Raw genomic sequence first — 144,179 nt, 5'->3', positions numbered from 1 at the left:
TTCTACAAGGGCTGCATTTGCTGACTCATGCTCACGAAGACACTCAGAACCACGATTGTCCTCCCTTAGGTCCCATCTTTCTGTGTGTGAATATATGCTGAAAACAACTCCAATCACAGCCCCTGAACGAAGTCTCGAAAAATTTATCTGTCACTCACTGCCTTTATTTTGCAGTTTATTTTTCTCACCGGGTGTAGCCGATTTTCCGTGCTGTGTTGCTTGCTGCTGTGCATCCACTAGATTCTCTTCCAGAGAGACATAGATAAATTGTTTTTCAAATTCTGACCAGTTGTCAATAATCTTTTCTGGTGTGTAAAGTGGGCTGAGTTCAGTCCTTTGAGGTTTAGAGTAAGTTGTCTTGATTCCCTCCTTGGTCTATATGGAATGGTATTTGTGCTCATTGAAAACACCTGGTTTTTCCTCACCTCATGTGACCTTTGCGCTCCCACAGGCATAAGTGTGTTTGCTAAATGTGTAATTCTCTCTGTCGTCTGCCATTTCGTTCAAGGGACGCAATTTTATATTCCACCAGTACCTCATATCTTTGATAAACCACTTTTTTCTTTGTGACTAAATTCACTGAGAATGATTGTAACTAAGAACACTCCGGTGGCGCCAAGTGACATTATTTCATTCATTTCCTGGCTCTGTAATATATCATTGTAGATAAGAAGCACATATTCTCCATCCATGTATTCCGTCCAAGGAAATTTATATTGTATGCTAGTCGAGGCTTTTGTAAAGAGAGCAGCAGTAAACGTTGGGTTGCCTGTGACCTGAGGTTCTTTGGTTTTCCTGAAAATATACGTCCTTGAATGGAAGTGTCCTATGTGCTGTAGCATTGTTTCTTACTTTATCTTCGAATACACCATAGAATTCGCCAGGGTGCCGATTGCAATTGGTCATCCCACAATCCACAAAATGTGGGTACGATTTACCTCCACGTTACCCTGCATTTCTGGTCTTTACACTTTTCGTACATGACCCTTTGTTTTGATGGGAAGTGATAGCATTATGTAGTGTTGATTTGCACCGAGCCCCTGCCTGGTTGCCCAAAAACGGTGTATGCCTTTATCCTAAAGATATTCAGGATAAAGGCATACACCATTTTTCGACAAAGGCATGGTTGAAGAAGTACTGCCACATTCTAGGTTCTTACCAGGCGAGACGCGTCTCCCTCTTGAAATCCCATTTTTGCAATTCTGCCTTGCTCTCAAGTTCTTTTCTCTGGCTCAACCCAAGTCATTTGTCCACATTAGGTGTCTTTGACCATCCTTCAGGCCCATGAATTATAGGCTCGCTGAGATCCCCTGCTCAACTTCCCACTTTTGGAACTGGTCACAAATCAGCGGGAAATTTTCAAGCCCTATTCTCGTTCTGAGAGCAAGCTTAGACTTGGGTCAATTATTGTTCAGCAGTTGAAATTAGAGCACCATATGCCTGTCCAAATATATAGGCATCGTGTCTTATTCTTCCCCGTTGTAGTTCATCCATGGAACCAATTCCAAGCTATAAGAAAGAAGGTTTTGAAAGTGCTGACTTCCCCAAGTGGGGATATTTTCAGGAAAGTGGCTGGAAGCTTGAACCCGAGCACCAGGATATGAGACGATGAGCTGCCTTTTCATGTTTATTCCCGTTCAAATGGGGTAGCATCCTGTGGCTGACCCATGCATGTGTTTGCTGTAGAAGGGTCGTCTACATTTGGAGATTTCGGGTCAATGGAATCAGGGCAAGGCAGTGTTATTCCACAAGGGCTGCATTTGCTGACTCATGCTCACGAAGACACTCAGACCCACGAGTGTCCTCCCTTAGGTCCCATCTTTCTGTGTGTGAATATATGCTGAAAACAACTCCAATCACAGCCCCTGAACGAAGTCTCGAAGAATTTATCTGTCACTCACTGCCTTTATTTTGCAGTTTATTTTTCTCACCGGGTGTAGCCGATTTTCCGTGCTGTGTTGCTTGCTGCTGTGCATCCACTAGATTCTCTTCCAGAGAGACATAGATAAATTGTTTTTCAAATTCTAACCAGTTGTAAATAATCTTTTCTGGTGTGTAAAGTGGGCTGAGTTCAGTCCTTTGAGGTTTAGAGTAAGTTGTCTTGATGCCCTCTTTGGTCTATATGGAATGGTATCTGTGCTCATTGAAAACACCTGGTTTTTCCTCACCTCAAGTGACCTTCGCGCTCCTACAGGCATAAGTGTGTTTGCTAAATGTGTGATGCTTTCTCTCCTCTGCCATTTCATGCATTGGACGCAATTTTGTATTCCACCTGTACCTCATATCTTTGATAAACCACTTTTTTCTATGTGACTAAATTTACTGAGAATGATTGTAACTACGAACACTCCTTTGGCGGCAAGTGGCGTTATTTCATTGATTTCCTGGCTCTGTAATATATCATTGTAGATAAGAATCACATATTCTCCATCCATGTTTTCCGTCCAAGGAAATTTAGATTGTATCCTAGTCGAGGCTTTTGTAAAGAGAGCAGCAGGAAACGTTGGGATGCCTGTGACCTGAGGTTCTTTGGTTTTCTTGAAAATATACGTCCTTGAGTGGAAGTGTCCTATGTGCTGTAGCTTTCTTTCTTACATTATTTTTGAATACACCATAGTCTTCGCCAGGGTGCCGATTGCCATTTTTCATCCTGGAATCCACAAAATGTGGGTACGATTTACCTCCATGCTACCCTGAATTTCTAGTCTTTACACTTTTCGTAGATGACCCTTTGTTTAGATGGGAAGTGATAGCACTATGTAGTGTTGATTTGCACCGAGCCCCTACCTGGTTGCCCAAAAACGGTGTATGCCTTTATTCGGAATATATTCAGGATAAAGGCATACACCGTTTTTCGACAAAGGCATGGTTGAAGAAGTACTGCCACATTCTAGTTTCTTACCGGGCGAGACGCGTCTCCCTCTTGAAATCCCATTTTTGCAATTCTGCCTTGCTCTCAAGTTCTTTTCTCTGGCTCAACCCAAGTCATTTGTCCACATTAGGTGTCTTGGCCCATCCTGCAGGCCCATGAATTATATGCTCGCTGAGATCCCCTGCTCAACTTCCCACTTTTGTTACTGGTCACAAATCAGCGGGAAATTTTCAAGCCCTATTCTCCTTCTGAGAGCAAGCTTAGACTTGGGTCAATTCTTGTTCAGCAGTTGAAATTAGAGCACCATATGTCTGTCCAAATATATAGGCATCGTGTCTTATTCTTCCCCGTTGTAGTTCATCCATGGAACCAATTCCAAGCTATAAGTAAGAGTGTTTTGAAAGTGCTGACTTCCCCAAGTGGGGATATTTTCAGGAAAGCGGCTGGAAGCTTGAACCCGAGCACCAGGATATGAGAAGATGAGGTGCCTTTTCATGTTTTTTCCCTTTCCAATGGGGTAGCATCCTGTGGCTGACCCATGCATGTGTTCGCCGTAGAAGGTTCGTCTGCATTTGGAGATTTCGGGTCCATGGAATCAGGAAAAGGCAGTGTTATTCGACAAGGGCTGCATTTGCTGACTCATGCTCACGAAGACACTCAGACCCACGAGTGTCCTCCCTTAGGTCCCATCTTTCTGTGTGTGAATATATGCTGAAAACAACTCCAATCACAGCCCCTGAACGAAGTCTCGAGAATTTATCTGTCACTCACTGCCTTTATTTTGCAGTTTATTTTTCTCACCGGGTGTAGCCGATTTTCAGTGCTGTGTTGCTTGCTGCTGTGCATCCACTTGATTCTCTTCCAGAGAGACATCGATAAATTGTTTTTCAAATTCTGACCAGTTGTCAATAATCTTTTCTGGTGTGTAAAGTGGGCTGAGTTCAGTCCTTTGAGGTTTAGAGTAAGTTGTCTTGATTCCCTCCTTGGTCTATATGGAATGGTATCTGTGCTCATTGAAAACACCTGGTTTTTCCTCACCTCATGTGACCTTCGCGCTCCTACAGGCATAAGTGTGTTTGCTAAATGTGTAATTCTCTCTGTCGTCTGCCATTTCGTTCAAGGGACGCAATTTTATATTCCACCTGTACCTCATATATTTGATCAACCCCTTTTTTCTATTTGACTAAATTCACTGAGAATGATTGTAACTAAGAACACTCCTTTGGCGGCAAGTGACGTTACTTCATTGATTTCCTGGCTCAGTAATATATCATTGTAGATAAGACTCACATATTCTCCATCCATGTTTTCCGTCCAAGGAAATTTAGATTGTATCCTAGTCGAGGCTTTTGTAAAGAGAGAAGCAGTAAACGTTGGGTTGCCTGTGACCTGAGGTTCTTTGGTTTTCTTGAAAATATACATCCTTGAGTGGAAGTGTCCTATGTGATGTAGCTTTGTCTCTTACATTATTTTTGAATACACCATAGACTTCGCCAGGGTGCCGATTGCCATTGTTCATCCTGGAATCCACAAAATGTGGGTACGATTTACCTCCATGCTACCCTGAATTTCTAGTCTTTACACTTTTCGTAGATGACCCTTTGTTTAGATGGGAAGTGATAGCACTATGTAGTGTTGATTTGCACCGAGCCCCTGCCTGGTTGCCCAAAAACGGTGTATGCCTTTATTCGGAATATATTCAGGATAAAGGCATACACCGTTTTTCGACAAAGGCATGGTTGAAGAAGTACTGCCACATTCTAGGTTCTTACCAGGCGAGAGAGCGTCTCCCTCTAGAAATCCCATTTTTGCAATTCTGCCTTTCTCTCAAGTACTTTCTCTGGCTCAACCCAAGTCATTTGTCCACATTAGGTGTCTTGGCCCATCCTGCAGGCCCATGAATTATATGCTCGCTGAGATCCCCTGCTCAACTTCCCACTTTTGTTACTGGTCACAAATCAGCGGGAAATTTTCAAGCCCTATTCTCCTTCTGAGAGCAAGCTTAGACTTGGGTCAATTCTTGTTCAGCAGTTGAAATTAGAGCACCATATGCCTGTCCAAATATATAGGCATCGTGTCTTATTCTTCCCCATTGTAGTTCATCCATGGAACCAATTCCAAGCTGTAAGAAAGAAGGTTTTGAAAGTGCTGACTTCCCCAAGTGGGGATATTTTCAGGAAAGTGGCTGGAAGCTTAAACCCGAGTACCAGGATATGAGAAGATGAGGTGCCTTTTCATGTTTTTTCCCGTTCCAATGGGGTAGCATCCTGTGGCTGACCCATGCATGTGTTTGCTGTAGAAGGGTCGTCTACATTTGGAGATTTCGGGTCCATGGAATCAGGGCAAGGCAGTGTTATTCTACAAGGGCTGCATTTGCTGACTCATGCTCACGAAGACGCTCAGACCCACGAGTGTCCTCCCTTAGGTCCCATCCTTCTGTGTGTTAATATATGCTCAAAAGAACTTCAATGACAGCCCCTGAACGAAGTCTCGAAGAATTTATCTCTCACTCACTGCCTTTATTTTGCACTTTATTTTTCTCACGGGGTGTAGCCGATTTTCAGTGCTGTGTTGCTTGCTGCTGTGCATCCACTTGATTCTCTTCCAGAGAGACATTGATAAATTGTTTTTCAAATTCTGACCAGTTGTCAATAATCTTTTCTGGTGTGTAAAGTGGGCTGAGTTCAGTCCTTTGAGGTTTAGAGTAAGTTGTCTTGATTCCCTCTTTGGTCTATATGGAACGGTATCTGTGCTCATTGAAAACACCTGGTTTTTCCTCACCTCAAGTGACCTTCGCGCTCCTACAGGCATAAGTGTTTTTGCTAAATGTGTGATGCTTTCTCTCGTCTGCCATTTCATTCATGGGACGCAATTTTGTATTCCACCTGTACCTCATATCTTTGATAAACCACTTTTTTCTATGTGACTAAATTTACTGAGAATGATTGTAACTACGAACACTCCTTTGGTGGCAAGTGACGTTACTTCATTGATTTCCTGGCTCAGTAATATATCATTGTAGATAAGAATCACATATTCTCCATCCATGTTTTCCGTCCAAGGAAATTTAGATTGTATCCTAATCGAGGCTTTTGTAAAGAGAGCAGCAGTAAACGTTGGGTTGCCTATGACCTGAGGTTCTTTGATTTTCTTGAAAATATACGTCCTTGAATGGAAGTGTCCTATGTGCTGTAGCTTTGTTTCTTACATTATTTTTGAATACACCATAGACTTCGCCAGGGTGCCGATTGCCATTTTTCATCCTGGAATCCACAAAATGAGGGTACGATTTACCTCCATACTACCCTGAATTTCTAGTCTTCACACTTTTCCTAGATGACACTTTGTTTAGATGGGAAGTGATAGCACTATGTAGTGTTGATTTGGACAGAGCCCCTGCCTGGTTGCCCAAAAACGGTGTATGCCTTTATTCGGAATATATTCAGGATAAAGGCATACACCGTTTTTCGACAAAGGCATGGTTGAAGAAGTACTGCCACATTCTAGGTTCTTACCAGGCGAGACGCTTCTCCCTCTTGAAATCCCATTTTTGCAATTCTGCCTTGCTCTCAAGTTCTTTTCTCTGGCTCAACCCAAGTCATTTGTCCACATTAGGTGTCTTTGACCATCCTGCAGGCCCATGAATTATAGGATCGCTGAGATCCCCTGCTCAACTTCCCACTTTCGGAACTGGTCACAAATCAGCGGGAAATTTTCAAGCCCTATTCTCCTTCTGAGAGCAAGCTTAGACTTGGGTCAATTCTTGTTCAGCAGTTGAAATTAGAGCACCATATGCCTGTCCAAATATATAGGCATCGTGTCTTATTCTTCCCCGTTTTAGTTCATCCATGGAACCAATTCCAAGCTATAAGAAAGAAGGTTTTGAAAGTGCTGACTTCCCCAAGTGGGGATATTTTCAGGAAAGTGGCTGGAAGCTTGAACCCGAGCACCAGGATATGAGACGATGAGCTGCCTTTTCATGTTTATTCCCGTTCAAATGGGGTAGCATCCTGTGGCTGACCCATGCATGTGTTTGCTGTAGAAGGGTCGTCTACATTTGGAGATTTCGGGTCAATGGAATCAGGGCAAGGCAGTGTTATTCCACAAGGGCTGCATTTGCTGACTCATGGTCACGAAGACACTCAGACCCACGATTGTCCTCCCTTAGGTCCCATCTTTCTGTGTGTGAATATATGCTGAAAACAACTCCAATCACAGCCCCTGAACGAAGTCTCGAAGAATTTATCTGTCACTCACTGCCTTTATTTTGCAGTTTATTTTTCTCACCGGGTGTAGCCGATTTTCCGTGCTGTGTTGCTTGCTGCTGTGCATCCACTAGATTCTCTTCCAGAGAGACATAGATAAATTGTTTTTCAAATTCTAACCAGTTGTAAATAATCTTTTCTGGTGTGTAAAGTGGGCTGAGTTCAGTCCTTTGAGGTTTAGAGTAAGTTGTCTTGATGCCCTCTTTGGTCTATATGGAATGGTATCTGTGCTCATTGAAAACACCTGGTTTTTCCTCACCTCAAGTGACCTTCGCGCTCCTACAGGCATAAGTGTGTTTGCTAAATGTGTGATGCTTTCTCTCCTCTGCCATTTCATGCATTGGACGCAATTTTGTATTCCACCTGTACCTCATATCTTTGATAAACCACTTTTTTCTATGTGACTAAATTTACTGAGAATGATTGTAACTACGAACACTCCTTTGGCGGCAAGGGGCGTTATTTCATTGATTTCCTGGCTCTGTAATATATCATTGTAGATAAGAATCACATATTCTCCATCCATGTTTTCCGTCCAAGGAAATTTAGATTGTATCCTAGTCGAGGCTTTTGTAAAGAGAGCAGCAGGAAACGTTGGGATGCCTGTGACCTGAGGTTCTTTGGTTTTCTTGAAAATATACGTCCTTGAGTGGAAGTGTCCTATGTGCTGTAGCTTTGTTTCTTACATTATTTTTGAATACACCATAGTCTTCGCCAGGGTGCCGATTGCCATTTTTCATCCTGGAATCCACAAAATGTGGGTACGATTTACCTCCATGCTACCCTGAATTTCTAGTCTTTACACATTTCGTAGATGACCCTTTGTTTAGATGGGAAGTGATAGCACTATGTAGTGTTGATTTGCACCGAGCCCCTACCTGGTTGCCCAAAAACGGTGTATGCCTTTATTCGGAATATATTCAGGATAAAGGCATACACCGTTTTTCGACAAAGGCATGGTTGAAGAAGTATTGCCACATTCTAGTTTCTTACCGGGCGAGACGCGTCTCCCTCTTGAAATCCCAATTTTGCAATTCTGCCTTGCTCTCAAGTTCTTTTCTCTGGCTCAACCCAAGTCATTTGTCCACATTAGGTGTCTTGGCCCATCCTGCAGGCCCATGAATTATATGCTCGCTGAGATCCCCTGCTCAACTTCCCACTTTTGTTACTGGTCACAAATCAGCGGGAAATTTTCAAGCCCTATTCTCCTTCTGAGAGCAAGCTTAGACTTGGGTCAATTCTTGTTCAGCAGTTGAAATTAGATCACCATATGTCTGTCCAAATATATAGGCATCGTGTCTTATTCTTCCCCGTTGTAGTTCATCCATGGAACCAATTCCAAGCTATAAGAAAGAAGGTTTTGAAAGTGCTGACTTCCCCAAGTGGGGATATTTTCAGGAAAGTGGCTGGAAGCTTGAACCCGAGCACCAGGATATGAGAAGATGAGGTGCCTTTTCATGTTTTTTCCCTTTCCAATGGGGTAGCATCCTGTGGCTGACCCATGCATGTGTTCGCTGTAGAAGGGTCGTCTGCATTTGGAGATTTCGGGTCCATGGAATCAGGAAAAGGCAGTGTTATTCGACAACGGCTGCATTTGCTGACTCATGCTCACGAAGACACTCAGACCCACGATTGTCCTCCCTTAGGTCCAATCTTTCTGTGTGTGAATATATGCTGAAAACAACTCCAATCACAGCCCCTGAACGAAGTCTCGAGAATTTATCTGTCACTCACTGCCTTTATTTTGCAGTTTATTTTTCTCACCGGGTGTAGCCGATTTTCAGTGCTGTGTTGCTTGCTGCTGTGCATCCACTAGATTCTCTTCCAGAGAGACATAGATAAATTGTTTTTCAAATTCTGACCAGTTCTCAATAATCTTTTCTGGTGTGTAAACTGGGCTGAGTTCAGTCCTTTGAGGTTTAGAGTAAGTTGTCTTGATTCCCTCCTTGGTCTATATGGAATGGTATCTGTGCTCATTGAAAACACCTGGTTTTTCCTCACCTCATGTGACCTTTGCGCTCCTACAGGCATAAGTGTGTTTGCTAAATGTGTAATTCTCTCTGTCGTCTGCCATTTCGTTCAAGGGACGCAATTTTATATTCCACCTGTACCTCATATATTTGATCAACCCCTTTTTTTTATTTGACTAAATTCACTGAGAATGATTGTAACTAAGAACACTCCTTTGGCGGCAAGTGACGTTACTTCATTGATTTCCTGGCTCAGTAATATATCATTGTAGATAAGAATCACATATTCTCCATCCATGTTTTCCGTCCAAGGAAATTTAGATTGTATCCTAGTCGAGGCTTTTGTAAAGAGAGAAGCAGTAAACGTTGGGTTGCCTGTGACCTGAGGTTCTTTGGTTTTCTTGAAAATATACATCCTTGAGTGGAAGTGTCCTATGTGATGTAGCTTTGTTTCTTACAGTATTTTTGAATACACCATAGACTTCGCCAGGGTGCCGATTGCCATTTTTCATCCTGGAATCCACAAAATGAGGGTACGATTTACCTCCATGCTACCCTGAATTTCTAGTCTTTACAATTTTCGTAGATGACCCTTTGTTTAGATGGGAAGTGATAGCACTATGTAGTGTTGATTTGCACCGAGCCCCTGCCTGGTTTCCCAAAAACGGTGTATGCCTTTATTCGGAATATATTCAGGATAAAGGAATACACCGTTTTTCGACAAAGGCATGGTTGAAGAAGTACTGCCACATTCTAGGTTCTTACCAGGCGAGACGCTTCTCCCTCTTGAAATCCCATTTTTGCAATTCTGCCTTGCTCTCAAGTTCTTTTCTCTGGCTCAACCCAAGTCATTTGTCCACATTAGGTGTCTTTGACCATCCTGCAGGCCCATGAATTATAGGCTCGCTGACATGCCCTGCTCAACTTCCCACTTTCGGAACTGGTCACAAATCAGCGGGAAATTTTAAAGCCCTATTCTCCTTCTGAGAGCAAGCTTAGACTTGAGTCAATTCTTGTTCAGCAGTTGAAATTAGAGCACCATATGCCTGTCCAAATATATAGGCATCGTGTCTTATTCTTCCCCGTTGTAGTTCATTCATGGAACCAATTCCAAGCTATAAGTAAGAGTGTTTTGAAAGTGCTGACTTCCCCAATTGGGTATATTTTCGGAAAAGCGGCTGAAAGCTTGAACCCGAGCACCAGGATATGAGAAGATGAGGTGGCTTTTCATGTTTATTTGCCGTTCCAATGGGGTAGCATCCTGTGGCTGTCCCATGCATGTGTTCGCTGTAGGAAGGGTCGTCTGCATTTGGAGATTTCGGGTCCATGGAATCAGGAAAAGGCAGTGTTATTCGACAAGGGCTGCATTTGCTGACTCATGCTCACGAAGACACTCAGACCCACGAGTGTCCTCCCTTAGGTCCGATCCTTCTGTGTGTTAATATATGCTCAAAACAACTTCAATGACAGCCCCTGAACGAAGTCTCAAAGAATTTATCTCTCACTCACTGCCTTTATTTTTCACTTTATTTTTCTCACGGGGTGTAGCCGATTTTCAGTGCTGTGTTGCTTGCTGCTGTGCATCCACTTGATTCTCTTCCAGAGAGACATCGATAAATTGTTTTTCAAATTCTAACCAGTTGTTAATAATCTTTTCTGGTGTGTAAAGTGGGCTGAGTTCAGTCCTTTGAGGTTTAGAGTAAGTTGTCTTGATGCCCTCTTTGGTCTATATGGAATGGTATCTGTGCTCATTGAAAACACCTGGTTTTTCCTCACCTCAAGTGACCTTCGAGCTCCTACAGGCATAAGTGTGTTTGCTAAATGTGTGATGCTTTCTCTCGTCTGCCATTTCATTCATGGGACGCAATTTTGTATTCCACCTGTACCTCATATCTTTGATAAACCACTTTTTTCTATGTGACTAAATTTACTGAGAATGATTGTAACTACGAACACTCCTTTGGTGGCAAGTGACGTTACTTCATTGATTTCCTGGCTCAGTAATATATCATTGTAGATAAGAATCACATATTCTCCATCCATGTTTTCCGTCCAAGGAAATTTAGATTGTATCCTAGTCGAGGCTTTTGTAAAGAGAGCAGCAGTAAACGTTGGATTGCCTGTGACCTGAGGTTCTTTGGTTTTCTTGAAAATATACGTCCTTGTGTGGAAGTGTCCTATGTGCTGTAGCTTTGTCTCTTACATTATTTTTGAATACACCATAGACTTCGCCAGGGTGCCGATTGCCATTGTTCATCCTGGAATCCACAAAATGTGGGTACGATTTAACTCCATGCTACCCTGAATTTCTAGTCTTTACACTTTTCGTAGATGACCCTTTGTTTAGATGGGAAGTGATAGCACTATGTAGTGTTGATTTGCACCGAGCCCCTGCCTGGTTGCCCAAAAACGGTGTATGCCTTTATTCGGAATATATTCAGGATAAAGGCATACACCGTTTTTCGACAAAGGCATGGTTGAAGAAGTACTGCCACATTCTAGGTTCTTACCAGGCGAGACGCGTCTCCCTCTTGAAATCCCATTTTTGCAATTCTGCCTTTCTCTCAAGTTCTTTTCTCTGGCTCAACCCAAGTCATTTGTCCACATTAGGTGTCTTGGCCCATCCTGCAGGCCCATGAATTATATCCTCGCTGAGATCCCCTGCTCAACTTCCCACTTTTGTTACTGGTCACAAATCAGCGGGAAATTTTCAAGCCCTATTCTCCTTCTGAGAGCAAGCTTAGACTTGGGTCAATTCTTGTTCAGCAGTTGAAATTAGAGCACCATATGCCTGTCCAAATATATAGGCATCGTGTCTTATTCTTCCCCGTTGTAGTTCATCCATGGAACCAATTCCAAGCTGTAAGAAAGAAGGTTTTGAAAGTGCTGAATTCCCCAAGTGGGGATATTTTCAGGAAAGTGGCTGGAAGCTTGAACCCGAGTACCAGGATATGAGAAGATGAGGTGCCTTTTCATGTTTTTTCCCGTTCCAATGGGGTAGCATCCTGTGGCTGACCCATGCATGTGTTTGCTGTAGAAGGGTCGTCTACATTTGGAGATTTCGGGTCCATGGAATCAGGGCAAGGCAGTGTTATTCTACAAGGGCTGCATTTGCTGACTCATGCTCACGAAGACGCTCAGACCCACGAGTGTCCTCCCTTAGGTCCCATCCTTCTGTGTGTTAATATATGCTCAAAAGAACTTCAATGACAGCCCCTGAAGGAAGTCTCGAAGAATTTATCTCTCACTCACTGCCTTTATTTTGCACTTTATTTTTCTCACGGGGTGTAGCCGATTTTCAGTGCTGTGTTGCTTGCTGCTGTGCATCCACTTGATTCTCTTCCAGAGAGACATTGATAAATTGTTTTTCAAATTCTGACCAGTTGTCAATAATCTTTTCTGGTGTGTAAAGTGGGCTGAGTTCAGTCCTTTGAGGTTTAGAGTAAGTTGTCTTGATTCCCTCTTTGGTCTATATGGAACGGTATCTGTGCTCATTGAAAACACCTGGTTTTTCCTCACCTCAAGTGACCTTCGCGCTCCTACAGGCATAAGTGTTTTTGCTAAATGTGTGATGCTTTCTCTCGTCTGCCATTTCATTCATGGGACGCAATTTTGTATTCCACCTGTACCTCATATCTTTGATAAACCACTTTTTTCTATGTGACTAAATTTACTGAGAATGATTGTAACTACGAACACTCCTTTGGTGGCAAGTGACGTTACTTCATTGATTTCCTGGCTCAGTAATATATCATTGTAGATAAGAATCACATATTCTCCATCCATGTTTTCCGTCCAAGGAAATTTAGATTGTATCCTAATCGAGGCTTTTGTAAAGAGAGCAGCAGTAAACGTTGGGTTGCCTATGACCTGAGGTTCTTTGATTTTCTTGAAAATATACGTCCTTGAGTGGAAGTGTCCTATGTGCTGTAGCTTTGTTTCTTACATTATTTTTGAATACACCATAGACTTCGCCAGGGTGCCGATTGCCATTTTTCATCCTGGAATCCACAAAATGAGGGTACGATTTACCTCCATGCTACCCTGAATTTCTAGTCTTCACACTTTTCCTAGATGACACTTTGTTTAGATGGGAAGTGATAGCACTATGTAGTGTTGATTTGGACAGAGGCCCTGCCTGGTTGCCCAAAAACGGTGTATGCCTTTATTCGGAATATATTCAGGATAAAGGCATACACCGTTTTTCGACAAAGGCATGGTTGAAGAAGTACTGCCACATTCTAGGTTCTTACCAGGCGAGACGCTTCTCCCTCTTGAAATCCCATTTTTGCAATTCTGCCTTGCTCTCAAGTTCTTTTCTCTGGCTCAACCCAAGTCATTTGTCCACATTAGGTGTCTTTGACCATCCTGCAGGCCCATGAATTATAGGATCGCTGAGATCCCCTGCTCAACTTCCCACTTTCGGAACTGGTCACAAATCAGCGGGAAATTTTCAAGCCCTATTCTCCTTCTGAGAGCAAGCTTAGACTTGGGTCAATTCTTGTTCAGCAGTTGAAATTAGAGCACCATATGCCTGTCCAAATATATAGGCATCGTGTCTTATTCTTCCCCGTTGTAGTTCATCCATGGAACCAATTCCAAGCTATAAGAAAGAAGGTTTTGAAAGTGCTGACTTCCCCAAGTGGGGATATTTTCAGGAAAGTGGCTGGAAGCTTGAACCCGAGCACCAGGATATGAGACGATGAGCTGCCTTTTCATGTTTATTCCCGTTCAAATGGGGTAGCATCCTGTGGCTGACCCATGCATGTGTTTGCTGTAGAAGGGTCGTCTACATTTGGAGATTTCGGGTCAATGGAATCAGGGCAAGGCAGTGTTATTCCACAAGGGCTGCATTTGCTGACTCATGCTCACGAAGACACTCAGACCCACGAGTGTCCTCCCTTAGGTCCCATCTTTCTGTGTGTGAATATATGCTGAAAACAACGCCAATCACAGCCCCTGAACGAAGTCTCGAAGAATTTATCTGTCACTCACTGCCTTTATTTTGCAGTTTATTTTTCTCACCGGGTGTAGCCGATTTTCCGTGCTGTGTTGCTTGCTGCTGTGCATCCACTAGATTCTCTTCCAGAGAGACATAGATAAATTGTTTTTCAAATTCTAACCAGTTGTAAATAATCTTTTCTGGTGTGTAAAGTGGGCTGAGTTCAGTCCTTTGAGGTTTAGAGTAAGTTGTCTTGATGCCCTCTTTGGTCTATATGGAATGGTATCTGTGCTCATTGAAAACACCTGGTTTTTCCTCACCTCAAGTGACCTTCGCGCTCCTACAGGCATAAGTGTGTTTGCTAAATGTGTGATGCTTTCTCTCCTCTGCCATTTCATGCATTGGACGCAATTTTGTATTCCACCTGTACCTCATATCTTTGATAAACCACTTTTTTCTATGTGACTAAATTTACTGAGAATGATTGTAACTACGAACACTCCTTTGGCGGCAAGTGGCGTTATTTCATTGATTTCCTGGCTCTGTAATATATCATTGTAGATAAGAATCACATATTCTCCATCCATGTTTTCCGTCCAAGGAAATTTAGATTGTATCCTAGTCGAGGCTTTTGTAAAGAGAGCAGCAGGAAACGTTGGGATGCCTGTGACCTGAGGTTCTTTGGTTTTCTTGAAAATATACGTCCTTGAGTGGAAGTGTCCTATGTGCTGTAGCTTTGTTTCTTACATTATTTTTGAATACACCATAGTCTTCGCCAGGGTGCCGATTGCCATTTTTCATCCTGGAATCCACAAAATGTGGGTACGATTTACCTCCATGCTACCCTGAATTTCTAGTCTTTACACTTTTCGTAGATGACCCTTTGTTTAGATGGGAAGTGATAGCACTATGTAGTGTTGATTTGCACCGAGCCCCTACCTGGTTGCCCAAAAACGGTGTATGCCTTTATTCGGAATATATTCAGGATAAAGGCATACACCGTTTTTCGACAAAGGCATGGTTGAAGAAGTATTCCCACATTCTAGTTTCTTACCGGGCGAGACGCGTCTCCCTCTTGAAATCCCAATTTTGCAATTCTGCCTTGCTCTCAAGTTCTTTTCTCTGGCTCAACCCAAGTCATTTGTCCACATTAGGTGTCTTGGCCCATCCTGCAGGCCCATGAATTATATGCTCGCTGAGATCCCCTGCTCAACTTCCCACTTTTGTTACTGGTCACAAATCAGCGGGAAATTTTCAAGCCCTATTCTCCTTCTGAGAGCAAGCTTAGACTTGGGTCAATTCTTGTTCAGCAGTTGAAATTAGAGCACCATATGTTTGTCCAAATATATAGGCATCGTGTCTTATTCTTCCCCGTTGTAGTTCATCCATGGAACCAATTCCAAGCTATAAGAAAGAAGGTTTTGAAAGTGCTGACTTCCCCAAGTGGGGATATTTTCAGGAAAGTGGCTGGAAGCTTGAACCCGAGCACCAGGATATGAGAAGATGAGGTGCCTTTTCATGTTTTTTCCCTTTCCAATGGGGTAGCATCCTGTGGCTGACCCATGCATGTGTTCACTGTAGAAAGGTCGTCTACATTTGGAGATTTCGGGTCAATGGAATCAGGGCAAGGCAGTGTTATTCTACAAGGGCTGCATTTGCTGACTCATGCTCACGAAGACGCTCAGACCCACGATTGTCCTCCCTTAGGTCCCATCCTTCTGTGTGTTAATATATGCTCAAAAGAACTTCAATGACAGCCCCTGAACGAAGTCTCGAAGAATTTATCTCTCACTCACTGCCTTTATTTTGCAGTTTATTTTTCTCACGGGGTGTAGCCGATTTTCAGTGCTGTGTTGCTTGCTGCTGTGCATCCACTTGATTCTCTTCCAGAGAGACATCGATAAATTGTTTTTCAAATTCTGACCAGTTGTCAATAATCTTTTCTGGTGTGTAAAGTGGGCTGAGTTCAGTCCTTTGAGGTTTAGAGTAAGTTGTCCTCATTCCCTCTTTGGTCTATATGGAATGGTATCTGTAGTCATTGAAAACACCTGGTTTTTCCTCACCTCAAGTGACCTTCGCGCTCCTACAGGCATAAGTGTGTTTGCTAAATGTGTGATGCTTTCTCTCCTCTGCGATTTCATGCATTGGACGCAATTTTGTATTCCACCTGTACCTCATATCTTTGATAAACCACTTTTTTCTATGTGACTAAATTTACTGAGAATGATTGTAACTACGAACACTCCTTTGGCGGCAAGGGGCGTTATTTCATTGATTTCCTGGCTCTGTAATATATCATTGTAGTTAAGAATCACATATTCTCCATCCATGTTTTCCGTCCAAGGAAATTTAGATTGTATCCTAGTCGAGGCTTTTGTAAAGAGAGCAGCAGGAAACGTTGGGATGCCTGTGACCTGAGGTTCTTTGGTTTTCTTGAAAATATACGTCCTTGAGTGGAAGTGTCCTATGTGCTTTAGCTTTGTTTCTTACATTATTTTTGAATACACCATAGACTTCGCCAGGGTGCCGATTGCCATTTTTCATCCTGGAATCCACAAAATGTGGGTACGATTTACCTCCATGCTACCCTGAATTTCTAGTCTTTACAATTTTCGTAGATGACCCTTTGTTTAGATGGGATGTGATAGCACTATGTAGTGTTGATTTGCACCGAGCCCCTGCCTGGTTGCCCCAAAACGGTGTATGCCTTTATTCGGAATATATTCAGGATAAAGGCATACACCGTTTTTCGACAAAGGCATGGTTGAAGAAGTACTGCCACATTCTAAGTTCTTACCAGGCGAGAAGCGTCTCCCTCTTGAAATCCCATTTTTGCAATTCTGCCTTGCTCTCAAGTTCTTTTCTCTGGCTCAACCCAAGTCATTTGTCCACATTAGGTGTCTTTGACCATCCTGCAGGCCCATGAATTATAGGCTCGCTGAGATCCCCTGCTCAACTTCCCACTTTTGTTACTGGTCACAAATCAGCGGGAAATTTTCAACCCCTATTCTCCTTCTGAGAGCAAGCTTACAGTTGGGTCAATTCTTGTTCAGCAGTTGAAATTAGAGCACCATATGCCTGTCAAAATATATAGGCATCGTGTCTTATTCTTCCCCGTTGTAGTCCATCCATGGAACCAATTCCAAGCTATAAGAAAGAAGGTTTTGAATGTGCTGACTTCCCCAAGTGGGGATATTTTCAGGAAAGTGGATGGAAGCTTGAATCCGAGCACCAGGATATGAGAAGATGAGGTGCCTTTTCATGTTTTTCCCGTTCCAATGGGGTAGCATCCTGTGGCTGACCCATGCATGTGTTCGCTGTAGAAGGGTCGTCTACATTTGGAGAATTCGGGTCAATGGAATCAGGGCAAGGCAGTGTTATTCTACAAGGGCTGCATTTGCTGACTCATGCTCACGAAGACACTCAGACCTACGATTGTCTCCCCTTAGGTCCCATCATTCTGTGTGTTAATATATGCTGAAAACAACTCCAATCACAGCCCCTGAACGAAGTCTCGAAAAATTTATCTGTCACTCACTGCCTTTATTTTGCAGTTTATTTTTCTCACCGGGTGTAGCCGATTTTCCGTGCTGTGTTGCTTGCTGCTGTGCATCCACTAGATTCTCTTCCAGAGAGACATAGATAAATTGTTTTTCAAATTCTGACCAGTTGTCAATAATCTTTTCTGGTGTGTAAAGTGGGCTGAGTTCAGTCCTTTGAGGTTTAGAGTAAGTTGTCTTGATTCCCTCCTTGGTCTATATGGAATGGTATCTGTGCTCATTGAAAACACCTGGTTTTTCCTCACCTCATGTGACCTTTGCGCTCCTACAGGCATAAGTGTGTTTGCTAAATGTGTAATTCTCTCTGTCGTCTGCCATTTCGTTCAAGGGACGCAATTTTATATTCCACCTGTACCTCATATCTTTGATAAACCACTTTTTTCTATGTGACTAAATTCACTGAGAATGATTGTAACTAAGAACACTCCGGTGGCGCCAAGTGACGTTATTTCATTGATTTCCTGGCTCTGTAATATATCATTGTAGATAAGAATCACATATTCTCCATCCATGTATTCCGTCCAAGGAAATTTAGATTGTATCCTAGTCGAGGCTTTTGTAAAGAGAGCAGCAGTAAACGTTGGGTTGCCTGTGACCTGAGGTTCTTTGGTTTTCCTGAAAATATACGTCCTTGAATGGAAGTGTCCTATGTGCTGTAGCATTGTTTCTTACTTTATCTTCGAATACACCATAGAATTCGCCAGGGTGCCGATTGCAATTGGTCATCCCACAATCCACAAAATGTGGGTACGATTTACCTCCACGTTACCCTGCATTTCTGGTCTTTACACTTTTCGTACATGACCCTTTGTTTTGATGGGAAGTGATAGCATTATGTAGTGTTGATTTGCACCGAGCCCCTGCCTGGTTGCCCAAAAACGGTGTATGCCTTTATCCTAAAGATATTCAGGATAAAGGCATACACCCTTTTTCGACAAAGGCATGTTTGAAGAAGTACTGCCACATCCTAGGTTCTTACCAGGCGAGACGCTTCTCCCTCTTGAAATCCCAGTTTTGCAATTCTGCCTTGCTCTCAAGTTCTTTTCTCTGGTTCAACCCAAGTCATTTTTCCACATTACGTGCCTTTTACCATCCTGCAGGGCCATGAATTATAGGCTCCCTGAGATCCCCAGCTAAACTTCCCACTTTCGGAACTGGTCCCAAAGCAGCAGGAAATTTTCAAGCCCAATTCTCCTTCCGAGAGCAAGCTTAGACTTGGGTCAATTCTTGTTCAGCATTGGAAATTAGAGCGCCATGTGCCTGTCCAAATATATAGCCATCGTCTCTTATTCTTCCCCATTGTAGTTCATCCATGGAACCAATTCCAAGTTATAAGTAAGAGTGTTTTGAAAGTGCTGACTTCCCCGATTGGGTATATTTTCAGAAAAGCGGTTGAAAGCTTGAACCCGAGCACCAGGATATGAGAAGATGAGGTAGCTTTTCATGTTTTTTTTGCCGTTCCAATGTGGTAGCATCCTGTGGCTGTCCCATGCATGTGTTCGCTGTAGGAAGGGTCGTCTGCATTTGGAGATTTCGGGTCCATGGAATCAGGAAAAGGCAGTGTTATTCGACAAGGGCTGCATTTGCTGACTCATGCTCACGAAGACACTCAGACCCACGAGTGTCCTCCCTTAGGTCCGATCCTTCTGTTTGTTAATATATGCTCAAAACAACTTCAATGACAGCCCCTGAATGAAGTCTCGAAGAATTTATCTCTCACTCACTGCCTTTATTTTGCAGTTTATTTTTCTCACGGGGTGTAGCCGATTTTCAGTGCTGTGTTGCTTGCTGCTGTGCATCCACTTGATTCTCTTCCAGAGAGACATCGATAAATTGTTTTTCAAATTCTAACCAGTTGTAAATAATCTTTTCTGGTGTGTAAAGTGGGCTGAGTTCAGTCCTTTGAGGTTTAGAGTAAGTTGTCTTGATGCCCTCTTTGGTCTATATGGAATGGTATCTGTGCTCATTGAAAACACCTGGTTTTTCCTCACCTCAAGTGACCTTCGCGCTCCTACAGGCATAAGTGTGTTTGCTAAATGTGTGATGCTTTCTCTCGTCTGCCATTTCATTCATGAGACGCAATTTTGTATTCCACCTGTACCTCATATCTTTGATTAACCACTTTTTTCTATGTGACTAAATTTACTGAGAATGATTGTAACTACGAACACTCCTTTGGCGGCAAGTGACGTTATTTCATTGATTTCCTGGCTCAGTAATATATCATTGTAGATAAGAATCACATATTCTCCATCCATGTATTCCGTCCAAGGAAATTTAGATTGTATCCTAGTCGAGGCTTTTGTAAAGAGAGCAGCAGTAAACGTTGGGTTGCCTGTGACCTGAGGTTCTTTGGTTTTCTTGAAAATATACGTCCTTGAGTGGAAGTGTCCTATGTGCTGTAGCTTTGGGTCTTACATTATTTTTGAATACACCATAGACTTCGCCAGGGTACCGATTGCCATAGTTCATCCTGGAATCCACAAAATGTGGGTACGATTTACCTCCATGCTACCCTGAATTTCTAGTCTTTACACTTTTCGTAGATGACCCTTTGTTTAGATGGGAAGTGATAGCACTATGTAGTGTTGATTTGCACCGAGCCCCTGCCTGGTTGCCCAAAAACGGTGTATGCCTTTATTCGGAATATATTCAGGAGAAAGGCATACACCGTTTTTCGACAAAGGCATGGTTGAAGAAGTACTGCCACATTCTAGGTTCTTACCAGGCAAGACGCGTCTCCCTCTTGAAATCCCATTTTTGCAATTCTGCCTTGCTCTCAAGTTCTTTTCTCTGGCTCAACCCAAGTTATTTGTCCACATTAGGTGTCTTTGACCATCCTGCAGGCCCATGAATTATAGGCTCGCTGAGATCCCCTGCTCAACATCCCACTTTGGGAACTGGTCACAAATCAGCGGGAAATTTTCAAGCCCTATTCTCCTTCTGAGAGCAAGCTTTGACTTGGGTCAAATCATGTTCAGCAGTTGAAATTAGAGCACCATATGTCTGTCCAAATATATAGGCATCGTGTCTTATTCTTCCCCGTTGTAGTTCATCCATGGAACAAATTCTAAGCTATAAGAAAGAAGGTTTTGAAAGTGCTGACTTCCCCAAGTGGGGATATTTTCAGGAAAGTGGCTGGAAGCTTGAACCCGAGCACCAGGATATGAGAAGATGAGGTGCCTTTTCATGTTTTTTCCCGTTCCAATGGGGTAGCATCCTGTGGCTAACCCATGCATGTGTTTGCTGTAGAAGGGTCGTCTACATTTGGAGATTTCGGGTCAATGGAATCAGGGCAAGGCAGTGTTATTCTACAAGGGCTGCATTTGCTGACTCATGCTCACGAAGACACTCAGACCCACGATTGTCCTCCCTTAGGTCCCATCTTTCTGTGTGTGAATATATGCTGAAAACAACTCCAATCACAGCCCCTGAACGAAGTCTCGAAGAATTTATCTCTCACTCACTGCCTTTATTTTGCAGTTTATTTTTCTCACCGGGTGTAGCCGATTTTCTGTGCTGTGTTGCTTGCTGCTGTGCATCCACTAGATTCTCTTCCAGAGAGACATAGATAAATTGTTTTTCAAATTCTGACCAGATGTCAATAATCTTTTCTGGTGTGTAAAGTGGGCTGAGTTCAGTCCTTTGAGGTTTAGAGTAAGTTGTCTTGATTCCCTCCTTGGTCTATATGGAATGGTATCTGTGGTCATTGAAAACACCTGGTTTTTCCTCACCTCATGTGACCTTTGCGCTCCTACAGGCATAAGTGTGTTTGCTAAATGTGTAATTCTCTCTGTCGTCTGCCATTTCTTTCAAGGGACGCAATTTTATATTCCACCTGTACCTCATATCTCTGATAAACCACTTTTTTCTATGTGACTAAATTCACTGAGAATGATTGTAACTAAGAACACTCCGGTGGCGCCAAGTGACGTTATTTCATTCATTTCCTGGCTCTGTAATATATCATTGTAGATAAGAATCACATATTCTCCATCCATGTATTCCGTCCAAGGAAATTTAGATTGTATCCTAGTCGAGGCTTTTGTAAAGAGAGCAGCAGTAAACGTTGGGTTGCCTGTGACCTGAGGTTCTTTGGTTTTCCTGAAAATATACGTCCTTGAATGGAAGTGTCCTATGTGCTGTAGCATTGTTTCTTACTTTATCTTCGAATACACCATAGAATTCGCCAGGGTGCCGATTGCCATTGTTCATCCCACAATCCACAAAATGTGGGTACGATTTACCTCCACGTTACCCTGCATTTCTGGTCTTTACACTTTTCGTACATGACCCTTTGTTTTGATGGGAAGTGATAGCATTATGTAGTGTTGATTTGCACCGAGCCCCTGCCTGGTTGCCCAAAAACGGTGTATGCCTTTATCCTAAAGATATTCAGGATAAAGGCATACACCCTTTTTCGACAAAGGCATGTTTGAAGAAGTACTGCCACATCCAAGTTCTTACCAGGCGAGACGCTTCTCGCTCTTGAAATCCCAGTTTTGCAATTCTGCCTTGCTCTCAAGTTCTTTTCTCTGGTTCAACCCAAGTCATTTCTCCACATTACGTGCCTTTTACCATCCTGCGGGGCCATGAATTATAGGCTCCCTGAGATCCCCGGCTCAACTTCCCACTTTCGGAACTTGTCCCAAAGCAGCAGGGAATTTTCAAGCTCAATTCTCCTTCTGAGAGCAAGCTTAGACTTGGGTCAATTCTTGTTCAGCATTGGAAATTAGAGCGCCATGTGCCTGTCCAAATATATAGCCATCGTCTCTTATTCTTCCCCGTTGTAGTTCATCCATGGAACCAATTCCAAGTTATAAGTAAGAGTGTTTTGAAAGTGCTGACTTCCCCAATTGGGTATATTTTTAGAAAAGCGGCTGAAAGCTTGAACCCGAGCACGAGGATATGAGAAGATGAGGTGGCTTTTCATGTTTTTTGCCGTTCCAATGGGGTAGCATCCTGTGGCTGTCGCATGCATGTGTTCGCTGTAGGAAGGGTCGTCTGCATTTGGAGATGTCGGGTCGATGGAATCAGGAAAAGGCAGTGTTATTCTACAAGGGCTGCATTTGCTGACTCATGCTCACGAAGACACTCAGACCCACGAGTGTCCTCCCTTAGGTCTGATCCTTCTGTGTGTTAATATATGCTCAAAAGAACTTCAATGACAGCCCCTGAACGAAGTCTCGAAGAATTTATCTCTCACTCACTGCCTTTATTTTGCAGTTTATTTTTCTCACGGGGTGTAGCCGATTTTCAGTGCTGTGTTGCTTGCTGCTGTGCATCCACTTGATTCTCTTCCAGAGAGACATCGATAAATTGTTTTTCAAATTCTAACCAGTTGTAAATAATCTTTTCTGGTGTGTAAAGTGGGCTGAGTTCAGTCCTTTGAGGTTTAGAGTAAGTTGTCCTCACTCCCTCTTTGGTCTATATGGAATGGTATCTGTACTCATTGAAAACACCTGGTTTTTCCTCACCTCAAGTGACCTTCGCGCTCCTACAGGCATAAGTGTGTTTGCTAAATGTGTGATGCTTTCTCTCCTCTGCCATTTCATGCATTGGACGCAATTTTGTATTCCACCTGTACCTCATATCTTTGATAAACCACTTTTTTCTATGTGACTAAATTTACTGAGAATGATTGTAACTACGAACACTCCTTTGGCGGCAAGTGGCGTTATTTCATTGATTTCCTGGCTCTGTAATATATCATTGTAGATAAGAATCACATATTCTCCATCCATGTTATCCGTTCAAGGAAATTTAGATTGTATCCTAGTCGAGGCTTTTGTAAAGAGAGCAGCAGGAAACGTTGGGATGCCTGTGACCTGAGGTTCTTTGGTTTTCTTGAAAATATACGTCCTTGAGTGGAAGTGTCCTATGTGCTGTAGCTTTGGGTCTTACATTATTTTTGAATACACCATAGACTTCGCCAGGGTACCGATTGCCATAGTTCATCCTGGAATCCACAAAATGTGGGTACGATTTACCTCCATGCTACCCTGAATTTCTAGTCTTTACACTTTTCATAGATGACCCTTTGTTTAGATGGGAAGTGATAGCACTATGTAGTGTTGATTTGCACCGAGCCCCTGCCTGGTTGCCCAAAAACGGTGTATGCCTTTATTCGGAATATATTCAGGAGAAAGGCATACACCGTTTTTCGACAAAGGCATGGTTGAAGAAGTACTGCCACATTCTAGGTTCTTACCAGGCGAGACGCGTCTCCCTCTTGAAATCCCATTTTTGCAATTCTGCCTTGCTCTCAAGTTCTTTTCTCTGGCTCAACCCAACTTATTTGTCCACATTAGGTGTCTTTGACCATCCTGCAGGCCCATGAATTATAGGCTCGCTGAGATCCCCTGCTCAACATCCCACTTTGGGAACTGGTCACAAATCAGCGGGAAATTTTCAAGCCCTATTCTCCTTCTGAGAGCAAGCTTAGACTTGGGTCAAATCATGTTCAGCAGTTGAAATTAGAGCACCATATGTCTGTCCAAATATATAGGCATCGTGTCTTATTCTTCCCCGTTGTAGTTCATCCATGGAACCAATTCTAAGCTATAAGAAAGAAGGTTTTGAAAGTGCTGACTTCCCCAAGTGGGGATATTTTCAGGAAAGTGGCTGGAAGATTGAATCCGAGCACCAGGATATGAGAAGATGAGGTGCCTTTTCATGTTTTTTCCCTTTCCAATGGGATAGCATCCTGTGGCTGACCCATGCATGTGTTCGCTGTAGAAGGGTCGTCTACATTTGGAGATTTCGGGTCAATGGAATCAGGGCTAGGCAGTGTTATTCTACAAGGGCTGCATTTGCTGACTCATGCTCACGAAGACACTCAGACCCACGATTGTCCTCCCTTAGGTCCTATCTTTCTGTGTGTGAATATATGCTGAAAACAACTCCAATCACAGCCCCTGAACGAAGTCTCGAAGAATTTATCTCTCACTCACTGCCTTTATTTTGCAGTTTATTTTTCTCACCGGGTGTAGCCGATTTTCCGTGCTGTGTTGCTTGCTGCTGTGCATCCACTAGATTCTCTTCCAGAGAGACATAGATAAATTGTTTTTCAAATTCTGACCAGATGTCAATAATCTTTTCTGGTGTGTAAAGTGGGCTGAGTTCAGTCCTTTGAGGTTTAGAGTAAGTTGTCTTGATTCCCTCCTTGGTCTATATGGAATGGTATCTGTGCTCATTGAAAACACCTGGTTTTTCCTCACCTCATGTGACCTTTGCCCTCCTACAGGCATAAGTGTGTTTGCTAAATGTGTAATTCTCTCTGTCGTCTGCCATTTCGTTCAAGGGACGCAATTTTATATTCCACCTGTACCTCATATCTTTGATAAACCACTTTTTTTCTATGTGACTAAATTCACTGAGAATGATTGTAACTAAGAACACTCCGGTGGCGCCAAGTGACGTTATTTCATTGATTACCTGGCTCTGTAATATATCATTGTAGATAAGAATCACATATTCTCCATCCATGTATTCCGTCCAAGGAAATTTAGATTGTATCCTAGTCGAGGCTTTTGTAAAGAGAGCAGCAGTAAACGTTGGGTTGCCTGTGACCTGAGGTTCTTTGGTTTTCCTGAAAATATACGTCCTTGAATGGAAGTGTCCTATGTGCTGTAGCATTGTTTCTTACTTTATCTTCGAATACACCATAGAATTCGCCAGGGTGCCGATTGCAATTGGTCATCCCACAATCCACAAAATGTGGGTACGATTTACCTCCACGTTACCCTGCATTTCTGGTCTTTACACTTTTCGTACATGACCCTTTGTTTTGATGGGAAGTGATAGCATTATGTAGTGTTGATTTGCACCGAGCCCCTGCCTGGTTGCCCAAAAACGGTGTATGCCTTTATCCTAAAGATATTCAGGATAAAGGCATACACCCTTTTTCGACAAAGGCATGTTTGAAGAAGTACTGCCACATCCAAGTTCTTACCAGGCGAGACGCTTCTCGCTCTTGAAATCCCATTTTTGCAATTCTGCCTTGCTCTCAAGTTCTTTTCTCTGGTTCAACCCAAGTCATTTTTCCACATTACGTGCCTTTTACCATCCTGCAGGGCCATGAATTATAGGCTCCCTGAGATCCCCGGCTCAACTTCCCACTTTCGGAACTGGTCCCAAAGCAGCAGGGAATTTTCAAGCTCAATTCTCCTTCTGAGAGCAAGCTTAGACTTGGGTCAATTCTTGTTCAGCATTGGAAATTAGAGTGCCATGTGCCTGTCCAAATATATAGCCATCGTCTCTTATTCTTCCCCGTTGTAGTTCATCCATGGAACCAATTCCAAGTTATAAGTAAGAGTGTTTTGAAAGTGCTGACTTCCCCAATTGGGTATATTTTCAGAAAAGCGGCTGAAAGCTTGAACCCGAGCACCAGGATATGAGAAGATGAGGTGGTTTTTCATGTTTTTTGCCGTTCCAATGGGGTAGCATCCTGTGGCTGTCCCATGCATGTGTTCGCTGTAGGAAGGGTCGTCTGCATTTGGAGATGTCGGGTCGATGGAATCAGGAAAAGGCAGTGTTATTCTACAAGGGCTGCATTTGCTGACTCATGCTCACGAAGACACTCAGACCCACGAGTGTCCTCCCTTAGGTCTGATCCTTCTGTGTGTTAATATATGCTCAAAAGAAATTCAATGACAGCCCCTGAACGAAGTCTCGAAGAATTTATCTCTCACTCACTGCCTTTATTTTGCAGTTTATTTTTCTCACGGGGTGTAGCCGATTTTCAGTGCTGTGTTGCTTGCTGCTGTGCATCCACTTGATTCTCTTCCAGAGAGACATCGATAAATTGTTTTTCAAATTCTAACCAGTTGTAAATAATCTTTTCTGGTGTGTAAAGTGGGCTGAGTTCAGTCCTTTGAGGTTTAGAGTAAGTTGTCTTGACTCCCTCCTTGGTCTATACGGAATGTTATCTGTGCTCATTGAAAACACCTGGTTTTTCCTCACCTCAAGTGACCTTCGCGCTCCTACAGGCATAAGTGTGTTTGCTAAATGTGTGATGCTTTCTCTCGTCTGCCATTTCATTCATGGGACGCAATTTTGTATTCCACCTGTACATCATATCTTTGATAAAACACTTTTTTCTATGTGACTAAATTTACTGAGAATGATTGTAACGACGAACACTCCTTTGGCGGCAAGTGACGTTACTTCATTGATTTCCTGGCTCAGTAATATATCATTGTAGATAAGAATCACATATTCTCCATCCATGTTTTCCGTCCAAGGAAATTTAGATTGTATCCTAGTCGAGGCTTTTGTAAAGAGAGCAGCAGTAAACGTTGGGTTGCCTATGACCTGAGGTTCTTTCATTTTCTTGAAAATATTCATCCTTGAGTGGAAGTGTCCTATGTGCTGTAGCTTTGTTTCTTACATTATTTTTGAATACACCATAGACTTCGCCAGGGTGCCGATTGCCATTGTTCATCCTGGAATCCACAAAATGAGGGTACGATTTACCTCCATGCTACCCTGAATTTCTAGTCTTCACACTTTTCCTAGATGACACTTTGTTTAGATGGGAAGTGATAGCACTATTTAGTGTTGATTTGCACCGAGCCCCTGCCTGGTTGCCCAAAAACGGTGTATGCCTTTATTCGGAATATATTCAGGATAAAGGCATACACCGTTTTTCGACAAAGGCATGGTTGAAGAAGTACTGCCACATTCTAGGTTCTTACCAGGCGAGACGCTTCTCCCTCTTGAAATCCCATTTTTGCAATTCTGCCTTGCTCTCAAGTTCTTTTCTCTGGCTCAACCCAAGTCATTTGTCCACATTAGGTGTCTTGGCCCATCCTGCAGGCCCATGAATTATAGGATCGCTGAGATCCCCTGCTCAACTTCCCACTTTCGGAACTGGTCACAAATCAGCGGGAAATTTTCAAGCCCTATTCTCCTTCTGAGAGCAAGCTTTGACTTGGGTCAATTCTTGTTCAGCAGTTGAAATTAGAGCACCATATGCCTGTCCAAATATATAGGCATCGTGTCTTATTCTTCCCCGTTGTAGTTCATCCATGGAACCAATTCCAAGCTATAAGAAAGAAGGTTTTGAAAGTGCTGACTTCCGCAAGTGGGGATATTTTCAGGAAAGTGGCTGGAAGCTTGAACCCGAGCACCAGGATATGAGAAGATGAGGTGCCTTTTCATGTTTTTTCCCGTTCCAATGGGGTAGCATCCTGTGGCTGACCCATGCATGTGTTCGCTGTATAAGGGTCGTCTACATTTGGAGAATTCGGGTCAATGGAATCAGGGCAAGGCAGTGTTATTCTACAAGGGCTGCATTTGCTGACTCATGCTCACGAAGACACTCAGATCCACGATTGTCATCCCTTAGGTCCCATCTTTCTGTGTGTTAATATATGCTGAAAACAACTCCAATCACAGCCCCTGAACGAAGTCTCGAGAATTTATCTGTCACTCACTGCCTTTATTTTGCAGTTTATTTTTCTCACCGGGTGTAGCCGATTTTCCGTGCTGTGTTGCTTGCTGCTGTGCATCCACTAGATTCTCTTCCAGAGAGACATAGATAAATTGTTTTTCAAATTCTGACCAGTTGTCAATAATCTTTTCTGGTGTGTAAAGTGGGCTGAGTTCAGTCCTTTGAGGTTTAGAGTAAGTTGTCTTGATTCCCTCCTTGGTCTATATGGAATGGTATCTGTGCTCATTGAAAACACCTGGTTTTTCCTCACCTCATGTGACCTTTGCGCTCCTACAGGCATAAGTGTGTTTGCTAAATGTGTAATTCTCTCTGTCGTCTGCCATTTCGTTCAAGGGAAAAATTTTATATTCCACCTGTACCTCATATATTTGATCAACCCCTTTTTTCTATTTGACTAAATCCACTGAGAATGATTGTAACTAAGAACACACCGGTGGCGCCAAGTGACGTTATTTCATTGATTTTCTTGCTCAGTAATATATCATTGTAGATAAGAATCACATATTCTCCATCCATGTTTTCCGTCCAAGGAAATTTATATTGTATCCTAGTCGAGGCTTTTGTAAAGAGAGCCGCAGTAAACGTTGGGTTGCCTGTGACCTGAGGTTCTTTGGTTTTCCTGAAAATATACGTCCTTGAATGGAAGTGTCCTATGTGCTGTAGCATTGTTTCTTACTTTATCTTCGAATACACCATAGAATTCGCCAGGGTGCCGATTGCAATTGGTCATCCCACAATCCACAAAATGTGGGTACGATTTACCTCCATGCTACCCTGAATTTCTCGACTTTACACTTTTCGTAGATGACCCTTTGTTTAGATGGGAAGTGATAGCACTATGTAGTGTTGATTTGCACAGAGCCCCTGCCTGGTTGCCCAAAAACGGTGTATGCCTTTATCCTAAAGATATTCAGGATAAAGGCATACACCCTTTTTCGACAAAGGCATGTTTGAAGAAGTACTGCCACATCCTAGGTTCTTACCAGGCGAGACGCTTCTCCCTCTTGAAATCCCAGTTTTGCAATTCTGCCTTGCTCTCAAGTTCTTTTCTCTGGTTCAACCCAAGTCATTTTTCCACATTACGTGCCTTTTACCATCCTGCAGGGCCATGAATTATAGGCTCCCTGAGATCCCCGGCTCAACTTCCCACTTTCGGAACTGGTCCCAAAGCAGCAGGGAATTTTCAAGCCCAATTCTCCTTCTGAGAGCAAGCTTAGACTTGGGTCAATTCTTGTTCAGCATTGGAAATTAGAGCGCCATGTGCCTGTCCAAATATATAGCCATCGTCTCTTATTCTTCCCCATTGTAGTTCATCCATGGAACCAATTCCAAGTTATAAGTAAGAGTGTTTTGAAAGTGCTGACTTCCCCGATTGGGTATATTTTCAGAAAAGCGGTTGAAAGCTTGAACCCGAGCACCAGGATATGAGAAGATGAGGTAGCTTTTCATGTTTTTTTTGCCGTTCCAATGTGGTAGCATCCTGTGGCTGTCCCATGCATGTGTTCGCTGTAGGAAGGGTCGTCTGCATTTGGAGATTTCGGGTCCATGGAATCAGGAAAAGGCAGTGTTATTCGACAAGGGCTGCATTTGCTGACTCATGCTCACGAAGACACTCAGACCCACGAGTGTCCTCCCTTAGGTCCGATCCTTCTGTTTGTTAATATATGCTCAAAACAACTTCAATGACAGCCCCTGAATGAAGTCTCGAAGAATTTATCTCTCACTCACTGCCTTTATTTTGCAGTTTATTTTTCTCACGGGGTGTAGCCGATTTTCAGTGCTGTGTTGCTTGCTGCTGTGCATCCACTTGATTCTCTTCCAGAGAGACATCGATAAATTGTTTTTCAAATTCTAACCAGTTGTAAATAATCTTTTCTGGTGTGTAAAGTGGGCTGAGTTCAGTCCTTTGAGGTTTAGAGTAAGTTGTCTTGATGCCCTCTTTGGTCTATATGGAATGGTATCTGTGCTCATTGAAAACACCTGGTTTTTCCTCACCTCAAGTGACCTTCGCGCTCCTACAGGCATAAGTGTGTTTGCTAAATGTGTGATGCTTTCTCTCGTCTGCCATTTCATTCATGGGACGCAATTTTGTATTCCACCTGTACCTCATATCTTTGATTAACCACTTTTTTCTATGTGACTAAATTTACTGAGAATGATTGTAACTACGAACACTCCTTTGGCGGCAAGTGACGTTATTTCATTGATTTCCTGGCTCAGTAATATATCATTGTAGATAAGAATCACATATTCTCCATCCATGTTTTCCGTGCAAGGAAATTTAGATTGTATCCTAGTCGAGGCTTTTGTAAAGAGAGCAGCAGTAAACGTTGGGTTGCCTGTGACCTGAGGTTCTTTGGTTTTCTTGAAAATATACGTCCTTGAGTGGAAGTGTCCTATGTGCTGTAGCTTTGGGTCTTACATTATTTTTGAATACACCATAGACTTCGCCAGGGTACCGATTGCCATAGTTCATCCTGGAATCCACAAAATGTGGGTACGATTTACCTCCATGCTACCCTGAATTTCTAGTCTTTACACTTTTCGTAGATGACCCTTTGTTTAGATGGGAAGTGATAGCACTATGTAGTGTTGATTTGCACCGAGCCCCTGCCTGGTTGCCCAAAAACGGTGTATGCCTTTATTCGGAATATATTCAGGAGAAAGGCATACACCGTTTTTCGACAAAGGCATGGTTGAAGAAGTACTGCCACATTCTAGGTTCTTACCAGGCGAGACGCGTCTCCCTCTTGAAATCCCATTTTTGCAATTCTGCCTTGCTCTCAAGTTCTTCTCTCTGGCTCAACCCAACTTATTTGTCCACATTAGGTGTCTTTGACCATCCTGCAGGCCCATGAATTATAGGCTCGCTGAGATCCCCTGCTCAACATCCCACTTTGGGAACTGGTCACAAATCAGCGGGAAATTTTCAAGCCCTATTCTCCTTCTGAGAGCAAGCTTAGACTTGGGTCAAATCATGTTCAGCAGTTGAAATTAGAGCACCATATGTCTGTCCAAATATATAGGCATCGTGTCTTATTCTTCCCCGTTGTAGTTCATCCATGGAACCAATTCTAAGCTATAAGAAAGAAGGTTTTGAAAGTGCTGACTTCCCCAAGTGGGGATATTTTCAGGAAAGTGGCTGGAAGATTGAATCCGAGCACCAGGATATGAGAAGATGAGGTGTCTTTTCATGTTTTTTCCCTTTCCAATGGGATAGCATCCTGTGGCTGACCCATGCATGTGTTCGCTGTAGAAGGGTCGTCTACATTTGGAGATTTCGGGTCAATGGAATCAGGGCTAGGCAGTGTTATTCTACAAGGGCTGCATTTGCTGACTCATGCTCACGAAGACACTCAGACCCACGATTGTCCTCCCTTAGGTCCCATCTTTCTGTGTGTGAATATATGCTGAAAACAACTCCAATCACAGCCCCTGAACGAAGTCTCGAAGAATTTATCTCTCACTCACTGCCTTTATTTTGCAGTTTATTTTTCTCACCGGGTGTAGCCGATTTTCCGTGCTGTGTTGCTTGCTGCTGTGCATCCACTAGATTCTCTTCCAGAGAGACATAGATAAATTGTTTTTCAAATTCTGACCAGATGTCAATAATCTTTTCTGGTGTGTAAAGTGGGCTGAGTTCAGTCCTTTGAGGTTTAGAGTAAGTTGTCTTGATTCCCTCCTTGGTCTATATGGAATGGTATCTGTGCTCATTGAAAACACCTGGTTTTTCCTCACCTCATGTGACCTTTGCCCTCCTACAGGCATAAGTGTGTTTGCTAAATGTGTAATTCTCTCTGTCGTCTGCCATTTCGTTCAAGGGACGCAATTTTATATTCCACCTGTACCTCATATCTTTGATAAACCACTTTTTTCTATGTGACTAAATTCACTGAGAATGATTGTAACTAAGAACACTCCGGTGGCGCCAAGTGACGTTATTTCATTGATTACCTGGCTCTGTAATATATCATTGTAGATAAGAATCACATATTCTCCATCCATGTATTCCGTCCAAGGAAATTTAGATTGTATCCTAGTCGAGGCTTTTGTAAAGAGAGCAGCAGTAAACGTTGGGTTGCCTGTGACCTGAGGTTCTTTGGTTTTCCTGAAAATATACGTCCTTGAATGGAAGTGTCCTATGTGCTGTAGCATTGTTTCTTACTTTATCTTCGAATACACCATAGAATTCGCCAGGGTGCCGATTGCAATTGGTCATCCCACAATCCACAAAATGTGGGTACGATTTACCTCCACGTTACCCTGCATTTCTGGTCTTTACACTTTTCGTACATGACCCTTTGTTTTGATGGGAAGTGATAGCATTATGTAGTGTTGATTTGCACCGAGCCCCTGCCTGGTTGCCCAAAAAGGGTGTATGCCTTTATCCTAAAGATATTCAGGATAAAGGCATACACCCTTTTTCGACAAAGGCATGTTTGAAGAAGTACTGCCACATCCAAGTTCTTACCAGGCGAGACGCTTCTCGCTCTTGAAATCCCATTTTTGCAATTCTGCCTTGCTCTCAAGTTCTTTTCTCTGGTTCAACCCCAGTCATTTTTCCACATTACGTGCCTTTTACCATCCTGCAGGGCCATGAATTATAGGCTCCCTGAGATCCCCGGCTCAACTTCCCACTTTCGGAACTGGTCCCAAAGCAGCAGGGAATTTTCAAGCTCAATTCTCCTTCTGAGAGCAAGCTTAGACTTGGGTCAATTCTTGTTCAGCATTGGAAATTAGAGTGCCATGTGCCTGTCCAAATATATAGCCATCGTCTCTTATTCTTCCCCGTTGTAGTTCATTCATGGAACCAATTCCAAGTTATAAGTAAGAGTGTTTTGAAAGTGCTGACTTCCCCAATTGGGTATATTTTCAGAAAAGCGGCTGAAAGCTTGAACCCGAGCACCAGGATATGAGAAGATGAGGTGGTTTTTCATGTTTTTTGCCGTTCCAATGGGGTAGCATCCTGTGGCTGTCCCATGCATGTGTTCGCTGTAGGAAGGGTCGTCTGCATTTGGAGATGTCGGGTCGATGGAATCAGGAAAAGGCAGTGTTATTCTACAAGGGCTGCATTTGCTGACTCATGCTCACGAAGACACTCAGACCCACGAGTGTCCTCCCTTAGGTCTGATCCTTCTGTGTGTTAATATATGCTCAAAAGAAATTCAATGACAGCCCCTGAACGAAGTCTCGAAGAATTTATCTCTCACTCACTGCCTTTATTTTGCAGTTTATTTTTCTCACGGGGTGTAGCCGATTTTCAGTGCTGTGTTGCTTGCTGCTGTGCATCCACTTGATTCTCTTCCAGAGAGACATCGATAAATTGTTTTTCAAATTCTAACCAGTTGTAAATAATCTTTTCTGGTGTGTAAAGTGGGCTGAGTTCAGTCCTTTGAGGTTTAGAGTAAGTTGTCTTGACTCCCTCCTTGGTCTATACGGAATGTTATCTGTGCTCATTGAAAACACCTGGTTTTTCCTCACCTCAAGTGACCTTCGCGCTCCTACAGGCATAAGTGTGTTTGCTAAATGTGTGATGCTTTCTCTCGTCTGCCATTTCATTCATGGGACGCAATTTTGTATTCCACCTGTACCTCATATCTTTGATAAACCACTTTTTTCTTTGTGACTAAATTTACTGAGAATGATTGTAACGACGAACACTCCTTTGGCGGCAAGTGACGTTACTTCATTGATTTCCTGGCTCAGTAATATATCATTGTAGATAAGAATCACATATTCTCCATCCATGTTTTCCGTCCAAGGAAATTTAGATTGTATCCTAGTCGAGGCTTTTGTAAAGAGAGCAGCAGTAAACGTTGGGTTGCCTATGACCTGAGGTTCTTTCATTTTCTTGAAAATATTCATCCTTGAGTGGAAGTGTCCTATGTGCTGTAGCTTTGTTTCTTACATTATTTTTGAATACACCATAGACTTCGCCAGGGTGCCGATTGCCATTGTTCATCCTGGAATCCACAAAATGAGGGTACGATTTACCTCCATGCTACCCTGAATTTCTAGTCTTCACACTTTTCCTAGATGACACTTTGTTTAGATGGGAAGTGATAGCACTATTTAGTGTTGATTTGCACCGAGCCCCTGCCTGGTTGCCCAAAAACGGTGTATGCCTTTATTCGGAATATATTCAGGATAAAGGCATACACCGTTTTTCGACAAAGGCATGGTTGAAGAAGTACTGCCACATTCTAGGTTCTTACCAGGCGAGACGCTTCTCCCTCTTGAAATCCCATTTTTGCAATTCTGCCTTGCTCTCAAGTTCTTTTCTCTGGCTCAACCCAAGTCATTTGTCCACATTAGGTGTCTTGGCCCATCCTGCAGGCCCATGAATTATAGGATCGCTGAGATCCCCTGCTCAACTTCCCACTTTCGGAACTGGTCACAAATCAGCGGGAAATTTTCAAGCCCTATTCTCCTTCTGAGAGCAAGCTTTGACTTGGGTCAATTCTTGTTCAGCAGTTGAAATTAGAGCACCATATGCCTGTCCAAATATATAGGCATCGTGTCTTATTCTTCCCCGTTGTAGTTCATCCATGGAACCAATTCCAAGCTATAAGAAAGAAGGTTTTGAAAGTGCTGACTTCCGCAAGTGGGGATATTTTCAGGAAAGTGGCTGGAAGCTTGAACCCGAGCACCAGGATATGAGAAGATGAGGTGCCTTTTCATGTTTTTTCCCGTTCCAATGGGGTAGCATCCTGTGGCTGACCCATGCATGTGTTCGCTGTATAAGGGTCGTCTACATTTGGAGAATTCGGGTCAATGGAATCAGGGCAAGGCAGTGTTATTCTACAAGGGCTGCATTTGCTGACTCATGCTCACGAAGACACTCAGATCCACGATTGTCATCCCTTAGGTCCCATCTTTCTGTGTGTTAATATATGCTGAAAACAACTCCAATCACAGCCCCTGAACGAAGTCTCGAGAATTTATCTGTCACTCACTGCCTTTATTTTGCAGTTTATTTTTCTCACCGGGTGTAGCCGATTTTCCGTGCTGTGTTGCTTGCTGCTGTGCATCCACTAGATTCTCTTCCAGAGAGACATAGATAAATTGTTTTTCAAATTCTGACCAGTTGTCAATAATCTTTTCTGGTGTGTAAAGTGGGCTGAGTTCAGTCCTTTGAGGTTTAGAGTAAGTTGTCTTGATTCCCTCCTTGGTCTATATGGAATGGTATCTGTGCTCATTGAAAACACCTGGTTTTTCCTCACCTCATGTGACCTTTGCGCTCCTACAGGCATAAGTGTGTTTGCTAAATGTGTAATTCTCTCTGTCGTCTGCCATTTCGTTCAAGGGAAAAATTTTATATTCCACCTGTACCTCATATATTTGATCAACCCCTTTTTTCTATTTGACTAAATCCACTGAGAATGATTGTAACTAAGAACACACCGGTGGCGCCAAGTGACGTTATTTCATTGATTTTCTTGCTCAGTAATATATCATTGTAGATAAGAATCACATATTCTCCATCCATGTTTTCCGTCCAAGGAAATTTATATTGTATCCTAGTCGAGGCTTTTGTAAAGAGAGCCGCAGTAAACGTTGGGTTGCCTGTGACCTGAGGTTCTTTGGTTTTCCTGAAAATATACGTCCTTGAATGGAAGTGTCCTATGTGCTGTAGCATTGTTTCTTACTTTATCTTCGAATACACCATAGAATTCGCCAGGGTGCCGATTGCAATTGGTCATCCCACAATCCACAAAATGTGGGTACGATTTACCTCCATGCTACCCTGAATTTCTCGACTTTACACTTTTCGTAGATGACCCTTTGTTTAGATGGGAAGTGATAGCACTATGTAGTGTTGATTTGCACAGAGCCCCTGCCTGGTTGCCCAAAAACGGTGTATGCCTTTATCCTAAAGATATTCAGGATAAAGGCATACACCCTTTTTCGACAAAGGCATGTTTGAAGAAGTACTGCCACATCCTAGGTTCTTACCAGGCGAGACGCTTCTCCCTCTTGAAATCCCAGTTTTGCAATTCTGCCTTGCTCTCAAGTTCTTTTCTCTGGTGCAACCCAAGTCATTTTTCCACATTACGTGCCTTTTACCATGCTGCAGGGCCATGAATTATAGGCTCCCTGAGATCCCCGGCTCAACTTCCCACTTTCGGAACTGGTCCCAAAGCAGCAGGGAATTTTCAAGCTCAATTCTCCTTCTGAGAGCAAGCTTAGACTTGGGTCAATTCTTGTTCAGCATTGGAAATTAGAGCGCCATGTGCCTGTCCAAATATATAGCCATCGTCTCTTATTCTTCCCCGTTGTAGTTCATCCATGGAACCAATTCCAAGTTATAAGTAAGAGTGTTTTGAAAGTGGTGACTTCCCCAATTGGGTATATTTTCAGAAAAGCGGCTGAAAGCTTGAACCCGAGCACGAGGATATGAGAAGATGAGGTGGCTTTTCATGTTTTTTGCCGTTCCAATGGGGTAGCATCCTGTGGCTGTCCCATGCATGTGTTCGCTGTAGGAAGGGTCGTCTGCATTTGGGATGTCGGGTCCATGGAATCAGGAAAAGGCAGTGTTATTCTACAAGGGCTGCATTTGCTGACTCATGCTCACGAAGACACTCAGACCCACGAGTTTCCTCCCTTAGGTCCGATCCTTCTGTGTGTTAATATATGCTCAAAAGAACTTCAATGACAGCCCCTGAACGAAGTCTCAAAGAATTTATCTCTCACTCACTGCCTTTATTTTGCAGTTTATTTTTCTCACGGGGTGTAGCCGATTTTCCGTGCTGTGTTGCTTGCTGCTGTGCATCCACTTGATTCTCTTCCAGAGAGACATCGATAAATTGTTTTTCAAATTCTAACCAGTTGTAAATAATCTTTTCTGGTGTGTAAAGTGGGCTGAGTTCAGTCCTTTGAGGTTTAGAGTAAGTTGTCCTCATTCCCTCTTTGGTCTATATGGAATGGTATCTGTGCTCATTGAAAACACCTGGTTTTTCCTCACCTCAAGTGACCTTCGCGCTCCTACAGTCATAAGTGTGTTTGCTAAATGTGTGATGCTTTCTCTCCTCTGCCATTTCATGCATTGGACGCAATTTTGTATTCCACCTGTACCTCATATCTTTGATAAACCACTTTTTTCTATGTGACTAAATTTACTGAGAATGATTGTAACTACAAACACTCCTTTGGCGGCAAGTGGCGTTATTTCATTGATTTCCTGGCTCAGTAATATATAATTGTAGATAAGAATCACATATTCTCCATCCATGTTTTCCGTCCAAGGAAATTTAGATTGTATCCTAGTCGAGGCTTTTGTAAAGAGAGCAGGAGGAAACGTTGGGATGCCTGTGACCTGAGGTTCTTTGGTTTTCTTGAAAATATACGTCCTTGAGTGGAAGTGTCCTATGTGCTGTAGCTTTGTTTCTTACATTATTTCTGAATACACCATAGACTTCGCCAGGGTGCCGATTGCCATTTTTCATCCTGGAATCCACAAAATGTGGGTACGATTTACCTCCATGCTACCCTGAATTTCTAGTCTTTACAATTTTCGTAGATGACCCTTTGTTTAGATGGGAAGTGATAGCACTATGTAGTGTTGATTTGCACCGAGCCCCTACCTGGTTGCCCAAAAACGGTGTATGCCTTTATTCGGAATATATTCAGGATAAAGGCATACACCATTTTTCGACAAAGGCATGGTTGAAGAAGTATTGCCACATTCTAGTTTCTTACCAGGCGAGACGCGTCTCCCTCTTGAAATCCCATTTTTGCAATTCTGCCTTGCTCTCAAGTTCTTTTCTCTGGCTCAACCCAAGTCATTTGTCCACATTAGGTGTCTTGGCCCATCCTGCAGGCCCATGAATTATATGCTCGCTGAGATCCCCTGCTCAACTTCCCACTTTTGGAACTGGTCACAAATCAGCGGGAAATTTTCAAGCCCTATTCTCCTTCTGAGAGCAAGCTTAGACTTGGGTCAATTCTTGTTCAGCAGTTGAAATTAGAGCACCATATGCCTGTCCAAATATATAGGCATCGTGTCTTATTCTTCCCCGTTGTAGTTCATCCATGGAACCAATTCCAAGCTATAAGAAAGAAGGTTTTGAAAGTGCTGACTTCCCCAAGTGGGGATATTTTCAGGAACGTGGCTGGAAGCTTGAACCCGAGCACCAGGATATGAGAAGATGAGGTGCCTTTTCATGTTTTTTCCCGTTCCAATGGGGTAGCATCCTGTGGCTGACCCATGCATGTGTTTGCTGTAGAAGGGTCGTCTACATTTGGAGATTTCGGGTCAATGGAATCAGGGCAAGGCAGTGTTATTCTACAAGGGCTGCATTTGCTGACTCATGCTCACGAAGACATTCAGACCCACGAGTGTCCTCCCTTAGGTCCCATCTTTCTGTGTGTGAATATATGCTGAAAACAACTCCAATCACAGCCCCTGAATGAAGTCTCGAAGAATTTATCTGTCACTCACTGCCTTTATTTTGCAGTTTATTTTTCTCACCGGGTGTAGCCGATTTTCCGTGCTGTGTTGCTTGCTGCTGTGCATCCACTAGATTCTCTTTCAGAGAGACATAGATAAATTGTTTTTCAAATTCTGACCAGTTGTCAATAATCTTTTCTGGTGTGTAAAGTGGGCTGAGTTCAGTCCTTTGAGGTTTAGAGAAAGTTGTCCTCATTCCCTTCTTGGTCTATATGGAATGGTATCTTTGCTCATTGAAAACACCTGGTTTGTCCTCACCTCATGTGACCTTTGCGCTCCTACAGGCATAAGTGTGTTCGCTAAATGTGTAATACTCTCTGTCGTCTGCCATTTCGTTCAAGGGACGCAATTTTATATTCCACCTGTACCTCATATCTTTGATAAACCACTTTTTTCTATGTGACTAAATTCACTGAGAATGATTGTAACTAAGAACACTCCGGTGGCGCCAAGTGACGTTATTTCATTGATTACCTGGCTCTGTAATATATCATTTTAGATAAGAATCACATATTCTTCATCCATGTTTTCCGTCCAAGGAAATTTAGATTGTATCCTAGTCGAGGCTTTTGTAAAGAGAGCAGCAGTAAACGTTGGGTTGCTTGTGACCTGAGGTTCTTTGGTTTTCCTGAAAATATACGTCCTTGAATGGAAGTGTCCTATGTGCTGTAGCATTGTTTCTTACTTTATCTTCGAATACACCATAGAATTCGCCAGGGTGCCAATTGCAATTGGTCATCCCACAATCCACAAAATGTGGGTACGATTTACCTCCACGTTACCCTGCATTTCTGGTCTTTAAACTTTTCGTACATGGCCCTTTGTTTTGATGGGAAGTGATAGCATTATGTAGTGTTGATTTGCACCGAGCCCCTGCCTGGTTCCCCAAAAACGGTGTATGCCTTTATCCTAAAGATATTCAGGATAAAGGCATACACCCTTTTTCGACAAAGGCATGTTTGAAGAAGTACTGCCACATCCTAGGTTCTTACCAGGCGAGACGCTTCTCCCTCTTGAAATCCCAGTTTTGCAATTCTGCCTTGCTCTCAAGTTCTTTTCTCTGGTTCAACCCAAGTCATTTTTCCACATTACGTGCCTTTTACCATCCTGCAGGGCCATGAATTATAGGCTCCCTGAGATCCCCTGCTCAACTTCCCACTTTGGGAACTGGTCCCAAAGCAGCAGGAAATTTTCCAGCCCAATTTTCCTTCTGAGAGCAAGCTTAGAATTGGGTCAATTCTTGTTCAGCATTTTAAATTAGAGCGCCATGTGCCTGTCCAAATGTATGGCGATCATCTCTTGTCCTTCCCCGTTGTAGTTCATCCATGGAACCAATTCCAAGCTATAAGAAAGGGTGTTTTGAAAGTGCTGACTTCCCCAAGTGGGAATATTTTCAGAAAATCGGCTGAAAGCTTGAAACCGAGCACCAGGATATGAGAAGATGAGGTGGCTTTTCATGTTTTTTTCCCGTTCCAATGGGGTAGCATCCTGTGGCTGTCCCATGCATGTGTTCGGTGTAGGAAGGGTGGTCTGCATTTGGAGATTTCAGGTCAATGGAATCAGGGAAAGGCAGTGTTATTCTACAAGGGCTGCATTTGCTGACTCATGCTCACGAAGACACTCAGACCCACGAGTGTCCTCCCTTAGGTCCCATCTTTCTGTGTGTTAATATATGCTCAAAACAACTTCAAACACAGCCCCTGAATGAAGTCTCGAAGTATTTATCTCTCATTCACTGCCTTTATTTTGCAGTTTATTTTTCTCACGGGGTGTAGCCGATTTTCAGTGCTGTGTTGCTTGCTGCTGTGCATCCACTTGATTCTCTTCCCGAGAGACATCGATAAATTGTTTTTCAAATTCTGACCAGATGTCAATAAACTTTTTTGGTGTGTAAAGTGGGCTGAGTTCAATCCTTTGATGTTTAGAGTAAGTTGTCTTGATTCCCACTTTGGTCTACATGGAATGATATCTGTGCTCATTGAAAACACCTGGTTTTTCCTCACCTCAAGTGACCTTTGCGCTCCTACAAGCATAAGTGGGTTTGCTAAATGTGTAATTATTTCTGTCGTCTGCCATTTCGTTCAAGGGATGCAATTTTATATTCCACCTGTACCTCATATCTTTGATAAACCACTTTTTTCTATGGGACTAAATTCACTGAGAATGATTGTAACTAAGAACACTCCGGTGGCGGCAAGTGACGTTATTTCATTGATTTCCTGGCTCTGTAATATATCATTGCAGATAAGAATCACATATTCTCCATCCATGTTTTCCGTCCAAGGAAATTTAGATTGTATCCTAGTCTAGGCTTTTGGAAAGAGAGCAGCAGTAAACGTTGGGTTGCCTGTGACCTGAGATTCTTTGTTTTTCTTGAAAGTATACGTCCTTGAGTGGAAGTGTCCTATGTGCTGTAGCTTTGTTTCTTACATTATTTTTGAATACACCATAGACTTCGCCATGGTGCCGATTCCAATTGTTCATCCTGGGATCCACAAAATGTGGGTACGATTTACCTCCATGCTACCCTGAATTTCTAGTGTTTACACTTATCGTAGATGACCCTTTGTTTAGATGGGAAGTGATAGCACTATGTAGTGTTGATTTGCACCGAGCCCCCGCCTGGTTGCCCAAAAACGGTGTATGCCTTTATTCGGAATATATTCAGGATAAAGGCATACACCGTTTTTCGACAAAGGCATGGTTGAAGAAGTACTGCCACATTCTAGGTTCTTACCAGGCGAGACGCGTCTCCCTCTTGAAATCCCATTTTTGCAATTCTGCCTTGCTCTCAAGTTCTTTTCTCTGGCTCAACCCAAGTCATTTGTCCACATTAGGTGTCTTTGACCATCCTGCAGGCCCATGAATTATAGGCTCGCTGAGATCCCCTGCTCAACTTCCCACTTTTGGAACTGGTCACAAATCAGCGGGAAATTTTCAAGCCCAATTCTCCTTCTGAGAGCAAGCTGAGACTTGGGTCAATTCTTGTTCAGCAGTTGAAATTAGAGCACCATATGCCTGTCCAAATATATAGGCATCGTGTCTTATTCTTCCCCGTTGTAGTTCATCCATGGAACCAATTCCAAGCTATAAGAAAGAAGGTTTTGAAAGTGCTGACTTCCCCAAGTGGGGATATTTTCAGGAAAGTGGCTGGAAGCTTGAACCCGAGCACCAGGATATGAGAAGATGAGGTGCCTTTTCATGTTTTTTCCCGTTCCAATGGGGTAGCATCCTGTGGCTGACCCATGCATGTGTTTGCTGTAGAAGGGTCGTCTACATTTGGAGATTTCGGGTCAATGGAATCAGGGCAAGGCAGTGTTATTCTACAAGGGCTGCATTTGCTGACTCATGCTCACGAAGACACTCAGACTCACGATTGTCCTCCCTTAGGTCCCATCTTTCTGTGTGTGAATATATGCTGAAAACAACTCCAATCACAGCCCCTGAACGAAGTCTCGAAAAATTTATCTGTCACTCACTGCCTTTATTTTGCAGTTTATTTTTCTCACCGGGTGTAACCGATTTTCCGTGCTGTGTTGCTTGCTGCTGTGCATCCACTAGATTCTCTTCCAGAGAGACATAGATAAATTGTTTTTCAAATTCTGACCAGTTGTCAATAATCTTTTCTGGTGTGTAAAGTGGGCTGAGTTCAGTCCTTTGAGGTTTAGAGTAAGTTGTCCTCATTCCCTCTTTGGTCTATATGGAATGGTATCTGTACTCATTGAAAACACCTGGTTTTTCCTCACCTCAAGTGACCTTCGCGCTCCTACAGGCATAAGTGTGTTTGCTAAATGTGTGATGCTTTCTCTCCTCTGCGATTTCATGCATTGGACGCAATTTTGTATTCCACCTGTACCTCATATCTTTGATAAACCACTTTTTTCTATGTGACTAAATTTACTGAGAATGATTGTAACTACGAACACTCCTTTGGCGGCAAGTGGCGTTATTTCATTGATTTCCTGGCTCTGTAATATATCATTGTAGATAAGAATCACATATTCTCCATCCATGTTTTCCGTCCAAGGAAATTTAGATTGTATCCTAGTCGAGGCTTTTGTAAAGAGAGCAGCAGGAAACGTTGGGATGCCTGTGACCTGAGGTTCTTTGGTTTTCTTGAAAATATACGTCCTTGAGTGGAAGTGTCCTATGTGCTTTAGCTTTGTTTCTTACATTATTTTTGAATACACCATAGTCTTCGCCAGGGTGCCGATTGCCATTTTTCATCCTGGAATCCACAAAATGTGGGTACGATTTACCTCCATGCTACCCTGAATTTCTAGTCTTTACAATTTTCGTAGATGACCCTTTGTTTAGATGGGATGTGATAGCACTATGTAGTGTTGATTTGGACCGAGCCCCTGCCTGGTTGCCCCAAAACGGTGTATGCCTTTATTCGGAATATATTCAGGATAAAGGCATACACCGTTTTTCGACAAAGGCATGGTTGAAGAAGTACTGCCACATTCTAGGTTCTTACCAGGCGAGAAGCGTCTCCCTCTTGAAATCCCATTTTTGCAATTCTGCCTTGCTCTCAAGTTCTTTTCTCTGGCTCAACCCAAGTCATTTGTCCACATTAGGTGTCTTTGACCATCCTGCAGGCCCATGAATTATAGGCTCGCTGAGATCCCCTGCTCAACTTCCCACTTTTGTTACTGGTCACAAATCAGCGGGAAATTTTCAACCCCTATTCTCCTTCTGAGAGCAAGCTTACAGTTGGGTCAATTCTTGTTCAGCAGTTGAAATTAGAGCACCATATGCCTGTCAAAATATATAGGCATCGTGTCTTATTCTTCCCCGTTGTAGTCCATCCATGGAACCAATTCCAAGCTATAAGAAAGAAGGTTTTGAATGTGCTGACTTCCCCAAGTGGGGATATTTTCAGGAAAGTGGATGGAAGCTTGAATCCGAGCACCAGGATATGAGAAGATGACGTGCCTTTTCATGTTTTTCCCGTTCCAATGGGGTAGCATCCTGTGGCTGACCCATGCATGTGTTCGCTGTAGAAGGGTCGTCTACATTTGGAGAATTCGGGTCAATGGAATCAGGGCAAGGCAGTGTTATTCTACAAGGGCTGCATTTGCTGACTCATGCTCACGAAGACACTCAGACCTACGATTGTCTCCCCTTAGGTCCCATCATTCTGTGTGTTAATATATGCTGAAAACAACTCCAATCACAGCCCCTGAACGAAGTCTCGAAAAATTTATCTGTCACTCACTGCCTTTATTTTGCAGTTTATTTTTCTCACCGGGTGTAGCCGATTTTCCGTGCTGTGTTGCTTGCTGCTGTGCATCCACTAGATTCTCTTCCAGAGAGACATAGATAAATTGTTTTTCAAATTCTGACCAGTTGTCAATAATCTTTTCTGGTGTGTAAAGTGGGCTGAGTTCAGTCCTTTGAGGTTTAGAGTAAGTTGTCTTGATTCCCTCCTTGGTCTATATGGAATGGTATCTGTGCTCATTGAAAACACCTGGTTTTTCCTCACCTCATGTGACCTTTGCGCTCCTACAGGCATAAGTGTGTTTGCTAAATGTGTAATTCTCTCTGTCGTCTGCCATTTCGTTCAAGGGACGCAATTTTATATTCCACCTGTACCTCATATCTTTGATAAACCACTTTTTTCTATGTGACTAAATTCACTGAGAATGATTGTAACTAAGAACACTCCGGTGGCGCCAAGTGACGTTATTTCATTGATTTCCTGGCTCTGTAATATATCATTGTAGATAAGAATCACATATTCTCCATCCATGTATTCCGTCCAAGGAAATTTAGATTGTATCCTAGTCGAGGCTTTTGTAAAGAGAGCAGCAGTAAACGTTGGGTTGCCTGTGACCTGAGGTTCTTTGGTTTTCCTGAAAATATACGTCCTTGAATGGAAGTGTCCTATGTGCTGTAGCATTGTTTCTTACTTTATCTTCGAATACACCATAGAATTCGCCAGGGTGCCGATTGCAATTGGTCATCCCACAATCCACAAAATGTGGGTACGATTTACCTCCACGTTACCCTGCATTTCTGGTCTTTACACTTTTCGTACATGACCCTTTGTTTTGATGGGAAGTGATAGCATTATGTAGTGTTGATTTGCACCGAGCCCCTGCCTGGTTGCCCAAAAACGGTGTATGCCTTTATCCTAAAGATATTCAGGATAAAGGCATACACCCTTTTTCGACAAAGGCATGTTTGAAGAAGTACTGCCACATCCTAGGTTCTTACCAGGCGAGACGCTTCTCCCTCTTGAAATCCCAGTTTTGCAATTCTGCCTTGCTCTCAAGTTCTTTTCTCTGGTTCAACCCAAGTCATTTTTCCACATTACGTGCCTTTTACCATCCTGCAGGGCCATGAATTATAGGCTCCCTGAGATCCCCAGCTAAACTTCCCACTTTCGGAACTGGTCCCAAAGCAGCAGGAAATTTTCAAGCCCAATTCTCCTTCCGAGAGCAAGCTTAGACTTGGGTCAATTCTTGTTCAGCATTGGAAATTAGAGCGCCATGTGCCTGTCCAAATATATAGCCATCGTCTCTTATTCTTCCCCATTGTAGTTCATCCATGGAACCAATTCCAAGTTATAAGTAAGAGTGTTTTGAAAGTGCTGACTTCCCCGATTGGGTATATTTTCAGAAAAGCGGTTGAAAGCTTGAACCCGAGCACCAGGATATGAGAAGATGAGGTAGCTTTTCATGTTTTTTTTGCCGTTCCAATGTGGTAGCATCCTGTGGCTGTCCCATGCATGTGTTCGCTGTAGGAAGGGTCGTCTGCATTTGGAGATTTCGGGTCCATGGAATCAGGAAAAGGCAGTGTTATTCGACAAGGGCTGCATTTGCTGACTCATGCTCACGAAGACACTCAGACCCACGAGTGTCCTCCCTTAGGTCCGATCCTTCTGTTTGTTAATATATGCTCAAAACAACTTCAATGACAGCCCCTGAATGAAGTCTCGAAGAATTTATCTCTCACTCACTGCCTTTATTTTGCAGTTTATTTTTCTCACGGGGTGTAGCCGATTTTCAGTGCTGTGTTGCTTGCTGCTGTGCATCCACTTGATTCTCTTCCAGAGAGACATCGATAAATTGTTTTTCAAATTCTAACCAGTTGTAAATAATCTTTTCTGGTGTGTAAAGTGGGCTGAGTTCAGTCCTTTGAGGTTTAGAGTAAGTTGTCTTGATGCCCTCTTTGGTCTATATGGAATGGTATCTGTGCTCATTGAAAACACCTGGTTTTTCCTCACCTCAAGTGACCTTCGCGCTCCTACAGGCATAAGTGTGTTTGCTAAATGTGTGATGCTTTCTCTCGTCTGCCATTTCATTCATGGGACGCAATTTTGTATTCCACCTGTACCTCATATCTTTGATTAACCACTTTTTTCTATGTGACTAAATTTACTGAGAATGATTGTAACTACGAACACTCCTTTGGCGGCAAGTGACGTTATTTCATTGATTTCCTGGCTCAGTAATATATCATTGTAGATAAGAATCACATATTCTCCATCCATGTTTTCCGTGCAAGGAAATTTAGATTGTATCCTAGTCGAGGCTTTTGTAAAGAGAGCAGCAGTAAACGTTGGGTTGCCTGTGACCTGAGGTTCTTTGGTTTTCTTGAAAATATACGTCCTTGAGTGGAAGTGTCCTATGTGCTGTAGCTTTGGGTCTTACATTATTTTTGAATACACCATAGACTTCGCCAGGGTACCGATTGCCATAGTTCATCCTGGAATCCACAAAATGTGGGTACGATTTACCTCCATGCTACCCTGAATTTCTAGTCTTTACACTTTTCGTAGATGACCCTTTGTTTAGATGGGAAGTGATAGCACTATGTAGTGTTGATTTGCACCGAGCCCCTGCCTGGTTGCCCAAAAACGGTGTATGCCTTTATTCGGAATATATTCAGGAGAAAGGCATACACCGTTTTTCGACAAAGGCATGGTTGAAGAAGTACTGCCACATTCTAGGTTCTTACCAGGCGAGACGCGTCTCCCTCTTGAAATCCCATTTTTGCAATTCTGCCTTGCTCTCAAGTTCTTTTCTCTGGCTCAACCCAAGTTATTTGTCCACATTAGGTGTCTTTGACCATCCTGCAGGCCCATGAATTATAGGCTCGCTGAGATCCCCTGCTCAACATCCCACTTTGGGAACTGGTCACAAATCAGCGGGAAATTTTCAAGCCCTATTCTCCTTCTGAGAGCAAGCTTTGACTTGGGTCAAATCATGTTCAGCAGTTGAAATTAGAGCACCATATGTCTGTCCAAATATATAGGCATCGTGTCTTATTCTTCCCCGTTGTAGTTCATCCATGGAACAAATTCTAAGCTATAAGAAAGAAGGTTTTGAAAGTGCTGACTTCCCCAAGTGGGGATATTTTCAGGAAAGTGGCTGGAAGCTTGAACCCGAGCACCAGGATATGAGAAGATGAGGTGCCTTTTCATGTTTTTTCCCGTTCCAATGGGGTAGCATCCTGTGGCTAACCCATGCATGTGTTTGCTGTAGAAGGGTCGTCTACATTTGGAGATTTCGGGTCAATGGAATCAGGGCAAGGCAGTGTTATTCTACAAGGGCTGCATTTGCTGACTCATGCTCACGAAGACACTCAGACCCACGATTGTCCTCCCTTAGGTCCCATCTTTCTGTGTGTGAATATATGCTGAAAACAACTCCAATCACAGCCCCTGAACGAAGTCTCGAAGAATTTATCTCTCACTCACTGCCTTTATTTTGCAGTTTATTTTTCTCACCGGGTGTAGCCGATTTTCTGTGCTGTGTTGCTTGCTGCTGTGCATCCACTAGATTCTCTTCCAGAGAGACATAGATAAATTATTTTTCAAATTCTGACCAGATGTCAATAATCTTTTCTGGTGTGTAAAGTGGGCTGAGTTCAGTCCTTTGAGGTTTAGAGTAAGTTGTCTTGATTCCCTCCTTGGTCTATATGGAATGGTATCTGTGGTCATTGAAAACACCTGGTTTTTCCTCACCTCATGTGACCTTTGCGCTCCTACAGGCATAAGTGTGTTTGCTAAATGTGTAATTCTCTCTGTCGTCTGCCATTTCGTTCAAGGGACGCAATTTTATATTCCACCTGTACCTCATATCTCTGATAAACCACTTTTTTCTATGTGACTAAATTCACTGAGAATGATTGTAACTAAGAACACTCCGGTGGCGCCAAGTGACGTTATTTCATTCATTTCCTGGCTCTGTAATATATCATTGTAGATAAGAATCACATATTCTCCATCCATGTATTCCGTCCAAGGAAATTTAGATTGTATCCTAGTCGAGGCTTTTGTAAAGAGAGCAGCAGTAAACGTTGGGTTGCCTGTGACCTGAGGTTCTTTGGTTTTCCTGAAAATATACGTCCTTGAATGGAAGTGTCCTATGTGCTGTAGCATTGTTTCTTACTTTATCTTCGAATACACCATAGAATTCGCCAGGGTGCCGATTGCCATTGTTCATCCCACAATCCACAAAATGTGGGTACGATTTACCTCCACGTTACCCTGCATTTCTGGTCTTTACACTTTTCGTACATGACCCTTTGTTTTGATGGGAAGTGATAGCATTATGTAGTGTTGATTTGCACCGAGCCCCTGCCTGGTTGCCCAAAAACGGTGTATGCCTTTATCCTAAAGATATTCAGGATAAAGGCATACACCCTTTTTCGACAAAGGCATGTTTGAAGAAGTACTGCCACATCCAAGTTCTTACCAGGCGAGACGCTTCTCGCTCTTGAAATCCCATTTTTGCAATTCTGCCTTGCTCTCAAGTTCTTTTCTCTGGTTCAACCCAAGTCATTTTTCCACATTACGTGCCTTTTACCATCCTGCGGGGCCATGAATTATAGGCTCCCTGAGATCCCCGGCTCAACTTCCCACTTTCGGAACTGGTCCCAAAGCAGCAGGGAATTTTCAAGCTCAATTCTCCTTCTGAGAGCAAGCTTAGACTTGGGTCAATTCTTGTTCAGCATTGGAAATTAGAGCGCCATGTGCCTGTCCAAATATATAGCCATCGTCTCTTATTCTTCCCCGTTGTAGTTCATCCATGGAACCAATTCCAAGTTATAAGTAAGAGTGTTTTGAAAGTGCTGACTTCCCCAATTGGGTATATTTTTAGAAAAGCGGCTGAAAGCTTGAACCCGAGCACGAGGATATGAGAAGATGAGGTGGCTTTTCAAGTTTTTTGCCGTTCCAATGGGGTAGCATCCTGTGGCTGTCGCATGCATGTGTTCGCTGTAGGAAGGGTCGTCTGCATTTGGAGATGTCGGGTCGATGGAATCAGGAAAAGGCAGTGTTATTCTACAAGGGCTGCATTTGCTGACTCATGCTCACGAAGACACTCAGACCCACGAGTGTCCTCCCTTAGGTCTGATCCTTCTGTGTGTTAATATATGCTCAAAAGAACTTCAATGACAGCCCCTGAACGAAGTCTCGAAGAATTTATCTCTCACTCACTGCCTTTATTTTGCAGTTTATTTTTCTCTCGGGGTGTAGCCGATTTTCAGTGCTGTGTTGCTTGCTGCTGTGCATCCACTTGATTCTCTTCCAGAGAGACATCGATAAATTGTTTTTCAAATTCTAACCAGTTGTAAATAATCTTTTCTGGTGTGTAAAGTGGGCTGAGTTCAGTCCTTTGAGGTTTAGAGTAAGTTGTCCTCACTCCCTCTTTGGTCTATATGGAATGGTATCTGTACTCATTGAAAACACCTGGTTTTTCCTCACCTCAAGTGACCTTCGCGCTCCTACAGGCATAAGTGTGTTTGCAAAAAGTGTGATGCTTTCTCTCCTCTGCCATTTCATGCATTGGACGCAATTTTGTATTCCACCTGTACCTCATATCTTTGATAAACCACTTTTTTCTATGTGACTAAATTTACTGAGAATGATTGTAACTACGAACACTCCTTTGGCGGCAAGTGGCGTTATTTCATTGATTTCCTGGCACTGTAATATATCATTGTAGATAAGAATCACATATTCTCCATCCATGTTTTCCGTCCAAGGAAATTTAGATTGTATCCTAGTCGAGGCTTTTGTAAAGAGAGCAGCAGGAAACGTTGGGATGCCTGTGACCTGAGGTTCTTTGGTTTTCTTGAAAATATACGTCCTTGAGTGGAAGTGTCCTATGTGCTGTAGCTTTGGGTCTTACATTATTTTTGAATACACCATAGACTTCGCCAGGGTACCGATTGCCATAGTTCATCCTGGAATCCACAAAATGTGGGTACGATTTACCTCCATGCTACCCTGAATTTCTAGTCTTTAAACTTTTCATAGAAGACCCTTTGTTTAGATGGGAAGTGATAGCACTATGTAGTGTTGATTTGCACCGAGCCGCTGCCTGGTTGCCCAAAAACGGTGTATGCCTTTATTCGGAATATATTCAGGAGAAAGGCATACACCGTTTTTCGACAAAGGCATGGTTGAAGAAGTACTGCCACATTCTAGGTTCTTACCAGGCGAGACGCGTCTCCCTCTTGAAATCCCATTTTTGCAATTCTGCCTTGCTCTCAAGTTCTTTTCTCTGGCTCAACCCAACTTATTTGTCCACATTAGGTGTCTTTGACCATCCTGCAGGCCCATGAATTATAGGCTCGCTGAGATCCCCTGCTCAACATCCCACTTTGGGAACTGGTCACAAATCAGCGGGAAATTTTCAAGCCCTATTCTCCTTCTGAGAGCAAGCTTAGACTTGGGTCAAATCATGTTCAGCAGTTGAAATTAGAGCACCATATGTCTGTCCAAATATATAGGCATCGTGTCTTATTCTTCCCCGTTGTAGTTCATCCATGGAACCAATTCTAAGCTATAAGAAAGAAGGTTTTGAAAGTGCTGACTTCCCCAAGTGGGGATATTTTCAGGAAAGTGGCTGGAAGATTGAATCCGAGCACCAGGATATGAGAAGATGAGGTGCCTTTTCATGTTTTTTCCCTTTCCAATGGGATAGCATCCTGTGGCTGACCCATGCATGTGTTCGCTGTAGAAGGGTCGTCTACATTTGGAGATTTCGGGTCAATGGAATCAGGGCTAGGCAGTGTTATTCTACAAGGGCTGCATTTGCTGACTCATGCTCACGAAGACACTCAGAACCACGATTGTCCTCCCTTAGGTCCCATCTTTCTGTGTGTGAATATATGCTGAAAACAACTCCAATCACAGCCCCTGAACGAAGTCTCGAAGAATTTATCTCTCACTCACTGCCTTTATTTTGCAGTTTATTTTTCTCACCGGGTGTAGCCGATTTTCCGTGCTGTGTTGCTTGCTGCTGTGCATCCACTAGATTCTCTTCCAGAGAGACATAGATAAATTGTTTTTCAAATTCTGACCAGATGTCAATAATCTTTTCTGGTGTGTAAAGTGGGCTGAGTTCAGTCCTTTGAGGTTTAGAGTAAGTTGTCTTGATTCCCTCCTTGGTCTATATGGAATGGTATCTGTGCTCATTGAAAACACCTGGTTTTTCCTCACCTCATGTGACCTTTGCCCTCCTACAGGCATAAGTGTGTTTGCTAAATGTGTAATTCTCTCTGTCGTCTGCCATTTCGTTCAAGGGACGCAATTTTATATTCCACCTGTACCTCATATCTTTGATAAACCACTTTTTTCTATGTGACTAAATTCACTGAGAATGATTGTAACTAAGAACACTCCGGTGGCGCCAAGTGACGTTATTTCATTGATTACCTGGCTCTGTAATATATCATTGTAGATAAGAATCACATATTCTCCATCCATGTATTCCGTCCAAGGAAATTTAGATTGTATCCTAGTCGAGGCTTTTGTAAAGAGAGCAGCAGTAAACGTTGGGTTGCCTGTGACCTGAGGTTCTTTGGTTTTCCTGAAAATATACGTCCTTGAATGGAAGTGTCCTATGTGCTGTAGCATTGTTTCTTACTTTATCTTCGAATACACCATAGAATTCGCCAGGGTGCCGATTGCAATTGGTCATCCCACAATCCACAAAATGTGGGTACGATTTACCTCCACGTTACCCTGCATTTCTGGTCTTTACACTTTTCGTACATGACCCTTTGTTTTGATGGGAAGTGATAGCATTATGTAGTGTTGATTTGCACCGAGCCCCTGCCTGGTTGCCCAAAAACGGTGTATGCCTTTATCCTAAAGATATTCAGGATAAAGGCATACACCCTTTTTCGACAAAGGCATGTTTGAAGAAGTACTGCCACATCCAAGTTCTTACCAGGCGAGACGCTTCTCGCTCTTGAAATCCCATTTTTGCAATTCTGCCTTGCTCTCAAGTTCTTTTCTCTGGTTCAACCCAAGTCATTTTTCCACATTACGTGCCTTTTACCATCCTGCAGGGCCATGAATTATAGGCTCCCTGAGATCCCCGGCTCAACTTCCCACTTTCGGAACTGGTCCCAAAGCAGCAGGGAATTTTCAAGCTCAATTCTCCTTCTGAGAGCAAGCTTAGACTTGGGTCAATTCTTGTTCAGCATTGGAAATTAGAGTGCCATGTGCCTGTCCAAATATATAGCCATCGTCTCTTATTCTTCCCCGTTGTAGTTCATCCATGGAACCAATTCCAAGTTATAAGTAAGAGTGTTTTGAAAGTGCTGACTTCCCCAATTGGGTATATTTTCAGAAAAGCGGCTGAAAGCTTGAACCCGAGCACCAGGATATGAGAAGATGAGGTGGTTTTTCATGTTTTTTGCCGTTCCAATGGGGTAGCATCCTGTGGCTGTCCCATGCATGTGTTCGCTGTAGGAAGGGTCGTCTGCATTTGGAGATGTCGGGTCGATGGAATCAGGAAAAGGCAGTGTTATTCTACAAGGGCTGCATTTGCTGACTCATGCTCACGAAGACACTCAGACCCACGAGTGTCCTCCCTTAGGTCTGATCCTTCTGTGTGTTAATATATGCTCAAAAGAAATTCAATGACAGCCCCTGAACGAAGTCTCGAAGAATTTATCTCTCACTCACTGCCTTTATTTTGCAGTTTATTTTTCTCATGGGGTGTAGCCGATTTTCAGTGCTGTGTTGCTTGCTGCTGTGCATCCACTTGATTCTCTTCCAGAGAGACATCGATAAATTGTTTTTCAAATTCTAACCAGTTGTAAATAATCTTTTCTGGTGTGTAAAGTGGGCTGAGTTCAGTCCTTTGAGGTTTAGAGTAAGTTGTCTTGACTCACTCCTTGGTCTATACGGAATGTTATCTGTGCTCATTGAAAACACCTGGTTTTTCTTCACCTCAAGTGACCTTCGCGCTCCTACAGGCATAAGTGTGTTTGCTAAATGTGTGATGCTTTCTCTCGTCTGCCATTTCATTCATGGGACGCAATTTTGTATTCCACCTGTACCTCATATCTTTGATAAACCACTTTTTTCTATGTGACTAAATTTACTGAGAATGATTGTAACGACGAACACTCCTTTGGCGGCAAGTGACGTTACTTCATTGATTTCCTGGCTCAGTAATATATCATTGTAGATAAGAATCACATATTCTCCATCCATGTTTTCCGTCCAAGGAAATTTAGATTGTATCCTAGTCGAGGCTTTTGTAAAGAGAGCAGCAGTAAACGTTGGGTTGCCTATGACCTGAGGTTCTTTCATTTTCTTGAAAATATTCATCCTTGAGTGGAAGTGTCCTATGTGCTGTAGCTTTGTTTCTTACATTATTTTTGAATACACCATAGACTTCGCCAGGGTGCCGATTGCCATTGTTCATCCTGGAATCCACAAAATGAGGGTACGATTTACCTCCATGCTACCCTGAATTTCTAGTCTTCACACTTTTCCTAGATGACACTTTGTTTAGATGGGAAGTGATAGCACTATTTAGTGTTGATTTGCACCGAGCCCCTGCCTGGTTGCCCAAAAACGGTGTATGCCTTTATTCGGAATATATTCAGGATAAAGGCATACACCGTTTTTCGACAAAGGCATGGTTGAAGAAGTACTGCCACATTCTAGGTTCTTACCAGGCGAGACGCTTCTCCCTCTTGAAATCCCATTTTTGCAATTCTGCCTTGCTCTCAAGTTCTTTTCTCTGGCTCAACCCAAGTCATTTGTCCACATTAGGTGTCTTGGCCCATCCTGCAGGCCCATGAATTATAGGATCGCTGAGATCCCCTGCTCAACTTCCCACTTTCGGAACTGGTCACAAATCAGCGGGAAATTTTCAAGCCCTATTCTCCTTCTGAGAGCAAGCTTTGACTTGGGTCAATTCTTGTTCAGCAGTTGAAATTAGAGCACCATATGCCTGTCCAAATATATAGGCATCGTGTCTTATTCTTCCCCGTTGTAGTTCATCCATGGAACCAATTCCAAGCTATAAGAAAGAAGGTTTTGAAAGTGCTGACTTCCGCAAGTGGGGATATTTTCAGGAAAGTGGCTGGAAGCTTGAACCCGAGCACCAGGATATGAGAAGATGAGGTGCCTTTTCATGTTTTTTCCCGTTCCAATGGGGTAGCATCCTGTGGCTGACCCATGCATGTGTTCGCTGTATAAGGGTCGTCTACATTTGGAGAATTCGGGTCAATGGAATCAGGGCAAGGCAGTGTTATTCTACAAGGGCTGCATTTGCTGACTCATGCTCACGAAGACACTCAGATCCACGATTGTCATCCCTTAGGTCCCATCTTTCTGTGTGTTAATATATGCTGAAAACAACTCCAATCACAGCCCCTGAACGAAGTCTCGAGAATTTATCTGTCACTCACTGCCTTTATTTTGCAGTTTATTTTTCTCACCGGGTGTAGCCGATTTTCCGTGCTGTGTTGCTTGCTGCTGTGCATCCACTAGATTCTCTTCCAGAGAGACATAGATAAATTGTTTTTCAAATTCTGACCAGTTGTCAATAATCTTTTCTGGTGTGTAAAGTGGGCTGAGTTCAGTCCTTTGAGGTTTAGAGTAAGTTGTCTTGATTCCCTCCTTGGTCTATATGGAATGGTATCTGTGCTCATTGAAAACACCTGGTTTTTCCTCACCTCATGTGACCTTTGCGCTCCTACAGGCATAAGTGTGTTTGCTAAATGTGTAATTCTCTCTGTCGTCTGCCATTTCGTTCAAGGGAAAAATTTTATATTCCACCTGTACCTCATATATTTGATCAACCCCTTTTTTCTATTTGACTAAATCCACTGAGAATGATTGTAACTAAGAACACACCGGTGGCGCCAAGTGACGTTATTTCATTGATTTTCTTGCTCAGTAATATATCATTGTAGATAAGAATCACATATTCTCCATCCATGTTTTCCGTCCAAGGAAATTTATATTGTATCCTAGTCGAGGCTTTTGTAAAGAGAGCCGCAGTAAACGTTGGGTTGCCTGTGACCTGAGGTTCTTTGGTTTTCCTGAAAATATACGTCCTTGAATGGAAGTGTCCTATGTGCTGTAGCATTGTTTCTTACTTTATCTTCGAATACACCATAGAATTCGCCAGGGTGCCGATTGCAATTGGTCATCCCACAATCCACAAAATGTGGGTACGATTTACCTCCATGCTACCCTGAATTTCTCGACTTTACACTTTTCGTAGATGACCCTTTGTTTAGATGGGAAGTGATAGCACTATGTAGTGTTGATTTGCACAGAGCCCCTGCCTGGTTGCCCAAAAACGGTGTATGCCTTTATCCTAAAGATATTCAGGATAAAGGCATACACCCTTTTTCGACAAAGGCATGTTTGAAGAAGTACTGCCACATCCTAGGTTCTTACCAGGCGAGACGCTTCTCCCTCTTGAAATCCCAGTTTTGCAATTCTGCCTTGCTCTCAAGTTCTTTTCTCTGGTGCAACCCAAGTCATTTTTCCACATTACGTGCCTTTTACCATGCTGCAGGGCCATGAATTATAGGCTCCCTGAGATCCCCGGCTCAACTTCCCACTTTCGGAACTGGTCCCAAAGCAGCAGGGAATTTTCAAGCTCAATTCTCCTTCTGAGAGCAAGCTTAGACTTGGGTCAATTCTTGTTCAGCATTGGAAATTAGAGCGCCATGTGCCTGTCCAAATATATAGCCATCGTCTCTTATTCTTCCCCGTTGTAGTTCATCCATGGAACCAATTCCAAGTTATAAGTAAGAGTGTTTTGAAAGTGGTGACTTCCCCAATTGGGTATATTTTCAGAAAAGCGGCTGAAAGCTTGAACCCGAGCACGAGGATATGAGAAGATGAGGTGGCTTTTCATGTTTTTTGCCGTTCCAATGGGGTAGCATCCTGTGGCTGTCCCATGCATGTGTTCGCTGTAGGAAGGGTCGTCTGCATTTGGGATGTCGGGTCCATGGAATCAGGAAAAGGCAGTGTTATTCTACAAGGGCTGCATTTGCTGACTCATGCTCACGAAGACACTCAGACCCACGAGTTTCCTCCCTTAGGTCCGATCCTTCTGTGTGTTAATATATGCTCAAAAGAACTTCAATGACAGCCCCTGAACGAAGTCTCAAAGAATTTATCTCTCACTCACTGCCTTTATTTTGCAGTTTATTTTTCTCATGGGGTGTAGCCGATTTTCCGTGCTGTGTTGCTTGCTGCTGTGCATCCACTTGATTCTCTTCCAGAGAGACATCGATAAATTGTTTTTCAAATTCTAACCAGTTGTAAATAATCTTTTCTGGTGTGTAAAGTGGGCTGAGTTCAGTCCTTTGACGTTTAGAGTAAGTTGTCCTCATTCCCTCTTTGGTCTATATGGAATGGTATCTGTGCTCATTGAAAACACCTGGTTTTTCCTCACCTCAAGTGACCTTCGCGCTCCTACAGTCATAAGTGTGTTTGCTAAATGTGTGATGCTTCCTCTCCTCTGCCATTTCATGCATTGGACGCAATTTTGTATTCCACCTGTACCTCATATCTTTGATAAACCACTTTTTTCTATGTGACTAAATTTACTGAGAATGATTGTAACTACAAACACTCCTTTGGCGGCAAGTGGCGTTATTTCATTGATTTCCTGGCTCAGTAATATATAATTGTAGATAAGAATCACATATTCTCCATCCATGTTTTCCGTCCAAGGAAATTTAGATTGTATCCTAGTCGAGGCTTTTGTAAAGAGAGCAGGAGGAAACGTTGGGATGCCTGTGACCTGAGGTTCTTTGGTTTTCTTGAAAATATACGTCCTTGAGTGTAAGTGTCCTATGTGCTGTAGCTTTGTTTCTAACATTATTTCTGAATACACCATAGAGTTCGCCAGGGTGCCGATTGCCATTTTTCATCCTGGAATCCACAAAATGTGGGTACGATTTACCTCCATGCTACCCTGAATTTCTAGTCTTTACAATTTTCGTAGATGACCCTTTGTTTAGATGGGAAGTGATAGCACTATGTAGTGTTGATTTGCACCGAGCCCCTACCTGGTTGCCCAAAAACGGTGTATGCCTTTATTCGGAATATATTCAGGATAAAGGCATACACCATTTTTCGACAAAGGCATGGTTGAAGAAGTATTGCCACATTCTAGTTTCTTACCAGGCGAGACGCGTCTCCCTCTTGAAATCCCATTTTTGCAATTCTGCCTTGCTCTCAAGTTCTTTTCTCTGGCTCAACCCAAGTCATTTGTCCACATTAGGTGTCTTGGCCCATCCTGCAGGCCCATGAATTATATGCTCGCTGAGATCCCCTGCTCAACTTCCCACTTTTGGAACTGGTCACAAATCAGCGGGAAATTTTCAAGCCCTATTCTCCTTCTGAGAGCAAGCTTAGACTTGGGTCAATTCTTGTTCAGCAGTTGAAATTAGAGCACCATATGCCTGTCCAAATATATAGGCATCGTGTCTTATTCTTCCCCGTTGTAGTTCATCCATGGAACCAATTCCAAGCTATAAGAAAGAAGGTTTTGAAAGTGCTGACTTCCCCAAGTGGGGATATTTTCAGGAACGTGGCTGGAAGCTTGAACCCGAGCCCTAGGATATGAGAAGATGAGGTGCCTTTTCATGTTTTTTCCCGTTCCAATGGGGTAGCATCCTGTGGCTGACCCATGCATGTGTTTGCTGTAGAAGGGTCGTCTACATTTGGAGATTTCGGGTTAATGGAATCAGGGCAAGGCAGTGTTATTCTACAAGGGCTGCATTTGCTGACTCATGCTCACGAAGACATTCAGACCCACGAGTGTCCTCCCTTAGGTCCCATCTTTCTGTGTGTTAATATATGCTGAAAACAACTCCAATCACAGCCCCTGAACGAAGTCTCGAAGAATTTATCTGTCACTCACTGCCTTTATTTTGCAGTTTATTTTTCTCACCGGGTGTAGCCGATTTTCCGTGCTGTGTTGCTTGCTGCTGTGCATCCACTAGATTCTCTTCCAGAGAGACATAGATAAATTGTTTTTCAAATTCTGACCAGTTGTGAATAATCTTTTCTGGTGTGTAAAGTGGGCTGAGTTCAGTCCTTTGAGGTTTAGAGAAAGTTGTCCTCATTCCCTTCTTGGTCTATATGGAATGGTATCTTTGCTCATTGAAAACACCTGGTTTGTCCTCACCTCATGTGACCTTTGCGCTCCTACAGGCATAAGTGTGTTCGCTAAATGTGTAATTCTCTCTGTCGTCTGCCATTTCGTTCAAGGGACGCAATTTTATATTCCACCTGTACCTCATATCTTTGATAAACCACTTTTTTCTATGTGACTAAATTCACTGAGAATGATTGTAACTAAGAACACTCCGGTGGCGCCAAGTGACGTTATTTCATTGATTACCTGGCTCTGTAATATATCATTTTAGATAAGAATCACATATTCTTCATCCATGTTTTCCGTCCAAGGAAATTTAGATTGTATCCTAGTCGAGGCTTTTGTAAAGAGAGCAGCAGTAAACGTTGGGTTGCTTGTGACCTGAGGTTCTTTGGTTTTCCTGAAAATATACGTCCTTGAATGGAAGTGTCCTATGTGCTGTAGCATTGTTTCTTACTTTATCTTCGAATACACCATAGAATTCGCCAGGGTGCCGATTGCAATTGGTCATCCCACAATCCACAAAATGTGGGTACGATTTACCTCCACGTTACCCTGCATTTCTGGTCTTTACACTTTTCGTACATGGCCCTTTGTTTTGATGGGAAGTGATAGCATTATGTAGTGTTGATTTGCACCGAGCCCCTGCCTGGTTCCCCAAAAACGGTGTATGCCTTTATCCTAAAGATATTCAGGATAAAGGCATACACCCTTTTTCGACAAAGGCATGTTTGAAGACGTACTGCCACATCCTAGGTTCTTACCAGGCGAGACGCTTCTCCCTCTTGAAATCCCATTTTTGCAATTCTGCCTTGCTCTCAAGTTCTTTTCTCTGGTTCAACCCAAGTCATTTTTCCACATTACGTGCCTTTTACCATCCTGCAGGGCCATGAATTATAGGCTCCCTGAGATCCCCTGCTCAACTTCCCACTTTGGGAACTGGTCCCAAAGCAGCAGGAAATTTTCCAGCCCAATTTTCCTTCTGAGAGCAAGCTTAGAATTGGGTCAATTCTTGTTCAGCATTTTAAATTAGAGCGCCATGTGCCTGTCCAAATGTATGGCGATCATCTCTTGTCCTTCCCCGTTGTAGTTCATCCATGGAACCAATTCCAAGCTATAAGAAAGGGTGTTTTGAAAGTGCTGACTTCCCCAAGTGGGAATATTTTCAGAAAATCGGCTGAAAGCTTGAAACCGAGCACCAGGATATGAGAAGATGAGGTGGCTTTTCATGTTTTTTTCCCGTTCCAATGGGGTAGCATCCTGTGGCTGTCCCATGCATGTGTTCGGTGTAGGAAGGGTGGTCTGCATTTGGAGATTTCAGGTCAATGGAATCAGGGAAAGGCAGTGTTATTCTACAAGGGCTGCATTTGCTGACTCATGCTCACGAAGACACTCAGACCCACGAGTGTCCTCCCTTAGGTCCCAACTTTCTCTGTGTTAATATATGCTCAAAACAACTTCAAACACAGCCCCTGAATGAAGTCTCGAAGTATTTATCTCTCATTCACTGCCTTTATTTTGCAGTTTATTTTTCTCACGGGGTGTAGCCGATTTTCAGTGCTGTGTTGCTTGCTGCTGTGCATCCACTTGATTCTCTTCCCGAGAGACATCGATAAATTGTTTTTCAAATTCTGACCAGATGTCAATAAACTTTTTTGGTGTGTAAAGTGGGCTGAGTTCAATCCTTTGATGTTTAGAGTAAGTTGTCTTGATTCCCACTTTGGTCTACATGGAATGATATCTGTGCTCATTGAAAACACCTGGTTTTTCCTCACCTCAAGTGACCTTTGCGCTCCTACAAGCATAAGTGGGTTTGCTAAATGTGTAATTATTTCTGTCGTCTGCCATTTCGTTCAAGGGATGCAATTTTATATTCCACCTGTACCTCATATCTTTGATAAACCACTTTTTTCTATGGGACTAAATTCACTGAGAATGATTGTAACTAAGAACACTCCGGTGGCGGCAAGTGACGTTATTTCATTGATTTCCTGGCTCTGTAATATATCATTGCAGATAAGAATCACATATTCTCCATCCATGTTTTCCGTCCAAGGAAATTTAGATTGTATCCTAGTCTAGGCTTTTGGAAAGAGAGCAGCAGTAAACGTTGGGTTGCCTGTGACCTGAGATTCTTTGTTTTTCTTGAAAGTATACGTCCTTGAGTGGAAGTGTCCTATGTGCTGTAGCTTTGTTTCTTACATTATTTTTGAATACACCATAGACTTCGCCATGGTGCCGATTCCAATTGTTCATCCTGGGATCCACAAAATGTGGGTACGATTTACCTCCATGCTACCCTGAATTTCTAGTGTTTACACTTATCGTAGATGACCCTTTGTTTAGATGGGAAGTGATAGCACTATGTAGTGTTGATTTGCACCGAGCCCCCGCCTGGTTGCCCAAAAACGGTGTATGCCTTTATTCGGAATATATTCAGGATAAAGGCATACACCGTTTTTCGACAAAGGCATGGTTGAAGAAGTACTGCCACATTCTAGGTTCTTACCAGGCGAGACGCGTCTCCCTCTTGAAATCCCATTTTTGCAATTCTGCCTTGCTCTCAAGTTCTTTTCTCTGGCTCAACCCAAGTCATTTGTCCACATTAGGTGTCTTTGACCATCCTGCAGGCCCATGAATTATAGGCTCGCTGAGATCCCCTGCTCAACTTCCCACTTTTGGAACTGGTCACAAATCAGCGGGAAATTTTCAAGCCCAATTCTCCTTCTGAGAGCAAGCTGAGACTTGGGTCAATTCTTGTTCAGCAGTTGAAATTAGAGCACCATATGCCTGTCCAAATATATAGGCATCGTGTCTTATTCTTCCCCGTTGTAGTTCATCCATGGAACCAATTCCAAGCTATAAGAAAGAAGGTTTTGAAAGTGCTGACTTCCCCAAGTGGGGATATTTTCAGGAAAGTGGCTGGAAGCTTGAACCCGAGCACCAGGATATGAGAAGATGAGGTGCCTTTTCATGTTTTTTCCCGTTCCAATGGGGTAGCATCCTGTGGCTGACCCATGCATGTGTTTGCTGTAGAAGGGTCGTCTACATTTGGAGATTTCGGGTCAATGGAATCAGGGCAAGGCAGTGTTATTCTACAAGGGCTGCATTTGCTGACTCATGCTCACGAAGACACTCAGACTCACGATTGTCCTCCCTTAGGTCCCATCTTTCTGTGTGTGAATATATGCTGAAAACAACTCCAATCACAGCCCCTGAACGAAGTCTCGAAAAATTTATCTGTCACTCACTGCCTTTATTTTGCAGTTTATTTTTCTCACCGGGTGTAACCGATTTTCCGTGCTGTGTTGCTTGCTGCTGTGCATCCACTAGATTCTCTTCCAGAGAGACATAGATAAATTGTTTTTCAAATTCTGACCAGTTGTCAATAATCTTTTCTGGTGTGTAAAGTGGGCTGAGTTCAGTCCTTTGAGGTTTAGAGTAAGTTGTCTTGATTCTCTCCTTGGTCTATATGGAATGGTATCTGTGCTCATTGAAAACACCTGGTTTTTCCTCACCTCATGTGACCTTTGCGCTCCTACAGGCATAAGTGTGTTTGCTAAATGTGTAATTCTCTCTGTCGTCTGCCATTTCGTTCAAGGGACGCAATTTTATATTCCACCTGTACCTCATAACTTTGATAAACCACTTTTTTCTATGTGACTAAATTCACTGAGAATGATTGTAACTAAGAACACTCCGGTGGCGCCAAGTGACGTTATTTCATTGATTTCCTGGCTCTGTAATATATCATTGTAGATAAGAATCACATATTCTCCATCCATGTATTCCGTCCAAGGAAATTTAGATTGTATCCTAGTCGAGGGTTTTGTAAAGAGAGCAGCAGTAAACGTTGGGTTGCCTGTGACCTGAGGTTCTTTGGTTTTCCTGAAAATATACGTCCTTGAATGGAAGTGTCCTATGTGCTGTAGCATTGTTTCTTACTTTATCTTCGAATACACCATAGAATTCGCCAGGGTGCCGATTGCAATTGGTCATCCCACAATCCACAAAATGTGGGTACGATTTACCTCCACGTTACCCTGCATTTCTGGTCTTTACACTTTTCGTACATGACCCTTTGTTTTGATGGGAAGTGATAGCATTATGTAGTGTTGATTTGCACAGAGCCCCTGCCTGGTTGCCCAAAAACGGTGTATGCCTTTATCCTAAAGATATTCAGGATAAAGGCATACACCCTTTTTCGACAAAGGCATGTTTGAAGAAGTACTGCCACATCCTAGGTTCTTACCAGGCGAGACGCGTCTCCCTCTTGAAATCCCATTTTTGCAATTCTGCCTTGCTCTCAAGTTCTTTTCTCTGGCTCAACCCAAGTCGTTTGTCCACATTAGGTGTCTTTTACCATCCGGCAGGGCCATGAATTATAGGCTCCCTGAGATCCCCGGCTCAACTTCCCACATTCGGAACTGGTCCCAAAGCAGCAGGACATTTTCAAGCCCAATTCTCCTTCCGAGAGCAAGCTTAGACTTGGGTCAATTCTTGTTCAGCATTGGAAATTAGAGCGCCATGTGCCTGTCTAAATATATAGCCATCGTCTCTTATTCTTCCCCATTGTAGTTCATCCATGGAACCAATTCCAAGTTATAAGTAAGAGTGTTTTGAAAGTGCTGACTTCCCCAATTGGGTATATTTTCAGAAAAGCGGCTGAAAGCTTGAACCCGAGCACCAGGATATGAGAAGATGAGGTGGCTTTTCATGTTTTTTTGCCGTTCCAATGGGGTAGCATCCTGTGGCTGTCCCATGCATGTGTTCGCTGTAGGAAGGGTCGTCTGCATTTGGAAATTTCGGGTCCATGGAATCAGGAAAAGGCAGTGTTACTCGACAAGGGCTGCATTTGCTGACTCATGCTCACGAAGACACTCAGACCCACGAGTGTCCTTCCTTAGGTCCGATCATTCTGTGTGTTAATATATGCTCAAAACAACTTCAATGACAGCCCCTGAACGAAGTCTCGAAGAATTTATCTCTCACTCACTGCCTTTATTTTGCAGTTTATTTTTCTCACGGGATGTAGCCGATTTTGAGTGCTGTGTTGCTTGCTGCTGTGCATCCACTTGATTCTCTTCCAGAGAGACATCGATAAATTGTTTTTCAAATTCTAACCAGTTGTAAATAATCTTTTCTGGTGTGTAAAGTGGGCTGAGTTCAGTCCTTTAAGCTTTAGAGTAAGTTGTCTTGATGCCCTCTTTGGTCTATACGGAATGGTATCTGTGCTCATTGAAAACACCTGGTTTTTCCTCACCTCAAGTGACCTTCGCGCTCCTACAGGCATAAGTGTGTTTGCTAAATGTGTGATGCTTTCTCTCGCCTGCCATTTCATTCATGGGACGCAATTTTGTATTCCACCTGTACCTCATATCTTTGATAAACCACTTTTTTCTATGTGACTAAATTTACTGAGAATGATTGTAACTACGAACACTCCTTTGGCGGCAAGTGACGTTATTTCATTGATTTCCTGGCTCAGTAATATATCATTGTAGATAAGAATCACATATTCTCCATCCATGTTTTCCGTCCAAGGAAATTTAGATTGTATCCTAGTCGAGGCTTTTGTAAAGAGAGCAGGAGGAAACGTTGGGATGCCTGTGACCTGAGGTTCTTTGGTTTTCTTGAAAATATACGTCCTTGAGTGTAAGTGTCCTATGTGCTGTAGCTTTGTTTCTAACATTATTTCTGAATACACCATAGAGTTCGCCAGGGTGCCGATTGCCATTTTTCATCCTGGAATCCACAAAATGTGGGTACGATTTACCTCCATGCTACCCTGAATTTCTAGTCTTTACAATTTTCGTAGATGACCCTTTGTTTAGATGGGAAGTGATAGCACTATGTAGTGTTGATTTGCACCGAGCCCCTACCTGGTTGCCCAAAAACGGTGTATGCCTTTATTCGGAATATATTCAGGATAAAGGCATACACCATTTTTCGACAAAGGCATGGTTGAAGAAGTATTGCCACATTCTAGTTTCTTACCAGGCGAGACGCGTCTCCCTCTTGAAATCCCATTTTTGCAATTCTGCCTTGCTCTCAAGTTCTTTTCTCTGGCTCAACCCAAGTCATTTGTCCACATTAGGTGTCTTGGCCCATCCTGCAGGCCCATGAATTATATGCTCGCTGAGATCCCCTGCTCAACTTCCCACTTTTGGAACTGGTCACAAATCAGCGGGAAATTTTCAAGCCCTATTCTCCTTCTGAGAGCAAGCTTAGACTTGGGTCAATTCTTGTTCAGCAGTTGAAATTAGAGCACCATATGCCTGTCCAAATATATAGGCATCGTGTCTTATTCTTCCCCGTTGTAGTTCATCCATGGAACCAATTCCAAGCTATAAGAAAGAAGGTTTTGAAAGTGCTGACTTCCCCAAGTGGGGATATTTTCAGGAACGTGGCTGGAAGCTTGAACCCGAGCCCTAGGATATGAGAAGATGAGGTGCCTTTTCATGTTTTTTCCCGTTCCAATGGGGTAGCATCCTGTGGCTGACCCATGCATGTGTTTGCTGTAGAAGGGTCGTCTACATTTGGAGATTTCGGGTTAATGGAATCAGGGCAAGGCAGTGTTATTCTACAAGGGCTGCATTTGCTGACTCATGCTCACGAAGACATTCAGACCCACGAGTGTCCTCCCTTAGGTCCCATCTTTCTGTGTGTTAATATATGCTGAAAACAACTCCAATCACAGCCCCTGAACGAAGTCTCGAAGAATTTATCTGTCACTCACTGCCTTTATTTTGCAGTTTATTTTTCTCACCGGGTGTAGCCGATTTTCCGTGCTGTGTTGCTTGCTGCTGTGCATCCACTAGATTCTCTTCCAGAGAGACATAGATAAATTGTTTTTCAAATTCTGACCAGTTGTGAATAATCTTTTCTGGTGTGTAAAGTGGGCTGAGTTCAGTCCTTTGAGGTTTAGAGAAAGTTGTCCTCATTCCCTTCTTGGTCTATATGGAATGGTATCTTTGCTCATTGAAAACACCTGGTTTGTCCTCACCTCATGTGACCTTTGCGCTCCTACAGGCATAAGTGTGTTCGCTAAATGTGTAATTCTCTCTGTCGTCTGCCATTTCGTTCAAGGGACGCAATTTTATATTCCACCTGTACCTCATATCTTTGATAAACCACTTTTTTCTATGTGACTAAATTCACTGAGAATGATTGTAACTAAGAACACTCCGGTGGCGCCAAGTGACGTTATTTCATTGATTACCTGGCTCTGTAATATATCATTTTAGATAAGAATCACATATTCTTCATCCATGTTTTCCGTCCAAGGAAATTTAGATTGTATCCTAGTCGAGGCTTTTGTAAAGAGAGCAGCAGTAAACGTTGGGTTGCTTGTGACCTGAGGTTCTTTGGTTTTCCTGAAAATATACGTCCTTGAATGGAAGTGTCCTATGTGCTGTAGCATTGTTTCTTACTTTATCTTCGAATACACCATAGAATTCGCCAGGGTGCCGATTGCAATTGGTCATCCCACAATCCACAAAATGTGGGTACGATTTACCTCCACGTTACCCTGCATTTCTGGTCTTTACACTTTTCGTACATGGCCCTTTGTTTTGATGGGAAGTGATAGCATTATGTAGTGTTGATTTGCACCGAGCCCCTGCCTGGTTCCCCAAAAACGGTGTATGCCTTTATCCTAAAGATATTCAGGATAAAGGCATACACCCTTTTTCGACAAAGGCATGTTTGAAGACGTACTGCCACATCCTAGGTTCTTACCAGGCGAGACGCTTCTCCCTCTTGAAATCCCATTTTTGCAATTCTGCCTTGCTCTCAAGTTCTTTTCTCTGGTTCAACCCAAGTCATTTTTCCACATTACGTGCCTTTTACCATCCTGCAGGGCCATGAATTATAGGCTCCCTGAGATCCCCTGCTCAACTTCCCACTTTGGGAACTGGTCCCAAAGCAGCAGGAAATTTTCCAGCCCAATTTTCCTTCTGAGAGCAAGCTTAGAATTGGGTCAATTCTTGTTCAGCATTTTAAATTAGAGCGCCATGTGCCTGTCCAAATGTATGGCGATCATCTCTTGTCCTTCCCCGTTGTAGTTCATCCATGGAACCAATTCCAAGCTATAAGAAAGGGTGTTTTGAAAGTGCTGACTTCCCCAAGTGGGAATATTTTCAGAAAATCGGCTGAAAGCTTGAAACCGAGCACCAGGATATGAGAAGATGAGGTGGCTTTTCATGTTTTTTTCCCGTTCCAATGGGGTAGCATCCTGTGGCTGTCCCATGCATGTGTTCGGTGTAGGAAGGGTGGTCTGCATTTGGAGATTTCAGGTCAATGGAATCAGGGAAAGGCAGTGTTATTCTACAAGGGCTGCATTTGCTGACTCATGCTCACGAAGACACTCAGACCCACGAGTGTCCTCCCTTAGGTCCCATCTTTCTCTGTGTTAATATATGCTCAAAACAACTTCAAACACAGCCCCTGAATGAAGTCTCGAAGTATTTATCTCTCATTCACTGCCTTTATTTTGCAGTTTATTTTTCTCACGGGGTGTAGCCGATTTTCAGTGCTGTGTTGCTTGCTGCTGTGCATCCACTTGATTCTCTTCCCGAGAGACATCGATAAATTGTTTTTCAAATTCTGACCAGATGTCAATAAACTTTTTTGGTGTGTAAAGTGGGCTGAGTTCAATCCTTTGATGTTTAGAGTAAGTTGTCTTGATTCCCACTTTGGTCTACATGGAATGATATCTGTGCTCATTGAAAACACCTGGTTTTTCCTCACCTCAAGTGACCTTTGCGCTCCTACAAGCATAAGTGGGTTTGCTAAATGTGTAATTATTTCTGTCGTCTGCCATTTCGTTCAAGGGATGCAATTTTATATTCCACCTGTACCTCATATCTTTGATAAACCACTTTTTTCTATGGGACTAAATTCACTGAGAATGATTGTAACTAAGAACACTCCGGTGGCGGCAAGTGACGTTATTTCATTGATTTCCTGGCTCTGTAATATATCATTGCAGATAAGAATCACATATTCTCCATCCATGTTTTCCGTCCAAGGAAATTTAGATTGTATCCTAGTCTAGGCTTTTGGAAAGAGAGCAGCAGTAAACGTTGGGTTGCCTGTGACCTGAGATTCTTTGTTTTTCTTGAAAGTATACGTCCTTGAGTGGAAGTGTCCTATGTGCTGTAGCTTTGTTTCTTACATTATTTTTGAATACACCATAGACTTCGCCATGGTGCCGATTCCAATTGTTCATCCTGGGATCCACAAAATGTGGGTACGATTTACCTCCATGCTACCCTGAATTTCTAGTGTTTACACTTATCGTAGATGACCCTTTGTTTAGATGGGAAGTGATAGCACTATGTAGTGTTGATTTGCACCGAGCCCCCGCCTGGTTGCCCAAAAACGGTGTATGCCTTTATTCGGAATATATTCAGGATAAAGGCATACACCGTTTTTCGACAAAGGCATGGTTGAAGAAGTACTGCCACATTCTAGGTTCTTACCAGGCGAGACGCGTCTCCCTCTTGAAATCCCATTTTTGCAATTCTGCCTTGCTCTCAAGTTCTTTTCTCTGGCTCAACCCAAGTCATTTGTCCACATTAGGTGTCTTTGACCATCCTGCAGGCCCATGAATTATAGGCTCGCTGAGATCCCCTGCTCAACTTCCCACTTTTGGAACTGGTCACAAATCAGCGGGAAATTTTCAAGCCCAATTCTCCTTCTGAGAGCAAGCTGAGACTTGGGTCAATTCTTGTTCAGCAGTTGAAATTAGAGCACCATATGCCTGTCCAAATATATAGGCATCGTGTCTTATTCTTCCCCGTTGTAGTTCATCCATGGAACCAATTCCAAGCTATAAGAAAGAAGGTTTTGAAAGTGCTGACTTCCCCAAGTGGGGATATTTTCAGGAAAGTGGCTGGAAGCTTGAACCCGAGCACCAGGATATGAGAAGATGAGGTGCCTTTTCATGTTTTTTCCCGTTCCAATGGGGTAGCATCCTGTGGCTGACCCATGCATGTGTTTGCTGTAGAAGGGTCGTCTACATTTGGAGATTTCGGGTCAATGGAATCAGGGCAAGGCAGTGTTATTCTACAAGGGCTGCATTTGCTGACTCATGCTCACGAAGACACTCAGACTCACGATTGTCCTCCCTTAGGTCCCATCTTTCTGTGTGTGAATATATGCTGAAAACAACTCCAATCACAGCCCCTGAACGAAGTCTCGAAAAATTTATCTGTCACTCACTGCCTTTATTTTGCAGTTTATTTTTCTCACCGGGTGTAACCGATTTTCCGTGCTGTGTTGCTTGCTGCTGTGCATCCACTAGATTCTCTTCCAGAGAGACATAGATAAATTGTTTTTCAAATTCTGACCAGTTGTCAATAATCTTTTCTGGTGTGTAAAGTGGGCTGAGTTCAGTCCTTTGAGGTTTAGAGTAAGTTGTCTTGATTCTCTCCTTGGTCTATATGGAATGGTATCTGTGCTCATTGAAAACACCTGGTTTTTCCTCACCTCATGTGACCTTTGCGCTCCTACAGGCATAAGTGTGTTTGCTAAATGTGTAATTCTCTCTGTCGTCTGCCATTTCGTTCAAGGGACGCAATTTTATATTCCACCTGTACCTCATAACTTTGATAAACCACTTTTTTCTATGTGACTAAATTCACTGAGAATGATTGTAACTAAGAACACTCCGGTGGCGCCAAGTGACGTTATTTCATTGATTTCCTGGCTCTGTAATATATCATTGTAGATAAGAATCACATATTCTCCATCCATGTATTCCGTCCAAGGAAATTTAGATTGTATCCTAGTCGAGGGTTTTGTAAAGAGAGCAGCAGTAAACGTTGGGTTGCCTGTGACCTGAGGTTCTTTGGTTTTCCTGAAAATATACGTCCTTGAATGGAAGTGTCCTATGTGCTGTAGCATTGTTTCTTACTTTATCTTCGAATACACCATAGAATTCGCCAGGGTGCCGATTGCAATTGGTCATCCCACAATCCACAAAATGTGGGTACGATTTACCTCCACGTTACCCTGCATTTCTGGTCTTTACACTTTTCGTACATGACCCTTTGTTTTGATGGGAAGTGATAGCATTATGTAGTGTTGATTTGCACAGAGCCCCTGCCTGGTTGCCCAAAAACGGTGTATGCCTTTATCCTAAAGATATTCAGGATAAAGGCATACACCCTTTTTCGACAAAGGCATGTTTGAAGAAGTACTGCCACATCCTAGGTTCTTACCAGGCGAGACGCGTCTCCCTCTTGAAATCCCATTTTTGCAATTCTGCCTTGCTCTCAAGTTCTTTTCTCTGGCTCAACCCAAGTCGTTTGTCCACATTAGGTGTCTTTTACCATCCGGCAGGGCCATGAATTATAGGCTCCCTGAGATCCCCGGCTCAACTTCCCACATTCGGAACTGGTCCCAAAGCAGCAGGACATTTTCAAGCCCAATTCTCCTTCCGAGAGCAAGCTTAGACTTGGGTCAATTCTTGTTCAGCATTGGAAATTAGAGCGCCATGTGCCTGTCTAAATATATAGCCATCGTCTCTTATTCTTCCCCATTGTAGTTCATCCATGGAACCAATTCCAAGTTATAAGTAAGAGTGTTTTGAAAGTGCTGACTTCCCCAATTGGGTATATTTTCAGAAAAGCGGCTGAAAGCTTGAACCCGAGCACCAGGATATGAGAAGATGAGGTGGCTTTTCATGTTTTTTTGCCGTTCCAATGGGGTAGCATCCTGTGGCTGTCCCATGCATGTGTTCGCTGTAGGAAGGGTCGTCTGCATTTGGAAATTTCGGGTCCATGGAATCAGGAAAAGGCAGTGTTATTCGACAAGGGCTGCATTTGCTGACTCATGCTCACGAAGACACTCAGACCCACGAGTGTCCTTCCTTAGGTCCGATCATTCTGTGTGTTAATATATGCTCAAAACAACTTCAATGACAGCCCCTGAACGAAGTCTCGAAGAATTTATCTCTCACTCACTGCCTTTATTTTGCAGTTTATTTTTCTCACGGGATGTAGCCGATTTTGAGTGCTGTGTTGCTTGCTGCTGTGCATCCACTTGATTCTCTTCCAGAGAGACATCGATAAATTGTTTTTCAAATTCTAACCAGTTGTAAATAATCTTTTCTGGTGTGTAAAGTGGGCTGAGTTCAGTCCTTTAAGCTTTAGAGTAAGTTGTCTTGATGCCCTCTTTGGTCTATACGGAATGGTATCTGTGCTCATTGAAAACACCTGGTTTTTCCTCACCTCAAGTGACCTTCGCGCTCCTACAGGCATAAGTGTGTTTGCTAAATGTGTGATGCTTTCTCTCGCCTGCCATTTCATTCATGGGACGCAATTTTGTATTCCACCTGTACCTCATATCTTTGATAAACCACTTTTTTCTATGTGACTAAATTTACTGAGAATGATTGTAACTACGAACACTCCTTTGGCGGCAAGTGACGTTATTTCATTGATTTCCTGGCTCAGTAATATATCATTGTAGATAAGAATCACATATTCTCCATCCATGTTTTCCGTCCAAGGAAATTTAGATTGTATCCTAGTCGAGGCTTTTGTAAAGAGAGCAGCAGTAAACGTTCGGTTGCCTGTGACCTAACGTTCTTTGGTTTCCTTGAAAATATACGTCCTTGAGTGGAAGTGTCCTAAGTGCTGTAGCATTGTTTCTTACTTTATCTTCGAATACACCATAGAATTCGCCAGGGTGCCGATTGCAATTGGTCATCTCACAATCCACAAAATGTGGGTACGATTTACCTCCACGTTACCCTGCATTTCTTGTCTTTACACTTTTCGTACATGACCCTTTGTTTTGATGGGAAGTGATAGCATTATGTAGTGTTGATTTGCACCGAGCCCCTGCCTGGTTCCCCAAAAACGGTGTATGCCTTTATCCTAAAGATATTCAGGATAAAGACATACACCCTTTTTCGACAAAGGCATGTTTGAAGAAGTACTGCCACATCCTAGGTTCTTACCAGGCGAGACGCGTCTCCCTCTTGAAATCCCATTTTTGCAATTCTGCCTTGCTCTCAAGTTCTTTTCTCTGGCTCAACCCAAGTCATTTTTCCACATTACGTGCCTTTTACCATCCTGCAGGGCCATGAATTATAGGCTCCCTGAGATCCCCGGCTCAACTTCCCACTTTCGGAACTGGTCTCAAAGCAGCAGGAAATTTTCAAGCCCAATTCTCCTTCCGAGAGCAAGCTTAGACTTGGGTCAATTCTTGTTCAGCATTGGAAATTAGAGCGCCATGTGCCTGTCCAAATATATAGCCATCGTCTCTTATTCTTCCCCATTGTAGTTCATCCATGGAACCAATTCCAAGTTATAAGTAAGAGTGTTTTATAAGTGCTGACTTCCCCAATTGGGTATATTTCCAGAAAAGCGGCTGAAAGCTTGAACCCGAGCACCAGGATATGAGAAGATGGGGTGGATTTTCATGTTTTTTTGCCGTTCCAATGGGGTAGCATCCTGTGGCTGTCCCATGCATGTGTTTGCTGTAGGAAGTGTCGTCTGCATTTGGAGATTTCGGGTCCATGGAATCAGGAAAAGGCAGTGTTATTCGACAAGGGCTGCATTTGCTGACTCATGCTCACGAAGACACTCAGACCCACGAGTGTCCTCCCTTAGGTCCGATCCTTCTGTGTGTTAATATATGCTCAAAACAACTTCAATGACAGCCCCTGAACGAAGTCTCGGAGAATTTATCTCTCACTCACTGCCTTTATTTTGCAGTTTATTTTTCTCACGGGGTGTAGCCGATTTTGAGTGCTGTGTTGCTTGCTGCTGTGCATCCACTTGATTCTCTTCCAGAGAGACATCGATAAATTGTTTTTCAAATTCTAACCAGTTGTAAATAATCTTCTCTGGTGTGTAAAGTGGGCTGAGTTCAGTCCTTTGAGGTTTAGAGTAAGTTGTCTTGATGCCCTCTTTGGTCTATATGGAATGGTATCTGTGCTCATTGAAAACACCTGGTTTTTCCTCACCTCATGTGACCTTTGCGCTCCTACAGGCATAAGTGTGTTTGCTAAATGTGTGATGCTTTCTCTCGCCTGCCATTTCATTCATGGGACGCAATTTTGTATTCCTCCTGTACCTCATATCTTTGATAAACCACTTTTTTCTATGTGACTAAATTTACTGAGAATGATTGTAACTACGAACACTCCTTTGGCGGCAAGTGACGTTATTTCATTGATTTCCTGGCTCACTAATATATCATTGTAGATAAGAATCACATATTCTCCATCCATGTTTTCCGTCCAAGGAAATTTAGATTGTATCCTAGTCGAGGCTTTTGTAAAGAGAGCAGCAGTAAACGTTGGGTTGCCTGTGACCTGAGGTTCTTTGGTTTTCTTGAAAATATACGTCCTTGAGTGGAAGTGTCCTACGTGCTGTAGCTTTGTTTCTTACATTATTTTTGAATACACCATAGACTTCGCCAGGGTGCTGATTGCCATTGTTCATCCTGGAATCCACAAAATGTGGGTACGATTTACCTCCATGCTACCCTGAATTTCTCGTCTTTACACTTTTCGTAGATGACCCTTTGTTTAGATGGGAAGTGATAGCACTATGTAGTGTTGATTTGCACCGAGCCCCTGCCTGGTTGCCCAAAAACGGTGTATGCCTTTATTCGGAATATATTCAGGATAAAGGCATACACCGTTTTTCGACAAAGGCATGGTTGAAGAAGTACTGCCACATTCTAGGTTCTTACCAGGCGAGACGCGTCTCCCTCTTGAAATCCCATTTTTGCAATTCTGCCTTGCTCTCAAGTTCTTTTCTCTGGCTCAACCCAAGTCATTTGTCCACATTAGGTGTCTTTGACCATCCTGCAGGCCCATGAATTATAGGCTCCCTGAGATCCCCTGCTCAACTTCCCACTTTTGTTACTGGTCACAAATCAGCGGGAAATTTTCAAGCCCTATTCTCCTTCTGAGAGCAAGCTTAGACTTGGGTCAATTCTTGTTCAGCAGTTGAAATTAGAGCACCATATGCCTGTCCAAATATATAGGCATCGTGTCTTATTCTTCCCCGTTGTAGTTCATCCATGGAACCAATTCCAAACTATAAGAAAGAAGGGTTTGAAAGTGCTGACTTCCCCAATTGGGGATATTTTCAGGAAAGTGGCTGGAAGCTTGAACCCGAGCACCAGGATATGAGAAGATGAGGTGCCTTTTCATGTTTTTTCCCGTTCCAATGGGGTAGCATCCTGTGGCTGACCCATGCATGTGTTTGCTGTAGAAGGGTCGTCTACATTTGGAGATTTCGGGTCAATGGAATCAGGGCAAGGCAGTGTTATTCTACAAGGGCTGCATTTGCTGACTCATGCTCACGAAGACGCTCAGACCCACGATTGTCCTCCCTTAGGTCCCATCTTTCTGTGTGTGAATATATGCTGAAAACAACTCCAATCACAGCCCCTGAACGAAGTCTCGAAAAATTTATCTGTCACTCACTGCCTTTATTTTGCAGTTTATTTTTCTCACCGGGTGTAGCCGATTTTCCGTGCTGTGTTGCTTGCTGCTGTGCATCCACTAGATTCTCTTCAAGAGAGACATAGATAAATAGTTTTTCAAATTCTGACCAGATGTCAATAATCTTTTCTGGTGTGTAAAGTGGGCTGAGTTCAGTCCTTTGAGGTTTAGAGTAAGTTGTCTTGATTCCCTCCTTGGTCTATATGGAATGGTATCTGTGGTCATTGAAAACACCTGGTTTTTCCTCACCTCATGTGACCTTTGCGCTCCTACAGGCATAAGTGTGTTTGCTAAATGTGTAATTCTCTCTGTCGTCTGCCATTTCGTTCAAGGGACGCAATTTTGTATTCCACCTGTACCTCATATCTTTGATAAACCACTTTTTTCTATGTGACTAAATTTACTGAGGATGATTGTAACTAAGAACACTCCGGTGGCGCAAGTGACGTTATTTCATTGATTTCCTGGCTCTGTAATATATCATTGTAGATAAGAATCATATATTCTTCATCCATGTTTCTGTCCAAGGAAATTTAGATTGTATCCTCGTCGAGGCTTTTGTAAAGAGAGCAGCAGTAAACGTTGGGTTGCCTGTGACCTGAGGTTCTTTGGTTTCCTTGAAAATATACGTCCTTGAGTGGAAGTGTCCTATGTGCTGTAGCATTGTTTCTTACTTTATCTTCGAATACACCATAGAATTCGCCAGGGTGCCGATTGCCATTGTTCATCCCACAATCCACAAAATGTGGGTATGAGTTACCTCCACGTTACCCTGCATTTCTGGTCTTTACACTTTTCGTACATGACCCTTTGTTTTGATGGGAAGTGATAGCATTATGTAGTGTTGATTTGCACCGAGCCCCTGCCTGGTTCCCCAAAAACGGTGTATGCCTTTATCCTAAAGATATTCAGGATAAAGACATACACCCTTTTTCGACAAAGGCATGTTTGAAGAAGTACTGCCACATCCTAGGTTCTTACCAGGCGAGACGCTTCTCCCTCTTGAAATCCTAGTTTTGCAATTCTGCCTTGCTCTCAAGTTCTTTTCTCTGGTTCAACCCAAGTCATTTTTCCACATTACGTGCCTTTTACCATCCTGTAGGGCCATGAATTATAGGCTCCCTGAGATCCCCGGCTCAACTTCCCACTTTCAGAACAGGTCCCAAAGCAGCAGGAAATTTTCAAGCCCAATTCTCCTTCTGAGAGCAAGCTTAGACTTGGGTCAATTCTTGTTCAGCATTGGAAATTAGAGGGCCATGTGCCTGTCCAAATATATAGCCATCGTCTCTTATTTTTCCCCGTTGTAGTTCATCCATGGAACCAATTCCAAGTTATAAGTAAGAGTGTTTTGAAAGTGCTGACTTCCCCAATTGAGTATATTTTCAGAAAAGCGGCTGAAAGCTTGAACCCGAGCACCAGGATATGAGAAGCTGAGGTGGCTTTTCATGTTTTTTGCCGTTCCAATGGGGTAGCATCCGGTGGCTGTCCCATGCATGTGTTCGCTGTAGGAAGGGTCGTCTGCATTTGGAGATTTCGGGTCCATGGAATCAGGAAAAGGCAGTGTTATTCGACAAGGGCTGCATTTGCTGACTCATGCTCACGAAGACACTCAGACCCACGAGTGTCCTCCCTTAGGTCCGATCCTTCTGTGTGTTAATATATGCTCAAAACAACTTCAATGACAGCCCCTGAACGAAGTCTCGAAGAATTTATCTCTAACTCACTGCCTTTATTTTGCAGTTTATTTTTCTCACGGGGTGTAGCTGATTTTCAGTGCTGTGTTGCTTGCTGCTGTGCATCCACTTGATTCTCTTCCAGAGAGACATCGATAAATTGTTTTTCAAATTCTAACCAGTTGTAAATAATCTTTTCTGGTGTGTAAAGTGGGCTGAGTTCAGTCCTTTGAGTTTTAGAGTAAGTTGTCTTGATTCCCTCCTTGGTCTATATGGAATGGTATCTGTGCTCATTCAAAACACCTGTTTTTTCCTCACCTCAAGTGACCTTCGCGCTCCTACAGGCATAAGTGTGTTTGCTAAATGTGTGATGCTTTCTCTCGCCTGCCATTTCATTCATGGGACGCAATTTTGTATTCCACCTGTACCTCATATCTTTGATAAACCACTTTTTTCTATGTGACTAAATTTACTGAGAATGATTGTAACTACGAACACCCCTTTGGCGGGAAGTGACGTTATTTCATTGATTTCCTGTCTCAGTAATATATCATTGTAGATAAGAATCACATATTCTCCATCCATGTTTTCTGTCCAAGGAAATTTAGATTGTATCCTAGTCGAGGCTTTTGTAAAGAGAGCAGCAGAAAACGTTGGGTTGCCTGTGACCTGAGGTTCTTAGGTTTTCTTGAAAATATACGTCCTTGAGTGGAAGTGTCCTATGTGCTGTAGCTTTGTTTCTTACATTATTTTTGAATACACCATAGACTTCGCCAGGGTGCCGATTGCCATTGTTCATCCTGGAATCCACAAAATGTGGGTACGATTTACCTCCATGCTACCCTGAATTTCTAGTCTTTACACTTTTCGTAGATGACCCTTTGTTTAGATGGGAAGTGATAGCACTATGTAGTGTTGATTTGCACCGAGCCCCTGCCTGGTTGCCCAAAAACGGTGTATGCCTTTATTCGGAATATATTCAGGGTAAAGGCATACACCGTTTTTCGACAAAGGCATGGTTGAAGAAGTACTGCCACATTCTAGGTTCTTACCAGGCGAGACGCGTCTCCCTCTTGAAATCCCATTTTTGCAATTCTGCCTTGCTCTCAAGTTCTTTTCTCTGGCTCAACCCAAGTCATTTGTCCACATTAGGTGTCTTTGACCATCCTGCAGGCCCATGAATTATAGGCTCCCTGAGATCCACTGCTCAACTTCCCACTTTTGGAACTGGTTACAAAGCAGCGGGAAATTTTCAAGCCCTATTCTCCTTCTGAGAGCAAGCTTAGACTTGGGTCAATTCTTGTTCAGCAGTTGAAATTAGAGCACCATATGCCTGTCCAAATATATAGGCATCGTGTCTTATTCTTCCCCGTTGTAGTTCATCCATGGAACCAATTCCAAGCTATAAGAAAGAAGGTTTTGAAAGTGCTGACTTCCCCAAGTGGGGATATTTTCAGGAAAGCGGCTGGAAGCTTGAACCCGAGCACCAGGATATGAGAAGATGAGGTGCCTTTTCATGTTTTTTCCCGTTCCAATGGGGTAGCATCCTGTGGCTGACCCATGCATGTGTTCGCTGTAGAAGGGTCGTCTACATTTGGAGATTTCAGGTCAATGGAATCAGGGCAAGGCAGTGTTATTCTACAAGGGCTGCATTTGCTGACTCATGCTCACGAAGACACTCAGACCCACGATTGTCCTCCCTTAGGTCCCATCTTTCTGTGTGTGAATATATGCTGAAAACATCTCCAATCACAGCCCCTGAACGAAGTCTCGAAGAATTTATCTGTCACTCACTGCCTTTATTTTGCAGTTTATTTTTCTCACCAGGTGTAGCCGATTTTCCGTGCTGTGTTGCTTGCTGCTGTGCATCCACTAGATTCTCTTCCAGAGAGACATAGATAAATTGTTTTTCAAATTCTGACCAGTTGTCAATAATCTTTTCTGGTGTGTAAAGTGGGCTGAGTTCAGTCCTTTGAGGTTTAGAGTAAGTTGTCTTGATTCCCTCCTTGGTCTATATGGAATGGTATCTGTGCTCATTGAAAACACCTGGTTTTTCCTCACCTCATGTGACCTTTGCGCTCTTCAGGCATAAGTGTGTTTGCTAAATGTGTAATTCTCTCTGTCGTCTGCCATTTCATTCAAGGGACGCAATTTTATATTCCACCTGTACCTCATATCTTTGATAAACCACTTTTTTCTATGTGACTAAATTCACTGAGAATGATTGTAACTAAGAACACTCCGGTGGCGCAAGTGACGTTATTTCATTGATTTCCTGGCTCTGTAATATATCATTGTAGATAAGAATCATATATTCTTCATCCATGTTTCTGTCCAAGGAAATTTAGATTGTATCCTCGTCGAGGCTTTTGTAAAGAGAGCAGCAGTAAACGTTGGGTTGCCTGTGACCTGAGGTTCTTTGGTTTCCTTGAAAATATACGTCCTTGAGTGGAAGTGTCCTATGTGCTGTAGCATTGTTTCTTACTTTATCTTCGAATACACCATAGAATTCGCCAGGGTGCCGATTGCCATTGTTCATCCCACAATCCACAAAATGTGGGTATGAGTTACCTCCACGTTACCCTGCATTTCTGGTCTTTACACTTTTCGTACATGACCCTTTGTTTTGATGGGAAGTGATAGCATTATGTAGTGTTGATTTGCACCGAGCCCCTGCCTTGTTCCCCAAAAACGGTGTATGCCTTTATCCTAAAGATATTCAGGATAAAGACATACACCCTTTTTCGACAAAGGCATGTTTGAAGAAGTACTGCCACATCCTAGGTTCTTACCAGGCGAGACGCTTCTCCCTCTTGAAATCCTAGTTTTGCAATTCTGCCTTGCTCTCAAGTTCTTTTCTCTGGTTCAACCCAAGTCATTTTTCCACATTACGTGCCTTTTACCATCCTGTAGGGCCATGAATTATAGGCTCCCTGAGATCCCCGGCTCAACTTCCCACTTTCAGAACAGGTCCCAAAGCAGCAGGAAATTTTCAAGCCCAATTCTCCTTCTGAGAGCAAGCTTAGACTTGGGTCAATTCTTGTTCAGCATTGGAAATTAGAGCGCCATGTGCCTGTCCAAATATATAGCCATCGTCTCTTATTTTTCCCCGTTGTAGTTCATCCATGGAACCAATTCCAAGTTATAAGTAAGAGTGTTTTGAAAGTGCTGACTTCCCCAATTGGGTATATTTTCAGAAAAGCGGCTGAAAGCTTGAACCCGAGCACCAGGATATGAGAAGATGAGGTGGCTTTTCATGTTTTTTGCCGTTCCAATGGGGTAGCATCCGGTGGCTGTCCCATGCATGTGTTCGCTGTAGGAAGGATCGTCTGCATTTGGAGATTTCGGGTCCATGGAATCAGGAAAAGGCAGTGTTATTCGACAAGGGCTGCATTTGCTGACTCATGCTCACGAAGACACTCAGACCCACGAGTGTCCTCCCTTAGGTCCGATCCTTCTGTGTGTTAATATATGCTCAAAACAACTTCAATGACAGCCCCTGAACGAGTCTCGAAGAATTTATCTCTCACTCACTGCCTTTATTTTGCAGTTTATTTTTCTCACGGGGTGTAGCCGATTTTCAGTGCTGTGTTGCTTGCTGCTGTGCATCCACTTGATTCTCTTCCAGAGAGACATCGATAAATTGTTTTTCAAATTCTAACCAGTTGTAAATAATCTTTTCTGGTGTGTAAAGTGGGCTGAGTTCAGTCCTTTGAGGTTTAGAGTAAGTTGTCTTGATTCCCTCCTTGGTCTATATGGAATGGTATCTGTGCTCATTCAAAACACCTGTTTTTTCCTCACCTCAAGTGACCTTCGGGCTCCTACAGGCATAAGTGTGTTTGCTAAATGTGTGATGCTTTCTCTAGTCTGCCATTTCATTCATGGGACGCAATTTTGTATTCCACCTGTACCTCATATCTTTGATAAACCACTTTTTTCTATGTGACTAAATTTACTGAGAATGATTGTAACTACGAACACCCCTTTGGCGGGAAGTGACGTTATTTCATTGATTTCCTGTCTCAGTAATATATCATTGTAGATAAGAATCACATATTCTCCATCCATGTTTTCTGTCCAAGGAAATTTAGATTGTATCCTAGTCGAGGCTTTTGTAAAGAGAGCAGCAGAAAACGTTGGGTTGCCTGTGACCTGAGGTTCTTTGGTTTTCTTGAAAATATACGTCCTTGAGTGGAAGTGTCCTATGTGCTGTAGCTTTGTTTCTTACATTATTTTTGAATACACCATAGACTTCGCCAGGGTGCCGATTGCCATTGTTCATCCTGGAATCCACAAAATGTGGGTACGATTTACCTCCATGCTACCCTGAATTTCTAGTCTTTACACTTTTCGTAGATGACCCTTTGTTTTGATGGGAAGTGATAGCATTATGTAGTGTTGATTTGCACCGAGCCCCTGCCTGGTTGCCCAAAAACGGTGTATGCCTTTATTCGGAATATATTCCGGATAAAGGCATACACCCTTTTTCGACAAAGGCATGTTTGAAGAAGTACTGCCACATCCTAGGTTCTTACCAGGCGAGACGCTTCTCCCTCTTGAAATCCCATTTTTGCAATTCTGCCTTGCTCTGAAGTTCTTTTCTCTGGTTCAACCCAAGTCATTTTTCCACATTACGTGCCTTTTACCATCCTGCAGGGCCATGAATTATAGGCTCCCTGAGATCCCCGGCTCAACTTCCCACTTTCAGAACTGGTCCCAAAGCAGCAGGACATTTTCAAGCCCAATTCTCCTTCCGAGTGCAACCTTAGACTTGGGTCAATTCTTGTTCAGCATTGGAAATTAGAGCGCCATGTGCCTGTCCAAATATATAGCCATCGTCTCTTATTCTTCCCCATTGTAGTTCATCCATGGAACCAATTCCAAGTTATAAGTAAGAGTGTTTTGAAAGTGCTGACTTCCCCAATTGGGTATATTTTCAGAAAAGCGGCTGAAAGCTTGAACCCGAGCACCAGGATATGAGAAGATGAGGTGGCTTTTCATGTTTTTTTGCCGTTCCAATGGGGTAGCATCCTGTGGCTGTCCCATGCATGTGTTCGCTGTAGGAAGGGTCGTCTGCATTTGGAGATTTCGGGTCCATGGAAACAAGAAAAGGCAGTGTTATTCGACAAGGGCTGCATTTGCTGACTCATGCTCACGAAGACACTCAGACCCACGAGTGTCCTCCCTTAGGTCCGATCCTTCTGTGTGTTAATATATGCTCAAAACAACTTCAATGACAGCCCCTGAACGAAGTCTCGAAGAATTTATCTCTCACTCACTGCCTTTATTTTGCAGTTTATTTTTCTCACGGGATGTATCCGATTTTGAGTGCTGTGTTGCTTGCTGCTGTGCATCCACTTGATTCTCTTCCAGAGAGACATCAATAAATTGTTTTTCAAATTCTAACCAGTTGTAAATAATCTATTCTGGTGTGTAACGTGGGCTGAGTTCAGTCCTTTGAGGTTTAGAGTAAGTTGTCTTGATTCCCTCTTTGGTCTATATGGAATGGTATCTGTGCTCATTGAAAACACCTGGTTTTTCCTCACCTCAAGTGAACTTCGCGCTCCTACAGGCATAAGTGTGTTTGCTAAATGTGTGATGCTTTTCTCTCGTCTGCCATTTCATTCATGGGACGCAATTTTGTATTCCACCTGTACCTCATATCTTTGATAAACCACTTTTTTCTATGTGACTAAATTTACTGAGAATGATTGTAACTACGAACACTCCTTTGGCGCCAAGTGACGTTATTTCATTGATTTCCTGGCTCAGTAATATATCATTGTAGATAAGAATCACATATTCTCCATCCATGTTTTCCGTCCAAGGAAATTTAGATTGTATCCTAGTCGAGGCTTTTGTAAAGAGAGCAGCAGTAAACGTTGGGTTGCCTGTGACCTGAGGTTCTTTGGTTTTCCTGAAAATATACGTCCTTGAATGGAAGTGTCCTATGTGCTCCAGCATTGTTTCTTACTTTATCTTCGAATACACCATAGAATTCGCCAGGGTGCCGATTGCAATTGGTCATCCCACAATCCACAAAATGTGGGTACGATTTACCTCCATGCTACCCTGAATTTCTAGTCTTTACACTTTTCGTAGGTGACCCTTTCTTTAGATGGGAAGTGATAGCACTATGTAGTGTTGATTTGCACTGAGCCCCTGCCTGGTTGCCCAAAAACGGTGTATGCCTTTATTCGGAATATATTCAGGATAAAGGCATACACCGTTTTTCGACAAAGGCATGTTTGAAGAAGTACTGCCACATTCTATGTTCTTACCAGGCGAGACGCGTCTCCCTCTTGAAATCCCATTTTTGCAATTCTGCCTTGCTCTCAAGTTCTTTTCTCTGGCTCAACCCAAGTCATTTGTCCACATTAGGTGTCTTTGACCATCCTGCAGGCCCATGAATTATAGGCTCGCTGAGATCCCCTGCTCAACTTCCCACTTTTGGAACTGGTCACAAAGCAGCGGGAAATTTTCAAGCCCTATTCTCCTTCTGAGAGCAAGCTTAGACTTGGGTCAATTCTTGTTCAGCAGTTGAAATTAGAGCACCATATGCCTGTCCAAATATATAGGCATCGTGTCTTATTCTTCCCCGTTGTAGTTCATCCATGGAACCAATTCCAAGCTATAAGAAAGAAGGTTTTGAAAGTGCTGACTTCCTCAAGTGGGGATATTTTCAAGAAAGTGGCTGGAAGCTAGAACCCGAGCACCAGGATATGAGAAGATGAGGTGCCTTTTCATGTTTCTTCCCGTTCCAATGGGGTAGCATCCTGTGGCTGACCCATGCATGTGTTTGCTGTAGAAGCGTCGTCTACATTTGGAGATTTCGGGTCAATGGAATCAGGGCAAGGCAGTGTTATTCTACAAGGGCTGCATTTGCTGACTCATGCTCACGAAGACACTCAGACCCACGATTGTCCTCCCTTAGGTCCCATCTTTCTGTGTGTGAATATATGCTGAAAACAACTCCAATCACAGCCCCTGAACGAAGTCTCGAAAAATTTATCTGTCACTCACTGCCTTTATTTTGCAGTTTATTTTTCTCACCGGGTGTAGCCGATTTTCCGTGCTGTGTTGCTTGCTGCTGTGCATCCACTAGATTCTCTTCCAGAGAGACATAGATAAATTGTTTTTCAAATTCTGACCAGTTGTCAATAATCTTTTCTGGTGTGTAAAGTGGGCTGAGTTCAGTCCTTTGAGGTTTAGAGTAAGTTGTCTTGATTCTCTCCTTGGTCTATATGGAATGGTATCTGTGCTCATTGAAAACACCTGGTTTTTCCTCACCTCATGTGACCTTTGCGCTCCTACAGGCATAAGTGTGTTTGCTAAGTGTGTAATTCTCTCTGTCGTCTGCCATTTCGTTCAAGGGACGCAATTTTATATTCCACCTGTACCTCATATCTTTGATAAACCACTTTTTTCTATGTGACTAAATTTACTGAGAATGATTGTAACTAAGAACACTCCGGTGGCGCCAAGTGACGTTATTTCATTGATTTCCTGGCTCAGTAATATATCATTGTAGATAAGAATCACATATTCTCCATCCATGTTTTCCATCCAAGGAAATTTAGATTGTATCCTAGTCGAGGCTTTTGTAAAGAGAGCAGCAGTAAACGTTGGGTTGCCTGTGACCTGAGGTTCTTTGGTTTTCTTGAAAATATACGTCCTTGAGTGGAAGTGTCCTATGTGCTGTAGCATTGTTTCTTACTTTATCTTCGAATACACCATAGAATTCGCCAGGGTGCCGATTGCAATTGGTCATCCCACAATCCACAAAATGTGGGTACGATTTACCTCCACGTTACCCTGCATTTCTGGTCTTTACACTTTTCGTACATGACCCTTTGTTTTGATGGGAAGTGATAGCATTATGTAGTGTTGATTTGCACAGAGTCCCTGCCTGGTTGCCCAAAAACGGTGTATGCCTTTATCCTAAAGATATTCAGGATAAAGGAATACACCCTTTTTCGACAAAGGCATGTTTGAAGAAGTACTGCCACATCCTAGGTTCTTACCAGGCGAGACGCCTCTCCCTCTTGAAATCCCATTTTTGCAATTCTGCCTTGCTCTCAAGTTCTTTTCTCTGGTTCAACCCAAGTCATTTTTCCACATTACGTGCCTTTTACCATCCTGCAGGGCCATGAATTATAGGCTCCCTGAGATCCCCGGCTCAACTTCCCACTTTCGGAACTGGTCCCAAAGCAGCAGGACATTTTCAAGCCCAATTCTCCTTCCGAGAGCAAGCTTAGACTTGGGTCAATTCTTGTTCAGCATTGGAAATTAGAGCGCCATGTGCCTGTCCAAATATATAGCCGTCGTCTCTTATTCTTCCCCATTGTAGTTCATCCATGGAACCAATTCCAAGTTATAAGTAAGAGTGTTTTGAAAGTGCTGACTTCCCCAATTGGGTATATTTTCAGAAAAGCGGCTGAAAGCTTGAACCCGAGCACCAGGATATGAGATGATGAGGTGCCTTTTCATGTTTTTTCCCGTTCCAATGGGGTAGCATCCTGTGGCTGACCCATGCATGTGTTCGCTGTAGAAGGGTCGTCTACATTTGGAGATTTCGGGTCAAAGGAATCAGGGCAAGGCAGTGTTATTCTACAAGGGCTGCATTTGCTGACTCATGCTCACGAAGACACTCAGACCCACGATTGTCCTCCCTTAGGTCCCATCTTTCTGTGTGTGAATATATGCTGAAAACAATTCCAATCACAGCCCCTGAACGAAGTCTCGAAGAATTTATCTCTCACTCACTGCCTTTATTTTGCAGTTTATTTTTCTCACCGGGTGTAGCCGATTTTCCGTGCTGTGTTGCTTGCTGCTGTGCATCCACTAGATTCTCTTCCAGAGAGACATAGATAAATTGTTTTTCAAATTCTGACCAGTTGTCAATAATCTTTTCTGGTGTGTAAAGTGGGCTGAGTTCAGTCCTTTGAGGTTTAGAGTAAGTTGTCTTGATTCCCTCCTTGGTCTATATGGAATGGTATCTGTGCTCATTGAAAACACCTGGTTTTTCCTCACCTCATGTGACCTTTGCGCTCCTACAGGCATAAGTGTGTTTGCTAAATGTGTGATGCTTTCTCTCGCCTGCCATTTCATTCATGGGACGCAATTTTGTATTCCTCCTGTACCTCATATCTTTGATAAACCACTTTTTTCTATGTGACTAAATTTACTGAGAATGATTGTAACTACGAACACTCCTTTGGCGGCAAGTGACGTTATTTCATTGATTTCCTGGCTCACTAATATATCATTGTAGATAAGAATCACATATTCTCCATCCATGTTTTCCGTCCAAGGAAATTTAGATTGTATCCTTGTCGAGGCTTTTGTAAAGAGAGCAGCAGTAAACGTTGGGTTGCCTGTGACCTGAGGTTCTTTGGTTTTCTTGAAAATATACGTCCTTGAGTGGAAGTGTCCTATGTGCTGTAGCTTTGTTTCTTACATTATTTTTGAATACACCATAGACATCGCCAGGGTGCCGATTGCCATTTTTCATCCTGGAATCCACAAAATGTGGGTACGATTTACCTCCATGCTACCCTGAATTTCTAGTCTTTACAATTTTCGTAGATGACCCTTTGTTTAGATGGGAAGTGATAGCACTATGTAGTGTTGATTTGCACCGAGCCCCTACCTGGTTGCCCAAAAACGGTGTATGCCTTTATTCGAAAAATATTCAGGATAAAGGCATACACCATTTTTCGACAAAGGCATGGTTGAAGAAGTATTGCCACATTCTAGTTTCTTACCAGGCGAGACGCGTCTCCCTCTTGAAATCCCATTTTTGCAATTCTGCCTTGCTCTCAAGTTCTTTTCTCTGGCTCAACCCAAGTCATTTGTCCACATTAGGTGTCTTGGCCCATCCTGCAGGCCCATGAATTATATGCTCGCTGAGATCCCCTGCTCAACTTCCCACTTTTGGAACTGGTCACAAAGCAGCCGGAAATTTTCAAGCCCTATTCTCCTTCTGAGAGCAAGCTTAGACTTGGGTCAATTCTTGTTCAGCAGTTGAAATTAGAGCACCATATGCCTGTCCAAATATATAGGCATCGTGTCTTATTCTTCCCCGTTTTACTTCATCCATGGAACAAATTCCAAGCTATAAGAAAGAAGGTTTTGAAAGTGCTGACTTCCCCAAGTGGGGATATTTTCAGGAAAGTGGCTGGAAGCTTGAACCCGAGCACCAGGATATGAGAAGATGAGGTGCCTTTTCATGTTTTTTCCCTTTCCAATGGGGTAGCATCCTGTGGATGACCCATGCATGTGTTCGCTGTAGAAGTGTCGTCTGCATTTGGAGATTTCGGGTCCATGGAATCAGGAAAAGGCAATGTTATTCGACAAGGGCTGCATTTGCTGACTCATGCTCACGAAGACACTCAGACCCACGAGTGTCCTTCCTTAGGTCCGATCATTCTGTGTGTTAATATATGCTCAAAACAACTTCAATGACAGCCCCTGAACGAAGTCTCGAAGAATTTATCTCTCACTCACTGCCTTTATTTTGCAGTTTATTTTTCTCACGGGGTGTAGCCGATTTTGAGTGCTGTGTTGCTTGCTGCTGTGCATCCACTTGATTCTCTTCCAGAGAGACATCGATAAATTGTTTTTCAAATTCTAACCAGTTGTAAATAATCTTTTCTGGTGTGTAAAGTGGGCTGAGTTCAGTCCTTTGAGGTTTAGAGTAAGTTGTCTTGATGCCCTCTTTGGTCTATATGGAATGGTATCTGTGCTCATTGAAAACACCTGGTTTTTCCTCACCTCAAGTGACCTTCCCGCTCCTACAGGCATAAGTGTGTTTGCTAAATGTGTGATGCTTTCTCTCCTCTGCCATTTCATTCATGGGACGCAATTTTGTATTCCACCTGTACCTCATATCTTTGATAAACCACTTTTTTCTATGTGACTAAATTTACTGAGAATGATTGTAACTACGAACACTCCTTTGGCGGCAAGTGACGTTACTTCATTGATTTCCTGGCTCAGTAATATATCATTGTAGATAAGAATCACATATTCTCCATCCATGTTTTCCGTCCAAGGAAATTTAGATTTTATCCTAGTCGAGGCTTTTGTAAAGAGAGAAGCAGTAAACGTTGGGTTGCCTGTGACCTGAGGTTCTTTGGTTTTCTTGAAAATATACATCCTTGAGTGGAAGTGTCCTATGTGCTGTAGCTTTGTTTCTTACATTATTTTTGAATACACCATAGACTTCGCCAGGGTGCCGATTGCCATTGTTCATCCTGGAATCCACAAAATGTGGGTACGATTTACCTCCATGCTACCCTGAATTTCTAGACTTTACACTTTTCGTAGATGACCCTTTGTTTAGATGGGAAGTGATAGCACTATGTAGTGTTGATTTGCACTGAGCCCCTGCCTGGTTGCCCAAAAACGGTGTATGCCTTTATTCGGAATATATTCAGGATAAAGGCATACACCGTTTTTCGACAAAGGCATGGTTGAAGAAGTACTGCCACATTCTAGGTTCTTACCAGGCGAGACGCGTCTCCCTCTTGAAATCCCATTTTTGCAATTCTGCCTTGCTCTCAAGTTCTTTTCTCTGGCTCAACCCAAGTCATTTGTCCACATTAGGTGCCTTTGACCATCCTGTAGGGCCATGAATTATAGGCTCCCTGAGATCCCCTGCTCAACTTCCCACTTTTGGAACTGGTCACAAATCAGCGGGAAATTTTCAAGCCCTATTCTCCTTCTGAGAGCAAGCTTAGACTTGGGTCAGTTCTTGTTCAGCAGTTGAAATTAGAGCACCATATGCCTGTCCAAATATATAGGCATCGTGTCTTATTCTTCCCCGTTGTAGTTCATCCATGGAACCAATTCCAAGCTGTAAGAAAGAAGGTTTTGAAAGTGCTGACTTCCCCAAGTGGGGATATTTTCAGGAAAGTGGCTGGAAGCTTGAACCCGAGTACCAGGATATGAGAAGATGAGGTGCCTTTTCATGTTTTTTCCCGTTCCAATGGGGTAGCATCCTGTGGCTGACCCATGCATGTGTTTGCTGTAGAAGGGTCGTCTACATTTGGAGATTTCGGGTCAATGGAATCAGGGCAAGGCAGTGTTATTCTACAAGGGCTGCATTTGCTGACTCATGCTCACGAAGACACTCAGACCCACGATTGTCCTCCCTTAGGTCCCATCTTTCTGTGTGTGAATATATGCTGAAAACAACTCCAATCACAGCCCCTGAACGAAGTCTTGAAAAATTTATCTGTCACTCACTGCCTTTATTTTGCAGTTTATTTTTCTCACCGGGTGTAGCCGATTTTCCGTGCTGTGTTGCTTGCTGCTGTGCATCCACCAGATTCTCTTCCAGAGAGACATAGATAAATTGTTTTTCAAATTCTGACCAGTTGTCAATAATCTTTTCTGGTGTGTAAAGTGGGCTGAGTCCAGTCCTTTGAGGTTTAGAGTAAGTTGTCTTGATTCCCTCCTTGGTCTATATGGAATGGTATCTGTGCTCATTGAAAACACCTGGTTTTTCCTCACCTCATGTGACCTTTGCGCTCCTACAGGCATAAGTGTGTTTGCTAAATGTGTAATTCTCTCTGTCATCTGCCATTTCGTTCAAGGGATGCAATTTTATATTCCACCTGTACCTCATATCTTTGATAAACCACTTTTTTCTATGTGACTAAATTCACTGAGAATGATTGTAACTAAGAACACTCCGGTGGCGCCAAGTGACGTTATTTCATTGATTTCCTGGCTCTGTAATATATCATTGTAGATAAGAATCACATATTCTCCATCCATGTATTCCGTCCAAGGAAATTTAGATTGTATCCTAGTCGAGGGTTTTGTAAAGAGAGCAGCAGTAAACGTTGGGTTGCCTGTGACCTGAGGTTCTTTGGTTTTCCTGAAAATATACGTCCTTGAATGGAAGTGTCCTATGTGCTGTAGCATTGTTTCTTACTTTATCTTTGAATACACCATAGAATTCGCCAGGGTGCCTATTGCAATTGGTAATCCCACAATCCACAAAATGTGGGTACGATTTACCTCCACGTTACCCTGCATTTCTGGTCTTTACACTTTTCGTACATGACCCTTTGTTTTGATGGGAAGTGATAGCATTATGTAGTGTTGATTTGCACAGAGCCCCTGCCTGGTTGCCCAAAAACGGTGTATGCCTTTATCCTAAAGATATTCAGGATAAAGGCATACACCCTTTTTCGACAAAGGCATGTTTGAAGAAGTACTGCCACATCCTAGGTTCTTACCAGGCGAGACGCGTCTCCCTCTTGAAATCCCATTTTTGCAATTCTGCCTTGCTCTCAAGTTCTTTTCTCTGGCTCAACCCAAGTCATTTGTCCACATTAGGTGTCTTTGACCATCCTGCAGGGCCATGAATTATAGGCTCCCTGAGATCCCCTGCTCAACTTCCCACTTTCGGAACTGGTCCCAAAGCAGCAGGAAATTTTCAAGCCCAATTCTCTTTCCGAGAGCAAGCTTAGACTTGGGTCAATTCTTGTTCAGCATTGGAAATTAGAGCGCCATGTGCCTGTCCAAATATATAGCCATCGTCTCTTATTCCTCCCCATTGTAGTTCATCCATGGAACCAATTCCAAGTTATAAGTAAGAGTGTTTTGAAAGTGCTGACTTCCCCAATTGGGTATATTTTCAGAAAAGCGGCTGAAAGCTTGAACCCGAGCACCAGGATATGAGAAGATGAGGTGGCTTTTCATGTTTTTTTGCCGTTCCAATGGGGTAGCATCCTGTGGCTGTCCCATGCATGTGTTCGCTGTAGGAAGGGTCGTCTGCATTTGGAGATTTCGGGTCCATGGAATCAGGAAAAGGCAGTGTTATTCGACAAGGGCTGCATTTGCTGACTCATGCTCACGAAGACACTCAGACCCACGAGTGTCCTCCCTTAGGTCCGATCCTTCTGTGTGTTAATATATGCTCAAAACAACTTCAATGACAGCCCCTGAACGAAGTCTCGAAGAATTTATCTCTCACTCACTGCCTTTAATTTGCAGTTCATTTTTCTCACGGGGTGTAGCCGATTTTGAGTGCTGTGTTGCTTGCTGCTGTGCATCCACTTGATTCTCTTCCAGAGAGACATCGATAAATTGTTTTTCAAATTCTAACCAGTTGTAAATAATCTTTTCTGGTGTGTAAAGTGGGCTGAGTTCAGTCCTTTGAGGTTTAGAGTAAGTTGTCTTGATTCCCTCTTTGGTCTATATGGAATGGTATCTGTGCTCATTGAAAACACCTGGTTTTTCCTCACCTCATGTGACCTTTGCGCTCCTACAGGCATAAGTGTGTTTGCTAAATGTGTAATTCTCTCTGTCGTCTGCCATTTCGTTCAAGGGACGCAATTTTATATTCCACCTGTACCTCATATCTTTGATAAACCACTTTTTTCTATGTGACTAAATTCACTGAGAATGATTGTAACTAAGAACACTCCGGTGGCGCAAAGTGACGTTATTTCATTGATTTCCTGGCTCAGTAATATATCATTGTATATAAGAATCACATATTCTCCATCCATGTTTTCCGTCCAAGGAAATTTAGATTGTATCCTAGTCGAGGCTTTTGTAAAGAGAGCAGCAGTAAACGTTGGGTTGCCTGTGACCTGAGGTTCTTAGGTTTTCTTGAAAATATACGTCCTTGAGTGGAAGTGTCCTATGTGCTGTAGCTTTGTTTCTTACATTATTTTTGAATACACCATAGACTTCGCCAGGGTGCCGATTGCCATTGTTCATCCTGGAATCCACAAAATGTGGGTACGATTTACCTCCATGCTACCCTGAATTTCTAGTCTTTACACTTTTCGTAGATGACCCTTTGTTTAGATGGGAAGTGATAGCACTATGTAGTGTTGATTTGCACCGAGCCCCTGCCTGGTTGCCCAAAAACGGTGTATGCCTTTATTCGGAATATATTCAGGATAAAGGCATACACCGTTTTTCGACAAAGGCATGGTTGAAGAAGTACTGCCACATTCTAGGTTCTTACCAGGCGAGACGCGTCTCCCTCTTGAAATCCCATTTTTGCAATTCTGCCTTGCTCTCAAGTTCTTTTCTCTGGTTCAACCCAAGTCATTTATCCACATTACGTTCCTTTTACCATCCTGCAGGGCCATGAATTATAGGCTCCCGGAGATCCCCTGCTCAACTTCCCACTTTTGGAACTGGTCCCAAAGCAGCAGGAAATTTTCAAGCACAATTCTCTTTCCGAGAGCAAGCTTAGACTTGGGTCAATTCTTGTTCAGCATTGGAAATTAGAGCGCCATGTGCCTGTCCAAATATATAGCCATCGTCTCTTATTCCTCCCCATTGTAGTTCATCCATGGAAACAATTCCAAGTTATAAGTAAGAGTGTTTTGAAAGGGCTGACTTCCCCAATTGGGTATATTTTCAGAAAAGCGGCTGAAAGCTTGAACCCGAGCACCAGGATATGAGAAGATGAGGTGGCTTTTCATGTTTTATTGCCGTTCCAATGGGGTAGCATCCTGTGGCTGTCCCATGCATGTGTTCGCTGTAGGAAGGGTCGTCTGCATTTGGAGATTTCGGGTCCATGGAATCAGGAAAATGCAGTGTTATTCAACAAGGGCTGCATTTGCTGACTCATGCTCACGAAGACACTCAGACCCACGAGTGTCCTCCCTTAGGTCCGATCCTTCTGTGTGTTAATATATGCTCAAAGCAACTTCAATGACAGCCCCTGAACGAAGTCTCGAAGAATTTATCTCTCACTCACTGCCTTTAATTTGCAGTTCATTTTTCTCACGGGGTGTAGCCGATTTTGAGTGCTGTGTTGCTTGCTGCTGTGCATCCACTAGATTCTCTTCCAGAGAGACATCGATAAATTGTTTTTCAAATTCTAACCAGTTGTAAATAATCTTTTCTGGTGTGTAAAGTGGGCTGAGTTCAGTCCTTTGAGGTTTAGAGTAAGTTGTCTTGATTCCCTCTTTGGTCTATATGGAATGGTATCTGTGCTCATTGAAAACACCTGGTTTTTCCTCACCTCATGTGACCTTTGCGCTCCTACAGGCATAAGTGTGTTTGCTAAATGTGTAATTCTCTCTGTCGTCTGCCATTTCGTTCAAGGGACGCAATTTTATATTCCACCTGTACCTCATATCTTTGATAAACCACTTTTTTCTATGTGACTAAATTTACTGAGAATGATTGTAACTACGAACACTCCTTTGGCGGCAAGTGACGTTATTTCATTGATTTCCTGGCTCACTAATATATCATTGTAGATAAGAATCACATATTCTCCATCCATGTTTTCCGTCCAAGGAAATTTAGATTGTATCCTTGTCGAGGCTTTTGTAAAGAGAGCAGCAGTAAACGTTGGGTTTCCTGTGACCTGAGGTTCTTTGGTTTTCTTGAAAATATACGTCCTTGAGTGGAAGTGTCCTATGTGCTGTAGCTTTGTTTCTTACATTATTTTTGAATACACCATAGACATCGCCAGGGTGCCGATTGCCATTTTTCATCCTGGAATCCACAAAATGTGGGTACGATTTACCTCCATGCTACCCTGAATTTCTAGTCTTTACAATTTTCGTAGATGACCCTTTGTTTAGATGGGAAGTGATAGCACTATGTAGTGGTGATTTGCACCGAGCCCCTGCCTGGTTGCCCAAAAACGGTGTATGCCTTTATTCGGAAAATATTCAGGATAAAGGCATACACCATTTTTCGACAAAGGCATGGTTGAAGAAGTATTGCCACATTCTAGTTTCTTACCAGGCGAGACGCGTCTCCCTCTTGAAATCCCATTTTTGCAATTCTGCCTTGCTCTCAAGTTCTTTTCTCTGGCTCCACCCAAGTCATTTGTCCACATTAGGTGTCTTGGCCCATCCTGCAGGCCCATGAATTATATGCTCGCTGAGATCCCCTGCTCAACTTCCCACTTTTGGAACTGGTCACAAAGCAGCCGGAAATTTTCAAGCCCTATTCTCCTTCTGAGAGCAAGCTTAGACTTGGGTCAATTCTTGTTCAGCAGTTGAAATTAGAGCACCATATGCCTGTCCAAATATATAGGCATCGTGTCTTATTCTTCCCCGTTTTACTTCATCCATGGAACCAATTCCAAGCTATAAGAAAGAAGGTTTTGAAAGTGCTGACTTCCCCAAGTGGAGATATTTTCAGGAAAGTGGCTGGAAGCTTGAACCCGAGCACCAGGATATGAGAAGATGAGGTGCCTTTTCATGTTTTTTCCCTTTCCAATGGGGTAGCATCCTGTGGATGACCCATGCATGTGTTCGCTGTAGAAGGGTCGTCTGCATTTGGAGATTTCGGGTCCATGGAATCAGGAAAAGGTAATGTTATTCGACAAGGGCTGCATTTGCTGACTCATGCTCACGAAGACACTCAGACCCACGAGTGTCCTTCCTTAGGTCCGATCATTCTGTGTGTTAATATATGCTCAAAACGACTTCAATGACAGCCCCTGAACGAAGTCTCGAAGAATTTATCTCTCACTCACTGCCTTTATTTTGCAGTTTATTTTTCTCACGGGGTGTAGCCGATTTTGAGTGCTGTGTTGCTTGCTGCTGTGCATCCACTTGATTCTCTTCCAGAGAGACATCGATAAATTGTTTTTCAAATTCTAACCAGTTGTAAATAATCTTTTCTGGTGTGTAAAGTGGGCTGAGTTCAGTCCTTTGAGGTTTAGAGTAAGTTGTCTTGATGCCCTCTTTGGTCTATATGGAATGGTATCTGTGCTCATTGAAAACACCTGGTTTTTCCTCACCTCAAGTGACCTTCGCGCTCCTACAGGCATAAGTGTGTTTGCTAAATGTGTGATGCTTTCTCTCGTCTGCCATTTCATTCATGGGACGCAATTTTGTATTCCACCTGTACCTCATATCTTTGATAAACCACTTTTTTCTATGTGACTAAATTTACTGAGAATGATTGTAACTACGAACACTCCTTTGGCGGCAAGTGACGTTAATTCATTGATTTCCTGGCTCAGTAATATATCATTGTAGATAAGAATCACATATTCTCCATCCATGTTTTCCGTCCAAGGAAATTTAGATTGTATCCTAGTCGAGGCTTTTGTAAAGAGAGAAGCAGTAAACGTTGGGTTGCCTGTGACCTGAGGTTCTTTGGTTTTCTTGAAAATATACATCTTTGAGTGGAAGTGTCCTATGTGCTGTAGCTTTGTTTCTTACATTATTTTTGAATACACCATAGACTTTGCCAGGGTGCCGATTGCCATTGTTCATCCTGGAATCCACAAAATGTGGGTACGATTTACCTCCATGCTACCCTGAATTTCTAGTCTTTACACTTTTCGTAGATGACCCTTTGTTTAGATGGGAAGTGATAGCACTATGTAGTGTTGATTTGCACTGAGCCCCTGCCTGGTTGCCCAAAAACGGTGTATGCCTTTATTCGGAATATATTCAGGATAAAGGCATACACCGTTTTTCGACAAAGGCATGGTTGAAGAAGTACTGCCACATTCTAGGTTCTTACCAGGCGAGACGCGTCTCCCTCTTGAAATCCCATTTTTGCAATTCTGCCTTGCTCTCAAGTTCTTTTCTCTGGCTCAACCCAAGTCATTTGTCCACATTAGGTGCCTTTGACCATCCTGCAGGGCCATGAATTATAGGCTCCCTGAGATCCCCTGCTCAACTTCCCACTTTTGGAACTGGTCACAAATCAGCGGGAAATTTTCAAGCCCTATTCTCCTTCTGAGAGCAAGCTTAGACTTGGGTCAGTTCTTGTTCAGCAGTTGAAATTAGAGCACCATATGCCTGTCCAAATATATAGGCATCGTGTCTTATTCTTCCCCGTTGTGGTTCATCCATGGAACCAATTCCAAGCTGTAAGAAAGAAGGTTTTGAAAGTGCTGACTTCCCCAAGTGGGGATATTTTCAGGAAAGTGGCTGGAAGCTTGAACCCGAGTACCAGGATATGAGAAGATGAGGTGCCTTTTCATGTTTTTTCCCGTTCCAATGGGGTAGCATCCTGTGGCTGACCCATGCATGTGTTTGCTGTAGAAGGGTCGTCTACATTTGGAGATTTCGGGTCAATGGAATCAGGGCAAGGCAGTGTTATTCTACAAGGGCTGCATTTGCTGACTCATGCTCACGAAGACACTCAGACCCACGATTGTCCTCCCTTAGGTCCCATCTTTCTGTGTGTGAATATATGCTGAAAACAACTCCAATCACAGCCCCTGAACGAAGTCTCGAAAAATTTATCTGTCACTCACTGCCTTTATTTTGCAGTTTATTTTTCTCACCGGGTGTAGCCGATTTTCCGTGCTGTGTTGCTTGCTGCTGTGCATCCACTAGATTCTCTTCCAGAGAGACATAGATAAATTGTTTTTCAAATTCTGACCAGTTGTCAATAATCTTTTCTGGTGTGTAAAGTGGGCTGAGTTCAGTCCTTTGAGGTTTAGAGTAAGTTGTCTTGATTCTCTCCTTGGTCTATATGGAATGGTATCTGTGCTCATTGAAAACACCTGGTTTTTCCTCACCTCATGTGACCTTTGCGCTCCTACAGGCATAAGTGTGTTTGCTAAGTGTGTAATTCTCTCTGTCGTCTGCCATTTCGTTCAAGGGACGCAATTTTATATTCCACCTGTACCTCATATCTTTGATAAACCACTTTTTTCTATGTGACTAAATTTACTGAGAATGATTGTAACTAAGAACACTCCGGTGGCGCCAAGTGACGTTATTTCATTGATTTCCTGGCTCAGTAATATATCATTGTAGATAAGAATCACATATTCTCCATCCATGTTTTCCATCCAAGGAAATTTAGATTGTATCCTAGTCGAGGCTTTTGTAAAGAGAGCAGCAGTAAACGTTGGGTTGCCTGTGACCTGAGGTTCTTTGGTTTTCTTGAAAATATACGTCCTTGAGTGGAAGTGTCCTATGTGCTGTAGCATTGTTTCTTACTTTATCTTCGAATACACCATAGAATTCGCCAGGGTGCCGATTGCAATTGGTCATCCCACAATCCACAAAATGTGGGTACGATTTACCTCCACGTTACCCTGCATTTCTGGTCTTTACACTTTTCGTACATGACCCTTTGTTTTGATGGGAAGTGATAGCATTATGTAGTGTTGATTTGCACAGAGTCCCTGCCTGGTTGCCCAAAAACGGTGTATGCCTTTATCCTAAAGATATTCAGGATAAAGGAATACACCCTTTTTCGACAAAGGCATGTTTGAAGAAGTACTGCCACATCCTAGGTTCTTACCAGGCGAGACGCCTCTCCCTCTTGAAATCCCATTTTTGCAATTCTGCCTTGCTCTCAAGTTCTTTTCTCTGGTTCAACCCAAGTCATTTTTCCACATTACGTGCCTTTTACCATCCTGCAGGGCCATGAATTATAGGCTCCCTGAGATCCCCGGCTCAACTTCCCACTTTCGGAACTGGTCCCAAAGCAGCAGGACATTTTCAAGCCCAATTCTCCTTCCGAGAGCAAGCTTAGACTTGGGTCAATTCTTGTTCAGCATTGGAAATTAGAGCGCCATGTGCCTGTCCAAATATATAGCCGTCGTCTCTTATTCTTCCCCATTGTAGTTCATCCATGGAACCAATTCCAAGTTATAAGTAAGAGTGTTTTGAAAGTGCTGACTTCCCCAATTGGGTATATTTTCAGAAAAGCGGCTGAAAGCTTGAACCCGAGCACCAGGATATGAGATGATGAGGTGCCTTTTCATGTTTTTTCCCGTTCCAATGGGGTAGCATCCTGTGGCTGACCCATGCATGTGTTCGCTGTAGAAGGGTCGTCTACATTTGGAGATTTCGGGTCAAAGGAATCAGGGCAAGGCAGTGTTATTCTACAAGGGCTGCATTTGCTGACTCATGCTCACGAAGACACTCAGACCCACGATTGTCCTCCCTTAGGTCCCATCTTTCTGTGTGTGAATATATGCTGAAAACAATTCCAATCACAGCCCCTGAACGAAGTCTCGAAGAATTTATCTCTCACTCACTGCCTTTATTTTGCAGTTTATTTTTCTCACCGGGTGTAGCCGATTTTCCGTGCTGTGTTGCTTGCTGCTGTGCATCCACTAGATTCTCTTCCAGAGAGACATAGATAAATTGTTTTTCAAATTCTGACCAGTTGTCAATAATCTTTTCTGGTGTGTAAAGTGGGCTGAGTTCAGTCCTTTGAGGTTTAGAGTAAGTTGTCTTGATTCCCTCCTTGGTCTATATGGAATGGTATCTGTGCTCATTGAAAACACCTGGTTTTTCCTCACCTCATGTGACCTTTGCGCTCCTACAGGCATAAGTGTGTTTGCTAAATGTGTGATGCTTTCTCTCGCCTGCCATTTCATTCATGGGACGCAATTTTGTATTCCTCCTGTACCTCATATCTTTGATAAACCACTTTTTTCTATGTGACTAAATTTACTGAGAATGATTGTAACTACGAACACTCCTTTGGCGGCAAGTGACGTTATTTCATTGATTTCCTGGCTCACTAATATATCATTGTAGATAAGAATCACATATTCTCCATCCATGTTTTCCGTCCAAGGAAATTTAGATTGTATCCTTGTCGAGGCTTTTGTAAAGAGAGCAGCAGTAAACGTTGGGTTGCCTGTGACCTGAGGTTCTTTGGTTTTCTTGAAAATATACGTCCTTGAGTGGAAGTGTCCTATGTGCTGTAGCTTTGTTTCTTACATTATTTTTGAATACACCATAGACATCGCCAGGGTGCCGATTGCCATTTTTCATCCTGGAATCCACAAAATGTGGGTACGATTTACCTCCATGCTACCCTGAATTTCTAGTCTTTACAATTTTCGTAGATGACCCTTTGTTTAGATGGGAAGTGATAGCACTATGTAGTGTTGATTTGCACCGAGCCCCTACCTGGTTGCCCAAAGCGGTGTATGCCTTTATTCGAAAAATATTCAGGATAAAGGCATACACCATTTTTCGACAAAGGCATGGTTGAAGAAGTATTGCCACATTCTAGTTTCTTACCAGGCGAGACGCGTCTCCCTCTTGAAATCCCATTTTTGCAATTCTGCCTTGCTCTCAAGTTCTTTTCTCTGGCTCAACCCAAGTCATTTGTCCACATTAGGTGTCTTGGCCCATCCTGCAGGCCCATGAATTATATGCTCGCTGAGATCCCCTGCTCAACTTCCCACTTTTGGAACTGGTCACAAAGCAGCCGGAAATTTTCAAGCCCTATTCTCCTTCTGAGAGCAAGCTTAGACTTGGGTCAATTCTTGTTCAGCAGTTGAAATTAGAGCACCATATGCCTGTCCAAATATATAGGCATCGTGTCTTATTCTTCCCCGTTTTACTTCATCCATGGAACAAATTCCAAGCTATAAGAAAGAAGGTTTTGAAAGTGCTGACTTCCCCAAGTGGGGATATTTTCAGGAAAGTGGCTGGAAGCTTGAACCCGAGCACCAGGATATGAGAAGATGAGGTGCCTTTTCATGTTTTTTCCCTTTCCAATGGGGTAGCATCCTGTGGATGACCCATGCATGTGTTCGCTGTAGAAGTGTCGTCTGCATTTGGAGATTTCGGGTCCATGGAATCAGGAAAAGGCAATGTTATTCGACAAGGGCTGCATTTGCTGACTCATGCTCACGAAGACACTCAGACCCACGAGTGTCCTTCCTTAGGTCCGATCATTCTGTGTGTTAATATATGCTCAAAACAACTTCAATGACAGCCCCTGAACGAAGTCTCGAAGAATTTATCTCTCACTCACTGCCTTTATTTTGCAGTTTATTTTTCTCACGGGGTGTAGCCGATTTTGAGTGCTGTGTTGCTTGCTGCTGTGCATCCACTTGATTCTCTTCCAGAGAGACATCGATAAATTGTTTTTCAAATTCTAACCAGTTGTAAATAATCTTTTCTGGTGTGTAAAGTGGGCTGAGTTCAGTCCTTTGAGGTTTAGAGTAAGTTGTCTTGATGCCCTCTTTGGTCTATATGGAATGGTATCTGTGCTCATTGAAAACACCTGGTTTTTCCTCACCTCAAGTGACCTTCCCGCTCCTACAGGCATAAGTGTGTTTGCTAAATGTGTGATGCTTTCTCTCCTCTGCCATTTCATTCATGGGACGCAATTTTGTATTCCACCTGTACCTCATATCTTTGATAAACCACTTTTTTCTATGTGACTAAATTTACTGAGAATGATTGTAACTACGAACACTCCTTTGGCGGCAAGTGACGTTACTTCATTGATTTCCTGGCTCAGTAATATATCATTGTAGATAAGAATCACATATTCTCCATCCATGTTTTCCGTCCAAGGAAATTTAGATTTTATCCTAGTCGAGGCTTTTGTAAAGAGAGAAGCAGTAAACGTTGGGTTGCCTGTGACCTGAGGTTCTTTGGTTTTCTTGAAAATATACATCCTTGAGTGGAAGTGTCCTATGTGCTGTAGCTTTGTTTCTTACATTATTTTTGAATACACCATAGACTTCGCCAGGGTGCCGATTGCCATTGTTCATCCTGGAATCCACAAAATGTGGGTACGATTTACCTCCATGCTACCCTGAATTTCTAGACTTTACACTTTTCGTAGATGACCCTTTGTTTAGATGGGAAGTGATAGCACTATGTAGTGTTGATTTGCACTGAGCCCCTGCCTGGTTGCCCAAAAACGGTGTATGCCTTTATTCGGAATATATTCAGGATAAAGGCATACACCGTTTTTCGACAAAGGCATGGTTGAAGAAGTACTGCCACATTCTAGGTTCTTACCAGGCGAGACGCGTCTCCCTCTTGAAATCCCATTTTTGCAATTCTGCCTTGCTCTCAAGTTCTTTTCTCTGGCTCAACCCAAGTCATTTGTCCACATTAGGTGCCTTTGACCATCCTGTAGGGCCATGAATTATAGGCTCCCTGAGATCCCCTGCTCAACTTCCCACTTTTGGAACTGGTCACAAATCAGCGGGAAATTTTCAAGCCCTATTCTCCTTCTGAGAGCAAGCTTAGACTTGGGTCAGTTCTTGTTCAGCAGTTGAAATTAGAGCACCATATGCCTGTCCAAATATATAGGCATCGTGTCTTATTCTTCCCCGTTGTAGTTCATCCATGGAACCAATTCCAAGCTGTAAGAAAGAAGGTTTTGAAAGTGCTGACTTCCCCAAGTGGGGATATTTTCAGGAAAGTGGCTGGAAGCTTGAACCCGAGTACCAGGATATGAGAAGATGAGGTGCCTTTTCATGTTTTTTCCCGTTCCAATGGGGTAGCATCCTGTGGCTGACCCATGCATGTGTTTGCTGTAGAAGGGTCGTCTACATTTGGAGATTTCGGGTCAATGGAATCAGGGCAAGGCAGTGTTATTCTACAAGGGCTGCATTTGCTGACTCATGCTCACGAAGACACTCAGACCCACGATTGTCCTCCCTTAGGTCCCATCTTTCTGTGTGTGAATATATGCTGAAAACAACTCCAATCACAGCCCCTGAACGAAGTCTTGAAAAATTTATCTGTCACTCACTGCCTTTATTTTGCAGTTTATTTTTCTCACCGGGTGTAGCCGATTTTCCGTGCTGTGTTGCTTGCTGCTGTGCATCCACCAGATTCTCTTCCAGAGAGACATAGATAAATTGTTTTTCAAATTCTGACCAGTTGTCAATAATCTTTTCTGGTGTGTAAAGTGGGCTGAGTCCAGTCCTTTGAGGTTTAGAGTAAGTTGTCTTGATTCCCTCCTTGGTCTATATGGAATGGTATCTGTGCTCATTGAAAACACCTGGTTTTTCCTCACCTCATGTGACCTTTGCGCTCCTACAGGCATAAGTGTGTTTGCTAAATGTGTAATTCTCTCTGTCATCTGCCATTTCGTTCAAGGGATGCAATTTTATATTCCACCTGTACCTCATATCTTTGATAAACCACTTTTTTCTATGTGACTAAATTCACTGAGAATGATTGTAACTAAGAACACTCCGGTGGCGCCAAGTGACGTTATTTCATTGATTTCCTGGCTCTGTAATATATCATTGTAGATAAGAATCACATATTCTCCATCCATGTATTCCGTCCAAGGAAATTTAGATTGTATCCTAGTCGAGGGTTTTGTAAAGAGAGCAGCAGTAAACGTTGGGTTGCCTGTGACCTGAGGTTCTTTGGTTTTCCTGAAAATATACGTCCTTGAATGGAAGTGTCCTATGTGCTGTAGCATTGTTTCTTACTTTATCTTTGAATACACCATAGAATTCGCCAGGGTGCCTATTGCAATTGGTAATCCCACAATCCACAAAATGTGGGTACGATTTACCTCCACGTTACCCTGCATTTCTGGTCTTTACACTTTTCGTACATGACCCTTTGTTTTGATGGGAAGTGATAGCATTATGTAGTGTTGATTTGCACAGAGCCCCTGCCTGGTTGCCCAAAAACGGTGTATGCCTTTATCCTAAAGATATTCAGGATAAAGGCATACACCCTTTTTCGACAAAGGCATGTTTGAAGAAGTACTGCCACATCCTAGGTTCTTACCAGGCGAGACGCGTCTCCCTCTTGAAATCCCATTTTTGCAATTCTGCCTTGCTCTCAAGTTCTTTTCTCTGGCTCAACCCAAGTCATTTGTCCACATTAGGTGTCTTTGACCATCCTGCAGGGCCATGAATTATAGGCTCCCTGAGATCCCCTGCTCAACTTCCCACTTTCGGAACTGGTCCCAAAGCAGCAGGAAATTTTCAAGCCCAATTCTCTTTCCGAGAGCAAGCTTAGACTTGGGTCAATTCTTGTTCAGCATTGGAAATTAGAGCGCCATGTGCCTGTCCAAATATATAGCCATCGTCTCTTATTCCTCCCCATTGTAGTTCATCCATGGAACCAATTCCAAGTTATAAGTAAGAGTGTTTTGAAAGTGCTGACTTCCCCAATTGGGTATATTTTCAGAAAAGCGGCTGAAAGCTTGAACCCGAGCACCAGGATATGAGAAGATGAGGTGGCTTTTCATGTTTTTTTGCCGTTCCAATGGGGTAGCATCCTGTGGCTGTCCCATGCATGTGTTCGCTGTAGGAAGGGTCGTCTGCATTTGGAGATTTCGGGTCCATGGAATCAGGAAAAGGCAGTGTTATTCGACAAGGGCTGCATTTGCTGACTCATGCTCACGAAGACACTCAGACCCACGAGTGTCCTCCCTTAGGTCCGATCCTTCTGTGTGTTAATATATGCTCAAAACAACTTCAATGACAGCCCCTGAACGAAGTCTCGAAGAATTTATCTCTCACTCACTGCCTTTAATTTGCAGTTCATTTTTCTCACGGGGTGTAGCCGATTTTGAGTGCTGTGTTGCTTGCTGCTGTGCATCCACTTGATTCTCTTCCAGAGAGACATCGATAAATTGTTTTTCAAATTCTAACCAGTTGTAAATAATCTTTTCTGGTGTGTAAAGTGGGCTGAGTTCAGTCCTTTGAGGTTTAGAGTAAGTTGTCTTGATTCCCTCTTTGGTCTATATGGAATGGTATCTGTGCTCATTGAAAACACCTGGTTTTTCCTCACCTCATGTGACCTTTGCGCTCCTACAGGCATAAGTGTGTTTGCTAAATGTGTAATTCTCTCTGTCGTCTGCCATTTCGTTCAAGGGACGCAATTTTATATTCCACCTGTACCTCATATCTTTGATAAACCACTTTTTTCTATGTGACTAAATTCACTGAGAATGATTGTAACTAAGAACACTCCGGTGGCGCAAAGTGACGTTATTTCATTGATTTCCTGGCTCAGTAATATATCATTGTATATAAGAATCACATATTCTCCATCCATGTTTTCCGTCCAAGGAAATTTAGATTGTATCCTAGTCGAGGCTTTTGTAAAGAGAGCAGCAGTAAACGTTGGGTTGCCTGTGACCTGAGGTTCTTAGGTTTTCTTGAAAATATACGTCCTTGAGTGGAAGTGTCCTATGTGCTGTAGCTTTGTTTCTTACATTATTTTTGAATACACCATAGACTTCGCCAGGGTGCCGATTGCCATTGTTCATCCTGGAATCCACAAAATGTGGGTACGATTTACCTCCATGCTACCCTGAATTTCTAGTCTTTACACTTTTCGTAGATGACCCTTTGTTTAGATGGGAAGTGATAGCACTATGTAGTGTTGATTTGCACCGAGCCCCTGCCTGGTTGCCCAAAAACGGTGTATGCCTTTATTCGGAATATATTCAGGATAAAGGCATACACCGTTTTTCGACAAAGGCATGGTTGAAGAAGTACTGCCACATTCTAGGTTCTTACCAGGCGAGACGCGTCTCCCTCTTGAAATCCCATTTTTGCAATTCTGCCTTGCTCTCAAGTTCTTTTCTCTGGTTCAACCCAAGTCATTTATCCACATTACGTTCCTTTTACCATCCTGCAGGGCCATGAATTATAGGCTCCCGGAGATCCCCTGCTCAACTTCCCACTTTTGGAACTGGTCCCAAAGCAGCAGGAAATTTTCAAGCACAATTCTCTTTCCGAGAGCAAGCTTAGACTTGGGTCAATTCTTGTTCAGCATTGGAAATTAGAGCGCCATGTGCCTGTCCAAATATATAGCCATCGTCTCTTATTCCTCCCCATTGTAGTTCATCCATGGAAACAATTCCAAGTTATAAGTAAGAGTGTTTTGAAAGGGCTGACTTCCCCAATTGGGTATATTTTCAGAAAAGCGGCTGAAAGCTTGAACCCGAGCACCAGGATATGAGAAGATGAGGTGGCTTTTCATGTTTTATTGCCGTTCCAATGGGGTAGCATCCTGTGGCTGTCCCATGCATGTGTTCGCTGTAGGAAGGGTCGTCTGCATTTGGAGATTTCGGGTCCATGGAATCAGGAAAATGCAGTGTTATTCAACAAGGGCTGCATTTGCTGACTCATGCTCACGAAGACACTCAGACCCACGAGTGTCCTCCCTTAGGTCCGATCCTTCTGTGTGTTAATATATGCTCAAAGCAACTTCAATGACAGCCCCTGAACGAAGTCTCGAAGAATTTATCTCTCACTCACTGCCTTTAATTTGCAGTTCATTTTTCTCACGGGGTGTAGCCGATTTTGAGTGCTGTGTTGCTTGCTGCTGTGCATCCACTAGATTCTCTTCCAGAGAGACATCGATAAATTGTTTTTCAAATTCTAACCAGTTGTAAATAATCTTTTCTGGTGTGTAAAGTGGGCTGAGTTCAGTCCTTTGAGGTTTAGAGTAAGTTGTCTTGATTCCCTCTTTGGTCTATATGGAATGGTATCTGTGCTCATTGAAAACACCTGGTTTTTCCTCACCTCATGTGACCTTTGCGCTCCTACAGGCATAAGTGTGTTTGCTAAATGTGTAATTCTCTCTGTCGTCTGCCATTTCGTTCAAGGGACGCAATTTTATATTCCACCTGTACCTCATATCTTTGATAAACCACTTTTTTCTATGTGACTAAATTTACTGAGAATGATTGTAACTACGAACACTCCTTTGGCGGCAAGTGACGTTATTTCATTGATTTCCTGGCTCACTAATATATCATTGTAGATAAGAATCACATATTCTCCATCCATGTTTTCCGTCCAAGGAAATTTAGATTGTATCCTTGTCGAGGCTTTTGTAAAGAGAGCAGCAGTAAACGTTGGGTTTCCTGTGACCTGAGGTTCTTTGGTTTTCTTGAAAATATACGTCCTTGAGTGGAAGTGTCCTATGTGCTGTAGCTTTGTTTCTTACATTATTTTTGAATACACCATAGACATCGCCAGGGTGCCGATTGCCATTTTTCATCCTGGAATCCACAAAATGTGGGTACGATTTACCTCCATGCTACCCTGAATTTCTAGTCTTTACAATTTTCGTAGATGACCCTTTGTTTAGATGGGAAGTGATAGCACTATGTAGTGGTGATTTGCACCGAGCCCCTGCCTGGTTGCCCAAAAACGGTGTATGCCTTTATTCGGAAAATATTCAGGATAAAGGCATACACCATTTTTCGACAAAGGCATGGTTGAAGAAGTATTGCCACATTCTAGTTTCTTACCAGGCGAGACGCGTCTCCCTCTTGAAATCCCATTTTTGCAATTCTGCCTTGCTCTCAAGTTCTTTTCTCTGGCTCCACCCAAGTCATTTGTCCACATTAGGTGTCTTGGCCCATCCTGCAGGCCCATGAATTATATGCTCGCTGAGATCCCCTGCTCAACTTCCCACTTTTGGAACTGGTCACAAAGCAGCCGGAAATTTTCAAGCCCTATTCTCCTTCTGAGAGCAAGCTTAGACTTGGGTCAATTCTTGTTCAGCAGTTGAAATTAGAGCACCATATGCCTGTCCAAATATATAGGCATCGTGTCTTATTCTTCCCCGTTTTACTTCATCCATGGAACCAATTCCAAGCTATAAGAAAGAAGGTTTTGAAAGTGCTGACTTCCCCAAGTGGAGATATTTTCAGGAAAGTGGCTGGAAGCTTGAACCCGAGCACCAGGATATGAGAAGATGAGGTGCCTTTTCATGTTTTTTCCCTTTCCAATGGGGTAGCATCCTGTGGATGACCCATGCATGTGTTCGCTGTAGAAGGGTCGTCTGCATTTGGAGATTTCGGGTCCATGGAATCAGGAAAAGGTAATGTTATTCGACAAGGGCTGCATTTGCTGACTCATGCTCACGAAGACACTCAGACCCACGAGTGTCCTTCCTTAGGTCCGATCATTCTGTGTGTTAATATATGCTCAAAACGACTTCAATGACAGCCCCTGAACGAAGTCTCGAAGAATTTATCTCTCACTCACTGCCTTTATTTTGCAGTTTATTTTTCTCACGGGGTGTAGCCGATTTTGAGTGCTGTGTTGCTTGCTGCTGTGCATCCACTTGATTCTCTTCCAGAGAGACATCGATAAATTGTTTTTCAAATTCTAACCAGTTGTAAATAATCTTTTCTGGTGTGTAAAGTGGGCTGAGTTCAGTCCTTTGAGGTTTAGAGTAAGTTGTCTTGATGCCCTCTTTGGTCTATATGGAATGGTATCTGTGCTCATTGAAAACACCTGGTTTTTCCTCACCTCAAGTGACCTTCGCGCTCCTACAGGCATAAGTGTGTTTGCTAAATGTGTGATGCTTTCTCTCGTCTGCCATTTCATTCATGGGACGCAATTTTGTATTCCACCTGTACCTCATATCTTTGATAAACCACTTTTTTCTATGTGACTAAATTTACTGAGAATGATTGTAACTACGAACACTCCTTTGGCGGCAAGTGACGTTAATTCATTGATTTCCTGGCTCAGTAATATATCATTGTAGATAAGAATCACATATTCTCCATCCATGTTTTCCGTCCAAGGAAATTTAGATTGTATCCTAGTCGAGGCTTTTGTAAAGAGAGAAGCAGTAAACGTTGGGTTGCCTGTGACCTGAGGTTCTTTGGTTTTCTTGAAAATATACATCTTTGAGTGGAAGTGTCCTATGTGCTGTAGCTTTGTTTCTTACATTATTTTTGAATACACCATAGACTTTGCCAGGGTGCCGATTGCCATTGTTCATCCTGGAATCCACAAAATGTGGGTACGATTTACCTCCATGCTACCCTGAATTTCTAGTCTTTACACTTTTCGTAGATGACCCTTTGTTTAGATGGGAAGTGATAGCACTATGTAGTGTTGATTTGCACTGAGCCCCTGCCTGGTTGCCCAAAAACGGTGTATGCCTTTATTCGGAATATATTCAGGATAAAGGCATACACCGTTTTTCGACAAAGGCATGGTTGAAGAAGTACTGCCACATTCTAGGTTCTTACCAGGCGAGACGCGTCTCCCTCTTGAAATCCCATTTTTGCAATTCTGCCTTGCTCTCAAGTTCTTTTCTCTGGCTCAACCCAAGTCATTTGTCCACATTAGGTGCCTTTGACCATCCTGCAGGGCCATGAATTATAGGCTCCCTGAGATCCCCTGCTCAACTTCCCACTTTTGGAACTGGTCACAAATCAGCGGGAAATTTTCAAGCCCTATTCTCCTTCTGAGAGCAAGCTTAGACTTGGGTCAGTTCTTGTTCAGCAGTTGAAATTAGAGCACCATATGCCTGTCCAAATATATAGGCATCGTGTCTTATTCTTCCCCGTTGTGGTTCATCCATGGAACCAATTCCAAGCTGTAAGAAAGAAGGTTTTGAAAGTGCTGACTTCCCCAAGTGGGGATATTTTCAGGAAAGTGGCTGGAAGCTTGAACCCGAGTACCAGGATATGAGAAGATGAGGTGCCTTTTCATGTTTTTTCCCGTTCCAATGGGGTAGCATCCTGTGGCTGACCCATGCATGTGTTTGCTGTAGAAGGGTCGTCTACATTTGGAGATTTCGGGTCAATGGAATCAGGGCAAGGCAGTGTTATTCTACAAGGGCTGCATTTGCTGACTCATGCTCACGAAGACACTCAGACCCACGATTGTCCTCCCTTAGGTCCCATCTTTCTGTGTGTGAATATATGCTGAAAACAACTCCAATCACAGCCCCTGAACGAAGTCTTGAAAAATTTATCTGTCACTCACTGCCTTTATTTTGCAGTTTATTTTTCTCACCGGGTGTAGCCGATTTTCCGTGCTGTGTTGCTTGCTGCTGTGCATCCACCAGATTCTCTTCCAGAGAGACATAGATAAATTGTTTTTCAAATTCTGACCAGTTGTCAATAATCTTTTCTGGTGTGTAAAGTGGGCTGAGTCCAGTCCTTTGAGGTTTAGAGTAAGTTGTCTTGATTCCCTCCTTGGTCTATATGGAATGGTATCTGTGCTCATTGAAAACACCTGGTTTTTCCTCACCTCATGTGACCTTTGCGCTCCTACAGGCATAAGTGTGTTTGCTAAATGTGTAATTCTCTCTGTCATCTGCCATTTCGTTCAAGGGATGCAATTTTATATTCCACCTGTACCTCATATCTTTGATAAACCACTTTTTTCTATGTGACTAAATTCACTGAGAATGATTGTAACTAAGAACACTCCGGTGGCGCCAAGTGACGTTATTTCATTGATTTCCTGGCTCTGTAATATATCATTGTAGATAACAATCACATATTCTCCATCCATGTATTCCGTCCAAGGAAATTTAGATTGTATCCTAGTCGAGGCTTTTGTAAAGAGAGCAGCAGTAAACGTTGGGTTGCCTGTGACCTGAGGTTCTTTGGTTTTCCTGAAAATATACGTCCTTGAATGGAAGTGTCCTATGTGCTGTAGCATTGTTTCTTACTTTATCTTTGAATACACCATAGAATTCGCCAGGGTGCCAATTGCAATTGGTAATCCCACAATCCACAAAATGTGGGTACGATTTACCTCCACGTTACCCTGCATTTCTGGTCTTTACACTTTTCGTACATGACCCTTTGTTTTGATGGGAAGTGATAGCATTATGTAGTGTTGATTTGCACAGAGCCCCTGCCTGGTTGCCCAAAAACGGTGTATGCCTTTATCCTAAAGATATTCAGGATAAAGGCATACACCCTTTTTCGACAAAGGCATGTTTGAAGAAGTACTGCCACATCCTAGGTTCTTACCAGGCGAGACGCGTCTCCCTCTTGAAATCCCATTTTTGCAATTCTGCCTTGCTCTCAAGTTCTTTTCTCTGGCTCAACCCAAGTCATTTGTCCACATTAGGTGTCTTTGACCATCCTGCAGGGCCATGAATTATAGGCTCCCTGAGATCCCCGGCTCAACTTCCCACTTTCGGAACTGGTCCCAAAGCAGCAGGAAATTTTCAAGCCCAATTCTCCTTCCAAGAGCAAGCTTAGACTTGGGTCAATTCTTGTTCAGCATTGGAAATTAGAGCGCCATGTGCCTGTCCAAATATATAGCCATCGTCTCTTATTCTTCCCCATTGTAGTTCATCCATGGAACCAATTCCAAGTTATAAGTAAGAGTGTTTTGAAAGTGCTGAATTCCCCAATTGGGTATATTTTCAGAAAAGCGGCTGAAAGCTTGAACCCGAGCACCAGGATATGAGAAGATGAGGTGGCTTTTCATGTTTTTTTGCTGTTCCAATGGGGTAGCATCCTGTGGCTGTCCCATGCATGTGTTCGCTGTAGGAAGGGTCGTCTGCATTTGGAAATTTCGGGTCCATGGAATCAGGAAAAGGCAGTGTTATTCGACAAGGGCTGCATTTGCTGACTCATGCTCACGAAGACACTCAGACCCACGAGTGTCCTCCCTTAGGTCTGATCCTTCTGTGTGTTAATATATGCTCAAAACAACTTCAATGACAGCCCCTGAACGAAGTCTCGAAGAATTTATCTCTCACTCACTGCCTTTAATTTGCAGTTCATTTTTCTCACGGGGTGTAGCCGATTTTGAGTGCTGTGTTGCTTGCTGCTGTGCATCCACTTGATTCTCTTCCAGAGAGACATCGATAAATTGTTTTTCAAATTCTAACCAGTTGTAAATAATCTTTTCTGGTGTGTAAAGTGGGCTGAGTTCAGTCCTTTGAGGTTTAGAGTAAGTTGTCTTGATGCCCTCTTTGGTCTATATGGAATTGTATCTGTGCTCATTGAAAACACCTGGTTTTTCCTCACCTCAAGTGACCTTCGCGCTCCTACAGGCATAAGTGTGTTTGCTAAATGTGTGATGCTTTCTCTCGTCTGCCATTTCATTCATGGGACGCAATTTTGTATTCCACCTGTACCTCATATCTTTGATAAACCACTTTTTTCTATGTGACTAAATTTACTGAGAATGATTGTAACTACGAACACTCCTTTGGCGGCAAGTGACGTTATTTCATTGATTTCCTGGCTCAGTAATATATCATTGTAGATAAGAATCACATATTCTCCATCCATGTTTTCCGTCCAAGGAAATTTAGATTGTATCCTAGTCGAGGCTTTTGTAAAGAGAGCAGCAGTAAACGTTGGGTTGCCTGTGAACTGAGGTTCTTTGGTTTACTTGAAAATATATGTCCTTGAGTGGAAGTGTCCTATGTGCTGTAGCTTTGTTTCTTACATTATTTTTGAATACACCATAGACTTCGCCAGGGTGCCGATTGCCATTGTTCATCCTGGAATCCACAAAATGTGGGTACGATTTACCTCCATGCTACCCTGAATTTCTAGTCTTTACACTTTTCGTAGATGACCCTTTGTTTAGATGGGAAGTGATAGCACTATGTAGTGTTGATTTGCACCGAGCCCCTGCCTGGTTGCCCAAAAACGGTGTATGCCTTTATTCGGAATATATTCAGGATAAAGGCATACACCGTTTTTCGACAAAGGCATGGTTGAAGAAGTACTGCCACATTCTAGGTTCTTACCAGGCGAGACGCGTCTCCCTCTTGAAATCCCATTTTTGCAATTCTGCCTTGCTCTCAAGTTCTTTTCTCTGGCTCAACCCAAGTCATTTGTCCACATTAGGTGTCTTTGACCATCCTGCAGGCCCATGAATTATAGGCTCGCTGAGATCCCCTGCTCAACTTCCCACTTTTGGAACTGGTCACAAATCAGCGGGAAATTTTCAAGCCCTATTCTCCTTCTGAGAGCAAGCTTAGACTTGGGTCAATTCTTGTTCAGCAGTTGAAATTAGAGCACCATATGCCTGTCCAAATATATAGGCATCGTGTCTTATTCTTCCCCGTTGTAGTTCATCCATGGAACCAATTCCAAGCTGTAAGAAAGAAGGTTTTGAAAGTGCTGACTTCCCCAAGTGGGGATATTTTCAGGAAAGTGGCTGGAAGCTTGAACCCGAGCACCAGGATATGAGAAGATGAGGTGCCTTTTCATATTTTTTCCCGTTCCAATGGGGTAGCATCCTGTGGCTGACCCATGCATGTGTTTGCTGTAGAAGGGTCGTCTACATTTGGAGATTTCGGGTCAATGGAATCAGGGCAAGGCAGTGTTATTCTACAAGGGCTGCATTTGCTGACTCATGCTCACGAAGACACTCAGACCCACGATTGTCCTCCCTTAGGTCCCATCTTTCTGTGTGTGAATATGTGCTGAAAACAACTCCAATCACAGCCCCTGAACGAAGTCTCGAAAAATTTATCTGTCACTCACTGCCTTTATTTTGCAGTTTATTTTTCTCACCGGGTGTAGCCGATTTTCCGTGCTGTGTTGCTTGCTGCTGTGCATCCACTAGATTCTCTTCCAGAGAGACATAGATAAATTGTTTTTCAAATTCTGACCAGTTGTCAATAATCTTTTCTGGTGTGTAAAGTGGGCTGAGTTCAGTCCTTTGAGGTTTAGAGTAAGTTGTCTTGATTCCCTCCTTGGTCTATATGGAATGGTATCTGTGCTCATTGAAAACACCTGGTTTTTCCTCACCTCATGTGACCTTTGCGCTCCTACAGGCATAAGTGTGTTTGCTAAATGTGTAATTCTCTCTGTCGTCTGCCATTTCGTTCAAGGGACGCAATTTTATATTCCACCTGTACCTCATATCTTTGATAAACCACTTTTTTCTATGTGACTAAATTCACTGAGAATGATTGTAACTAAGAACACTCCGGTGGCGCCAAGTGACGTTATTTCATTGATTTCCTGGCTCTGTAATATATCTTTGTAGATAAGAATCACATATTCTCCATCCATGTTTTCCGTCCAAGGAAATTTAGATTGTATCCTAGTCGAGGCTTTTGTAAAGAGAGCAGCAGTAAACGTTGGGTTGCCTGTGACCTGAGGTTCTTTGGTTTTCCTGAAAATATACGTCCTTGAATGGAAGTGTCCTATGTGCTGTAGCATTGTTTCTTACTTTATCTTCGAATACACCATAGAATTCGCCAGGGTGCCGATTGCAATTGGTCATCCCACAATCCACAAAATGTGGGTACGATTTACCTCCACGTTACCCTGCATTTCTGGTCTTTACACTCTTCGTACATGACCCTTTGTTTTGATGGGAAGTGATAGCATTATGTAGTGTTGATTTGCACAGAGCCCCTGCCTGGTTGCCCAAAAACGGTGTATGCCTTTATCCTAAAGATATTCAGGATAAAGCATACACCCTTTTTCGACAAAGGCATGTTTGAAGAAGTACTGCCACATCCTAGGTTCTTACCAGGCGAGACGCGTCTCCCTCTTGAAATCCCATTTTTGCAATTCTGCCTTGCTCTCAAGTTCTTTTCTCTGGCTCAACCCAAGTCATTTGTCCACATTAGGTGTCTTTGACCATCCTGCAGGGCCATGAATTATAGGCTCCCTGAGATCCCCGGCTCAACTTCCCACTTTCGGAACTGGTCCCAAAGCAGCAGGAAATTTTCAAGCCCAATTCTCCTTCCAAGAGCAAGCTTAGACTTGGGTCAATTCTTGTTCAGCATTGGAAATTAGAGCGCCATGTGCCTGTCCAAATATATAGCCATCGTCTCTTATTCTTCCCCATTGTAGTTCATCCATGGAACCAATTCCAAGTTATAAGTAAGAGTGTTTTGAAAGTGCTGAATTCCCCAATTGGGTATATTTTCAGAAAAGCGGCTGAAAGCTTGAACCCGAGCACCAGGATATGAGAAGATGAGGTGGCTTTTCATGTTTTTTTGCTGTTCCAATGGGGTAGCATCCTGTGGCTGTCCCATGCATGTGTTCGCTGTAGGAAGGGTCGTCTGCATTTGGAAATTTCGGGTCCATGGAATCAGGAAAAGGCAGTGTTATTCGACAAGGGCTGCATTTGCTGACTCATGCTCACGAAGACACTCAGACCCACGAGTGTCCTCCCTTAGGTCTGATCCTTCTGTGTGTTAATATATGCTCAAAACAACTTCAATGACAGCCCCTGAACGAAGTCTCGAAGAATTTATCTCTCACTCACTGCCTTTAATTTGCAGTTCATTTTTCTCACGGGGTGTAGCCGATTTTGAGTGCTGTGTTGCTTGCTGCTGTGCATCCACTTGATTCTCTTCCAGAGAGACATCGATAAATTGTTTTTCAAATTCTAACCAGTTGTAAATAATCTTTTCTGGTGTGTAAAGTGGGCTGAGTTCAGTCCTTTGAGGTTTAGAGTAAGTTGTCTTGATGCCCTCTTTGGTCTATATGGAATTGTATCTGTGCTCATTGAAAACACCTGGTTTTTCCTCACCTCAAGTGACCTTCGCGCTCCTACAGGCATAAGTGTGTTTGCTAAATGTGTGATGCTTTCTCTCGTCTGCCATTTCATTCATGGGACGCAATTTTGTATTCCACCTGTACCTCATATCTTTGATAAACCACTTTTTTCTATGTGACTAAATTTACTGAGAATGATTGTAACTACGAACACTCCTTTGGCGGCAAGTGACGTTATTTCATTGATTTCCTGGCTCAGTAATATATCATTGTAGATAAGAATCACATATTCTCCATCCATGTTTTCCGTCCAAGGAAATTTAGATTGTATCCTAGTCGAGGCTTTTGTAAAGAGAGCAGCAGTAAACGTTGGGTTGCCTGTGAACTGAGGTTCTTTGGTTTACTTGAAAATATATGTCCTTGAGTGGAAGTGTCCTATGTGCTGTAGCTTTGTTTCTTACATTATTTTTGAATACACCATAGACTTCGCCAGGGTGCCGATTGCCATTGTTCATCCTGGAATCCACAAAATGTGGGTACGATTTACCTCCATGCTACCCTGAATTTCTAGTCTTTACACTTTTCGTAGATGACCCTTTGTTTAGATGGGAAGTGATAGCACTATGTAGTGTTGATTTGCACCGAGCCCCTGCCTGGTTGCCCAAAAACGGTGTATGCCTTTATTCGGAATATATTCAGGATAAAGGCATACACCGTTTTTCGACAAAGGCATGGTTGAAGAAGTACTGCCACATTCTAGGTTCTTACCAGGCGAGACGCGTCTCCCTCTTGAAATCCCATTTTTGCAATTCTGCCTTGCTCTCAAGTTCTTTTCTCTGGCTCAACCCAAGTCATTTGTCCACATTAGGTGTCTTTGACCATCCTGCAGGCCCATGAATTATAGGCTCGCTGAGATCCCCTGCTCAACTTCCCACTTTTGGAACTGGTCACAAATCAGCGGGAAATTTTCAAGCCCTATTCTCCTTCTGAGAGCAAGCTTAGACTTGGGTCAATTCTTGTTCAGCAGTTGAAATTAGAGCACCATATGCCTGTCCAAATATATAGGCATCGTGTCTTATTCTTCCCCGTTGTAGTTCATCCATGGAACCAATTCCAAGCTGTAAGAAAGAAGGTTTTGAAAGTGCTGACTTCCCCAAGTGGGGATATTTTCAGGAAAGTGGCTGGAAGCTTGAACCCGAGCACCAGGATATGAGAAGATGAGGTGCCTTTTCATATTTTTTCCCGTTCCAATGGGGTAGCATCCTGTGGCTGACCCATGCATGTGTTTGCTGTAGAAGGGTCGTCTACATTTGGAGATTTCGGGTCAATGGAATCAGGGCAAGGCAGTGTTATTCTACAAGGGCTGCATTTGCTGACTCATGCTCACGAAGACACTCAGACCCACGATTGTCCTCCCTTAGGTCCCATCTTTCTGTGTGTGAATATGTGCTGAAAACAACTCCAATCACAGCCCCTGAACGAAGTCTCGAAAAATTTATCTGTCACTCACTGCCTTTATTTTGCAGTTTATTTTTCTCACCGGGTGTAGCCGATTTTCCGTGCTGTGTTGCTTGCTGCTGTGCATCCACTAGATTCTCTTCCAGAGAGACATAGATAAATTGTTTTTCAAATTCTGACCAGTTGTCAATAATCTTTTCTGGTGTGTAAAGTGGGCTGAGTTCAGTCCTTTGAGGTTTAGAGTAAGTTGTCTTGATTCCCTCCTTGGTCTATATGGAATGGTATCTGTGCTCATTGAAAACACCTGGTTTTTCCTCACCTCATGTGACCTTTGCGCTCCTACAGGCATAAGTGTGTTTGCTAAATGTGTAATTCTCTCTGTCGTCTGCCATTTCGTTCAAGGGACGCAATTTTATATTCCACCTGTACCTCATATCTTTGATAAACCACTTTTTTCTATGTGACTAAATTCACTGAGAATGATTGTAACTAAGAACACTCCGGTGGCGCCAAGTGACGTTATTTCATTGATTTCCTGGCTCTGTAATATATCTTTGTAGATAAGAATCACATATTCTCCATCCATGTTTTCCGTCCAAGGAAATTTAGATTGTATCCTAGTCGAGGCTTTTGTAAAGAGAGCAGCAGTAAACGTTGGGTTGCCTGTGACCTGAGGTTCTTTGGTTTTCCTGAAAATATACGTCCTTGAATGGAAGTGTCCTATGTGCTGTAGCATTGTTTCTTACTTTATCTTCGAATACACCATAGAATTCGCCAGGGTGCCGATTGCAATTGGTCATCCCACAATCCACAAAATGTGGGTACGATTTACCTCCACGTTACCCTGCATTTCTGGTCTTTACACTCTTCGTACATGACCCTTTGTTTTGATGGGAAGTGATAGCATTATGTAGTGTTGATTTGCACAGAGCCCCTGCCTGGTTGCCCAAAAACGGTGTATGCCTTTATCCTAAAGATATTCAGGATAAAGCATACACCCTTTTTCGACAAAGGCATGTTTGAAGAAGTACTGCCACATCCTAGGTTCTTACCAGGCGAGACGCTTCTCCCTCTTGGAATCCCAGTTTTGCAATTCTGCCTTGCTCTCAAGTTCTTTTCTCTGGTTCAACCCAAGTCATTTATCCACATTACGTGCCTTTTACCATCCTGCAGGGCCATGAATTATAGGCTCCCTGAGATCCCCTGCTCAACTTCCCACTTTTGGAACTGGTCCCAAAGCAGCAGGAAATTTTCAAGCCCAATTCTCTTTCTGAGAGCAAGCTTAGACTTGGGTCAATTCTTGTTCAGCATTGGAAATTAGAGCGCCATGTGCCTGTCCAAATATATAGCCATCGTCTCTTATTCCTCCCCATTGTAGTTCATCCATGGAAACAATTCCAAGTTATAAGTAAGAGTGTTTTGAAAGGGCTGACTTCCCCAATTGGGTATATTTTCAGAAAAGCGGCTGAAAGCTTGAACCCGAGCACCAGGATATGAGAAGATGAGGTGGCTTTTCATGTTTTATTGCCGTTCCAATGGGGTAGCATCCTGTGGCTGTCCCATGCATGTGTTTGCTGTAGGAAGGGTCGTCTGCATTTGGAGATTTCGGGTCCATGGAATCAGGAAAAGGCAGTGTTATTCAACAAGGGCTGCATTTGCTGACTCATGCTCACGAAGACACTCAGACCCACGAGTGTCCTCCCTTAGGTCCGATCCTTCTGTGTGTTAATATATGCTCAAAACAACTTCAATGACAGCCCCTGAACGAAGTCTCGAAGAATTTATCTCTCACTCACTGCCTTTAATTTGCAGTTCATTTTTCTCACGGGGTGTAGCCGATTTTGAGTGCTGTGTTGCTTGCTGCTGTGCATCCACTTGATTCTCTTCCAGAGAGACATCGATAAATTGTTTTTCAAATTCTAACCAGTTGTAAATAATCTTTTCTGGTGTGTAAAGTGGGCTGAGTTCAGTCCTTTGAGGTTTAGAGTAAGTTGTCTTGATTCCCTCTTTGGTCTATATGGAATGGTATCTGTGCTCATTGAAAACACCTGGTTTTTCCTCACCTCATGTGACCTTTGCGCTCCTACAGGCATAAGTGTGTTTGCTAAATGTGTAATTCTCTCTGTCGTCTGCCATTTCGTTCAAGGGACGCAATTTTATATTCCACCTGTACCTCATATCTTTGATAAACCACTTTTTTCTATGTGACTAAATTCACTGAGAATGATTGTAACTAAGAACACTCCGGTGGCGCCAAGTGACGTTATTTCATTGATTTCCTGGCTCTGTAATATATCATTGTAGATAAGAATCACATATTCTCCATCCATGTTTTCCGTCCAAGGAAATTTAGATTGTATCCTAGTCGAGGCTTTTGTAAAGAGAGCAGCAGTAAACGTTGGGTTGCCTGTGACCTGAGGTTCTTTGGTTTTCCTGAAAATATACGTCCTTGAATGGAAGTGTCCTATGTGCTGTAGCATTGTTTCTTACTTTATCTTCGAATACACCATAGAATTCGCCAGGGTGCCGATTGCAATTGGTCATCCCACAATCCACAAAATGTGGGTACGATTTACCTCCACGTTACCCTGCATTTCTGGTCTTTACACTTTTCGTACATGACCCTTTGTTTTGATGGGAAGTGATAGCATTATGTAGTGTTGATTTGCACAGAGCCCCTGCGTGGTTGCCCAAAAACGGTGTATGCCTTTATCCTAAAGATATTCAGGATAAAGGCATACACCCTTTTTCGACAAAGGCATGTTGGAAGAAGTACTGCCACATCCTAGGTTCTTACCAGGCGAGACGCTTCTCCCTCTTGAAATCCCATTTTTGCAATTCTGCCTTGCTCTCAAGTTCTTTTCTCTGGTTCAACCCAAGTCATTTTTCCACATTACGTGCCTTTTACCATCCTGCAGGGCCATGAATTATAGGCTCCCTGAGATCCCCGGCTCAACTTCCCACTTTCGGAACTGGTCCCAAAGCAGCAGGACATTTTCAAGCCCAATTCTCCTTCCGAGAGCAAGCTTAGACTTGGGTCAATTCTTGTTCAGCATTGGAAATTAGAGCGCCATGTGCCTGTCCAAATATATAGCCATCGTCTCTTATTCTTCCCCATTGTAGTTCATCCATGGAACCAATTCCAATTTATAAGTAAGAGTGTTTTGAAAGTGCTGACTTCCCCAATTGGGTATATTTCCAGAAAAGCGGCTGAAAGCTTGAACCCGAGCACCAGGATATGAGAAGATGAGGTGGCTTTTCATGTTTTATTGCCGTTCCAATGGGGTAGCATCCTGTGGCTGTCCCATGCATGTGTTCGCTGGAGGAAGGGTCGTCTGCATTTGGAGATTTCGGGTCCATGGAATCAGGAAAAGGCAGTGTTATTCGACAAGGGCTGCATTTGCTGACTCATGCTCACGAAGACATTCAGACCCACGAGTGTCCTCCCTTAGGTCCGATCCTTCTGTGTGTTAATATATGCTCAAAACAACTTCAATGACAGCCCCTGAACGAAGTCTCGAAGAATTTATCTCTCACTCACTGCCTTTAATTTGCAGTTCATTTTTCTCACGGGGTGTAGCCGATTTTGAGTGATGTGTTGCTTGCTGCTGTGCATCCACTTGATTCTCTTCCAGAGAGACATCGATAAATTGTTTTTCAAATTCTAACCAGTTGTAAATAATCTTTTCTGGTGTGTAAAGTGGGCTGAGTTCAGTCCTTTGAGGTTTAGAGTAAGTTGTCTTGATTCCCTCCTTGGTCTATATGGAATGGTATCTGTGCTCATTGAAAACACCTGGTTTTTCCTCACCTCAAGTGACCTTCGCGCTCCTACAGGCATAAGTGTGTTTGCTAAATGTGTGATGCTTTCTCTCGTCTGCCATTTCATTCATGGGACGCAATTTTGTATTCCACCTGTACCTCATATCTTTGATAAACCACTTTTTTCTATGTGACTAAATTTACTGAGAATGATTGTAACTACGAACACTCCTTTGGCGGCAAGTGACGTTATTTCATTGATTTCCTGGCTCAGTAATATATCATTGTAGATAAGAATCACATATTCTCCATCCATGTTTTCCGTCCAAGGAAATTTAGATTGTATCCTAGTCGAGGCTTTTGTAAAGAGAGCAGCAGTAAACGTTGGGTTGCCTGTGAACTGAGGTTCTTTGGTTTTCTTGAAAATATACGTCCTTGAGTGGAAGTGTCCTATGTGCTGTAGCTTTGTTTCTTACATTATTTTTGAATACACCATAGACTTCGCCAGGGTGCCGATTGCCATTGTTCATCCTGGAGTCCACAAAATGTGGGTACGATTTACCTCCATGCTACCCTGAATTTCTAGTCTTTACACTTTTCGTAGATGACCCTTTGTTTAGATGGGAAGTGATAGCACTATGTAGTGTTGATTTGCACCGAGCCCCTGCCTGGTTGCCCAAAAACGGTGTATGCCTTTATTCGGAATATATTCAGGATAAAGGCATACACCGTTTTTCGACAAAGGCATGGTTGAAGAAGTACTGCCACATTCTAGGTTCTTACCAGGCGAGACGCGTCTCCCTCTTGAAATCCCATTTTTGCAATTCTGCCTTGCTCTCAAGTTCTTTTCTCTGGCTCAACCCAAGTCATTTGTCCACATTAGGTGTCTTTGACCATCCTGCAGGCCCATGAATTATAGGCTCGCTGAGATCCCCTGCTCAACTTCCCACTTTTGGAACTGGTCACAAATCAGCGGGAAATTTTCAAGCCCTATTCTCCTTCTGAGAGCAAGCTTAGACTTGGGTCAATTCTTGTTCACATTGGAAATTAGAGCGCCATGTGCCTGTCCAAATATATAGCCATCGTCTCTTATTCCTCCCCATTGTAGTTCATCCATGGAACCAATTCCAAGTTATAAGTAAGAGTGTTTTGAAAGGGCTGACTTCCCCAATTGGGTATATTTTCAGAAAAGCGGCTGAAAGCTTGAACCCGAGCACCAGGATATGAGAAGATGAGGTGGCTTTTCATGTTTTATTGCCGTTCCAATGGGGTAGCATCCTGTGGCTGTCCCATGCATGTGTTCGCTGTAGGAAGGGTCGTCTGCATTTGGAGATTTCGGGTCCATGGAATCAGGAAAAGGCAGTGTTATTCAACAAGGGCTGCATTTGCTGACTCATGCTCACGAAGACACTCAGACCCACGAGTGTCCTCCCTTAGGTCCGATCCTTCTGTGTGTTAATATATGCTCAAAACAACTTCAATGACAGCCCCTGAACGAAGTCTCGAAGAATTTATCTCTCACTCACTGCCTTTAATTTGCAGTTCATTTTTCTCACGGGGTGTAGCCGATTTTGAGTGCTGTGTTGCTTGCTGCTGTGCATCCACTTGATTCTCTTCCAGAGAGACATCGATAAATTGTTTTTCAAATTCTAACCAGTTGTAAATAATCTTTTCTGGTGTGTAAAGTGGGCTGAGTTCAGTCCTTTGAGGTTTAGAGTAAGTTGTCTTGATTCCCTCTTTGGTCTATATGGAATGGTATCTGTGCTCATTGAAAACACCTGGTTTTTCCTCACCTCATGTGACCTTTGCGCTCCTACAGGCATAAGTGTGTTTGCTAAATGTGTAATTCTCTCTGTCGTCTGCCATTTCGTTCAAGGGACGCAATTTTATATTCCACCTGTACCTCATATCTTTGATAAACCACTTTTTTCTATGTGACTAAATTCACTGAGAATGATTGTAACTAAGAACACTCCGGTGGCGCCAAGTGACGTTATTTCATTGATTTCCTGGCTCTGTAATATATCATTGTAGATAAGAATCACATATTCTCCATCCATGTTTTCCGTCCAAGGAAATTTAGATTGTATCCTAGTCGAGGCTTTTGTAAAGAGAGCAGCAGTAAACGTTGGGTTGCCTGTGACCTGAGGTTCTTTGGTTTTCCTGAAAATATACGTCCTTGAATGGAAGTGTCCTATGTGCTGTAGCATTGTTTCTTACTTTATCTTCGAATACACCATAGAATTCGCCAGGGTGCCGATTGCAATTGGTCATCCCACAATCCACAAAATGTGGGTACGATTTACCTCCACGTTACCCTGCATTTCTGGTCTTTACACTTTTCGTACATGACCCTTTGTTTTGATGGGAAGTGATAGCATTATGTAGTGTTGATTTGCACAGAGCCCCTGCGTGGTTGCCCAAAAACGGTGTATGCCTTTATCCTAAAGATATTCAGGATAAAGGCATACACCCTTTTTCGACAAAGGCATGTTGGAAGAAGTACTGCCACATCCTAGGTTCTTACCAGGCGAGACGCTTCTCCCTCTTGAAATCCCATTTTTGCAATTCTGCCTTGCTCTCAAGTTCTTTTCTCTGGTGCAACCCAAGTCATTTTTCCACATTACGTGCCTTTTACCATCCTGCAGGGCCATGAATTATAGGCTCCCTGAGATCCCCGGCTCAACTTCCCACTTTCGGAACTGGTCCCAAAGCAGCAGGACATTTTCAAGCCCAATTCTCCTTCCGAGAGCAAGCTTAGACTTGGGTCAATTCTTGTTCAGCATTGGAAATTAGAGCGCCATGTGCCTGTCCAAATATATAGCCATCGTCTCTTATTCTTCCCCATTGTAGTTCATCCATGGAACCAATTCCAATTTATAAGTAAGAGTGTTTTGAAAGTGCTGACTTCCCCAATTGGGTATATTTCCAGAAAAGCGGCTGAAAGCTTGAACCCGAGCACCAGGATATGAGAAGATGAGGTGGCTTTTCATGTTTTATTGCCGTTCCAATGGGGTAGCATCCTGTGGCTGTCCCATGCATGTGTTCGCTGTAGGAAGGGTCGTCTGCATTTGGAGATTTCGGGTCCATGGAATCAGGAAAAGGCAGTGTTATTCGACAAGGGCTGCATTTGCTGACTCATGCTCACGAAGACATTCAGACCCACGAGTGTCCTCCCTTAGGTCCGATCCTTCTGTGTGTTAATATATGCTCAAAACAACTTCAATGACAGCCCCTGAACGAAGTCTCGAAGAATTTATCTCTCACTCACTGCCTTTAATTTGCAGTTCATTTTTCTCACGGGGTGTAGCCGATTTTGAGTGCTGTGTTGCTTGCTGCTGTGCATCCACTTGATTCTCTTCCAGAGAGACATCGATAAATTGTTTTTCAAATTCTAACCAGTTGTAAATAATCTTTGCTGGTGTGTAAAGTGGGCTGAGTTCAGTCCTTTGAGGTTTAGAGTAAGTTGTCTTGATTCCCTCTTTGGTCTATATGGAATGGTATCTGTGCTCATTGAAAACACCTGGTTTTTCCTCACCTCAAGTGACCTTCGCGCTCCTACAGGCATAAGTGTGTTTGCTAAATGTGTGATGCTTTCTCTCGTCTGCCATTTCATTCATGGGACGCAATTTTGTATTCCACCTGTACCTCATATCTTTGATAAACCACTTTTTTCTATGTGACTAAATTTACTGAGAATGATTGTAACTACGAACACTCCTTTGGCGGCAAGTGACGTTATTTCATTGATTTCCTGGCTCAGTAATATATCATTGTAGATAAGAATCACATATTCTCCATCCATGTTTTCCGTCCAAGGAAATTTAGATTGTATCCTAGTCGAGGCTTTTGTAAAGAGAGCAGCAGTAAACGTTGGGTTGCCTGTGACCTGAGGTTCTTTGGTTTTCTTGAAAATATACGTGCTTGAGTGGAAGTGTCCTATGTGCTGTAGCTTTGTTTCTTACATTATTTTTGAATACACCATAGACTTCGCCAGGGTGCCGATTGCCATTGTTCATCCTGGAATCCACAAAATGTGGGTACGATTTACCTCCATGCTACCCTGAATTTCTAGTCTTTACACTTTTCGTAGATGACCCTTTGTTTAGATGGGAAGTGATAGCACTATGTAGTGTTGATTTGCACCGAGCCCCTGCCTGGTTGCCCAAAAACGGTGTATGCCTTTATTCGGAATATATTCAGGATAAAGGCATACACCGTTTTTCGACAAAGGCATGGTTGAAGAAGTACTGCCACATTCTAGGTTCTTACCAGGCGAGACGCGTCTCCCTCTTGAAATCCCATTTTTGCAATTCTGCCTTGCTCTCAAGTTCTTTTCTCTGGTTCAACCCAAGTCATTTATCCACATTACGTGCCTTTTACCATCCTGCAGGGCCATGAATTATAGGCTCCCTGAGATCCCCTGCTCAACTTCCCACTTTTGGAACTGGTCCCAAAGCAGCAGGAAATTTTCAAGCCCAATTCTCTTTCCGAGAGCAAGCTTAGACTTGGGTCAATTCTTGTTCAGCATTGGAAATTAGAGCGCCATGTGCCTGTCCAAATATATAGCCATCGTCTCTTATTCCTCCCCATTGTAGTTCATCCATGGAAACAATTCCAAGTTATAAGTAAGAGTGTTTTGAAAGGGCTGACTTCCCCAATTGGGTATATTTTCAGAAAAGCGGCTGAAAGCTTGAACCCGAGCACCAGGATATGAGAAGATGAGGTGGCTTTTCATGTTTTATTGCCGTTCCAATGGGGTAGCATCCTGTGGCTGTCCCATGCATGTGTTCGCTGTAGGAAGGGTCGTCTGCATTTGGAGATTTCGGGTCCATGGAATCAGGAAAAGGCAGTGTTATTCAACAAGGGCTGCATTTGCTGACTCATGCTCACGAAGACACTCAGACCCACGAGTGTCCTCCCTTAGGTCCGATCCTTCTGTGTGTTAATATATGCTCAAAACAACTTCAATGACAGCCCCTGAATGAAGTCTCGAAGAATTTATCTCTCACTCACTGCCTTTAATTTGCAGTTCATTTTTCTCACGGGGTGTAGCCGATTTTGAGTGCTGTGTTGCTTGCTGCTGTGCATCCACTTGATTCTCTTCCAGAGAGACATCGATAAATTGTTTTTCAAATTCTAACCAGTTGTAAATAATATTTTCTGGTGTGTAAAGTGGGCTGAGTTCAGTCCTTTGAGGTTTAGAGTAAGTTGTCTTGATTCCCTCTTTGGTCTATATGGAATGGTATCTGTGCTCATTGAAAACACCTGGTTTTTCCTCACCTCATGTGACCTTTGCGCTCCTACAGGCATAAGTGTGTTTGCTAAATGTGTAATTCTCTCTGTCGTCTGCCATTTCGTTCAAGGGACGCAATTTTATATTCCACCTGTACCTCATATCTTTGATAAACCACTTTTTTCTATGTGACTAAATTCGCTGAGAATGATTGTAACTAAGAACACTCCGGTGGCGCCAAGTGACGTTATTTCATTGATTTCCTGGCTCTGTAATATATCATTGTAGATAAGAATCACATATTCTCCATCCATGTTTTCCGTCCAAGGAAATTTAGATTGTATCCTAGTCGAGGCTTTTGTAAAGAGAGCAGCAGTAAACGTTGGGTTGCCTGTGACCTGAGGTTCTTTGGTTTTCCTGAAAATATACGTCCTTGAATGGAAGTGTCCTATGTGCTGTAGCATTGTTTCTTACTTTATCTTCGAATACACCATAGAATTCGCCAGGGTGCCGATTGCAATTGGTCATCCCACAATCCACAAAATGTGGGTACGATTTACCTCCACGTTACCCTGCATTTCTGGTCTTTACACTTTTCGTACATGACCCTTTGTTTTGATGGGAAGTGATAGCATTATGTAGTGTTGATTTGCACAGAGCCCCTCCCTGGTTGCCCAAAAACGGTGTATGCCTTTATCCTAAAGATATTCAGGATAAAGGCATACACCCTTTTTCGACAAAGGCATGTTGGAAGAAGTACTGCCACATCCTAGGTTCTTACCAGGCGAGAAGCTTCTCCCGCTTGAAATCCCATTTTTGCAATTCTGCCTTGCTCTCAAGTTCTTTTCTCTGGTTCAACCCAAGTCATTTTTCCACATTACGTGCCTTTTACCATCCTGCAGGGCCATGAATTATAGGCTCCCTGAGATCCCCGGCTCAACTTCCCACTTTCGGAACTGGTCCCAAAGCAGCAGGACATTTTCAAGCCCAATTCTCCTTCCGAGAGCAAGCTTAGACTTGGGTCAATTCTTGTTCAGCATTGGAAATTAGAGCGCCATGTGCCTGTCCAAATATATAGCCATCGTCTCTTATTCTTCCCCATTGTAGTTCATCCATGGAACCAATTCCAATTTATAAGTAAGAGTGTTTTGAAAGTGCTGACTTCCCCAATTGGGTATATTTCCAGAAAAGCGGCTGAAAGCTTGAACCCGAGCACCAGGATATGAGAAGATGAGGTGGCTTTTCATGTTTTATTGCCGTTCCAATGGGGTAGCATCCTGTGGCTGTCCCATGCATGTGTTCGCTGTAGGAAGGGTCGTCTGCATTTGGAGATTTCGGGTCCATGGAATCAGGAAAAGGCAGTGTTATTCGACAAGGGCTGCATTTGCTGACTCATGCTCACGAAGACATTCAGACCCACGAGTGTCCTCCCTTAGGTCCGATCCTTCTGTGTGTTAATATATGCTCAAAACAACTTCAATGACAGCCCCTGAACGAAGTCTCGAAGAATTTATCTCTCACTCACTGCCTTTAATTTGCAGTTCATTTTTCTCACGGGGTGTAGCCGATTTTGAGTGCTGTGTTGCTTGCTGCTGTGCATCCACTTGATTCTCTTCCAGAGAGACATCGATAAATTGTTTTTCAAATTCTAACCAGTTGTAAATAATCTTTGCTGGTGTGTAAAGTGGGCTGAGTTCAGTCCTTTGAGGTTTAGAGTAAGTTGTCTTGATTCCCTCTTTGGTCTATATGGAATGGTATCTGTGCTCATTGAAAACACCTGGTTTTTCCTCACCTCAAGTGACCTTCGCGCTCCTACAGGCATAAGTGTGTTTGCTAAATGTGTGATGCTTTCTCTCGTCTGCCATTTCATTCATGGGACGCAATTTTGTATTCCACCTGTACCTCATATCTTTGATAAACCACTTTTTTCTATGTGACTAAATTTACTGAGAATGATTGTAACTACGAACACTCCTTTGGCGGCAAGTGACGTTATTTCATTGATTTCCTGGCTCAGTAATATATCATTGTAGATAAGAATCACATATTCTCCATCCATGTTTTCCGTCCAAGGAAATTTAGATTGTATCCTAGTCGAGGCTTTTGTAAAGAGAGCAGCAGTAAACGTTGGGTTGCCTGTGACCTGAGGTTCTTTGGTTTTCTTGAAAATATACGTCCTTGAGTGGAAGTGTCCTATGTGCTGTAGCTTTGTTTCTTACATTATTTTTGAATACACCATAGACTTCGCCAGGGTGCCGATTGCCATTGTTCATCCTGGAATCCACAAAATGTGGGTACGATTTACCTCCATGCTACCCTGAATTTCTAGTCTTTACACTTTTCGTAGATGACCCTTTGTTTAGATGGGAAGTGATAGCACTATGTAGTGTTGATTTGCACCGAGCCCCTGCCTGGTTGCCCAAAAACGGTGTATGCCTTTATTCGGAATATATTCAGGATAAAGGCATACACCGTTTTTCGACAAAGGCATGGTTGAAGAAGTACTGCCACATCCTAGGTTCTTACCAGGCGAGACGCGTCTCCCTCTTGAAATCCCATTTTTGCAATTCTGCCTTGCTCTCAAGTTCTTTTCTCTGGTTCAACCCAAGTCATTTATCCACATTACGTGCCTTTTACCATCCTGCAGGGCCATGAATTGTAGGCTCCCTGAGATCCCCTGCTCAACTTCCCACTTTTGGAACTGGTCCCAAAGCAGCAGGAAATTTTCAAGCCCAATTCTCTTTCCGAGAGCAAGCTTAGACTTGGGTCAATTCTTGTTCAGCATTGGAAATTAGAGCGCCATGTGCCTGTCCAAATATATAGCCATCGTCTCTTATTCCTCCCCATTGTAGTTCATCCATGGAAACAATTCCAAGTTATAAGTAAGAGTGTTTTGAAAGGGCTGACTTCCCCAATTGGGTATATTTTCAGAAAAGCGGCTGAAAGCTTGAACCCGAGCACCAGGATATGAGAAGATGAGGTGGCTTTTCATGTTTTATTGCCGTTCCAATGGGGTAGCATCCTGTGGCTGTCCCATGCATGTGTTCGCTGTAGGAAGGGTCGTCTGCATTTGGAGATTTCGGGTCCATGGAATCAGGAAAAGGCAGTGTTATTCAACAAGGGCTGCATTTGCTGACTCATGCTCACGAAGACACTCAGACCCACGAGTGTCCTCCCTTAGGTCCGATCCTTCTGTGTGTTAATATATGCTCAAAACAACTTCAATGACAGCCCCTGAACGAAGTCTCGAAGAATTTATCTCTCACTCACTGCCTTTAATTTGCAGTTCATTTTTCTCACGGGGTGTAGCCGATTTTGAGTGCTGTGTTGCTTGCTGCTGTGCATCCACTTGATTCTCTTCCAGAGAGACATCGATAAATTGTTTTTCAAATTCTAACCAGTTGTAAATAATCTTTTCTGGTGTGTAAAGTGGGCTGAGTTCAGTCCTTTGAGGTTTAGAGTAAGTTGTCTTGATTCCCTCTTTGGTCTATATGGAATGGTATCTGTGCTCATTGAAAACACCTGGTTTTTCCTCACCTCATGTGACCTTTGCGCTCCTACAGGCATAAGTGTGTTTGCTAAATGTGTAATTCTCTCTGTCGTCTGCCATTTCGTTCAAGGGACGCAATTTTATATTCCACCTGTACCTCATATCTTTGATAAACCACTTTTTTCTATGTGACTAAATTCGCTGAGAATGATTGTAACTAAGAACACTCCGGTGGCGCCAAGTGACGTTATTTCATTGATTTCCTGGCTCTGTAATATATCATTGTAGATAAGAATCACATATTCTCCATCCATGTTTTCCGTCCAAGGAAATTTAGATTGTATCCTAGTCGAGGCTTTTGTAAAGAGAGCAGCAGTAAACGTTGGGTTGCCTGTGACCTGAGGTTCTTTGGTTTTCCTGAAAATATACGTCCTTGAATGGAAGTGTCCTATGTGCTGTAGCATTGTTTCTTACTTTATCTTCGAATACACCATAGAATTCGCCAGGGTGCCGATTGCAATTGGTCATCCCACAATCCACAAAATGTGGGTACGATTTACCTCCACGTTACCCTGCATTTCTGGTCTTCACACTTTTCGTACATGACCCTTTGTTTTGATGGGAAGTGATAGCATTATGTAGTGTTGATTTGCACAGAGCCCCTGCGTGGTTGCCCAAAAACGGTGTATGCCTTTATCCTAAAGATATTCAGGATAAAGGCATACACCCTTTTTCGACAAAGGCATGTTTGAAGAAGTACTGCCACATCCTAGGTTCTTACCAGGCGAGACGCGTCTCCCTCTTGGAATCCCAGTTTTGGAATTCTGCCTTGCTCTCAAGTTCTTTTCTCTGGTTCAACCCAAGTCATTTATCCACATTACGTGCCTTTTACCATCCTTCAGGGCCATGAATTTTAGGCTCCCTGAGATCCCCTGCTCAACTTCCCACTTTCGGAACTGGTCCCAAAGCAGCAGGATATTTTCAAGCCCAATTCTCTTTCCGAGAGCAAGCTTAGACTTGGGTCAATTCTTGTTCAGCATTGGAAATTAGAGCGCCATGTGCCTGTCCAAATATATAGCCATCGTCTCTTATTCCTCCCCATTGTAGTTCATCCATGGAACCAATTCCAAGTTATAAGTAAGAGTGTTTTGAAAGTGCTGACTTCCCCAATTGGGTATATTTTCAGAAAAGCGGCTGAAAGCTTGAACCCGAGCACCAGGATATGAGAAGATGAGGTGGCTTTTCATGTTTTTTTGCCGTTCCAATGGGGTAGCATCCTGTGGCTGTCCCATGCATGTGTTCGCTGTAGGAAGGGTCGTCTGCATTTGGAAATTTCGGGTCCATGGAATCAGGAAAAGGCAGTGTTATTCAACAAGGGCTGCATTTGCTGACTCATGCTCACGAAGACACTCAGACCCACGAGTGTCCTCCCTTAGGTCCGATCCTTCTGTGTGTTAATATATGCTCAAAACAACTTCAATGACAGCCCCTGAACGAAGTCTCGAAGAATTTATCTCTCACTCACTGCCTTTAATTTGCAGTTCATTTTTCTCACGGGGTGTAGCCGATTTTGAGTGCTGTGTTGCTTGCTGCTGTGCATCCACTTGATTCTCTTCCAGAGAGACATCGATAAATTGTTTTTCAAATTCTAACCAGTTGTAAATAATCTTTTCTGGTGTGTAAAGTGGGCTGAGTTCAGTCCTTTGAGGTTTAGAGTAAGTTGTCTTGATTCCCTCCTTGGTCTATATGGAATGGTATCTGTGCTCATTGAAAACACCTGGTTTTTCCTCACCTCAAGTGACCTTCGCGCTCCTACAGGCATAAGTGTGTTTGCTAAATGTGTGATGCTTTCTCTCGTCTGCCATTTCATTCATGGGACGCAATTTTGTATTCCACCTGTACCTCATATCTTTGATAAACCACTTTTTTCTATGTGACTAAATTTACTGAGAATGATTGTAACTACGAACACTCCTTTGGCGGCAAGTGACGTTATTTCATTGATTTCCTGGCTCAGTAATATATCATTGTAGATAAGAATCACATATTCTCCATCCATGTTTTCCGTCCAAGGAAATTTAGATTGTATCCTAGTCGAGGCTTTTGTAAAGAGAGCAGCAGTAAACGTTGGTTTGCCTGTGAACTGAGGTTCTTTGGTTTTCTTGAAAATATACGTCCTTGAGTGGAAGTGTCCTATGTGCTGTAGCTTTGTTTCTTACATTATTTTTGAATACACCATAGACTTCGCCAGGGTGCCGATTGCCATTGTTCATCCTGGAGTCCACAAAATGTGGGTACGATTTACCTCCATGCTACCCTGAATTTCTAGTCTTTACACTTTTCGTAGATGACCCTTTGTTTAGATGGGAAGTGATAGCACTATGTAGTGTTGATTTGCACCGAGCCCCTGCCTGGTTGCCCAAAAACGGTGTATGCCTTTATTCGGAATATATTCAGGATAAAGGCATACACCGTTTTTCGACAAAGGCATGGTTGAAGAAGTACTGCCACATTCTAGGTTCTTACCAGGCGAGACGCGTCTCCCTCTTGAAATCCCATTTTTGCAATTCTGCCTTGCTCTCAAGTTCTTTTCTCTGGCTCAACCCAAGTCATTTGTCCACATTAGGTGTCTTTGACCATCCTGCAGGCCCATGAATTATAGGCTCGCTGAGATCCCCTGCTCAACTTCCCACTTTTGGAACTGGTCACAAATCAGCGGGAAATTTTCAAGCCCTATTCTCCTTCTGAGAGCAAGCTTAGACTTGGGTCAATTCTTGTTCAGCAGTTGAAATTAGAGCACCATATGCCTGTCCAAATATATAGGCATCGTGTCGTATTCTTCCCCGTTGTAGTTCATCCATGGAACCAATTCCAAGCTGTAAGAAAGAAGGTTTTGAAAGTGCTGACTTCCCCAAGTGGGGATATTTTCAGGAAAGTGGCTGGAAGCTTGAACCCGAGCACCAGGATATGAGAAGATGAGGTGCCTTTTCATGTTTTTTCCCGTTCCAATGGGGTAGCATCCTGTGGCTGACCCATGCATGTGTTTGCTGTAGAAGGGTCGTCTACATTTGGAGATTTCGGGTCAATGGAATCAGGGCAAGGCAGTGTTATTCAACAAGGGCTGCATTTGCTGACTCATGCTCACGAAGACACTCAGACCCACGAGTGTCCTCCCTTAGGTCCGATCCTTCTGTGTGTTAATATATGCTCAAAACAACTTCAATGACAGCCCCTGAACGAAGTCTCGAAGAATTTATCTCTCACTCACTGCCTTTAATTTGCAGTTCATTTTTCTCACGGGGTGTAGCCGATTTTGAGTGCTGTGTTGCTTGCTGCTGTGCATCCACTAGATTCTCTTCCAGAGAGACATAGATAAATTGTTTTTCAAATTCTGACCAGTTGTCAATAATCTTTTCTGGTTTGTAAAGTGGGCTGAGTTCAGTCCTTTGAGGTTTAGAGTAAGTTGTCTTGATTCACTCCTTGGTCTATATGGAATGGTATCTGTGCTCATTGAAAACACCTGGTTTTTCCTCACCTCATGTGACCTTTGCGCTCCTACAGGCATAAGTGTGATTGCTAAATGTGTAATTCTCTCTGTCGTCTGCCATTTCGTTCAAGGGATGCAATTTTATATTCCACCTGTACCTCATATATTTGATCAACCCCTTTTTTCTATTTGACTAAATTCACTGAGAATGATTGTAACTAAGAACACTCCTTTGGCGGCAAGTGACGTTACTTCATTGATTTCCTGGCTCAGTAATATATCATTGTAGATAAGAATCACATATTCTCCATCCATGTTTTCCGTCCAAGGAAATTTAGATTGTATCCTAGTCGAGGCTTTTGTAAAGAGAGAAGCAGTAAACGTTGGGTTGCCTGTGACCTGAGGTTCTTTGGTTTTCCTGAAAATATACGTCCTTGAATGGAAGTGTCCTATGTGCTGTAGCATTGTTTCTTACTTTATCTTCGAATACACCATAGAATTCGCCAGGGTGCCGATTGCAATTGGTCATCCCACAATCCACAAAATGTGGGTACGATTTACCTCCACGTTACCCTGCATTTCTGGTCTTTACACTTTTCGTACATGACCCTTTGTTTTGATGGGAAGTGATAGCATTATGTAGTGTTGATTTGCACAGAGCCCCTGCCTGGTTGCCCAAAAACGGTGTATGCCTTTATCCTAAAGATATTCAGGATAAAGGCATACACCCTTTTTCGACAAAGGCATGTTTGAAGAAGTACTGCCACATCCTAGGTTCTTACCAGGCGAGACTCTTCTCCCTCTTGGAATCCCAGTTTTGCAATTCTGCCTTGCTCTCAAGTTCTTTTCTCTGGTTCAACCCAAGTCATTTATCCACATTACGTGCCTTTTACCATCCTGCAGGGCCATGAATTATAGGCTCCCTGAGATCCCCTGCTCAACTTCCCACTTTTGGAACTGGTCCCAAAGCAGCAGGAAATTTTCAAGCCCAATTCTCTTTCCGAGAGCAAGCTTAGACTTGGGTCAATTCTTGTTCAGCATTGGAAATTAGAGCGCCATGTGCCTGTCCAAATATATAGCCATCGTCTCTTATTCCTCCCCATTGTAGTTCATCCATGGAAACAATTCCAAGTTATAAGTAAGAGTGTTTTGAAAGGGCTGATTTCCCCAATTGCGTATATTTTCAGAAAAGCGGCTGAAAGCTTGAACCCGAGCACCACGATATGAGAAGATGAGGTGGCTTTTCATGTTTTATTGCCGTTCCAATGGGGTAGCATCCTGTGGCTGTCCCATGCATGTGTTCGCTGTAGGAAGGGTCGTCTGCATTTGGAGATTTCGGGTCCATGGAATCAGGAAAAGGCAGTGTTATTCAACAAGGGCTGCATTTGCTGACTCATGCTCACGAAGACACTCAGACCAACGAGTGTCCTCCCTTAGGTCCGATCCTTCTGTGTGTTAATATATGCTCAAAACAACTTCAATGACAGCCCCTGAACGAAGTCTCGAAGAATTTATCTCTCACTCACTGCCTTTAATTTGCAGTTCATTTTTCTCACGGGGTGTAGCCGATTTTGAGTGCTGTGTTGCTTGCTGCTGTGCATCCACTTGATTCTCTTCCAGAGAGACATCGATAAATTGTTTTTCAAACTCTAACCAGTTGTAAATAATCTTTTCTGGTGTGTAAAGTGGGCTGAGTTCAGTCCTTTGAGGTTTAGAGTAAGTTGTCTTGATTCCCTCTTTGGTCTATATGGAATGGTATCTGTGCTCATTGAAAACACCTGGTTTTTCCTCACCTCATGTGACCTTTGCGCTCCTACAGGCATAAGTGTGTTTGCTAAATGTGTAATTCTCTCTGTCGTCTGCCATTTCGTTCAAGGGACGCAATTTTATATTCCACCTGTACCTCATATCTTTGATAAACCACTTTTTTCTATGTGACTAAATTCACTGAGAATGATTGTAACTAAGAACACTCCGGTGGCGCGAAGTGACGTTATTTCATTGATTTCCTGGCTCTGTAATATATCATTGTAGATAAGAATCACATATTCTCCATCCATGTTTTCCGTCCAAGGAAATTTAGATTGTATCCTAGTCGAGGCTTTTGTAAAGAGAGCAGCAGTAAACGTTGGGTTGCCTGTGACCTGAGGTTCTTTGGTTTTCCTGAAAATATACGTCCTTGAATGGAAGTGTCCTATGTGCTGTAGCATTGTTTCTTACTTTATCTTCGAATACACCATAGAATTCGCCAGGGTGCCGATTGCAATTGGTCATCCCACAATCCACAAAATGTGGGTATGATTTACCTCCACGTTACCCTGCATTTCTGGTCTTTACACTTTTCGTACATGACCCTTTGTTTTGATGGGAAGTGATAGCATTATGTAGTGTTGATTTGCACAGAGCCCCTGCGTGGTTGCCCAAAAACGGTGTATGCCTTTATCCTAAAGATATTCAGGATAAAGGCATACACCCTTTTTCGACAAAGGCATGTTGGAAGAAGTACTGCCACATCCTAGGTTCTTACCAGGCGAGACGCTTCTCCCTCTTGAAATCCCATTTTTGCAATTCTGCCTTGCTCTCAAGTTCTTTTCTCTGGTTCAACCCAAGTCATTTTTCCACATTACGTGCCTTTTACCATCCTGCAGGGCCATGAATTATAGGCTCCCTGAGATCCCAGGCTCAACTTCCCACTTTCGGAACTGGTCCCAAAGCAGCAGGACATTTTCAAGCCCAATTCTCCTTCCGAGAGCAAGCTTCGACTTGGGTCAATTCTTGTTCAGCATTGGAAATTAGAGCGCCATGTGCCTGTCCAAATATATAGCCATCGTCTCTTATTCTTCCCCATTGTAGTTCATCCATGGAACCAATTCCAATTTATAAGTAAGAGTGTTTTGAAAGTGCTGACTTCCCCAATTGGGTATATTTCCAGAAAAGCAGCTGAAAGCTTGAACCCGAGCACCAGGATATGAGAAGATGAGGTGGCTTTTCATGTTTTATTGCCGTTCCAATGGGGTAGCATCCTGTGGCTGTCCCATGCATGTGTTCGCTGTAGGAAGGGTCGTCTGCATTTGGAGATTTCGGGTCCATGGAATCAGGAAAAGGCAGTGTTATTCGACAAGGGCTGCATTTGCTGACTCATGCTCACGAAGACATTCAGACCCACGAGTGTCCTCCCTTAGGTCCGATCCTTCTGTGTGTTAATATATGCTCAAAACAACTTCAATGACAGCCCCTGAACGAAGTCTCGAAGAATTTATCTCTCACTCACTGCCTTTAATTTGCAGTTCATTTTTCTCACGGGGTGTAGCCGATTTTGAGTGCTGTGTTGCTTGCTGCTGTGCATCCACTTGATTCTCTTCCAGAGAGACATCGATAAATTGTTTTTCAAATTCTAACCAGTTGTAAATAATCTTTGCTGGTGTGTAAAGTGGGCTGAGTTCAGTCCTTTGAGGTTTAGAGTAAGTTGTCTTGATGCCCTCTTTGGTCTATATGGAATGGTATCTGTGCTCATTGAAAACACCTGGTTTTTCCTCACCTCAAGTGACCTTCGCGCTCCTACAGGCATAAGTGTGTTTGCTAAATGTTTGATGCTTTCTCTCGTCTGCCATTTCATTCATGGGACGCAATTTTGTATTCCAACTGTACCTCATATCTTTGATAAACCACTTTTTTCTATGTGACTAAATTTACTGAGAATGATTGTAACTACGAACACTCCTTTGGCGGCAAGTGACGTTATTTCATTGATTTCCTGGCTCAGTAATATATCATTGTAGATAAGAATCACATATTCTCCATCCATGTTTTCCGTCCAAGGAAATTTACATTGTATCCTAGTCGAGGCTTTTGTAAAGAGAGCAGCAGTAAACGTTGGCTTGCCTGTGAACTGAGGTTCTTTGGTTTTCTTGAAAATATACGTCCTTGAGTGGAAGTGTCCTATGTGCTGTAGCTTTGTTTCTTACATTATTTTTGAGTACACAATAGAATTCGCCAGGGTTCCGATTGCAATTGGTCATCCCACAATCCACAAATGTGGGTACGATTTACCTCCATGCTACCCTGAATTTCTAGTCTTTACACTTTTCGTACATGACCCTTTGTTTAGATGGGAAGTGATAGCACTATGTAGTGTTGATTTGCACCGAGCCCCTGCCTGGTTGCCCAAAAACGGTGTATGCCTTTATTCGGAATATATTCAGGATAAAGGCATACACCGTTTTTCGACAAAGGCATGGTTGAAGAAGTACTGCCACATTCTAGGTTCTTACCAGGCGAGACGCGTCTCCCTCTTGAAATCCAATTTTTGCAATTCTGCCTTGCTCTCAAGTTCTTTTCTCTGGCTCAACCCAAGTCATTTGTCCACATTAGGTGCCTTTGACCATCCTGCAGGGCCATGAATTATAGGCTCCCTGAGATCCCCTGCTCAACTTCCCAATTTTGGAACTGGTCACAAATCAGCGGGAAATTTTCAAGCCCTATTCTCCTTCTGAGAGCAAGCTTAGACTTGGGTCAATTCTTGTTCAGCAGTTGAAATTAGAGCACCATATGCCTGTCCAAATATATAGGCATCGTGTCTTATTCTTCCCCGTTGTAGTTCAACCATGGAACCAATTCCAAGCTATAAGAAAGAAGGTTTTGAAAGTGCTGACTTCCCCAAGTGGGGATATTTTCAGGAAAGTGGCTGGAAGCTTGAACCCGAGTACCAGGATATGAGAAGATGAGGTGCCTTTTCATGTTTTTTCCCGTTCCAATGGGGTAGCATCCTGTGGCTGACCCATGCATGTGTTTGCTGTAGAAGGGTCGTCTACATTTGGATATTTCGGGTCAATGGAATCAGGAAAAGGCAGTGTTATTCGACAAGGGCTGCATTTGCTGACTCATGCTCACGAAGACACTCAGACCCACGAGTGTCCTCCCTTAGGTCCCATCCTTCTGTGTGTGAATATATGCTGAAAACAACTCCAATCACAGCCCCTGAACGAAGTCTCGAAAAATTTATCTGTCACTCACTGCCTTTATTTTGCAGTTTATTTTTCTCACCGGGTGTAGCCGATTTTCCGTGCTGTGTTGCTTGCTGCTGTGCATCCACTAGATTCTCTTCCAGAGAGACATAGATAAATTGTTTTTCAAATTCTGACCAGTTGTCAATAATCTTTTCTGGTGTGTAAAGTGGGCTGAGTTCAGTCCTTTGAGGTTTAGAGTAAGTTGTCTTGATTCCCTCCTTGGTCTATATGGAATGGTATCTGTGCTCATTGAAAACACCTGGTTTTTCCTCACCTCATGTGACCTTTGCGCTCCTACAGGCATAAGTGTGTTTGCTAAATGTGTAATTCTCTCTGTCATCGCCATTTCGTTCAAGGGATGCAATTTTATATTCCACCTGTACCTCATATCTTTGATAAACCACTTTTTTCTATGTGACTAAATTCACTGAGAATGATTGTAACTAAGAACACTCCGGTGGCGCCAAGTGACGTTATTTCATTGATTTCCTGGCTCTGTAATATATCATTGTAGATAAGAATCACATATTCTCCATCCATGTATTCCGTCCAAGGAAATTTAGATTGTATCCTAGTCGAGGGTTTTGTAAAGAGAGCAGCATTAAACGTTGGGTTGCCTGTGACCTGAGGTTTTTTGGTTTTCCTGAAAATATACGTCCTTGAATGGAAGTGTCCTATGTGCTGTAGCATTGTTTCTTACTTTATCTTCGAATACACCATAGAATTCGCCAGGGTGCCGATTGCAATTGGTCATCCCACAATCCACAAAATGTGGGTACGATTTACCTCCACGTTACCCTGCATTTCTGGTCTTTACATTTTTCGTACATGACCCTTTGTTTTGATGGGAAGTGATAGCATTATGTAGTGTTGATTTGCACCGAGCCCCTGCCTGGTTGCCCAAAAACGGTGTATGCCTTTATCCTAAAGATATTCAGGATAAAGGCATACACCCTTTTTCGACAAAGGCATGGTTGAAGAAGTACTGCCACATCCTAGGTTCTTACCAGGCGAGACGCGTCTCCCTCTTGAAATCCCATTTTTGCAATTCTGCCTTGCTCTCAAGTTCTTTTCTCTGGCTCAACCCAAGTCATTTGTCCACATTAGGTGTCTTTTACCATCCTGCAGGGCCATGAATTATAGGCTCCCTGAGATCCCCGGCTCAACTTCCCACTTTCGGAACTGGTCCCAAAGCAGCAGGAAATTTTCAAGCCCAATTCTCCTTCCGAGAGCAAGCTTAGACTTGGGTCAATTCTTGTTCAGCATTGGAAATTAGAGCGCCATGTGCCTGTCCAAATATATAGCCATCGTCTCTTATTCTTCCCCATTGTAGTTCATCCATGGAACCAATTCCAAGTTATAAGTAAGAGTGTTTTGAAAGTGCTGACTTCCCCAATTGGGTATATTTTCAGAAAAGCAGCTGAAAGCTTGAACCCGAGCACCAGGATATGAGAAGATGAGGTGGCTTTTCATGTTTTTTTGCCGTTCCAATGGGGTAGCATCCTGTGGCTGTCCCATGCATGTGTTCGCTGTAGGAAGGGTCGTCTGCATTTGCAAATTTCGGGTCCATGGAATTAGGAAAAGGCAGTGTTATTCGACAAGGGCTGCATTTGCTGACTCATGCTCACGAAGACACTCAGACCCTCGAGTGTCCTTCCTTAGGTCCGATCATTCTGTGTGTTAATATATGCTCAAAACAACTTCAATGACAGCCCCTGAACGAAGTCTCGAAGAATTTATCTCTCACTCACTGCCTTTATTTTGCAGTTTATTTTTCTCACGGGGTGTAGCCAATTTTGAGTGCTGTGTTGCTTGCTGCTGTGCATCCAGTTGATTCTCTTCCAGAGAGACATCGATAAATTGTTTTTCAAATTCTAACCAGTTGTAAATAATCTTTTCTGGTGTGTAAAGTGGGCTGAGTTCAGTCCTTTGAGGTTTAGAGTAAGTTGTCTTGATGCCCTCTTTGGTCTATATGGAATGGTATCTGTGCTCATTGAAAACACCTGGTTTTTCCTCACCTCAAGTGACCTTCACGCTCCTACAGGCATAAGTGTGTTTGCTAAATGTGTGATGCTTTCTCTCGTCTGCCATTTCATTCATGGCACGCAATTTTGTATTCCACCTGTACCTCATATCTTTGATAAACCACTTTTTTCTATGTGACTAAATTTACTGAGAATGATTGTAACTACGAACACTCCTTTGGCGGCAAGTGACGTTATTTCATTGATTTCCTGGCTCAGTAATATATCATTGTAGATAAGAATCACATATTCTCCATCCATGTTTTCCGTCCAAGGAAATTTAGATTGTATCCTAGTCGAGGCTTTTGTAAAGAGAGCAGCAGTAAACGTTGGGTTGCCTGTGACCTGAGGTTCTTTGGTTTTCTTGAAAATATACGTCCTTGAGTGGAAGTGTCCTATGTGCTGTAGCTTTGTTTCTTACATTATTTTTGAATACACAATAGAATTCGCCAGGGTTCCGATTGCAATTGGTCATCCCACAATCCACAAAATGTGGGTACGATTTACCTCCATGCTACCCTGAATTTCTAGTCTTTACACTTTTCGTAGATGACCATTTGTTTAGATGGGAAGTGATAGCACTATGTAGTGTTGATTTGCACCGAGCCCCTGCCTGGTTGCCCAAAAACGGTGTATGCCTTTATTCGGAATATATTCAGGATAAAGGCATTCACCGTTTTTCGACAAAGGCATGGTTGAAGAAGTACTGCCACATTCTAGGTTCTTACCAGGCGATACGCGTCTCCCTCTTGAAATCCCATTTTTGCAATTCTGCCTTGCTCTCAAGTTCTTTTCTCTGGCTCAACCCAAGTCATTTGTCCACATTAGGTGTCTTTGACCATCCTGCAGGCCCATGAATTATAGGCTCGCTGAGATCCCCTGCTCAACTTCCCACTTTTGGAACTGGTCACAAATCAGCGGGAAATTTTCAAGCCCTATTCTCCTTCTGAGAGCAAGCTTAGACTTGGGTCAATTATTGTTCAGCAGTTGAAATTAGAGCACCATATGCCTGTCCAAATATAAACGCATCGTGTCTTATTCTTCCCCGTTGTAGTTCATCCATGGAAGCAATTCCAAGCTATAAGAAAGAAGGTTTTGAAAGTGCTGACTTCCGCAAGTGGGGATATTTTCAGGAAAGTGGCTGGAAGCTTGAACCCGAGCACCAGGATATGAGAAGATGAGGTGCCTTTTCATGTTTTTTCCCGTTCCAATGGGGTAGCATCCTGTGGCTGACCCATGCATGTGTTCGCTGTAGAAGGGTCGTCTACATTTGGAGATTTCGGGTCAATGGAATCAGGGCAAGGCAGTGTTATTCTACAAGGGCTGCATTTGCTGACTCATGCTCACGAAGACACTCAGACCCACGATTGTCCTCCCTTAGGTCCCATCTTTCTGTGTGTGAATATATGCTGAAAACAACTCCAATCACAGCCCCTGAATGAAGTCTCGAAGAATTTATCTGTCACTCACTGCCTTTATTTTGCAGTTTATTTTTCTCACCGGGTGTAGCCGATTTTCCGTGCTGTGTTGCTTGCTGCTGTGCATCCACTAGATTCTCTTCCAGAGAGACATAGATAAATTGTTTTTCAAATTCTGACCAGTTGTCAATAATCTTTTCTGGTGTGTAAAGTGGGCTGAGTTCAGTCCTTTGAGGTTTAGAGTAAGTTGTCTTGATTCCCTCCTTGGTCTATATGGAATGGTATCTGTGCTCATTGAAAACACCTGGTTTTTCCTCACCTCATGTGACCTTTGCGCTCCTACAGGCATAAGTGTGTTTGCTAAATGTGTAATTCTCTCTGTCGTCTGCCATTTCATTCATGGGACGCAATTTTGTATTCCACCTGTACCTCATATCTTTGATAAACCACTTTTTTCTATGTGACTAAATTTACTGAGAATGATTGTAACTACGAACACTCCTTTGGCGGCAAGTGACGTTATTTCATTGATTTCCTGGCTCAGTAATATATCATTGTAGATAAGAATCACAAATTCTCCATCCATGTTTTCGGTCCAAGGAAATTTAGATTGTATCCTAGTCGAGGCTTTTGTAAAGAGAGCAGCAGTAAACGTTGGGTTGCCTGTGACCTGAGGTTCTTTGGTTTTCTTGAAAATATACGTCCTTGAGTGGAATTGTCCTATGTGCTGTAGCTTTGTTTCTCACATTATTTTTGAATACACCATAGACTTCGCCAGGGTGCCGATTGCCATTTTTCATCCTGGAATCCACAAAATGTGGGTGCGATTTACCTCCATGCTACCCTGAATTTCTAGTCTTTACAATTTTCGTAGATGACCCTTTGTTTAGATGGGAAGTGATAGCACTATGTAGTGTTGATTTGCACCGAGCCCCTGCCTGGTTGCCCAAAAACGGTGTATGCCTTTATTCGGAAAATATTCAGGATAAAGGCATACACCATTTTTCGACAAAGGCATGGTTGAAGAAGTATTGCCACATTCTAGTTTCTTACCAGGCGAGACGCGTCTCCCTCTTGAAATCCCATTTTTGCAATTCTGCCTTGCTCTCAAGTTCTTTTCTCTGGCTCAACCCAAGTCATTTGTCCACATTAGGTGTCTTGGCCCATTCTGCAGGCCCATGAATTATAGGCTCGCTGAGATCCCCTGCTCAACTTCCCACTTTTGGAACTGGTCACAAATCAGCGGGAAATTTTCAAGCCCTATTCTCCTTCTGAGAGCAAGCTTAGACTTGGGTCAATTCTTGTTCAGCAGTTGAAATTAGAGCACCATATGCCTGTCCAAATATATAGGCATCGTGTCTTATTCTTCCCCATTGTAGTTCATCCATGGAACCAATTCCAAGCTATAAGAAAGAAGGTTTTGAAAGTGCTGACTTCCCCAAGTGGGGATATTTTCAGGAAAGTGGCTGGAAGCTTGAACCCGAGCACCAGGATATGAGAAGATGAGGTGCCTTTTCAAGTTTTTTCCCGTTCCAATGGGGTATCATCCTGTGGATGACCCATGCATGTGTTCGATGTAGAAGGGTCGTCTACATTTGGAGATTTCGGGTCAATGGAATCAGGGCAAGGCAGTGTTATTCTACAAGGGCTGCATTTGCTGACTCATGCTCACGAAGACACTCAGACCCACGATTGTCCTCCCTTAGGTCCCATCTTTCTGTGTGTGAATATATGCTGAAAACAACTCCAATCACAGCCCCTGAACGAAGTCTCGAAAAATTTATCTGTCACTCACTGCCTTTATTTTGCAGTTTATTTTTCTCACCGGGTGTAGCCGATTTTCCGTGCTGTGTTGCTTGCTGCTGTGCATCCACTAGATTCTCTTCCAGAGAGACATAGATAAATTGTTTTTCAAATTCTGACCAGTTGTCAATAATCTTTTCTGGTGTGTAAAGTGGGCTGAGTTCAGTCCTTTGAGGTTTAGAGTAAGTTGTCTTGATTCCCTCCTTGGTCTATATGGAATGGTATCTGTGCTCATTGAAAACACCTGGTTTTTCCTCACCTCATGTGACCTTTGCGCTCCTACAGGCATAAGTGTGTTTGCTAAATGTGTAATTCTCTCTGTCATCTGCCATTTCGTTCAAGGGATGCAATTTTATATTCCACCTGTACCTCATATCTTTGATAAACCACTTTTTTCTATGTGACTAAATTTACTGAGAATGATTGTAACTATGAACACTCCGGTGGCGCCAAGTGACGTTATTTCATTGATTTCCTGGCTCTGTAATATATCATTGTAGATAAGAATCACATATTCTCCATCCATGTATTCCGTCCAAGGAAATTTAGATTGTATCCTAGTCGAGGCTTTTGTAAAGAGAGCAGCAGTAAACGTTGGGTTGCCTGTGACCTGAGGTTGTTTGGTTTTCCTGAAAATATACGTCCTTGAATGGAAGTGTCCTATGTGCTGTAGCATTGTTTCTTACTTTATCTTCGAATACACCATAGAATTCGCCAGGGTGCCGATTGCAATTGGTCATCCCACAATCCACAAAATGTGGGTACGATTTACCTCCACGTTACCCTGCATTTCTGGTCTTTACACTTTTCGTACATGACCCTTTGTTTTGATGGGAAGTGATAGCATTATGTAGTGTTGATTTGCACAGAGCCCCTGCCTGGTTGCCCAAAACGGTGTATGCCTTTATCCTAAAGATATTCAGGATAAAGGCATACACCCTTTTTCGACAAAGGCATGTTTGAAGAAGTACTGCCACATCCTAGGTTCTTACCAGGCGAGACGCGTCTCCCTCTTGAAATCCCATTTTTGCAATTCTGCCTTGCTCTCAAGTTCTTTTCTCTGGCTCAACCCAAGTCATTTGTCCACATTAGGTGTCTTTTACCATCCTGCAGGGCCATGAATTATAGGCTCCCTGAGATCCCCGGCTCAACTTCCCACTTTCGGAACTGGTCCCAAAGCAGCAGGAAATTTTCAAGCCCAATTCTCCTTCCGAGAGCAAGCTTAGACTTGGGTCAATTCTTGTTCAGCATTGGAAATTAGAGCGCCATGTGCCTGTCCAAATATACAGCCATCGTCTCTTATACTTCCCCATTGTAGTTCATCCATGGAACCAATTCCAAGTTATAAGTAAGAGTGTTTTGAAAGTGCTGATTTCCCCAATTGCGTATATTTTCAGAAAAGCGGCTGAAAGCTTGAACCCGAGCACCAGGATATGAGAAGATGAGGTGGCTTTTCATGTTTTTTTGCCGTTCCAATGGGGTAGCATCCTGTGGCTGTCCCATGCATGTGTTCGCTGTAGGAAGGGTCGTCTGCATTTGGAAATTTCGGGTCCATGGAATCAGGAAAAGGCAGTGTTATTCGACAAGGGCTGCATTTGCTGACTCATGCTCACGAAGACACTCAGACCCACGAGTGTCCTTCCTTAGGTCCGATCATTCTCTGTGTTAATATATGCTCAAAACAACTTCAATGACAGCCCCTGAACGAAGTCTCGAAGAATTTATCTCTCACTCACTGCCTTTATTTTGCAGTTTATTTTTCTCATGGGGTGTAGCCGATTTTGAGTGCTGTGTTGCTTGCTGCTGTGCATCCACTTGATTCTCTTCCAGAGAGACATCGATAAATTGTTTTTCAAATTCTAACCAGTTGTAAATAATCTTTTCTGGTGTGTAAAGTGGGCTGAGTTCAGTCCTTTGAGGTTTAGAGTAAGTTGTCTTGATGCCCTCTTTGGTCTATATGGAATGGTATCTGTGCTCATTGAAAACACCTGGTTTTTCCTCACCTCAAGTGACCTTCGCGCTCCTACAGGCATAAGTGTGTTTGCTAAATGTGTGATGCTTTCTCTCGTCTGCCATTTCATTCATGGCACGCAATTTTGTATTCCACCTGTACCTCATATCTTTGATAAACCACTTTTATCTATGTGACTAAATTTACTGAGAATGATTGTAACTACGAACACTCCTTTGGCGGCAAGTGACGTTATTTCATTGATTTCCTGGCTCAGTAATATATCATTGTAGATAAGAATCACATATTCTCCATCCATGTTTTCCGTCCAAGGAAATTTAGATTGTATCCTAGTCGAGGCTTTTGTAAAGAGAGCAGCAGTAAACGTTGGGTTGCCTGTGAACTGAGGTTCTTTGGTTTTCTTGAAAATATACGTCCTTGAAAGGAAGTGTCCTATGTGCTGTAGCTTTGTTTCCTTCATTATTTTTGAATACACCATAGACTTCGCCAGGGTGCCGATTGCAATTGGTCATCCCACAATCCACAAAATGTGGGTACGATTTACCTCCATGCTACCCTGAATTTCTAGTCTTTACACTTTTCGTAGATGACCCTTTGTTTAGATGGGAAGTGATAGCACTATGTAGTGTTGATTTGCACCGAGCCCCTGCCTGGTTGCCCAAAAACGGTGTATGCCTTTATTCGGAATATATTCAGGATAAAGGCATTCACCGTTTTTCGACAAAGGCATGGTTGAAGAAGTACTGCCACATTCTAGGTTCTTACCAGGCGAGACGCGTCTCCCTCTTGAAATCCCATTTTTGCAATTCTGCCTTGCTCTCAAGTTCTTTTCTCTGGCTCAACCCAAGTCATTTGTCCACATTAGGTGCCTTTGACCATCCTGCAGGGCCATGAATTATAGGCTCGCTGAGATCCCCTGCTCAACTTCCCACTTTTGGAACTGGTCACAAATCAGCGGGAAATTTTCAAGCCCTATTCTCCTTCTGAGAGCAAGCTTAGACTTGGGTCAATTCTTGTTCAGCAGTTGAAATTAGAGCACCATATGCCTGTCCAAATATATAGGCATCGTGTCTTATTCTTCCCCGTTGTAGTTCATCCATGGAACCAATTCCAAGCTATAAGAAAGAAGGTTTTGAAAGTGCTGACTTCCCCAAGTGGGGATATTTTCAGGAAAGTGGCTGTAAGCTTGAACCCGAGTACCAGGATATGAGAAGATGAGGTGCCTTTTCATGTTTTTTCCCGTTCCAATGGGGTAGCATCCTGTGGCTGACCCATGCATGTGTTTGCTGTAGAAGGGTCGTCTACATTTGGAGATTTCGGGTCAATGGAATCAGGGCAAGGCAGTGTTATTCTACAAGCGCTGCATTTGCTGACTCATGCTCACGAAGACACTCAGACCCACGATTGTCCTCCCTTAGGTCCCATCTTTCTGTGTGTGAATATATGCTGAAAACAACTCCAATCACAGCCCCTGAACGAAGTCTTGAAAAATTTATCTGTCACTCACTGCCTTTATTTTGCAGTTTATTTTTCTCACCGGGTGTAGCCAATTTTCCGTGCTGTGTTGCTTGCTGCTGTGCATCCACTAGATTCTCTTCCAGAGAGACATCGATAAATTGTTTTTCAAATTCTGACCAGTTGTCAATAATCTTTTCTGGTGTGTAAAGTGGGCTGAGTTCAGTCCTTTGAGGTTTAGAGTAAGTTGTCTTGATTCCCTCCTTGGTCTATATGGAATGGTATCTGTGCTCATTGAAAACACCTGGTTTTTCCTCACCTCATGTGACCTTTGCGCTCCTACAGGCATAAGTGTGTTTGCTAAATGTGTAATTCTCTCTGTCATCTGCCATTTCGTTCAAGGGATGCAATTTTATATTCCACCTGTACCTCATATCTTTGATAAACCACTTTTTTCTATGTGACTAAATTCACTGAGAATGATTGTAACTAAGAACACTCCGGTGGCGCCAAGTGACGTTATTTCATTGATTTCCTGGCTCTGTAATATATCATTGTAGATAAGAATCACATATTCTCCATCCATGTATTCCGTCCAAGGAAATTTAGATTGTATCCTAGTCGAGGGTTTTGTAAAGAGAGCAGCAGTAAACGTTGGGTTGCCTGCGACCTGAGGTTCTTTGGTTTTCCTGAAAATATACGTCCTTGAATGGAAGTGTCCTATGTGCTGTAGCATTGTTTCTTACTTTATCTTCGAATACACCATAGAATTCGCCAGGGTGCCGATTGCAATTGGTCATCCCACAATCCACAAAATGTGGGTACGATTTACCTCCACGTTACCCTGCATTTCTGGTCTTTACACTTTTCGTACATGACCCTTTGTTTTGATGGGAAGTGATAGCATTATGTAGTGTTGATTTGCACAGAGCCCCTGCCTGGTTGCCCAAAAACGGTGTATGCCTTTATCCTAAAGATATTCAGGATAAAGGCATACACCCTTTTTCGACAAAGGCATGTTTGAAGAAGTACTGCCACATCCTAGGTTCTTACCAGGCGAGACGCGTCTCCCTCTTGAAATCCCATTTTTGCAATTCTGCCTTGC

This window comes from Kogia breviceps, chromosome 20 (genome assembly GCF_026419965.1).
Source record: "Kogia breviceps isolate mKogBre1 chromosome 20, mKogBre1 haplotype 1, whole genome shotgun sequence".
Lineage (NCBI taxonomy): Eukaryota > Metazoa > Chordata > Mammalia > Artiodactyla > Physeteridae > Kogia > Kogia breviceps.
Note: the sequence above shows the minus strand (reverse complement) of the source record.